Source organism: Mobula birostris, chromosome 8 (assembly GCF_030028105.1).
Source record: "Mobula birostris isolate sMobBir1 chromosome 8, sMobBir1.hap1, whole genome shotgun sequence".
NCBI classification, from domain to species: Eukaryota; Metazoa; Chordata; class Chondrichthyes; order Myliobatiformes; family Myliobatidae; genus Mobula; species Mobula birostris.
Genome location: NC_092377.1, coordinates 142859227 through 143003405, shown reverse-complemented (window position 1 = coordinate 143003405; position 144179 = coordinate 142859227). Strand labels below are relative to the sequence as shown.

General features: G+C 42.3%; 1 protein-coding gene and 1 long non-coding RNA gene across 2 annotated transcripts; both read right to left on the bottom strand.

The window, feature by feature from the left end:
- Positions 1-47452: 47452 nt before the first annotated feature.
- Positions 47453-48965, bottom strand: LOC140201794 (uncharacterized). Its single transcript, XR_011886963.1, has 3 exons — positions 48814-48965; positions 48250-48381; positions 47453-47669 (listed from the first exon to the last, which is right to left on the bottom strand). It is a non-coding gene; the product is annotated as an uncharacterized lncRNA (long non-coding RNA).
- A 28808-nt stretch (positions 48966-77773) lies between these two features.
- Positions 77774-125629, bottom strand: LOC140202080 (scavenger receptor cysteine-rich domain-containing protein DMBT1-like). Its single transcript, XM_072266941.1, has 6 exons — positions 125487-125629; positions 110028-110086; positions 103435-103467; positions 102489-102803; positions 79412-79726; positions 77774-78102 (listed from the first exon to the last, which is right to left on the bottom strand). The coding sequence occupies exons 1-6, from the start codon at positions 125627-125629 to the stop codon at positions 77774-77776; spliced, it is 1194 nt and encodes a 397-aa protein (XP_072123042.1).
- Between the last annotated feature and the right edge of the window lie 18550 nt (positions 125630-144179).

Here is a 144179-nt window from a genome sequence, read left to right as displayed (position 1 = left end):
TTCGCATAAAATGGCATTCATGTACTTGAAGGAAAGACAGCACAGTTACTTTGGTTTGAGGTCTAATTACTGTTTTCTCTGTGAATTTTACAACTTTACATAACTGACAGCAAACACCAATACAGCTATTTAAATTGAAAACAAGTCCGAACAAGTTAGAAACACCAAAAAGAGAAAATCTGCAGATATGGGAAATCCAAGCAACATGCACAATATACTGGAGGAATTCAGCAAACCTGACAGCATCAGTGAAAAAAAAATGCAGTCAACATTTGGGGCGGAAACCCTTCGGCAAGACCAGAGAAGAATAGCTGAAGAGTGCATTTAAGAGGTGGGAGAGGGGTAGGAGTACCACCAGGTTGTAGATGAAACCCGGATGGGAAGGATGGAATAAAGACCTGGAAAGCAGATTGGTAAAAGAGACAGAAAACCATGGAAGAAAGAAAAAGGGAGAAGGAGCTCCAGAGGGAGACAAAAGGCAGGCAAGGGGATGAGATGAGAGAAGGAAAAGGGGATAGGAAATGGAGTGTTGGGGCTGGGTGTAGTGGGGGCATTAACAGAAGTTTGAGAAATATTTTTCATACCAACACGTTGGAGGCCACCCAAACGAAATATAACGTATTGTTCCTCCAACCTAACTGTGACCTCATCACAACAGTGGACGAGGAGATGAATGGCCATATCGGAACAGGAATGGGAAGTGGAATTAAAATGGGTGGCCACTGGGAGATCTCACTTGTTGTGGGATGCTCGGCAAAGCCGGCTCTGAATCTACATCACACCTCACCAATGAAGAGGAGACCACACCGGGAGCACCGAACACAGTAATTGACTCCAACAGAATCACAGATGAAGGGTCACCTCACCTGGACAAACTGTTTCCGGCTCTGGATGGTGGTGAAGGAGGATGTGTTGGGACAGGTGTAGCACTTCTTCCACTTGCAATGATAAGTGCCAGGAGGTAGGTCAGTGGGAGTGATGATGGACAACGGTGTCGCGTAGGGAGCGATCACTGCAAAAAGCAGAAAATGGGGGTGCTGAATAGACATGCTTGATGGTGGGATCCCATTGACGGCGGCAGAAGTTTCAGAGAATTATCTGCTGGGTGTGGAGGCTGGTGGGGTGGTAAGTGAGCCCAAGAAAATCCCTATCCCTAGTAAGTTGGGAGGATGGGGTAGGAGCAACCATGCATGAAATGGAAGAGATTTGCTTGAGGACAGTTTGTTGGTGGAGGAAGGGAAACACCTTACTTTGAAAAAGGAGAAATTTTTGTGTTTGCATCTAATAGGTCATGATGCATATTGGAAAAACAAATGGAGTACATTCATTCACAATGTCCAATAAGTGCCGACCTCAGCATTTGATCATTTCTAGTAGATCAGCCACGTCAGAAAAGTAGTGGAAATTGTTTAATCATCACACTTTTCCCAACACAGGATCATAATTAACATTAATTTAACTGCAATGGAAAGAACCACATCAATCATTAGGCAATGCATACAAAATGCTGGATGAACTCAGCAGGCCAGGCAGCATTAACTAAACTGAGATGCAAATATATATTAATTGGTTCTGTCACAACCACGGATTCGGCAACGCAGCAGATACGGCAATTGTGCTCGTGAATATGCACGTGTCAGCTAATTATTCTCTCATTGTGATACACTGTGATATTCATTCCGTCGTATTGTGTCGAGACTTGGACACAGAACAGCAATGCTTTGCAGCCTGCATTCCGCCTTGCCTGAGAAGTTGGACAGTCAGGTCAACCGACTCTGAAGAATAGTGGTATTCGTTTTTATTCTTAGCTGCTCTTCTCAGTCGCAGTGTAAGCTTCCTTCACCATTTAGAAGCTTTAGCTAACGGTCCTGTTTGGTCTAGAGTTTCTTGTTTTCTTTTCCCTTTAAAACTGTTCACATTAAAGTCTGTGAAATATCCACCCGTTTCAGTCTCCCACTCAGCACTTGGGTCATATCCGAACCTAGTGACAGAAAACCTCGACCACGCACAGAGAGTGTAGCTAACCTTGGCCATGAGATTCACTGGCCAGAGCGATTCATCGAGGCAACAATGTTCCGTTGGAATTTCTATGTATGAACTCTTTTTCTGTCTCCAGCATGAAGGATCTTGCCATGGAATGGACTCAGTAAGGTTTGAACAAAGACGTTTTGACATTGGTGGCCTGAGGAGAGGGTGCCTTCTATTCTCAGTGCATGTCCTGACTTACATTTCGGGAGTCCCGAGTCTACATACCGAGTTTCGCCATTATGATGGTGTCGAGACTAGCGCGTGATTTGGATTTAAGTGAGGGAGAGTTGCGCAGCGTCAGCCTCACTCTCTCTTCCCAATTCCCATCTGGATCCAGTGGCAAGACAGTGTCTAGACGGCTGGAGATGGGACTAGGCGCAGTGGATGACCAGGACGTCTTCTGTGTCTTGTCCTGCTCTACACGTTCCACTACGCTTGCAGAGACCGCCTTCTTGACCGTTGGACCTTCCATTGGTCTCGTCCGCTCAATCCGCCAGAGTCTGTCTTCACATGCTGGGGTAGACAAGTCCAAATACATAAGTGAAGTAACACATCAAGAGTATTTTAACCCCTTGATGAAAGTCATGGTACAGAATGGAAAAATAGAACTTTCATGTTGCAAATTAAACAGATCTACAGAGAACTACCTAGCTTAGTGATGAAAGAAAACTGGCTACGCTGTCCTGATCTGTGGAATACAGAGTATATCCTCACTGCCTCTGGAAAACTTCTGAAAGATAAAACACTGAATAAGATTTGAAATGGTTCCTTCTCTAGGTTTCAAGTTTCAATGTTTCCCAAGGACTTTTCTATATGTCCCAGAGTATTTATTTTTCTGACTGTTTCCAAGGCTTATTCAATTTGTTTAGGGTTCATCAATTCCTCCCCATCTCGGACTCCCAAGCCTCCCTCTTGGCCCTGTCTGAGGTTCCTTGATATCAGTGTTGGGGTTCACAGGTCTCAGCCTCTCTGGATCCCAGGTCTCCCTCTCTCTCGAGTTCCCCTTCCCTCCCTCTCAAGTTCCCTATGTGTCTCAAGTCTTCCCTGGATCTCGAGATTTCAGGTTTTCCAGGGCCATCTAGTGTCAGAGAGGGATGCTCCAGCAGTGACTTCTTCAGGGCTGTGCAGGGCATCAGAGAGCTTTTGGGCTCTGAGGTTTTTAGACCACCTGAAATGGTTAATTTTTGATTAATAGTTTTTAATGGTTTTAAAGTTTCTTGTATTTTTTATGAGCGACTCGCTCTTTGTAAGGTGGTTTCCTGGTGCTTTCTGTGTAAGTTTAAGGTTACCTTGATAAACTCAGATTCTGTGTCAGTTGTCTTATCGAAGGAAATGCCGGATTAGCTCCAATCGGAGGATCCTCATTTTCAGAATGATCTGTCTCATGGTGTCACTTGGTCGAGCTACCTCTGTCTATGCTCTTGTCTCTATATGGAAGTCTTTGGCTCCAATATTGGCAATGTACCACTGAAGGCCAACTTGGACAAGTCCCTCATTCGGGACTTCCAGAGGACACAGATCTGTGGCCCCTCAGCGGCTGGGAGGGGGTTGTTGTCATAACAACGGATTCGGCGCAACAGCAGATACGGCTATTGCGCTCGTGAATATGCACGTGTCAACGAATTATTATTTCATTCTGATAGCACTTAACTCAGTTCATTTCGTCGTATTCTGTTGAGACTTGGACACGGACACAGCAACACTTTGATGCCTGCATTCCGCATTGCCTGAGAGACTGGATAGTCAGGTCAACTGACTCTGAAGGCGAGTAGTATTCGTTTTATTCTCAGTTGTTCTTTTCAGCACAATTTAGGCTTCGTTCACCATTTGAGAGTTTTAGGTAGCGGTCCTGTTTGTCTTAAAATTTATTGTTTTCTTTTTCCTTTAACACTGTTTGCATTCAAGTCTGTGAAATATTGATGCGCTTCAGTCTCTCACTCACATTTGGGCCATGTCTGCACCTGGTGACATTTCAGTGGAGTGCAAGATGATATTTGCTCCATTTATGTTGATGTACACTGCTAGCTATGTCACAGATGCAGAGATTTGTGGCCTGTTCGGAGCCCCGTAACTCAAAGATACGAGAGAGCACAGCATTCATTCTCTGGGTAACACTAGAACAGTTTAGCTGTACGGATAACAGCCAGGAAAATCTTGGTGTCTTCCATGTGTTTTTTTTTTTTTTAATCTAATGGTTGATTGTGTGTTGTATTTAAGATCATCATCATCATCTTCATTAGGTTGCGTGCCCAGTTTGAGCTATGACTGCCATGGCCCACACACTCCTGTTTTGGGTCAACTGGATCAAAATCATTGGTATTCATTTCCAGTTTTCTGGCTGCTGTCTCCATCATCATTGGTCTTTGTCTTCCACTTGCTTTCATCCCTTCAATCTTTCCCATAATTACTGTGCATTCTAACTCCTCTTTCCTAATCACACGTCCAATGAAGTTACCTTGCCTTTTCATGATCTCATACATATTTCTCTTTTTGTGTTTGCCCTGTTCAGGACATCCTCGTTAGATATTCGTTTCATCCATGATATTCTTTGCATCCTCCTCATCTCTGCTGCCTCAATTTGTTTCCTCCTGATACCAGATATTGTCCAACATTCTGAGCTATATGACATAACAGGATAAACATAACATTTCAGTACTCTGAGGCGAGTTGTCATGCCTAGTTTAGAATTGGTCAGTATACTCTTCATTCCCATAAAGGTGTTTTTTGCCATCCCTATTCTTCTTTTGATGTCCATGTTGCACCTGCCATCTGATGTTACCTAGCTTCCTAAGTAGCAAAACTTCTGTACTTGTTTTCTGTATTCCCTGTTTATTCTCAGCCTGCAGATAGGATTCTCCTTCCTTTCAGATATCACCATGCATTCTGTCTTTTTGCAATTGATAGATAGACCCATTTTTGCAATTTCTTCAACAACTATATCAATTAAGTTTTGTAGTTCTTCCTCCGTACTTGCAATTAACAGTGTCAGCCGCATATCTGAAATTATTGATGTTTTCACAGCCACCTTTAATTCCCAAGATGTCTCTTATTTTTTGTAATATTGTTTCACTGTACACATTAAATAAATCAGGGGAGAAAACACATCCTTGTCTAACACCTAACACCTCGCCTGATGTTCATAAACTGACTCACTTCTCCATCTATTCTTACAACGGCAGTTTGTTCCCAGTACAGATTTCTGATTAGGCGGAGGTCCTTCGAATCTAGATCTGGAGTTTTCTGTAATATTTCGAAGAACTTATTGTGCTTCACTTTATCAAATGCTTCAAAACAATTCTGAAGATGCTTCGCTCAGTCAGGTTGATTCTGGTCAGCATGGGATAACCGACCATCATCAAGCTACTGCTCATAAAATTCAAGTAACACAAAAGAACATTATTGCCACGTGCAATGCAAGAACCCTATATCAAGCAGGAAGACTGGACAATATGATAAATGAAATAGAAAGACTAAAGATTAACATCATGGGAATTAGCAAAATTCGTTGAATAGGTGCTTGAACATGTCAGAATAGAAATAAAACACTAATTTATTCTTGTGGAACATCCTATACTAATGGAGCAGGAATTCTTATGGATGGAAACATGGCAAAAAGTGTTTTAGGACATAGGGCAATATCAGAAAGAGTGCTCCTTGTTAGATTCAGAGGACAACTATTTGATTTAGCAATTATACAGGTATATGCACCAACAACAGATGGAACAAATAAGGATATAGATAAATTCTATGAAGAGTTTGAACAAGCAAAGAAAGGATGCAAATCTCAAGATATTGTTTTTGTCATGGGAGATATAAATGCTTAAATATTTCAGATCACCACAGTCAATTGAAGCCACTTCATCAGTAAAGCTAAAGTAATAAATTCAAATAGTGGAACTATTTTCAAAAGACTTAAACATGATCTTTGGTCTGGATAAATGCCGAATATTAACATTTATTTAGGAGCAATAGAGGTAATAGAACACAATGCAGAGCGGCAGAATACAGTACAACCGAGAGATGAATTTGAAACATATGATATCTAGGATATCAAGAAGCAATGAAAATAAATCAGAGTGAGATAAAGGAAAAGACTTTGACAGAATTTATTTCAAGATTTAATTAAATCTAAGCAGAGCTCAACAGTAACGATAATACAAAGACAATAAATACTTTCTCTATACCTACTCTATATTAACATATTCTTTGGGTATAATATATTGGTCTGAAACTGATTTGGAACATTTGCAAAGAAAAATAAGAACTGAAATGATGAATTTCAGGAAACATTATGTACACTCGAATGCTCATAGATTAACACTACCTAGGAGAGGAAGAAGAATAGTGGAAATTAAAAATCTACACAACAGTCATATTAAACTTCTAAGGCTATTTTAATCAACGGAAATTGGATTCAGCGCTCCCTGTGAGCAAATGCAATTCTGATAAGTGCACAGTTCTAAAGTTAAATGAGAACACTACCCAGAAAAATTAGGAAACTACCACTATTGAAGGAAACATTCAGCAATGGAAGAGCATGACCCTCCACGAAGACATCCCCACAAATTGAGCAGACTAGATGTTGACAAGGAAGCATAGAATGCCTGGCTCAGAGTTGGAGACCTCTTTCCAGGGACAGAAGGTTCCTTGTGGTACTACAGGACCAGTTAGCACAAAAAATTCAAAAATGCAGAATAAAGACCAACAAATTCAAGATGGCCAATGTAGAAAATTGCCTTATGCTCGATTGATTATTACAGATTGGACAAATCAAAAAAAAACATCTGGAAATAATAAATCAGGATAAACTAGCAAAAACAACTTATTTAATAAATATAGCCACTACAAGCATACATTACTTGTAGAAATCAGTAAGTGAAAAAACACGAGAAATATGCTGAAGTAAAAGATGAATTCGAAAGCCTTTGGAACATGAGCAGGGTATGCATTGTTAAAAATGTAATACTACAACTTCTATCATCCCAAAAGCACTATACAACAGTATTAAGCAATTAGGGTGACACGGGAATTCTCTGTAAATCTTCAGAAACTACAACCCTAAACATCGATAGAATACTGCAAAATGTACCTGCAATTAAAAAATGAGTGTGCTTGGTTATCTCTGCAATTCAGGTTTTTCTCAGATTAAGCTGAAAAAAATATATAACAATAATAGTTGTTAGTAATATCAGATATCAACAGGGAAGCATTGAACACCTGTTGGATACTTCCTCCCAGAAACAAGAGTAGTTCAGTGTGGCAATACAGGACTAGGTAGTTAACACAAAAAATATCAAAAATACATACTAAAAGAACAACAAATTCAAGATGATAAATGCAGAAAATACCAAGAGAAAACAGGAACAATCCAACACATTACAGGATCCTGCAATAGTTACATGGGGACAATCGAGAGGTACAAATCATTTACCAGAATCATGCTTTAAAATACTAACTCAGAAAAGGCACCCTACCTTACTATAAATACAAACTCAGAAACGACAACCTACCTTACTATAAATACAAACCTGACCCAGTTTTAGAGGCAGAGTCCTACAAACTATATTACGAACAATCCATTATTACAGATTAAATAATAACCATCCAGATAAACTGTCACAAGATAAACAAGTAAAAGCAACTTACTTAATATATATAGCCATTCGAAATTTACAACGTATAAAAACCAACAGGTGAAAAACACCAGAAATAGGCTGAATTATAAGAGAAAATTGAAGGATTTTGGAACACGAACAGGGTAAACATTGTCCCGATAGTATTATATAGAACTGGCATCATCGCAAAGGCACTGCACAATAGCATTAAACAATTAAGGCTATACAGTAATATTTATAAAAACCTTTAGAAAGCCACAAAACTAAACACCACTACAATAGACCAGAAGCTCCTCACAATTAGGAAATTAGTGCTTTTCACTCTGCCCGTACCTCAGGTTTTACCAGCTTGAGCAGAAAGTAAAGAAAACGAAAAATAAATAAAAATAAATATTAAAATAAATAAATTAGCAATACATATTGAGAACATGAGATGAAGAGATGAAGAGACACCAAATGTAACTCCACAGGTTTTGAAAACTATTCAGTGATTTGGTGAGTGAACTTGAATGAAGTTATCCCCTCGGGCTCAAGAGCCTTATGGTTGAGGGGTAATAACTATTCCTGAACCTGATCTTTCAGGTTCTGAGGCTCCTGCACCTTCTTCCTGGTGGCATCAGTGTGAAGGCTGCAGGGCCTAGATGGTGGCAGTCCTTGATGATGGATGCTGCTTTCCTGCGATGGTGATACATACCAGATATGTTGAATGATGATGAGGGTTTTACCCTTGATGGAAAGGGCCATACCGACTACATTTCATAGGTTTTTTAATACGTGCATTGATGTTTCCACACCAAACCATGATGTTACCAGTCAGTATACTCTCCACCACACATCTGTGGAAGTTCATCAAAGTTTTAGTTGACATGCCAAACTTTCATAAACTACGAAGAAAGTAGAGGCACTGCCTTGCTTCCCTGGCAATTGCACTTATGTGCTAGACCCACAACAGATCTCTGAAATGATAACACCGAGGAATTTAAAGTTACTGACCCTCTCCACCTCAATCTTGCTCACAATAAGTTGTTGCCGTGGTGCCTCGAAGTCACATTGACAATCTCCCTCCTATATAGCGATTCGTCTCCACTTTCGATTCGGCCAATAAGAGTAGAGTCATAGGCAAACTTAACTACGGCATCGGAGCTGTAGTTAGCTTCATTGTCAAAAGCATACAGCAACCAGGACAGGATCTAAGCACACAGCCTTGTGGTTCACCTGTGTTGAGGGAGATTGTGAAGGAAACATGGTTGCCATTCTGACTGTCTGGTGCCTGCAAATGAAGAAATCAAGAGTCCATTTGCAGAAGCAGACACAGATGCCGAGGACTTGAATATTATTGATTAGTTTGAGAGGATCATAGTATGTTGAGCTGTGGAAAATGAAGAGCATCATGATGTATGTACCTTCGCTGCCCAGATGTTCGAGGATTGTGTGAAGAGCCAATTAAATGGCATCTGCTGCTGATCTGTGGTGTTGACAAGCAAATTGGAGTAGATCCAAGTCAGTTCTCAGGAAGGATGTGATACTGTGTGATTCATCTCCATCCTCAGAAACCACTTCATCACAGTAGATAATAGACAGACTGGACGAGATTCATTGAGGCAGATTACTTCATTCTTCTTAGGCACCCGTATAATTGAAGCCTGCTTGAAGCAGGCCAAAGCAAGAGGTTAAAGATATTGATGAAAACACCCGCCAGTTTATCAGCGCAGGTCTTCAGCAGACTGCCAAGTACAACATCCAGGCCAGATGATTTCTGTGGATTCAGCCTCCTGAGGGATGCTCTAATGTCAGCCTCAGAGACTCAATCCACTGAGTCCTTCAGGGCTCTGTGAGTTCTTGAAAGTGCCTCCATTTTCTGATGGACAAAGCAAGCATAGAAGGTATTAAGTTCATCTAGGAGCGCAGCCTTTCTGTCACCTACAGTATGTCACTTGGTTTCACTTTGTCGGAAGTGACAGCATTCAAGCCCTGTCATAAATTCCATGGCAGTATTTAATAGATACACAGCAGAAAGTTAATCCCACTTGTCTCCATTTCCTCTCACCCTACAGTGAATCATGTACATGCAGCTTGTCTAAGCGGGAAGATATGTTGTTAATGTTTTGAGGATATTCCGAAATTCTTAGTGCTGATGAAATTGAAAGTCCAATCTTTGCTTACAGAAAGGTATGAGTCACCTGGTAATATTGGCATAAGAATTGCTCGGACTGACTGATACATTTTGTGAAGTTCAATGACATTGAAACACATTAATTGTCAGGCAACAGGAAGTATGGAGGAACAAAGGGACCTTGTTTTCAATTTCCAATGTCCTGAAATTCGCAGTAGAGCTGGAAGTTTGTTTACAGTCTGGGACCACATGGTGGGAAGAATATAAATGCACTGGAGGGGATGAAGATGAGCCTCGCCATGATGTTACATGGGTTGGAGTATTTCTGTTGTAACAGAGGGTATACAGGTGGTACTTATCTTCCTTGTAGCACAGCTTTGTCAGAGGGAACATGACGGAATTGTCATTAATATGAGTCTTATCGATGAGATCTTCTATCCATGGCAACCGGAGCTTCCGCAAATTCTGTTAACAGCCTGCAACCATGGAACGTGCGATTAATGCGATAAGTCCTGAGGAACAGCTGTATCATCTGGAACACACAGATTGAACTAGTACAATGTGGGGCTGGGGAGGCTGTGCCATCACAGCACATATTGTAGTTTAATATAACATCTTCTGGAAGAATCAATCTTTGCTTCAGACCATGTTATCAGCACTGTACCCACGGCTCACATCTGTCCTCCAGTTGTCAGCATTGGAATAGCAGTACGATTCCCAAAGTTATGATTTTCGAGAAATTACTATCAAATTTCCAAGTGAGCCATTTGGGATAGTGATTTGAATGAACTTCTAAATACCTGTACAAGTGAAAAAAATTGTAATGAGCAGTACTGTTTACATCCATTGAGATGTCTCAATTTGTCATGCCAAGAAATTTTTGTGAGTTGTAGAATGTGAGTAAATCATTTCCCCTGATTTTCTTCATGAGGATTACATTGAGTAGGAATCAGAACATTTTCAGGAACTACAGTAGTATTGAATTGTGGAGCTGAAACTACTTTATAATTTGATTGGTTAATAGTTCATAAAAGACATGCCCACTGGCCTGAAATCTCATGGCTAATATATTTTTCAGTTTGTTATACATTTGCAGATACTAATCTTCCATCGCTGTCTTCTCGTTACTCACTCTGTTGCAGTGATCATTGCTTTTAGTTGTCCCATGAAATATAACATGTAATCTCCTGCTTGCTTACTGCACTCTTACCAGAACAACATGTCTTGTCTCTCAATTATTCCTGTAGCATTCTGTTGAATCTGCTCTGCATTCTGTCAAAGGCCTACCCATAATAACATATACATAAAATGACAGCTGTTGTATTTCACAAATTGATAACTTTTTTTTTCATAATTTAATGACACTACCTTGTACACGTTACTTATCCCTTGAATTCATCTGCATCACAAATGTCACAGATATTTTCTATATATGTTGTATCTCCTAAAATGACAGATTCACAAAGTAATACAAACTCCCTCAAGTCATCTTCAAAGCACATCAACAGAATGCTCAATGATTTAAAATACAACTTCCCATTTTCCCCAGATTGCCAACTACACAGTTACTTATAACAGGACAAGTGACCACAGTTTCCATGGAGGAACCATTTGGGACCAGTGACCATTGTTCTCTTAATTTTAAATTAGTTCTGGATATTGAAAGAACTGATCCACATTCGGAAGTTCTAAGCTGTGGCAAAGCAAATTTAGACAGTACGAGAGTGAAAAGTACAAAGCTTGGTTGGGATATGCTGGTTGCAGGCAAGAGGACATCTGGCAAATTGGAAGATTTTAAAAATAATATATCAAGGGTTCCGTATCAAGGTTTCCTGCAAGAGTGAAATGATGGATGGTAAATGTACGAAACATTAAATGATGAGAGGGATTGAGACTCTTTTCAGGGACAACAAGGAAGTATATCGGACCATAAGACATCAGAACAGAATTCGGTCATTTGGCAATTCAGTTCTGTTCCACCATTCCTTCATGGTTAATTTATTATCCCAGTCATCCCCATTCTCCTGCCTTCCCCCATAACCTTTGAATCCCCTTCTAGTCAAGAATCTATCAATCTCTGAACAATGGGCTTGCAGGAGTATACTCAGGAAAAAAATTGAATGGGCAAAAAGAATGCATGAGATAGGTTTGGCAGAGGAGATTTTGCATAATTAGGAGAGATTTTATAACTCTTTCAATGTTAAGAATAGCAATAAGGGAGAGTGTAATGCCACTCAGAGACCAAAGTGTATATACTCGTGCAGACTCACAGAGATGGGCAATATCCTCAGTGCATCTTCCTCCTTTCATTTTACCAAAAAGAAAGATAAGAACACATCCAATCCAGAGAAAGTTACCAGGAAGGTTTGCAGATTGTCCACATTAAGGGAGGGGAGGTATTAAATGTCTTAAAATATACAAAGATAGAGAACTCAGCTGAATTCAAAAACATTTTGGGAAGCTGGAGAAAAATTGAAGGAGTTCAGGGTCATGTATACAACTCATTATTATAATGGCTGAAGTTCTGGAAGACTGAAGTTGGCTAATGCTGTGCCTTCACTTAAAACATGTTGCTGTGGAAACACTAACCAAGAACACCGAGAGTGACTTTGAGTTTTGTTTCAAGCGTTTATTAACATGATATCATGGAGAGAATGCAGCAGTCTCCACCGCCACCGGAATTTGATTTTTAGGTTATACCGAGCTCATATTTATACAACTTCACATAAATTTGTTTGGCATCCCATGGTCAGTAGATGATCAATTGTTTAAAAAACAGAACAATTATCTCTCAGCGCGAGTCTAACAGTTCTTCCTGCTTCCGGTTATCCGGACTCATAATTTACCCCCAGACGCATCCACCCTCCTGGCTCCTGCGGTCAAGTATCTTATTTATTGGAGTTCCTGGTACTGCGCTTATCATCCAAGATTATTCTTGACACACATCAGCAATCTTTAGTCCAGCTGTTCCAGAATGGTCAACCATCCCATCATACAGTAGTTTTAACAATTTCTACCACACATGTAGAAAAGAAAAACCTGAGAATTATACACCAAAATGCCTATTATGCTTGGCAGATAGGTTACTAGAACGACTCTTAGGTAAAAGATATGCAAGCATTTCACAAGAGAGATGTTGATTACAGATAGGCAGTAAGGCTTTGTTTTTGTGGAGGATCATGTCTCATGATTTTGACTGAGTTTTTTCCTGAAGTAGCAGTGAACAAAATGGCAGAAGGCAGGACAGTAGATATGATTCCACATGGTAGACTGCTATTGGAAGCTAGATTGCATGGAATCAGGAAGAGCTAACTAATCGGTTAAAGAATTAGCAAAGGTTGCTGTGGAAGTTTGCACTTTGGACTGGAGCTCCATGTAAACTGTTATTCACTGGGGCTTGGTGCTGAGTTCATTGCTATTTGTCATCAATGTCAAAGTTTTGGATGAGAATGTGCAAGGCTTCGTTCGTAAGTCTGCACATGACACTAAAATAATTGATGACAAGCCAGTGATTCGGTACAACTGTAGACAGAGCAAACAGGTAAATTGTACCACAGAGACAATGTTCAAAAGGATGAAGAATGCAGGATTGAAGGTGCTGTATTTAAATACACACAGCATTCAGAATAAGGTGGAGAAACTGGTGGTGCAATTAGGGATTGGTCAGTATGATGTTCTGGGCTGAAAGAAGGACATAGTTTGGAGCTTTAACTTCAAAGAATATACTTTGTTTCAAAAGGAAAGGCAGAAAGGCGTAGGCAGTGGTGTGGCTCTGTCAGTAAGAGATGGAATTACATTTTTCATAAAGAGATGACAAAGGGTCAGAGAATGTTGAATCATTGTAGGTGGAGATACGAAATTGCAAGCATTAAAAAAACATTCTGGAAACATATATTGGCCAAGTTATGGGGTTGAGATTGCAAAGGGATCTGGAAAAGCCACCAAGAGGGCTTTTCAGATCAGCTTGCGATTGAGCCAACTAGGAGAAATGCTGCCATACATCACACCGTAAGTCCGTAAGATATAGGAGCAGAAGTAGGCCACTCTGCCTATCGAGTCTGCCCCGCCATTCAATCATGGGCTGATCCAATTCATCCAGTCCGTGCTTTCACCCCATGCCCTATGATGCCCTGGCTAATCAAGAACCTATCTAACTCTGCCTTAAATACACCCAATGACTTGGCCTCCACGGCTGCTCATAGCAATAAATTCCACAGATTTACTACCCGCTGACTAAAGTAATTTCTCCACATCCAGTTCGCAAAGGATGTCCTTCAAGCCTGAAGTCGTGCCCTTTAGTCTTAGGGTCTTCTAACATGGGAAATAACTTTGCCATATCACATTTGTTCAGGCCTTTAATATTCCGAATGTTTCTATGATAACCCCCACGACCCCATTCTCCTGAAATCCAGGGAATACAGCCCAAGAGCTGCCAGACGTTCCTCATATGGTAACCTGTTCATTCCTGGATTCATTCTCACGAATCTTCTCTGAAACCTCTCCAGTGTCAGTATATCTTTCCTAACACAAGGAGCCCAACACTGCACAAAATACTCCGTGTGGTCTCACGAGTGCCTTATAGAGCCTCAACACAACATCCCTGCTTTTATATTCTATACCTCTTGAAATGAATGCCAACATTGCATTCACCTTCTTCACAACCAACTCAAGCTGGAGGTAAACATTTCGGGTGTCTCGCACAAGGACTCCAAGCGCCTTTGCATCTCTGCATTTTGAATTCGGTCCCCACCTAAATAATAGTCTGTTGTTTTACTTCTTCCACCTAAGTGCATGACCACACATTTTCCCACATTGTATTTCATTTGCCAATTCTTTGCTCATTCCCCTAAACTATCGTACCCTCTCTGCAGGCTCTGTGTTTCCTCAACATTACCCACTCCTCCACCTGTCTTTATATCATCGGCAATTTTAGGCGTAAAATTGTTAATACAGTAGTCCAGATCATTGACATACATCGTGAAAAGCAGCAGTCCCAACTCCAACCCATATGGAAATACACTGGTAACCATCAGCCAGCCAGAATAGGATCCCATTATTCCCACTCTCTGCTTTCTGCCGACCAGCCAATGCTCCACCCAAGCAAGTAAGTTCCCTGTAATTCCATGGGCTCTTATCTTGCTAAGCAGCCTCATGTGTGGCACCTTGTCAAATCATCATCATCATCATCAGGTGCCATGCCCAGTTTGAGCTTTGACTGCCATGGCCCACACATTCCTGTTTTGGGTCAAGTGGATCAATTCATTAGTATTCATTTCCAGTTCTCTGGCTGCTGTCTCCATCATCATTTGTCTGTCTTTCTCTTGCTTTTTTTCCCTTCAATCTTTCCCATAATTACCGTGCATTCTCACTCTTCTTTCCAAATCACATGTCTAATGAAGTTATGTTTCCTTTTCCTGATCTCATACATTATTTTTCTTTTTGTGTTTGCTCTATTCATGAAATCCTCGTTAGATATTTGTTTTGTCCATGATATTCTTTGCTTCATCCTCAAAAACTACATCTCTGCTGCTGCAATTCGTTTCCTCATGTTATTTATTATTGTCCTTTAGTATTGGTCAGAAAGCTCTTCATTCTCGTAAAGTTGTCTTTTGCAATCCCTATTCTTCTTTTGATGTCCATGTCACACCTGCCACCTGATGTCACCCAGCTTCCTAAGTAGCAAAAGTTCTGTACTTATTTTATGTCTTCCCCATTTATTCTTAGCCTGCAGATAGAATTCTCCTTCTTTTGGGATATCACCATACATTCTGACTTTTTGCAATTGATAGAGAGACTAATTTTTGCATTTGTTTCAACAATTATATCAATTAAGTTTTGTAGTTCTTGCTGCGTCCTTGCAATTAACACAGTGTCAGCTGCATATCTGAAATTATTGATGTGTTCACCGGCAACTTTGATTCCCAAGATGTCTCTCATTTTTTGCAATATTTTTTCACTGACACACTAAACAAATCAGGGGAGAAAACACACCCTTGTCTAACGCCTCTCTTGATTTTCGTAAACTGAGTCACTTCTCCATCTATTCTTACAGCGGCAGTTTGTTCCCAGTACAGAGGCCTTCTGAAAATCCAAGTACTCTACACCTAGTGCATCTCGTTTACCTACACTACTTGCAATTTCCTCAAAAAATTCATTAGGTTAGTCAGGCAGGATTTTCCTTTCAGGAAACCATGCTGGCTTTGGCCTATTTTCTCAAGCGCCCCCAGGTACTCCGTCATCTCATCCCGAACAATTTATTCCAACAACTTCCCAACCACTGATGTCAGGCTAACAGGTCTATAGTTTCCTTTCTGCTGCCTCCCACCCTTCATAAATAGCGGACTAACATGTGCAATTTTCCAATCATCTGGTACAATGCCAGAATCTATGATTCTTGAAAGATCATCATGAATGCCTCCGCAATCTCTCCAGCTTCTTCCTTCAGAACCTGAGGGTGCATTCCATCAGGTCCAGGAGATTTATCCACCCACAGACCATTAAGCTTCCTGAGCACCTTCTCGGTCGTAATTTTCACTGCACAAACATTCACTTCCCTGACACACTTGAATATCCGGTATATTGCAGACGTCTTCCTCTGTGAAGAATGATGCAAAATACGCATCCAGTTCCACTGCCATCGCTGCATCTCTCATTACAATATCTCCAGCATCATTTTGTATTCGTCCTATATTTACCCTCGACTCTCTTTTACCCGTTATATACCTCAAAAATCTTTTAATATCTTCTTCCATATTAGTGGGCAGCTTCCTCTCATAATTCATCATTTCCTTCCGAATGACCTTCTTACTTTCTTTCAGCAAGTTTTTCTTTCTTTATTAATCTTTTTATTGATTTAAAATGAACATAAATATAAACAAGAGGAGATGATCTCAAATATATATATCAATAACAATACAAAGATTGAAATATACATTATCAAAATCATACATAGTGTTAAGCTAGTATGTAATATATAATAAAAAAGAAAACAGCAATTCTCCTTTGATCAGCTCATGAGGGGGAAAGTAAAAACTCCGAATTTTAAATGAAGAAAAAAAACACTACAATTTCCAAAAAAACAGTAAAAATAAAGAAGGACTGGGCAGACCATTCTGAGGATACGACCAAAATAAAAAGAAAGAAAGAATTTCTGATCAAACCTAAAACTTACAAAATATTGGAGGAGTAGTAAAACAAGTCAAATGAAATTATTGAATAAAAGGTCGCCAGATTTACTCAAATTCAAAGGATGTATCAAATGTCCAACTTCTTATTTTCCCTAAACTTAAACAGGACATAATGGAGGAAAGCCAATAAAAGACAGTAGGTGGATTAGAATCCTTCCACTTCAGTAAAGTGGCTCTTCTAGCTAAAGAAGTTCAAAAGGACACCATACATCGAGCAGAAACAGGAATATTTTCTGGTTTCAATGGGGTAATCCCAAATATTGCCATTAAGTAAATTCAGTTGTAGGTCCAGATCCAATACTTCTGATAATGTTTTAAAAACATCTCTCCAAAAATTGTCTAGCTTTATACAAGACCAAAACATATGAGTTAAAGTGCCACCTCACTGTTACATCTGTCACAAATAGGGATTGACGTTGGAAAAAATATGTGCTAGTTTATCCTTTGACATATGGACCCGATGCACTACCTTGAACCGTGTCAAGGAATGACAGGCTCAAATAAATGAGTTATTAACCAAATGAAGAATTTTACTCCACTGATTATCTGAAAATGACTCTTGAACTTCTAATTCCCAGGCACGTTTAAATTTATCCTTAGATATCATTCCTAAATTCAATATCTGTTTATAAATTATAGCTCTCAACCATTTTTGAAGTGGTTTAAGCTAAAAAAGCGCATCTATCATATTAGGTGGATAAGCAGAAGGGTAATTTGGTAGCAAACCATGTAAAAATTCCTAATTTGTAAATATCTAAAGAAATGTGAATTAGGTAAACCATATTTATCCTCGAACCGAGAAAAACACATTAAACAGTCCCGTAAAAACAAATCTGAAAAAGTTGTTATTCCCCTGGTTTTCAAAATTACAAAGGTCGTATCTAAAATTGATGGTTTAAAAAATAATTAAAATGGGTATTACCAGAAAGAACAAAATTATTTAACTCAAACAATCTGCGAAACTGAAACCGAATTCTTAAAGTATGTTTACTAATAGGATTAAAGTCTAATAATCTTAGAAAACAAAAAGGGAAGAGGAGCTCCCAGTAAAGAGGCCAAAGAGAACCCCTTCACAAAGTTTTCCTCCACATCCAACCATGAAGGACAGTCATGTCTGTCTGGGTAACGAATCCAAAAAGTAATATATTGAATAGTAATTGCCCAGTAATACATTCCATATTTGGCAAAGCCATACCACCATCTTTTTTTTTAAATTCCTGTAATATATGTTTACTCAGTCTAGGATTTTTATTATTCCAAATATAAGATAAGATGATAGAATCTAGATGGTCAAAAGCCATCCATTCAGTTTTCCTGAGGAGTTCACCAGCGGCCGACTATAAGCAAGTACGCATGACGCTGCATAATGCTGACTCCCGACAAGAAAACTCCTGACGCATTTCAAATTATAGTTGGAGACTTCAACCAGACTTGTTTGAAGCAAACCCCACCTAATTATTAAGAGCATATCACCTGTAGCACCAGAGGTCCCAATACTGGACAACTGCTACATTAGATGAGGAATGCCTACTGTTCCTTGCACAGATTGCATTTTGGTAAATCAATTCACCTGGCTGTCCTCCTCTTACCTGCATAGAGGCAGAGCCTAAATGCAAAGCTCCAGCGATCAGGATAAGGAACAGATTGTCGTGGGAGGCTTTGAGTCAGTGGACTGGGTCACGTTGAAGCACTCTTCTAAAGATATGAATGAATATAGCATTGTTGCATTTGACTTTATAAAAACAGCTGTAAATGAGTGGGTCCATAAGACATAGGAGAAGTAGGCCATTTGGACTATCGAGTCTGTTCTGTCATTCAAGCATGCCTGATACAATTCTTCCAGTCATCCCCACTGCTCTGCCTTCTTCCCATATGCTTTGATGCCCTGGCCTATCTATTTCCGCCTGAAGTGCATCCAATGACTTGGCCTAGGTGCTCATTGCAATGAATTCCAGAGATTTACCAAATTCTGACTAAATAAATTTCTGCACATCTCTGTTCTAAATAGGATGTCCTTCAAACCTGAAGTCGTGCGCTGTTGTCCTCGACTCCCTTACCAACGGAGTCTACACAAACTCACTCAGAGTTGCCCCCAATCAGATGCCCTGGATGAAACATGAGATCCACAATTTGCTAAGGGGCAGATCAAAGGCATTCAATTCTGGAGACCAAGGAAGTGACAAGAGTGCAAGTATGATCTCCAGAATGCCATCTCACGGGCAAAGTCGAGATTCCAGACAGACTTGAGTCAATGAGGGATGTTCGGCAGCTGAGGCAGGGCTTGAATGATATCACCTCCTATGTAGTTAAATTAAACAACATGGGAGAGAGAAGGGCTTCACTTCCTAATAAGCTCAATGCTTTGAGCATAAGAACATGGACGAACCATAACATAACTCCACATCTCTCAATGATCCCTTGATCTCAGCATCTGAAGCTGACGTGTGGGCTGCTTTCAGGTTGGTGAATCCATGGAAACCATCCATACCGACCAGGGAACTGGCCATGTACTCAGTACCCATGCTGACCCACTGGCTGTTGTGTTCACTGAGATCATTAACATCTTCCTTCAGCAGTGTGTGACCCACCTGCTTCAAATGGCTGCAATAATAACCATGAAGGGCATGGTGACCTGCCTCAATGACCATCGCCCTGTAGCAATTACATCCAAAGTGATGAAGTGTTTTGTGAGGCTGGTGAAAAAAACATATCAACTTCTGCCTGAGAGGTGACTTGGTTCTGCTCCACTTTGCCTACCGGAGCAACAGGTTCACAACTGATGTCATCTCATTGGTTCTTCACTCAGAGCTGGAACATCTTGACAGCTGCAAGGATACATACATCAGGATGCTCTTTATCGATTACAGCTCAGCATTTAGTACCATCATCCCCTCAAAACTAATCAATAAGCTCCAAGACCTGCCTCAACCCCATCTTGTGCATTTGTGTCCTGGATTTCCTCTCTTGTCGACCCCAGTCAGTTCTGACTGGTAACAACATCTCCTCCATGATCTTCATCAGCCCAGGTGCACCAAAGGGCTGTGTGCTGAGCCCTCCGCTCTACTATCTTTATATCCGTGATTGTGTGGCTAAGTACAGCCCCAATACCATATTCAAGTTTGCTGATGACCCTCTGTTGTGGACCCAATCAAGAGTGGTGATGAATCAGCGCACAGGAGAGAGATTAAAAATTACTCTGAGTGATGTCATAAAAACAACCCCTCACTCAATATCCGCAAGACCAAGAAACTGATTGCAGACTTCAAAGATGGAAGCCAGAGGTCCATGAGCCTGTTGTTACCGGTGGTTCAGAGGTGGAGAGGGTCAGCAACTTTTCAGATCCTGGGTGTTACTATTTCAGAGGACTTTTCCTAGACCCAGCACATACGTACAATTGCAAAGAAAGCACAGGAGCACTTCTACTACCTTGGGTGTCTCTGAAGATTTGGTATGACATCTAAAACTTCGATAAACTTTTATAGATGTGTAACCATATAACCATGTAACAATTACAGCATAGATACAGGCCATCTCGGCCCTTCCAGTCCAGGCGGAACTCTTACTCTCACCTAGTCCCACTGACCTGCACTCAGCCCATAACCCTCCCTTCCTTTCCTGTCCATATAACTATCCAATTTAACTTCAAATGACAACATCCAACCTGCCTCAACTGCTTCTGCTGGAAGCTCGTTCCACACAGCTACCACTCTCTGACGAAAGAAGTTCCCCCTCATGTTACCCCTAAACTTATGCCCTTTAACTCTCAAATCACGTCCTCTTGTTTGAATCTCCCCCCCACTCTCAATGGAAAAAGCCCAGCCACGTCAACTCTATCTACACCCCTCATAATTTTAAATCCCTCTGTCAAGTCCCCCCTCAACCTTCTATGCTCCAAAGAATAAAGACCCCACTTGTTCAACCTTTCTCGGTAACTTAGGAGATGAAACCCAGGTGACATTCTCGTAAATCTCCTCTGTACTCTCTCAATTTTATTGACATCTTTCCTATAATTCCGTGACCAGAACTGTACACAATACTCCAAATGTGGCATTACCAATGCCTTATACAATTTCAGCATTACATCCCAACTCCGAAATCAGTGCTCTGATTTATAAATGCCAGCATACCAAAAGCTTTCTTCACCACCCTGTCCACATGAGATTCCACCTTCAGCGAACTATGCACCATTATTCCAAGATCCCGCTGTTCTACTGCATTCTTCAATGCCCTACCATTTACCATGTATGTCCTATTTTGATTAGTCCTACCAAAATGTAGCACTTCACATTTATCAGCATTAAACTTCCTCTGCTATCTTTCAGCCCACTCTTCTCAGTGGTCTAAATCTCTGTAAGCTTTTAAAAACTGCTTCATTATCCACAACTCCACCTATCTTAGTACCATCTGCATACTTATTAATCCCATTTACCAGACCATCATCTAGATCATTATAATATATGACAAACAACATTGGACCCAGTACAGATCCCTGAGGAACACCGCTACACACTGTCCTCTAATCTGACACACAGTTATCCACCAGTACTCTCTGGCATCTCCCATCCAGCCACTGCTGAATCCATTTTACTACTTCGATATTAATACCTAACAATTCAACTTTCCAAACTAACTGTCCATGTCGAACCTTGTCAAAGGCCTTACTGAAGTCCATATAGACAACATCCACTGCTTTACCCTTGTCAACTTTCCTAGTAACGTCATCAAAAAATTCAATGTCAAACATGACCTTCCAGGCGCAAATTCATGTTGACTGTCCGAATCACACCCTGTCTAACCAGATAATTAGATTCTTCCCATCTCTAAGAATACTTTCCATCACTTTACTCACCACTGACATCAAACTCCCCGGCCGATAATTGCTTGGTTTACTCTTAGAACCCTTTTGAAAGTAGTGTATTGTCGTGGAGAGATTATTGTCTGGATGGTACCTTTGCCTGGTATGGAAACACCATTGCCTTTGAAAGTAAAACACCACAAAAGGTAATGGATTCAGCCCAGTACATCATGGGTAAAAATCATCCATCCATTTGCACATGTACACATAATGCTGTCAGAAGAATGCAGCATCTATCATCCGAGATCCCCAGAACTCATATCATGGTCTATTGTCACTGCTGCAATCAGGTAGAAGGGGTACCTACCTCAGTTTCAACAACCATTTCTACACCTCAACTATCAGGCTCTTAAAATAAAGGGGGCAACTACATTCACTTGCCCCATCACTGCAATGTCCCTACAACCAAAGATCTCACTTTAAGGCTGTTTATCTCATTATATCATGTTCTACATTGATGACTGCATTCACATAGCCTCATGCACCCATGCTGAGCTTGTCAATTTGATCGATTTTGCCTCCAACTTCAATCCTGTCCTTAAATTCAATTGGTGCACCTGTCTAAGCTTTTCTTAAATGCTAAAAGTGAGCACGCATTCACCTCTTCTTCTGGCAGCCCACTCCACACTCCCACTTCTTTCTGTGTGAAGAAGCCCCCACCTAACATTCCCTATAAACTTTTCCCCCTTCATCCTTAACCCAGTCCTCTGTTTTTTTTTTCTCCCACAGCCTCAGTGGAAAAAGCCTGCTCACATTCACCCTCTTTATACCCATCATAATTATATATACCTCTGTCAAATCTCCCCTCATTGTTCTATGCTCCAGCGAATAAGGTCCTAACCTATGCAACCTTTCTCTGTAACGCAGTTTCTCAAGTCCAGGCAACATCGTTGTAAACCTTCTCTGCATTTTTTAAAACTTATTAAATCCTTCCTGTAAACTATTGACCAAAACCACACACAATACTCCAAATTTGGCCTCACCAATGTCTTATACAACCTCATCATAACATTCCAACTCTTATACTTCGATTTATGAAAGCCAATTTACCAAAAGCTCTCTTTACGACCCTATCAACATGTGACGCAACTTTCAGGGAATTTTATATCTGTATTCTAAGATCCCTCTGTTCTAATGCACTCCTCAGTGCCCTAACATTTACCTTCTGTGTTCTAATTTGGTTTGTCCTTCTAAAGTGCAATACCTCACAATTGTCTGTATTAAATTCCATCTGCCATTTTTCAGCCCATTTTCCCAACTGGTCCAAATCCGTCTGCAAGCTTTGAAAACCTTTCTCACTGTCTACTACACCTACAATCTTTGTATCATCAGCAAATTTGCTGATCCAATTTGGATGATTTGAATTGATATGCTCTATCAGTTAAGCTAAAGCAATTAATTCAAATACTAGAACTACTTTCGAAAGAGATAGATTAACTTTGGACAGGATAAATGCAGAACATTCGACATAAAGAAAGGTGCAATAAAGCTAATAGAATTAAAGTAAAACAGGACAGCACAATACAATAACTGATGGATGAAAATGAACATAAGTATCTAGGATATCAAGAAGAAATTAGATCATAGCATAGCGTGATAAAGGAAAATCTTTTCACAGAATTCACTTCAAGGTAAGAAAATCTGCCAAGCAGAGCTCAACAATAAAATTATAGCAAAGGCAATAAACACTTTCACTGTAATTATATGAATGTATCTTCTCCGTGGATTGTCACCTTGTCATGGTGGAGAAGCCTGTGTGGTCCTGTAATCCCGAGAGCAATGCCGTCTGGAGCTATGCTCCTGGTAGGGTCACCCATGGCGGTAAGCTCCAGGGTGAGGTCCCCGACAAAGAACAATCCAACCAAGACTTTAACGGTGGAATAGGCAGACAAAGTTACTTCGAAGTCAATGGCTTTGAAGGCAGATGAAGGCTGCAACAAATCCATCAGCTCCAATCGTCGTGGTTTCCATGCCACTGGAATCGGTTGATTTGTGAAGTATCGCATGCTTCTTGGAGTGCAACATCAAGAACACATTAAACAAATACATGCACAAGAGTCTTTACTCTGTGGGCCACTTCTTCAGAACGAAAACCATCATCCTCAACTTCAAGGGATAACCACGACGATGACGATTAATGTAATCATTTCGCATAATATCCTCATCCGAAACCAATCAGGAAAATTTACAAGAAAAATAAGAAATAAAATGACAAATTTCAGAAAACATTATGCACATTCAAATGCACTTAGAGAACCACCTCCTGGGACAGAAGAGAGGAAAGAGGAAACACAGATACTAGAAGTCCACACAGCAGTCAGCTAAAACTTCTGAGGACATATTTTCATCAATAAAGACAAGAATTAGCACTCCACACAAGCACATGCAATTCTAATAAGAACTAAACACCATTAAATGAGAGCACAACCCAGAAAAATGAAGACATTATCATTATTGAAGTAAAAGTTAACCAATAGAAAAGCACGACCCTCCATGGAAGACATCCCCATTATCTATACAAACTGGATGTCGACAAGAAAGCATCAAAGACCTGGTACAGAGTTGTCAAACCTCCTCGTAGAATCATAAGGTTTCCTGTGGTAATCCAGGGCCAGGTGAACAACAGAAAAAAAATCTAAATACCATAAAAGACTAACAAAGTCAAAATGCAAAATTCAATTTAATTCATTTAATTGTCATTTAAACTCATACGAATACAGCCAAAAGAGACAACGTTACTCCGGGGTCAAGATGCAAAAACACATTACCCACAGTCACGCACTTCAGATCCCAATCACGTAAAGAGAGTCCCGAAGCCCCCCTCGGCACTCCCCCGCCCCACCCCGGCTCGATGTATTCAAGTTAACTAGCCCATATAAAATATCAATAAAAACGACAAAAAACATATGCATGTATATATAAACTCCAGAGCCCAGCCCACTGATATCGCCTGTCGACTAGCCTCCGACGCCCTCTAGGCAACACCGTGGCTTTGACGGCCAGAACCCTTCACCAGGAAAGTAGTGGGAAGGGGCAGAGGCCCTATAAATAAGGTGGGGGAAGGGTAGGAAGGAGAAGGTTGGTAGGTTCCAGGTGAAAAACCAGTAAGAGGAAAGATAAAGGGGTGGGGGAGGGGAAGCAGGGAGGTGATCGGCAGGAAAGGTGAAGAAGGAATACGAGAAAACGCAATGGGGAGTAGAAGGAGGCGGAACCATGAGGGAGGTGATAGGCAGCTGGGGAAGGGGGCAGAGTGAAATAAGGATAGAGGAATGGAGGGGGAGGGAATTACCGGAAGTTGGAGAATTTTATGTTCATACCAAAGGGCTGGAGATTTCCTGGACGGTATTTGAGGTGTTACTCCTCCAACCTGAGTTTAGCCTCATCATGGCAGTAGAGAAGGCCATGTATGGACATATCTGAACGGGAATGGAAAGCAGAGTTAAAGTAGGTGGCTCCTCCTCCTGACACTCCGCCCAGGCCTTCTACCTGCACTCGATCTTTTTATCTCCATCTGTTGCCGAGACATCAAGCGTCTCAACTTCACCACTCCTCTCTTCTGTTCCAACCTCACTCCCTCTGAACGCACTGTCCTCTACTCTCTCTGCACTAATCCCAACCTCACCATCAAACCCGCTGACAAAGGTGGTACCGTAGTTCTCTGGCGGACGCACCTCTACCTCACTGAGGCCAAATGGCAGCTCTCTGACAGCTCCTCTGACTTACCCCAGGAACAGGACCCCACCAAAAAAACATCAAACCATTGTCTCCCGTACCATCACCGCCTTTATCACTCTGGAGACCTTCCATCCTCAGCCGCTAAGCTCATAATTCCCAAGCCCTATACCACTCGGTTTTACCTCCTTCCCAAGATCCACAAACCTGACTGTCCCGGTAGACCCATAGTTTCTGCCTGCTCCTGTCCCACCGAACCGGTATCTGCCTACCTGGACTCCATTTTGTCACCCAGTTCAATCCCTCCCCACCTACATCCGGGATACATCCCATGCCCTCCACCTCTTCAATAACTTCCAGTTCCCCGGTCCCGACCACTTCATTTTCACTGTGGACGTCCAAGCCTTATATCCATTCCCCATCAAGAAGGCCTCAAAGCCCTGCGCTACTTTCTGGTTAATGGACTTCACCAGTTCCCCACCACCACTACGCTCCTCCAGTTGACAGAACTGGTTCTCACACTTAATAACTTCTCGTTTGGCTCTTCCCACTTTTTTTCAGACTAAGGGCGAAGCTATGGCAACTCGCATGTGCCCCAGCTATGCCTGCCTCTTCATTGGTTATGTGGAACTGTCTGTGCTCCAAACCTATTCTGGTACTGCTCCCCAACTTTTCCTTTGGTACATCGACAACTACATTGGTGCTGCTTCCTTCACCCATGCTGAGCTCGTCAATTTCATCGACTTTACTTCAAACTTCCACCCAGCCCTCAAATTCACTTGGTCTATCTCGGACACTTCTCTCCCCTTTCTCGATTTCTCGGTCTCCATCGCTGGAGACAAGACTGTCCACTGACATCTCCTACGAGCCCACTGACTCTCATAACTACCTCAACTATACCCCTTCCCACCCCGCTACATGCAAAAATGCCATTCCCTATTCCCAGTTCCTCCATCTCCGCCACATCTGCTCCCAGGATGAGGCTTTCCCTTCCAGAACATCTCAAATGTCCTCTTTCTTTAAGGATCACGGTTTCCCTTCTGCCGTCATCAGTGATGCCCTCACCCGCATCTCCTCCATTTCCCGCACTTCAGCCCTCACCCCATCCTCCCGCCACCACAACAGAGGCAGAGTTCCCCTTGCCCTGACCTACGACCCCACCAGCCTCCGGATCCGGCACATTATCCTCCGCAACTTCTGCCACCTTCAACAGGACCCCTCCACCAAGCACACCTTTCCCTCTCCACCCCTCTCCGCTTTCCGCAGGGATCGGTCCCTCCGCCACTCCCTGATCCACACGTCCCTCCCCACGGATCTCCAACCCGGCACTTATCCCTGTCAGCGTAAGTGCTGCACCTGTCCCTACAGCTCCTCTCTTGCCACTATTCAGGGCCCCAAAAAGTCCTTCCAGGTGAGGCAACACTTTACTTGTGAGACTGTTGGGGTCATCTATTGCATCCGGTGCTCCAGTTGCGGCCTCCTCTACATCAGTGAAACTCGACGCAGATTGTGGGACCGCTTTGTCGAGCACCTCCACTCCTTCTGCCACAACAGACAGGATCTCCCCATAGCCACCCACTTCAACTCTGCTTCCCGTTTCCATTCAGATATGTCCATACATGGCCTCCACTACTGCCATGATGAGGCTAATCTCAGGTTGGAGGAGCAACACCTCATACACCATCTGGGTAGCCTCCAGCCGCTTGGTATGAACATAGATTTCTCCAACTTCGGTAATTCCCTCCCCCTCTCTTCCTCTATCCCTATTTCACTCTACCCCCTCCCCCAGCTGCCTATCACCTCCCTCATGCTTCCACCTCCTTCTACTACCCATTATGTTTTCCACTATGCCTTCTTCACCTTTCCTGCCTATCCCCTCCTTGCTTCCCCTTCCCCACCACTTTATCTTTCCCATTACTGGTTTTTCACCTGGAACCTACCAGCCTTCCCCTTCCCACCCTCCCCCCACCTTCTTTATAGGGCCTCTGCCCCTTCCCTCTACAGACCTGACGAAGGGTCTCGGCCCGAAACGTCGACTGATCGTTTCCACGGATGCTGCCTGACCTGCTGAGTTCCTCCAGAGTGTTGTGAGTGTTGCTTTGACCCCAGCATCTGCAGATTATTTTGTGTTTACGATCTCTAGGCGACACCGCGGCTTTGAGGCCCAGTCCACGCCACGACGCCCGACTCCCGCCAGATGAATACGTGGCTTTGAGGCCCAGTCCTCGCATACACAAGCACATATAGAATTTTAGTAAAAACACAACCAGACAACAGTCCAGTCCCTTCAGTCCATTTTAAACCTTCAGTCGCTTCAACCGCGTCCCACCCCTCCCTGACGCCTCACCTTCGGTAGCTGAAAGCAAGCGACATCACAGCTTGAGGCCCGTGTCGATTGAATGTCTCTGAAATGTCTTCAGTCGGCCACAACAGAGATTGCCTTCTGCCAAACGAAACCCGAGGACCGCAACGGCTTCACCCCTCACTCCCGGTGGCTGTAAACAGGCGACACCGTGGATTCAGGCCTAATCCTCACCTCGACCGAGGACAAGGCCCCTCCATCCGCCCCGGCTCGCATCCAATAAATCAGCGAATCGAACTTGCGGCGGACCAGATGAACAATGTTCAAATGGTTCTTGCGATCACAAGAAAAGCGAACGAGTCGGCCACTCGCTGTTTGACAGTGAGCCTCCATCGACTGAGGCGGCAGCACGTTGCGCAGCCCCTTCGTTATCTCCGGCAGTGAACAACTCGCTGATGGTGGAGACCTGCAGTCCTTTGTGTTCCTCATGTACAGCAGGATCTTGCGATGGTTAGACGTATTTTTTAAGTACTACCGCAGCACTTATTTTGACCCCGTAGAAGCCGCTGCGACGAGTTGTGCCGCCATCATGTCTGAAGGAGAAGAAATTGCCGAAAAAACACATAAACAAACCAACTCATGTCAGGATATTTACACGGGCGCAATGAAGTGTCAAATATTATTCATTAAATCTTGCTTTAAAATACAAATTTATGAATGAAATCACAGCTTACTACAAATACAATCCAGATACAGTTTTAGAGTCAGAATATCGCATATTATATTATGACTGTTCAGTTATTACGGATAGGACGATCCTTAATGACCGACGGAATATAATAATACCGGATAAACAAGCGAGAACATCTTAGTTAATAGATATAACCATTCCAAACGCACATAACCGAGATATAAATCAATGAAAAGCACGAGAAATGTACTGAATTAAAAGAGGAAATTGATATACTTTGGAACATGAACAAGATATACGTTGGCCCGATAGTAATATCTGCCACTGGTGTCACACCAAAGGCTGTCCACAACTGCATTAAATAATTAGGGCAACATAGTGATATCCGTGTCAATGCTCTGAAAGCTACAATACCAAACACTAATTGAATAGTCAAGAGTTCCTAGCAATTGACAAATGAGCGTGCTTGGCTATAATCCTCACTCAGGTTTTACCAGCTTGAGCTGAGAAAGAATGACGAGAAAAACCAGAAACAACCCAACGCATTGCAATGATTGTCTTAACCACTTACCTCCCCTGCTGGCCACACATCTGCTGCCTCAAGCCTATAGTCTGGCTGTAGAACTTTTTTTGAAAGATATAAGCACAATGTTTGGACTAGATAAGTGCAGAATATTAAACATAAAGACACATGCACTAGATTTAATAGAATGCACAATAGAGTAGTAGGATACAATATAACCGAAAGATGATCATGAAGCATATAACTACCTGTGATAACAACAAGCAAAGTAAATACATCATAATGCAATTAAAGGAAAACTTTTGACAGAATGTACTTCAAGACTTAAGAAAATCTGCCCAAGAGATATCAATAGTAAAAATATTACAAAGATAGGAACACTTTCACTGTACTTACATTGTTTTATTTTGCCATAATATCTTATTCAGAAACCAATCCGGATATTTTACAAAGAAAAATAAGATTTGAAATGTCAAATTTTCAGAAAATACTATCTGCATTTGAACACACTTAGATTAAGACTACTTGGAGAAGAATGAAGAAGAGGAATAGCAGATATCAAAATATATAATAGTCACATAAATTTTCTGTGGACGTATTTTCATTAACGAAAACAGCATTAGGGACTCCACTCAAGCATATGCAAATCTGATAAGAATTAAACACCACTAAACTTAACTGAAAGCATAACTCGGAAAACTGAAGACGGAGTTAACCAGTGAAAGAGAATGATCTTTCATGGACAACCCCAAGATCTGTGCAGACCAGATGATACATGGCTTTAGAATGTTTGACTTAAATTTGGATCCCTCATCCAAAAAGGAATGATTCCTTGTGGTGATACAGGACCAGGAGATTAACACGCAAAACAAGAAATCAAAAATACAAAAAATGTCAAAAGAATCCGGAAAAAATGCAGCACATTACAGGATTCTACAACAATTTAGTTCATTCTTATTCGTTGCACAGGCACAAACAGGTGGCAAACAATGTTCACCGAAATATTGCTTTAATATGCAAACGCTAAACAGAAGTCGTACCTTACTATAAATACAAACCTGGTACTGTTCTTTTTCAGCAAGACTCGAACAAATTATATTAAACTGATCTGTCATGTCACAGAAGACTATCCTCAATAGTCCTTGAAAGTCATTGAGCAAAGTTTACACTGTCTCATGACTCTTTGAAGTTAAATAATTAGATACCAAATGGGCCAGACTATTATTGCGATATCTTCTGTTGCTTTCCGTAAAATGGGGAAACTGGAAGTTCAGCAGAATTTCCTATTTTGCCTTTATATTCAAATCACATTCATAATCAAAGAATGTGTAAATTATATACTTTGAAATCTCTCTGGTTACAGTTATCTGCAAAGTAGAAAACCGGAATAACCATTTTTTTTTAAAAAAAGACCAAACAACACTGCAGAAAAAGAGAGAAAGAGATTGGGGGCGGCAGGTGGTGTGGGGAACATGCATCATGCAGATAATAGAAGCAAGCGAACACCGGATTGAGACCCGGATCCGCTCCCGGAGCAGGCAGAAGCCTCTATCCCCTATCATCGGGAAAGCGGGCCAAAAACGCGCTGGAAAGCGAGCGAAATCTTTCCTACCCTCGACTGCGTACTTGACCGTTGGGCTTTCAGTCCATCTAGGATGTTGTTTCAATTGTCCCCACAAAATAATCTGCAGATGCTGGGGTCAAAGCAACACGCACAACACGCTGGAGGAACACGGCAGCTCGGGCAGCATCAGTGAAAACGAACAGTCAACGTTTCGGGCCGAGACCCTTCGTCAGGACTGAAGAGGAAGAGGGAAGGGGCCCTATAAAGAAGGTGGGGGGAGGGTGGGAAGGTGAAGGCTGGTAGGTACCAGGTGAAAAACCAGTAAGGGGGAAGATCAGGGTGTGGGGAAGGGGAAGCAGGGAAGGAATAGGCAGAAAAGGTGAAGAAGGAATAGGGGAAGACACAATGGGTAGTAGAAGGAGGCGGAACCATGAAGGAGGTGATAGGCAGCTGGAGGAGGGGGCAGAGTGAAACTGGGATGGAGAAAGGGAGCGGGAGTGAATTACGGGAAGCTGGAGAATTCAATGTTCATGCCAAGGGGCTGGAGAGTACCCAGACGGTATATGAGGTGTTGCTCCTCCAACCTGAGTTTGGACCCTCCCTCTTCAGTCCCGACGAAGGGTCTCGGCGCAAAACGTTGACTGTTCGTTTCCACGGATGCTGCCCGAATTGCTGATTTCCTCTAGCGTGTTGTGCGCATTTCAATTGTCCAAACTCCGAGTAGTGCCATGTTGGAGGACATGGATCCGGCTTCCCGGTACCTTTCAGGCAAGCGCAGCCGGGAGACGTTCTGCATCTCACCGGATCGGCTCTGCTCTTGGAGCGATCCAACCACCCACCCGGTTTCGATGTCCGGGTATCGAAACTCTCCCGGATCGACTCCTTTACAAATCGCTCACTCCACCTCCGGCGCGATACGATCTGCGTCTGCCACCCCCGGCGGCTCGGAAACGTTGCTCGAACTCGCAATTCCCCAGCACAGCTCATCGCCCGAACCTGCGAACTCGCCACTTGCGACGATAGTTCACCAAAATTTGCTTCAGGAATGATGATTTTAGTAATGTTTAAGTCGAATCTCTTGTTTTATGTTTTACCGGCCTGCTGTCGCCCATCTTCGGAAGCGCCATCTGAACATATAAAAGCTTATATATTCATAATTATTCAATTTTACAAGGAGATTCACTACTACCACCTTCACTGAGTTCAAGATTATGGAGCAGAATAACTTATTTTCACTAATATCCATATTTTTCCAAACATAATCAACAACAGCCTGTTGAGGTCTGTGTTGAAAGTCCACATCTATCCTCATCTTGCCCACAATTAAATGGCATTTGTGTTCTTGTGGGTCAAGATCAACTGCTGGGGTTTAACACTGATTACCGTCTACGTACCAGACTACGTAATTTGGATAAGGAAACTGTCCAGGACCGCCGAATAGCAAAATGAAACATGAGTTGAATTATTTATATTAAGTACAAATGCCTGGATTTACGATTTCAAGTAATTCTGCATATTTGTGAATTGTGAGGGGCAAGTGATTTCTTTCACCCTGCAATCTTAATGTGCATAACATAGGACGTGAATAGCATCTTGCTTCACAAACAGAAGACATGTTCACTAAGAAACACACAAGACGCTGAAGTCACCCAGCAGATCTGGAGGCTTCAGTCAATCCAAATTTTAACGGTTCACGGTATGTACTACACCAGTAAAATCACCACATCTTTCAAAGTGTACACATATTATCCCCTTATTGCTTTTCTGCCAATTATTTTTAGTCTCCATCCGACACTAAATGATCTTCTGCAGTGGCAATAACGTTCCATTTTTATTCCAGAAATGGTCTTGCAGGGTTAGTTATACCTTAGATTATGGTGCTGAAAACAGAACAGTTCCTATTCTGACATATCTATCCAGGGGGTCCTCCACTTTTGCAATAAGGTCACACTCAGGTTGGAAGTACAACATTTATATTCCGTCTGGGTAACCTCCAAACTGATAACATGAACACTGGTTTCTCGAACTTCCGCGCGTGTCCCTCTTTCAAATTTCCCAGATCCTTTTCCTCTCCCACCCGATCTCCTTGCCTGCGCCTCCTCTGGTGCTCCTCCATCTTTTCTTTCTTCCTTCTTTCCTCTCACATTAGATTCCTCCTTCTCCAGCCATTTGCTCTTTCATCAAACAAATTCCCAACTCATTACTCACGATTCTATCCCCCTCCCGAATTCACAAATCGTCCTCTGTTTCTTCCACCCCTCTACCCACCTTCTAACCCTCATCTTTTCTCTCCAATCCTGCTGAACGGTCAGGGTCCAAAACGTCGACTGTACACTTTTCCATAGATGCTGCCTGGCCTGCTGAGTTCCTCCAGCATTTTGTGTGTGTTGCTTGGATTTCCAGCCTCTGCGGGTTTTCTCTTGTTCATGCCGTTCTGCTGAATCTTCTCTGCAGTATTTTCCATGTCTTCATATTGGAGCAGAAGGGTTTCAAGAACACTTTATCTCATGTTCTCAGTATTTTTCCATAGTTACTTTACTATTATTGCAATTTAGTTTTGTTCTCAGCCCAAGCTTGTGAAACCTGAAGTATGTGCATCGTCAAACATTTCCCAGCTTCTGGAAATCTTCAGACTATTGTAATGGTGATTATTATTGCAGTTTTCTTAAATAAGTTCATAGACATTGTTGTGTAACTCTAATGTTTAATGCCGTGACTTGAAATGTGACCAGTTGTGTATATTACTTTCGGGAAAATGTATAGCCTGTTCATGTTCCAAAGCCTTTCAATTTGTTTTGTTTTTTTTTTTTAATTCAGCATATTGGTGGTGTTTTTTTACTTATTGAGTTTGTAATTTATGTGTTTGGAATGGCTAAATCCATTAAGTAAGTTTTTCTTGTTAGCGTATCCCATGTTATTATCTCCGGATGTTTGTTTTATTTTGTGCTATCTGTTATATTGGATTTGAGGAAAAATAATCTTTGGTGTTCTGACTCTAAAACTGGATCAGACTTGTATTTCTAGGATCAGATGATTTATTTTATGAGTTTGTACTTTGAAGCAAGATTTTGGTGAATAATGTTTGCCATGTAAGTAACCAGATTGTGTTAAACTGCAATCGCACTATGCAGTAACTACAATATGTTGGATTGTTTATCATTTCCCTTGACATTTTCTATATTTATCATCTTGAATTTGTTGGACTTTATTTATGATTTTTGTTATTTTTGTGTTAACCTCCTGGTCCTGTATTGCCACAAGGAACCCTTCTGTCTTTGGGAAGAAGTCTCCAACTCCGACCCAGGTGAACGACACTTCCATGTCAATATCCAGTCTGTTCAGATTGTCGGGATATCTTTCATGGAGGGCATACTCGTTTCTTTTGGTTAACTTTATTTTTTTTTCTCCGCTTAAGCTGATAAAACCTGAGATAAATGCATAACCAAGCAGACACATTTGTCAATTGCTAAGAATTTTCGGACTATTCCAGTCGTGTTTAGCATTGTGGCTTTATGTAGATTTACAAAGATATTAGTTTATAGCCAAAATTATTTAATGCTCTTGTGTAGTGCCTTTGGGATGACAACATCTGTAGTTATTACTATATAGACAATATATACATTGTTCATGTTACAAAGTGTATCATTTTCCTGTTTTCAATCAGCATATTTCAGCTGTGTTCTCATTTGTTGATTTGTGTAAGTTGTGTGTGTTTGGAAAGGTGATATCTATTAAATGAATTGTCCATGCTTGGTTATCCTTTGTATTTCGAGTAAGGTGTGGTTCCATTTATGAACTTGTATTTTAAAACAAGGTTTTGTTGAATGATGTTTGCCACTTGATGGTGTCTGTGTACGGACAGGTAATCACATTGTGTTAAACTGCTACAGGCCTTTTAGCGGCGGCAGCTGAGCTCGACAGAGGAATACTTCTCGCAGGTCAAAGTCAGTGATTTAAGACGAGAGCTTCGCGGGCATTAGTGCATTGTGCGGGGCCTGTCCGCGACGGCAACTGATCTCGACGAACTAAATAAATGTAAGGAAGGGATAAGCGGGGCAGCTATTGTCGGGAGTAGGCCAGTGGCGAGACTAGAATCGACGGGTTTTTCTCATTCAGGCTTCGGCGAAAGCGGGCTTCAGTGGGGTAAGTGGGTATGTGGAATTTGTGTTTGGTTTTCCTTTGCTTTTTTTTTGAGGAATAGCGAGTATGTCGGTAGGGTTAGTATTCCTCTCTTGGTGTCGAATGTGGGAATCCTGGGAATCTTCCCGTCTCCCAGATGGTCACATCTGCGCCAGGTGCACCGAGATGCAGCTCCTGAGAAACCGTGTTAGGGAACTGGAGCTACTGCTCGATGACTTACAACTTATTAGGGAGAGTGAACAGAAGATGGAGAGGAGCCACAGGCTGTTAGTCACCGTGAGACTGATAAGTGGGTGACGATCAGGGAAGGGATGGAAGGAGCTCAGATAGCAGAGAACACCCAGTGGCCATCCCCTCAGTAATAGTTATCTCGTTTTGGATGCGGTTGAGGGTGGTAACCTGACAGAGGACGCCACGGCGATCGGGTCTCTGGCCCTGAGCCTGATTCCGTGGTGAAGAATGGAAAAAGGAAGATGAGAAATGCTGTAAACACAGGGTATGCCATCGTGAGGGGTACAGACAGGAGGCTCTGTCAGCCTGATAGAGATACCCGCATGGTGTGTTGCCTCCCAGCTGCCAGGGTACGGGATGTCTCGGAGCGGGTGCACAATATTCTGAAAGGAGAGTATGACCAGCCAAAAGTCTTGGTACACGTTGGTACAAACTATGTAGGGAGAAAAGGGGAGAGGTCCTGAAGAGAGAAGTCAGGGATTTAGCTAGGAAACTGAAAGGCAGAACCTCTAGGGTAGTAATCTCAGGATTGTTGCCTGTGCCACGTGCTATCGAATTAAAGATTAACATGATCAGGCGTATTAATGTGTGGCTGAGAGACAGGTGTAGGGAGAAGGAATTCAGATTCCTGGATCATTGGGTCCTCTTTTGGGGGAGGTACGACCTGTACAAGAAGGAATGGATTACACCTGAACCCAAAGGGGTCCAATATACTTGCGGGCACATTTAAGAGAGCTGTTAGGGAGGATTTAAACTAACTTTGCAGGGTGATGGGAACCGGAGTGATAGGACTGAGGAAGGGGAAAGCAAAAATAGCGTGCAACAGAGATTACAAAAAAAAAAAAGGCAGGAGCTGAGGCATAGTCAAAGCCAGTGGCATGAGTTACAGCGCAGTAGAGGCGTGGTGCAGTTAAAACAGAAAGCAACAAACACTGGACTGAGAGTGTTGTATTTGAATGAACGCAGCACAAGGAATAAAATGGACGATCTTGAAATTCAGCTACAGATTGGCAAATATGACATTGTGGTCATCTCTGAAACTTGGCAAAAGGATGAGTGCCATTGGGAGCTCAGCTTCCAAGGATATTAGGCATAGGGTAAAGGCAGGTTACTAGGCATAGTAGGTGCTGTGGCTTTGTGTATAAGAAATAATATTAAATCAGTGGAAATAGATGACATAGGACTGGAAGATGTAGAGTCTAAATTAGTTGAGTTAAGAAATGGCAAGGGTTAAAGGAGCCTAATAACAGTTGCCTGCAGGATTCTAAACAGAAGTTGGAATGTGGATTGCAAATTACAGCAGGAGATAGCAAAGGCGTGTCAGAAAAGCAATATCATGATAATCGCTGGGGATTTTAACATTGAAAGTGGACTGGGTAAACCAGGTCATTACTGGACATCAAGAGAGAGATTTAGTAACATGTCTAAGGAATGTTTTTTTTAGAACGGTTTGTTTTTGAGCCCACTAGGGGATCGGCTGTGCTGGATTGAGGTTTGTGCAATAACCGGAGGTGATAAATGACCTTAAGGTTAACGATACCTTAGGAAATAGCGATCACAATATGATCGGGTTCACACTGAAATTTGAGAGGGGAAAAAATAAAATCCAACCTGTCGGTTTTTCAGTGGAATAAAAGAAATTACAATGACATGACAGGGGAACTGGCCGAAGTTGACTGGAAAGGGCCATATGCAGGAAAGACAGCAGAGCAGCTGGAATTTCTGCGAAAATGAGGGATATACAAGACAGATATATTCCAAATAAGAATACATTTTCAAAGGGTAGAAGAACATTGTTGTGGCTGACAAGTGACATCAGAGCCAAAGTAAAAGTGAAAGAGACGGCATAGAAGGAAGCCAGAACTAGTGGGAAAATAGAGGATTGGGGAGATTTTGAAAATTAGCAGAAGGAAACTAAGGAGGTCGTTCATTCGGAAGGGGAAAAAAAGAATTATGAGACGAAACTGTTTTAAGTACATGAAGGGTAAAAGAGGGTCAAGGGTAGATATAGGAACAATGCAAAATGACGTCGGAGATATTATAATGAGAGATGCAGTGCTGGCGGAGGAGGAACTGAATGCGAATTCTTGCATCATAGTGGAAGACGTCTGCAGTATAACCGACATTTAAGAGTGTCAGGCAAGTGAGGTTTATGCAGTAAGAATTACGACTGAGAATATGGTCAGTAAGCTTAATGGTCTGAGCGTGGATGAATTTCCCGGATCTGATGAAATGCACCGTCGGGCTCTGAAGGAAGTAGCTGGAGAAATAGCGGAGACATTAACGGTGATCTTTCAAGAATCGACAGATTCTGGCATCGTATCGGATGACTGGACAATTGCAAATTTTACTCCGCTATTTAAGAAGAGTGGGAGGCAGCAGAAAGGAAACCATGGACCTGTTAGCCTGACATCAGTGGTTGGGAAGTTGTTGGAATCGATTTTTAGGAATGAGTTTACGGAGTAACCGGAGGCACATGGCAAGGTGGGCCAAAGCCAGCATGGTTTCCTGAAAGGAAAATTCCTCCTGACAAGTCTAATGCAATTCTGTGAGGAAATTACATTCAGGGTAGACAAAAGAGATGCAGCGGACGTGGTGTACTTGGATTTTAAGAAGGTCTTTGACAGGGCGCTGCACAAGACGCTGGTTAGCAATATAAGAGCCCATGGAAGTTACTAGCGTGGGCGGTGCATTGGCTGGTCAGTAGAAAACAGCAAGTGGAAATAAGGGGATCCTATTCTGGATGGCTGCCGGTCACCAGTGGAATTCCACAGGGGTCTATGTTGGGACCACTGCTTTTCACGAGTATGTCAATGATTTGGACTACGGTGTTAGTGGATATGTGTCTAAATTTGCCGATGATACAAAGACTGGTGGAGGAGCGGGCACTGTCAAAGAAACAGACAGCCTGCAGAGAGACTTAGATAGTTTAGGGGAATAGGCAAAGACACGGCAATTGAAAAAGAATATTGGAAAGTGTATGGTCATGCACTTTGGTGGAAGAAATAAACGAGCAGACTATATTTAGATGGAGAGATACTTCAAAATGTAGAGATACAAAGGGACTTGGGAGCCCTTGTGCGATATACCCTGAAGGTTAACCTCCAGGCTGAGTCGGTTGTGAAGAAGGCGAATACACTGCTGGCATACATCTTCGGAGGTATAAACAATAAGAGCAGGGCCGTGATGTTGAGACTCTATAAGACACCTGTGAGACCACACTTCGAGTATTGAGTGCATTTTTGGGCTTGTTATTTTACAAAGGGTATACTGACATTGCAGACGGTTCAGAAGATATTCACCAGAATGATTCCAGGAATGAAATGTTACTATATTAGGATCGTCTGTCAGCTCTTGGGCTGTATTCTCTGCAGTTTAGGAGAATGAAGGGGGTGGGGGGATGATCTCCTCGAAATACTCAGAAATTTAAAAGGCCTGAATAAATTAGATATGGAAAAATTATTTCCCATGGTCAGGGTTCTCGGGCAAGAAGTCACGTTCAGGATTGACGGACGTCCTTTTAGAACTGAGATACGGAGAAATTACTTTCGTCAGAGAGTGGTAAATATTTGGAATTTGTTGCCACAAGCGGCTGTAGAGACCACATCATTGGGTGCAGTTCAGGCAGAGATATATAGGTTCTCGATTAGCCAGGGCATCAAAGGGTATGGGCTGAAAACAGGGGAGTGGGGATGACTGGAAGAATTGGATCAGCCCATGATTGAATGACGGAGCATACTCGATGGGCTGAATGGTCGACCTCTGTTCCTATATTTCATGGTCTCATGGTCAGACTGCAACAGCACACACGTCCGCATGGAATTCCATCTGCCATATTTCAGTCGAATTTTGCTAGGGGCCACGTCAACGCTTGAAGTTTTGATCACATTCCTCGATAACTACTACAAAGCCGCATTCTCAAATTTGCTAAGCAAATTTATTACATTGTTATTCAAATCCTACTGTTGTTCACAATCAACAACGGACCCACAATCGTTTTTTTTTTTTTGGCACACCACAACGAACAGGCATTCAATAAGAAAACGTACTTCGCTGGCGAGGCCAGGGCTTAACCCAATTTATTCATTCTGTCTGAAATCCAAACGACTGAACCTTCTGGATTAGTCTCCGATGATGGACTTTGTCAAAGTTCTTGGAAGGCTCCAAGTGGAAAGCGTCCACTTTCTTTGCTTCATCAACTTCCCTGCTAACCTCCTCGGAAATCTCGACAGGACTGGTTAGATACGACCTACCAAAAACAAAGACATGTAAACTATCCCTAACCAGACCCTGTCTATCAGGATTGTTAAATATTCGATCTCTTGGAATGCCTTCCAATAATTTACGCATTACTGGCTTCGGGCTCACCGGCCTATTATTTCCTGACTATTTATGCTTTGAAGACAGCTGCAGAGCCTCTGCAATTGCCTACCAAGCATCACTTTGCTAATAAACATCCATTGCCTATCCACATTTGTACGATCCTTTCTGATGATGTAAAAATGTCTTTGTCAAATTAAGTATCTCCAAGAGAGAACCACTTCTATATGTTTGATTCATTACTTCAAAATTAATGTATTTGTGATCGTCCAATATTTTCCCATTCTCGTAGATCTGTCCTTTGCCGTTTCTTGTTTCTAACCGGAGATCTCGTGCGCACTCTTTTATTGAATCTTTTTTATGTTGAGTTCGGAAAGACTCCTCAACACTTATGACAGATTTATCCCATCCAGGCATTTCACAGTCTGCTTGTCTCAGATAATACGAAGAAGATACAATTCCGTAGTATCACCACCTTGTTTTTCTTGCAACTTTCTGCTATTTCTCTACCAATCCGCCGCTCTAAATCTCATTCACATCTGGAAAATCGAGAAAATAATCACACTAACGTAGTCATACCTTTTTTTTCATTTCTCAGTTGTACACATGTGCCTTTCGTTGATGAGCCATCCCGGCAATGCTGTCTGGTATCTTTTCCAGACGAATGACGCTGAAATTCTTCCTTTAATACCGCACATTTCGTCATACCAAAAACAACGGAGCCCCGGAATACTGAGCTGTTAGGCTTGTCCTGCCTGTATCCAAGTTTCAGTAATATGCCACAATGTCATAATTGCAAGTTATGATCTCAGCCTGGTCATCTGCGTTAGTTAAAATACCTCTTGCACAGAAATGGAAGCAGCGTCGAAAATTAGGCCCAAAGTGCTCAACTATTCAGTTGCTGTCCAGTCCTAACACCTACTTTCCCCACCACAACAGCACCAACTGTCCCAGCGCTGTCTCTCCCAACACACTGTAATTCTAGTTTGAATCTCCCGGGGCATCACAAGCAAAACCTCCTGTAACGTTATTGGTCTCACACTAGTTCAGCTGCAAATGTACATTTTCCACAAATCCCACCACCCCTAGAAGAAAGTGAATGGGCCTCACTGGCTGAGGGAGCTTCCGACATCAGTAACGCAGGAAGATCCAGACTTACAGTAGATTTGTTGTGTTCAGGATTTTTTTTCAGAATTGGTGGATTCTCCAATTTTATTCAGTACCCGCAGCAGCGCTCGGCTGGTCATCTGCAAAAACATCAGAAACATTGCACAGGTAGCATACATTATTTGAGGAATGATTGAATGTAAAACACATGATCAGATTGTATTTACTTAGGCAACCCAAAAAATGAAATAATTTTATCAGAGCCCTTATTATAGTTTTAGCTGTTATATTCCCGAGTGGCATTACCGCATCTGGAAACGTAGACTCTGTGCATATAATGGTCAGCAAAATTGATGTGCAGTTTTGGTTTTTGGCAATGGGCCTACACAATGTATAATAATTTTTGAAAACGGCTCGCCACATACAGGTCGTCGTTTCAGGCCGAGACCATTCGGCAGGACTAACTGAAAGAAGAGATAGTAAGAGATTTGAAAGTGGGAGGGGGAGGGGGAGATCCGAAATGATAGAAGAAGACAGGAGGTGGAGGGATGGAGCTAAGAGCTGGATAGTTGATTGGCAAAAGGGATATGAGAAGATCATGGGACAGGAGGCCGAGGGAGAAAGAAAAGGGGGAGAGGTAGAAATCCCAGAGGATGGACAAGGGATATAGTGAGAGGGACAGACGGAGAAAAAAGGAGAGAGAGAAAAAGAATGTGTGTATATAAATAAATCACAGATGGGGTACTGGCATTAGCACCAGCCTCCCTCCCCCTCCCCCCTCTGATCCAAGTTCTCATCCGTGCTGGATCTTTACCATCCCCTCTGGCCTTCCACTGTCTGAGGCAGAATACTCTGTCTTCAGTAAGATCTTTACCTTTGTACCCCTTCGCCCACACCTCAGCGAGTTCCGCTGGCTCCGTCTCCGAGCCTACTTCTTCGGCAAGGACTCTCTCACCCCCACCGATGACCCCTTCTCCCGTCTTCAACCCTCCTGCTCTTCATGGACACCCCGCTCTGGTCTTCTGCCTGCTCTGGATCTCTTTATTGCTAACTGCCGACGGGACATCAACCGACTCTAATTCACCGCACCTTGTTCCGATTCCAACCTCACTCCTTCCGAACGCTCTGCTCTCAACTCCCTCCGGACTATTCCTAATCTTACTATAAAACCCGCCGATAAGGGGGGTGCTGTTGTAGTCTGGCGTACTGACCTCTACCTTGCCGAGACACAGCGACAACTCGCGGATACCTCCTCTTATTTACCCCTAGATCGCGACCCCACTAAGGAGCACCTGGCCATTGTCTCTCACACCATCACCGATGTTATCCCCTCAGGCATCTCCCATCCACTGCTACCAACCTTATAGTTCCCCCACCCTGCACTTTCTGTTTCTACCTCCTACCCAAGATCCACAAACTTACCTGTCCTGGTAGACGTATTTTCTCAGCTTGCTCCTACCCCACCGAACTCATTTCTGCATAGCTCGACACTGTTTTATCCCCCTTGTTAAATACAACCACGAAGCACATCTTTCCCAAAACCATCCCCCGCCCCCCCCCCGCTTTCGGCAGGGATCGCTTCCTACGCGACTCGCTTGTCCATTCGCCCCCCTCCATCTCTCCCCACCGATCTCCCTCCTGGCACTTATCCTTAAGCGGAACAAGTGCTACACATGCCCATACACTTCGTCCCTCACGGCCATTCAGGGCCCCAGACAGTCCTTCGAGGTGTTGTGATACTTCACCTGTGAGTCGACTGGGGTGATATACTGCGTCCGGTGCTCCCGAAGCCGCCTTCTATATATTGGCGAGACTCGACGCAGACTAGGGATCGTTTCGCTGAACACCTACGCACTGTCCACCAGAGAAAGCAGGATCTCCCAGTGGCCACACATTTTCATCCAACGTCCTATTCCCATTTTGATATGTCTATCCGCGGCCTCCTGTACTGTAAAGATGAAGCTACATCTTTACTCAGGTTGGAGCAACAACACCTTACATTCCGTCTGGGTACCCTCTAACCGGATGGCATGGATATTGACTTCTCAAACTTCCGCAAATGCCCCACCTCCCCCTCGTACCCCATCCGTTATTTATTTATATGCACACATTCTATTTCTCTCTGTCTCCTTGTTTTCCCTCTGTCCCTCTCACTACACCCCTTGCCGATCCTCTGTTCTCCCCCCACCCCGCCACTTTTCTTTCTCCCTAGGCCTCCTGTCCCATGATCCTCTCATATCCCTTTTGCCAATCAACTATCCAGCTCTTGGCTCCATCCTCCAACCCCCCCCCCCCCCACGCCTTTGTATCATTTCGGATCTCCCCCTCCCACTCCCACTTTCAGATCTTTCACTAGCTCTTCTTTCAGTTAGTCCTGACGAAGGGTCTCGGCCTGAAACGTCGACGGTACCTCTTCCTAGAAATCGTACACGGCCTGCTGCGGTCACCAGCAACTTTTATGCGTGTTGCTTGAAATGCCAGCATCTACAGATTTCATCGTGTTTGCGCGTTTAAACATAACATTGTAGACTGGTTTCCTAGAGCTGATCCGGAGGATAAGAAACAACCTGTTGGGTGAATGATGACCTGAATGATAGGGCTAAGGACTGAGTCATTGTTTTTCAAACCAAAGCAGAATGTAGTGAGACAACTAGCAACGCGAGGCTGATGATAGGGCCAAACAGCAGTCAACTAGTAGAGTTGTAATGTGGATAGAGGCCAAAGGAAAAAGGCCAACGAATACAGGACTGAATGTGTACTATTCGACTGGACGTAATGCTAATAAATAAGATAAATCAATTATAGTAAAGTTACAGTTTGGAATATATGACGCTATGGGCATCACAGTCGTGACTAAAAGAAGAATACTGCTGGGGAGAGCTTAACTTTCAAGGACAGTGTGAAAGGACAGACAAGTAGACCGAAGGGTTCGGGTAGCTCCACTGGTGAAAAAAAAAGTGCAATCAAATCATTGGAAAGAGTTGGCAGAGAATCCGAATCTATGGAGTCGTTGTGGATTGAGCTAAAAAAAAACTGCCAGTGATAAAATACGCTGATGCAAAATGTAAAAAAACCTCCGAAAGGTAGCAAAGGTGTGGTATAGAATCACAATGGGGGATGGAAAGCATATCAAAAACGCAATGTTATGACTGTAATAGGGGATTTCAAAACGCAGCAAGTTTGGCAAAATCCTGAGAGAAAAAAAAATGTAGAATGTCTCATCGATGGTTTTATAACAGCCCGTGAATGAGTCCACTGGGGATCACCTATTTTGGATTGAATGCTGTGCAAGCAATCGGCGACGATTCGAGAGCAATAGGTACAACAACAGCAATGAGACAGTAGTCACATATGATAGAATATATATGAATACCGTTTGAAATGTACATGTTAAGTTCAGATGAATCAGTATTACAGTGGAATTAATGGAATTACAGAGGTATGAGTTAGGAGCCAGCCAAAATTGATTAGAAGGGAACACTGACACGGGTGGCATAACAGCAACTGCTGGAATTTCTGGCAGCAATAGTGAAGGTGCAGGATATATACATCCTACATGCAGGATGACACAAACATAACTGAAAAGAGAGTCAAAGTCAACATAAAAGCCAAGGGGAGGGCATATTATTGAGCAAAAATTAGTTTACAGTTGGAAAATTGGGAAGCTCTGAAACACCAACAAGAGCAATAAAAAGTCATAAAGGAACATATGCAATACGAATGTTAGTTTGCCTATTATACTAAAGTTGATACCAAACATTTCTTCAGAAATATACAAATGAGAAGCGCGAGTAGATACAGAACGTTATGAAATAATGCCGGAGAGATAATAATGGGGAAACAATAAAATGGCTGACGAACTGAGTAAGTACTTTCCATCAGTCCTTAATGTGGAAGCCATTAGCAGTAAGCCAACATTTCAAAAGTTTGAGGGGGCAGAAGTGAGTGACTTTGCCATTACCAGGGAGGAGTTTTTGTGATCGGCTGAAAGGTCTGAAGGTAGATAAGTCACCTGTACAAGATGCTGTAACGCCAGGATTCGGAAGGTGGTGGTTCAGGTGATTGCGGAGGCATTAGTAATGATCTTCCAAGAATCAGTGGATTCTACCATGAATCCTGAGGACTGGCAAATTGAAAAATCCACTCCACTCTCCAGAGAGGAAGAGATGCAGAACAGAGGAAGTTATAGGCCAGTTAGTCTGACCTATACATTGATAATAATATGGCTCCGGGTAATTAGAAGCACAGGGTAAAGTAGGCCAAAGTCAGCGTGGCTTCTTTAAAAGAAACCAAGGTCTCACAGACCTGTTGGAATTCTTTGAAGAAATAATAAGCAGGATAATCGGAATATAATTCTTGCGTTTTGTGTACTTGGATTTTCAGAAGCCCATTTACAAGGTGCCACACACAAGGCACGTTTCAACGTTAAGTGACAATGGTATTTCAGGAAATATACGAACATGGACAGAGCATTGGCTGATTGATAAAGTGTTAGAATGAAGAGAGCATTTTCTGATTTGCTACCAGTCACTTCAGGCGTTCCACAGTGGTCTGTTTGTGGCCGTTACCTTTTTACATTATATGTCATTTGCAAGAAGGATTAGATGGTTCAGCATGACGTTTCATATGCTGCAGGAGTCGAAGACTAGAGAACACAACCTCAAAAAATGGATGTTCACTTAGAATGTCGGTGAGGAGGAATTTCCTTAGTCGGAGAGTGGTGAGTCACTGTAATTACTTTCTACAGGCGGCTGTGGAGGCAAAGTCCTTCGGTATATTTAAGGTGTATGTTATAGAGTCTTTATTAGTCAGAGAATAAAGGGAAATGCAGTGAAGGCAGCAGATTGGGACTGAGATGGAAACAGATCTTACATTATTAAATGGCAGAGAGACTGTGTGGATCAAATTGCCAAATTCTGCCATATATTATGGACTTCTGACATTATACAGAAAGAACCAGAAAGAGGGACGATTTCTTTCTGCACTAGTAGCTAATGTTCTGATCTGCACTTCATTGCCTGAAGCTTCATTGCATTAAAAATGTTCTGTCTAAAGGAATAGAAAGGCTTTGGAATATAGAACACCAATTTTGGATAAATTACCTCTTCAATCAATCAACAGCTAAAAGATGAAATTATTCTGATATTCAAAGATCGAAAAAACTTCCCGCACAAGAAAAATCACAGAAAACCCTTTTCAACTGCATCATATAATTTCTACTCATAACATGAGTGACACTGACATTTATCTTCTTCCATTTTTATTTCTTTCATAATTTCATAAAATCTCGATGTCATTGTCCGGACGCACGTATATTACTGACCTACGAATACCCTTGAATTGTGTAAACCGTTCAGACTTATATGAACAATTAAGGTATAAGGCGTTAGCCTACAAGAAATTTATCAAAATGATAGACCTGAAGCGACATCAGTTCTCAGCTGATGAGACTTCTCCACTAAAGTTTAAGACGCAACGATGTGAATTTATAGGACAGGAGACGAATGGTGTTATCGACTGGAGTTCCGCTTACAAGTTTATTAAATAAATGCAGTACTGCAGCAGCAATAGTGAATTATATATTCTGTCCTTCGATTCTCATTCCGTGATTTTGCTGCTAAACTCGTCACAAAGCAACAACGATCTCCACGTCTGGACTGTATTCTGAGAATGCAGTAACTAATGCACTTCAAAATTTACGCTTATAACAACTCCACTTAAATTTCATCCAAACAAATCCTCAATTTTGGAGTACATCAGAGTGGAATTAAGTGACTGGTTGTGGAAGTAATCTTTATCGAATGTCCGTAGATGAAGCACACTGACGAAATAGAAGACATTCAACCAACACACATCAAAGTTGCTGGTGTACGCAGCAGGCCAGGCAGTATCTCTAGGAAGAGGTACAGTCGACGTTTCAGGCCGAGACCCTTCGTCAGGACTAACTGAAGGAAGAGTTAGTAAGAGATTTGAAAGTGGGAGGGGGAGGGGGAGATCCAAAATGATAGGAGAAGACAGGAGTGGGAGGGATGGAGCCAAGAGCTGGACAGGTGATTGACAAAGGGGATATGAGAGGATCATGGGACAGGAGGTCCGGGGAAAAAGACGAGGCGGCGTGGGGAGGGGGGGAACCCAGAGGATGGTCAAGGGGTATAGTCAGAGGAACAGAGGGAGAAAAAGGAGAGAAAGAGAAAGAGAAAGAATGTGTGTATATAAATAAATAACGGATGGGGTACGAGGGGGAGGTGGGGCATTAGCGGAAGTTAGAGAAGTCGATGTTCATGCCATCAGGTTGGAGGCTACCCAGACGGAATACAAGTTGCTGTTCTTCCAGCTTGAGTGGGTCAGGTTGGAGGAACAACCTGATCCATTCGACCGGAACAAGTCCAGGCCTGGTCTTTATGTGCTGCTATTGTGACTCCCGTCCCCCTTTCCCCCACCAATTCTCTGCAATCCCGTCTCCCTCACATCCCATCAGTTCCTGGGTACTCAGAGGCTCCATCTTCCGCTCACCCCAACCCTCCCCTCTCCACTGACACCCTCAGCCTCCCCCCTCCCACCTTTGATCCCAGCTCTCATCCATGCCGTGTCTTTACCATCCCCTCCAACCTTCAACTGTCTGAGGCAGAACGCTCTGTCTTCAGTAAGGGCCTCACCTTTGTCCCCCTTCGCCCACACCTCAAACACTCAGGTTGGAGGAACAACCTAATGCTCATGGTACGTATCTCTGGTGCATACAGGAATTCATGTGGAAACAGTGTGGCGGTCTTTCTGTGCCCCTGATCTGGCTTGCGTTTTGAGAAAAATGTGAACACATTAATACGATGATATATTTATTTAATTTGCCTGAAACTTTGCAGAACAATGCAAAAATGAATCTCCAACTGCCAACATCGATAACAAAATAAAGCGTGATAAAGCCGTAAATCCATTTATCTTTAAACGACTTCATAGGATATTGGAAAGGCTAATAGAGGCAAATTACATTTAATAATCAATCGACAAAAATGGTATGATCTTTCTTTTCGAAATATATTCTTTTTTTTATATATCTCCGGACATTTGCATACAAATAAACAAAGATTTTTTTTTTTATTTCTTGCAACTAACAGGACAAGAGTCGACAGAAGTATACTCCACATAAGTCAATGTTTCTCTCACAGGTAATTTTGCAATAGAAGTCAAAAAGATGTGGATCTGCATGCTCATTTTCCTTGATAGATGAAAGGATAGCTTCTCGATCGAAGTCAGAGCATTTCCATTCTCTTCAAGACTGGCATTGGAATATGGGATCGTGGAGTGGCTGCTAATCTACCTGAGACTGAAAACAAAGTTCACATATTATGCCGGCTAAGAGTAGACTGGAAATAAATAACACTTGAAATATTGCTCGTTTTTTTTTATTGCACTGATGGAATTGTAAGGTATTGTCTATTCTCAGTGAAAGTATTCGTGTTTTCAAATTAAGTAGTCTTTATTATGTGACATTTAATACAAAAACACCAAATTCAATATGCGAGTGAGAAATTGGCACGCAAACATAAATTATGGAAGATCACCGGAAGCGATTTAATCAGCAGCACGGATTTAGTGCATCTCATCTGTGTAGGAGGACCAGCTGCTGGGGAGATAAGGTCGGAAATAAGTTCAGTCCCTGGAAATACAGTGTAGAAAGAGAAATCGGCGTGGGGTATGCACAATCGTAGGGTTACGTGTTTCGGATAAGCCTCCGGGATGACAATTTTGTCTGCGTGAGAACAGAACTACTTGTGAATCACTTTCCCAGGACACGTATTTTTAAGAAATTCCAATAAAGATTGCATTTATCGAAATCATAAGCCGGTCACTAATTAGTTACCCAGAGTTTCAGCTACTGCGCATGTGAAAGAGACTGCATTTACCTTAATTTACGTGACCATCTTGGGCAACTGAAAGCATCAGCAGATCGCCGGCTTTGTCGGCCATCAGGACCAGATCATCAGGAGAATCAACAGTTTTACTTTCCGGGCCGCCATATTTTCTCGGAAGCAGATCTAGAAGGAAGAATAAATGAAACTGATATTCCCAAAACCACATGTTGTACAGCGGAATCTGCTGAATGAGAGATATTCTTTTTGTTCTTTGTGCGATGGGCATTTCGATGAAGGACGGACATTTATCTATGCTCTGGCTATTAACAACGTATTGCACACGAACTCCAGCCACGAATTATTCCTCAAAGCCTCCACACGGAAATGAGTAAAACGCAATGAACAATGAAATAACTTTTCGGTCAATTACTCGCTTAGCCACAGAGGATTTCTCTTTTGTCACGCACATTAAATAACCCAAATCTATCACATAAGTGTTAGATCTCAGATCAGTTTATATTGTGCATGCCTGTACAACTTCCTTTGTCAGTTTCTATTCGCGGCCAGCATGAGGTAGAGGTAGAAAACAAAAGCAGAAACAAAACATGCACCAACCGGGAACACAGTGGTTTTCTTCATTATATTCTAGTCCATGAAAGGTGACATTCAATGGGTCACTGGTGTAATAGTCGATTTGATTGAAGGAATCAATGGAACCAGAGTCTGGGAGACAGTGAAAAAGATAGGTGATGGAAAGACTTATTTTAACTTTGGCACAGAAGTCATAAACTGTTCGTCATCTCAGTGACCATACCATAGAGTATGGTGGATGTTTAAAACCGGATGCGGGCACAGCCTCCATTCTCTATTGTAGCAAAACAAACATCTGTTTTCTCTCCATTACAGTAATTTCTTTGCTCAGTTCATATTCCACCACTTTAGCTTTCATTCCACAACTTCGACAACTTCTGAGTGAAAAAAAAAATCTTTTGTGTTGTCCTTGAACATTTGACCATTCACACTTAGCACATTAACTGTAGTTCTCGTCTCAACCAACCTCAATGGAAACAATCTGACTGCATTACGCTACACACTGGTCTTAATTTAAAATCCTCCTCCTCATTATTGTCATTTTGTGCTCTGCCGTATGACATGTGCAATCATGGTCTTTATCCATCACCACGATTGTTCTCGGCATTTTTTTTTCTTCGGATGTTGTTTGCCTTTGCCTTTTTCTGCACTGTGTCTTAATAAGAAGGTTCACCCGAGCCATCATCAATACTCTTCAGGGATTGTCTGCCTTTCTTTGCTAGATAAATATTTCCACCATTTCATATCGCTGACAAATCTCCCTCATTCTTAAATACTTTATGTCAAGAAGAGGTAATTTATTTAACCTTTTCCTATTTCTCAAGTCCTGCAGCATCCTTGTATTTTGCATCTGCACTCTTTCATTCTCCTTGACATCTTTCGTGAGGATAGGTGAAGATAGCTGCTGATAATACTTTAAATTAGGTTTCAATAACGTCTTACAGAACTTGAACGCATCATCCCATCTCCTCTAATTAGTACTTTGACTTATGAAGTCCAATGTGCCACAAGCTTCCTTTATGACCTAATCTACCTGTGACACCCCTTCCAAAGTATAATGCATCTGTTTTCCGGGATCACTCTGCCCTACTGCACTGCTCGATGATCCACCGCTCAAGGTGTAAGTTCTACCAAACTGTAACACTTTACATTTGTCTGTATTAAATTCCATGTATCATTTACAGCCAACTTTTCCATCTGGGCCAGGAATTCCTGCAAGTTCTGACAGTGTTCCTCCCTGTTCACGACACCCCATCTTGCTCTAACGCTCAGATTTCCAAATTCCATTTGACCAAACTATCATCGAGATCGTCAGTAATAATGACAAACACCAAGACATCCAGAAACGACATCTGTGGCACCATGATGGGTAGGCCTACAATCAGAAAAGTAATAATCTCGGACCAGTTTATGGCTTCCCCCGTGAAGCCAATGTCTATTCAAAATTACCACCTTATTTCGAATGCCCGGATGTCTCAAGGAAGACCCTGTCAGGCCTTGGAAATTTATTGACTCAGGGCAGCATCGCGTGCTCCTATGTAATGTAGACTTGAAGTCTGCTTTGCTGAACATCTAAAAAATCCTTCCATGTCCGGAGTGCACACTGATGCAAAAAATCATTAAAGACCTCCATCATCCCTCTCAGCTCCATGCGAACACTCTGATCTTCAAGACAATAAAGTGTGCATTCCTATACCTTTGCTCTTAGCATACCTGTAACAGTGTTGGGATCGCCTTCAACTTTTCTACCTGAGCAACCTCGTGCCTTCTTTTAGCCCTCTTCATTTCCTTTTTGTGTGCTTTCTCGTATGTCCTATACATCTCCAGTACACCTCACCTCACTTGCTCCATCCTGATTATTCCTTTTATGCATCTCTCTCTTTTTAAACAGGGTCTCAATTACTTTCGAAAGCAAAGTTTCCTAACAATGTTATTCCCGCTTTTTATTCTGACAGCAACATGCAAATTTTATGCTGCTCAGCATTTCACTTTTGATTGCTTTTTACTTACCAAGTTCACTTTTGCCAGAAAACAGCTTGTCCCAGTCCACACTTGCCCGATCCTTTCTGATACTGTCGAATGTGTCCTTTCTCCAATTAAGAATGTTAATCGGAGGACCAGAGAAATCCTTCTCCACAATGATCTTGAAACTAGTGGCATAACGTGCACTAGATGAAAAACTGCAAAGTTTTCCCTTACAAAAACTTCTGCGCTCGCCCTGTTTCATTCCCTAATAGGAGATTCAGTATCATGCTCTTTCTCGCTGGGCATTCAATGTACTGATTAGGAAAACTCTCATAAACACTTCTGATAAACTCTGTCCCAAACGCTGAAGTATGGGAATCTCAGTCAATAGATGGAAAGTAAGATTCACAACTTATGTTTCATGAAAGAGTCTGTGTTCCTTTTTCAAAAATGTGGCCCTCTAAATCCTGCGGACTGTGGGGTAGTCTGAAAATTCTCCTTAAAGTCTTCATTCCTTTCTTATTCCACATTTCCACCCACAACGCCTCAGTAGATATCCTCTGTAGTCCGAGCTTTGTCTCTGAATATAATTCCTCATGCTCATTCACGTCTAAAACAACGGAACCCTGGAATTAAGCTGCTAGTCCTGCCCTACTTTCTTCCTTAGAACAATGTCAAATTGCAGATCGGAATCTTGAGAAGACAAAGTTCACTCAAGCTGGCCTCAGGCAGCGACTCGTGCTGCTTAGCATGTAGAATAGTGGATAATCAGCAGTTCGGATTAATTGGCAGACAAAATTAATGTATGTCAGATGTGGTAAAACCTTTGACAAAGTCAGGAAACAAAACCTTGAGCATAGTATAATTAATGCTCTGAATTGCGCATATTTCAAGACAAGAAGTATCATAGGGAAGGCAAATTAGCTCACAACATGGATTAGCACCTCGTACTATACCATTGTAGGCATTCATAAGACTTAGTTGAAGGGGGCAGGACTGTGTTTCCATAGCTTCAAACAGGTCAGAGCGGGAGCGATTAAAGAGGAAAGCTGGCTTTACAAGTCAGACAAAATGTCACTTCGTGCTGTCATGACAGATTGGAGAATCTCCTGAGGCGTTATTAATGGAACTGAGAAACGGGAAAAGTTTGACCTCGTTATTGGGACTATGTTACAGACTACCCAGCAGTCCGCTGGACTTAGAAGAACAAAATTGTACAGACATTAGAGACTGCCGCCAGAAACAGTAGGTCGTTACAGTGGGTGATTTTAACTCCCAACAGACTGACCAGGATTCTGATACTCTAAAAGAACAACAAAATATAGAGATTGACAATTGTATTCAGGAAAGTTTCCTTCATCAGTACCTAGAAGTGCCAGTGATAGAGCGTGCGATACATGATGTTTTATTAGCGGAAGAGACAGGGCAACTGACAGAAGTTTGTATATCAGAAAGGACCTGAGCAGTATGGATTGGGAAAGGCTGTTTTCTGGCATAGATGTACTTGGTCGCTAGAAAGCCTTCAAGAGTCAAATTTTAAGAATACAAAGTTTGTGTGTGCATGCAGAATAAAAGAACTAGGGAACCTAACCTTTCAAGGGATATTCAGCCCTAGTTAAGAAAAAAAGAGGTTTTTCGCAAGTAAAGGGAGTTACGAATAAACTAAGTACTTATGGCGTGTAAGGAATCGAAGAGAACACTGAACAATGAAAATGAAGTGCTAAAAGAAGGCATGAAATTGCCCAAGCAGACAAGGTGAAGGGGCACCTGAAGAGCTTTAACGGATATGTAAAGAAAAACAAAAATTGCAAGGGACAAAATCGGCCTTCTTGAAGGTCAGATTAGCAATCCGTGCGTAGTGCAAAAAGAGATCGTACAGATGTAAACTGAGTTTTATCACCCGCATTTACAGAGGAGACGAAAACAGAGTCTATAGAAATGAGGAAAAGCAGCGTTGATTTCGTGGAATCACAGATCACAGAGGAGGGGTCGTCTGCTCTCTTGAGACAAATTAAGGTGGATTCACCTGAGAGCCTGACAAAGTGTTCCCTCAGATCATATGGGTGGCAAGTTCGGAGCCCGAGAAGAGATATTCAAATAGGCAGATGAGGTACCGGCTTGGAAGATAGCTACTCTTATTCCAGCTTAAGAAGGGCTCTAAGGATAATACTACAAAATTATAGGCCAGTGAACCTGCCATCCGTCGTGGGATAGTTATTGGAAGGTATTATAAGCGACCCGGTATATGAGTATTTGCATAGACATTAGCAGAATAGGGATAGTCTTCATGATTTTGCGCATGGTAAGACAACTGCAATCTACCTTAAATAGAATTTCGTAGACGTTACTAGGAAAATCACTGAAATCAATGACTGAATTAGAAATACATTTGGCAAGGTCCCGCACGGAAGATTGGTCAAGATGGATCAGCCTCACGGCATTCAAGATAAGGTAGTAAACTGGATTAGGCTTCTTTGTGGAAGAAGCCAGAGAGTGGCCAAAGATGGCTGGCTGTCTGACTGGACTCCTGTGACGAGCAGAGTGCCTCAGGGATCAGTGCTGGGCCTGTTCTTGTTTGTCGTCTTTATCAATGACCTGGATGGAAATGTGGTTAACTGCTTCAGCAAATTAGCGGATGACAGGGCAAGTTTGGGGTGTAGCAGCAGCAAGGAACGCTATCATAAATTGCAGCGGGATCCGGCCCAGCTCGGAAAATGGGCTGCAAAATGGCAGATGGTATTCTGTGTAGCCGTTCGAGGTGTTGAACTGTGGGAGGAACACCCAGGTCATGTCTTAAACAGTGAACGGCAGAACACTAAGGAGTGCTGTAGAACAAAGATATCGGAAAATACAGGTACAAAATAAATTGAAAATGGCGTCACAGTTGGATGCGGTCTTGAAGACAGCTTTTCACACATTGGGCCTCATATATAAAATTATTGTGTGTAGTACATGGGATGATATATAGAAGGTGAAAAAGGCATCGATGAGGCCGAAATTGAAGTATTGTGTGCAATTGTGGTCACTAACCTACAGAAAATATGTAAATTAGATTGAATGAGTACAGAGAATATTTACAACAATATTGGGGGACCGGAAGCCCTGAGTTGTAAGGAAAGATTGGATAGATTCCGACGTTATTCCTTGGAATATAGAATATCCAGTGGATATTTAATAGACATACAGTATTATTAGGATATAGAAAGGGTAAATGTAAGCAAGCACTTCCACATAGGATATGTGGACTTCAAATAGAGGTCATGAGTTCAGTTTGAAAGGGAAAACATATAAGGGGAATATGAAGGGAACCGTCTTCACTCAGAGGATCCTGAATGTGTGAAATGATCTGTCAGGGCAAGTGATGCACTCATGCTCGATTTCAATGTTTAACAGAAGATTGGATATGTACGTGGATGGTAGGGGTATAGTAAGTTATGGTTTGGTGCAGGCTGCTTGTAAAAGCCAGTTTAAACGGTTGGGCATTAACTCAATGGGCCGATCGGCCGATTCTGTGCTGTACATTTCTATGACGATGACTGCTGCAACCACGTCTCACTGATGGCTACAGTGCCACCATCCTGCGTGCTCATCCATGACCGAAGCTCATACATCTTTCCTAAAAAGATTTTTGCATTTCAGTATATGCAACTCAGAATATTTGTTGCACCATGCTCAAGCTTTCGATTTGTTGACTTTGCTTGTTGGGTTCACAACTGCTCCCCCACAACCACTCCAAAATCTACATTTGTTCGCTTGTTCCCATCTCCCTGCAACTACAATTTAAACCACAACCACCAACAGCTGTCCCCGCCCCACCGAGCAGCAAAAGAAACCGATCCATGAACGTGTCTCGGATAGCAATCCTGCGATCACAATCATGGAGACCGCATCCTTCAACCTAACATATAATTCTCTAAGCTCACTTTTTTGAAGCTCATTGCCCGTCCTACCTATATCATTGCTGCTGACGTGTAACATAATAACTGGCTGCTCTCCCTCCCAATTAAGAGTGCTTTGGACATCATGTTCTTCACCCTGGCAACGGTGAGGCAACATACTATCGCTGAATTTCCATTCTCATAGACGCACCGTCCTGTCCGTTCCCCTAACCAATGGGTCGTCTATCACTACAGCTCGCCCCTTCTTTTCCTTATCTTTTCTGAGTCAGAAGACGGTCTCAGTGAAACAGACCTAACTATTCTGGCTTTTTGCTGCAAGGACAGCCCCCAACAGTATCCCACGCCGTACACCTGTCGTTAATGGGAACAGCTACAGCCATACTCTGCACTGCTCGCCGCCCCAACAAATCCCCATCCCGAAGTCAGTAGATTGCGTCCTGTGCCTGGTGTGCAACTACCTCCATGAGAGTGCTGTCGATAAACCCTTCAGTCTTCCGAATAATCATCCAGTTCGAGCTCTAATTCCTTAACACGTTCTGAAGTAAGCTGTACCTTTTACAGGTGTAGTCATCAGGTACAATGGATAACTCTCTGAAATCTCCCATCCCGCAACAGGAGCCTTGCGCTATCCTGCCTGGCTTAATCACCGCTTTAAATGTGCAATAATAAAGAAAAGCAGAAAGTTTAAACAACAGAAAACATCTACGTACATCCTCCAAAGCTGTTTGCAGAAAACTTTATGAGCTAAGGATTAACTTCTCACTCTGTTCACACTTACAGATGTTATCATTGGGCATTCTATAAGTAACTATCTCCAAATTTTAATTTCAACCTGGAAGTTTGTTTTGTTTCCTTTTCATGGTATTTGCTGATCTCTAATACCTTATAGATGGAAAAAGTGTACTGTATGTCGTTTGAGAAGTCAATGTTTCTAAAACACACCTGAATCTTCTGTATTATCCAACTTTGTGATCCGAGGGATACTCTCAATTTCTTCGTAAATTGCTTGGGAAAAGATACCAGGTGAGTCTCCACCTCTTAACAATGCGCCTGTTGAAGTAGAAGTTGGGAATATCAAGTTCATTCACGAGTTTCTAATTGAAGAATAACCCCTTTGCCATTGAAATTAACAATGGGTAATAAATTATATGCTACTGTTGGTGAACAAGAGTTTGCAGGATCCCCCCAGCATAGTTCATATCTGCAGGCATGGGCAAATTACTGCAAAATCAGACAGTTTATATACAAGGTACATCTGCATATACAGAAATAATTGCTGATTGTCGTTCTACTGCATTGGATTGATTACATTAGAAATAATGATGGGTTATCATTATTAGATAGGTGTGAATATCATCCGTCTTGTAACCGATAATAATGCGAACTTCTGGGGAAAAAAACAGTCGTTGCTCTTCCAAGATATGACATAATATTCTGAAAAATAGTAAAGCATAAGTGTTGAATCTTACCTCCTCTTGCTGGACGTATCCTTATCGCCGTCAGTGCAAATAACTCAGCCACGAGGACGATACCAAGGGTAATGCAGACGACAACGACCACTGAAATGCAAATTATTAGACACATTTAAAACTGGCGTGACAATTTTTAGGTCCTGACATTTAGAAAGACAAGTAGCAAAATTTTAGTCCGAAGGAAAGTCTGCATAATACCGAATTACCCGTAGAACAGGAAATGTAGAAAGATGAGAAATGTTTCGCCGAAAGCACCAGTGGTGAATAATATGTTAACGTACGCTATAGGGTGGGACAGTTGAGGAACAGTGAAATACATTCAAAGAGATTTTTTCACGGTACTCATCAAAAGTATATTCCAATTAAAACAAGGACAATAACGGTGGGGAGAGCCCACCTTCGATAACTAATAAAATAAAAGAAGGCATCAGTATATTCCAATTAAAACAAGGACAATAACAGTGGGGAATGCCTGCCTTCGATAACTAAGAAAATAAAAGAAGGTGTCAAACTAAAAGCTTGTGAATATAAAGTCAATAGTGTGAAACCAGAATATTGGGAAAACTTCAAGCAACAAAGAACCAGTAAGCGACCAATAAAGAAAGTTGGGGCTAGATTATGAAAATAAACTAGTACAGAATCTGTAAATGGATAACAAAAGTTTTCAGAATCATATAAAGCGGAAAAGTGTGGCGAAAGGGAACGTATGGCTTGGAGGACGAGGAGGGGGAATTGGTATTTGGTAATGAGGTAATACCAGAGGCTTTGAATGACTAACTTGTGTCGGTCCTCACGGTGGAGGACACATCTAACATGGCAAAGAGAGATGTTATGGATGCTAGTGAAGGTGAGGACCTCGATACAATAGCTATCACTAAAGAGGTAGTGCTGAGCAAACTTATGGGCCCGAAGATAGATAAGTCTCTTGGTCCTGATCGAATGCATTCTAGGGTACTGAAAGAAATGGCAGAAGTTATACTAGATACTTCGCTAATAATTTACCAACATTTTCTGGACTCTGGGTAGGTCCGGGTGGATTGGAAGATGTCAAATATCATGCCAGTGTTCAATAAAGCAATTAGGCAAAATGCAGGCAACTTTAGGCAAATTAGTTTAACATCTGTAGTTGGGAAAATGCTTGAAGTAATCATTGACGAAGAAGTAGCGAAGTATCAGGAAAAAAAATGGTCCCTGAGGCAGGTACAACGTGGATTCAACAAATGAAGGTCCTGTTTGACAAACTTACTGGAGATTTTGAGGATATAACGAGCAGTGGATGGAGGGAACACGATAGGCGTTATCTACTTGGCTTTCCAAAAGTTGTTCGATAAGGCGACACATAAAAGACACCCATAAGATAAAGATACATTGATTTAGGGGTGATGTATTAGCATAGATAAACGATTAGTTAACCAATAGCATGCAGAGAATTGGGTGTTAATCTGACTGGTAATCAGTGGTGAGTGGTGTGCCGCAGGGGTTAATGCTGGGCCCGCAAATGTTCACGATATACATTAATGATCTGGAAGAGGGGACCGACTGCAGTGTATCTACGTTTGCTGTTGATAGTAAATTGAGTGGAAAATCAAATTGTGCAGAAGATATGAAGAGACTGCAGAAAGATATAGATAAGTTACACGAGAGTGCAAGGTTCCGGCAGATGGAATACAATGTTGGTAAATGCACTTTAGAAGGAAAAATGAAAGAGCAGATTATTATTTAAATTATAAAAAAAAAATCAGCATGCAGAGTGAATTGGAAATGCTTGTGCATGAATCACAAAACGGTGGTTTGCAATTGCAGCAGGCTATCAAGAAGGCAAAAGAAATGTTAGCCTTCATTGCTAGTGGGATTGAATTTAAAAACAGAGAGGTTATGCTGCAACTGTATGCGGAACTGTCGAGCGCGCACCTGGAGTACCGCGTGCAGCTCTGGTCTCGAGGAAGGGGATACTGGCTTTGGGGGAGGTGCAGAGGAGGTTCGTCAGGTTAATTCCAGAGTTGGGGGAGGGTGTTAAACTACTAGGAAACGTTGAGTCGCCTGGGACTGTACACACCAGAATTCAGAAGAATGAAAGGAGGTCTTGGAGAAATATATAAAACTATGAAAGGGCGAGATAAGATAGTGGAAGGAACGTTGTTTCCTTTGGTAGTTGAGATTAGATCTAGGGGACATAGCCTCAAGATTCGGGAGAGCTTTTTAAGATGGAGATGAAGAGGAACTTCTTTTCCCAGAGAGTGGTGAATCTGTGGAATTCTCTGCCGAATGAAACAGTGCAGGCGTCATGACAAGGTTGGGTAGGAGTTTAGGTAGTACGGGAGTTAAAGGTTTTAGGTAAAATTCAGGTAGGTGGAGATGAGTGCATGGCCAGATCAACCAGGATCTTATTAAATGATGGAGCCGGCTCGACGGGCCAAATGACCTTCTCCTGTCCCTATTTCTTATGTTCCGATGTTCTCCATTGCCCCATAAGTACCTCGGTGCAATTATGTGGGAAAGGTACATTGTGAAAACCATGGCACTCTTCACCGTGTTATGTGGAATGGGGTGAAAGCAGAAGCTATCTGCAGTTTCACCACCAATGACACCCGACCAAAAGCAGCACAAAACTGCACTTATGGGTAATATGCTTGCAACAGAGTCAGACGCACACCATAATTGCTATGAATATTAAATCAGAGTAACTGTTGGGATGTGGAAAGACATAAACCAAATATTCAATTGTTCCTGCACTGGTGCACACTGGCACAACAGTAACCATTTTGGAACCATACAGTATGTTGAAATATGTCTTTTGCATATTTTTGCATACAGCTCATGTCATTAAATTGTGAGGATGAACAAGCTAACACAATATAGAATGCAGACGAAACTATAACAGCTACAGATAGAAAACAAAGTAATAAACAATACAGGGCAATATCATAACGAAGTAAAATGTCGGGTCAAGAGAACATTGTGTTGTACTGGGGATCTTTTTTAAATCTCCCTGAGTTCTCGTGATATGGCTAACTAAAGTGATATCACCTACAGACTTGTGGATGGAGAGAGAAGGGAATATGGTCACACAGACCTTGAATGCTCATGTAACCAGATAGGGACAGAAGACCCAATCTTGTGGGGTGTCGGTGCTTAAGTTGCGATACATTGATCGACAGGTGACAGGTGTAGCGGCAGAGCATTATCCGATGGGGTCCGGCATATCGTGAAGGGTTTGCTTTGAAGTACAATACTGATGCACAAAATAAGCTAAATTGGACTCATTAATGTGACTTCGATACTAACTTCCAATTCAGCAAATGGTTAAGTATTAACATATCAATGAACTAACATCTTGCACTTTTTCTTCAAATCAGCGATAATATTGGTTCCAGCACAAGACCTGAATTAATTACTATTACTCGGTCAAAGATCAGCAACCCTTCATCAAAATTCTTCAAAGTTTCAGCAAGAACATCTTTTCACAGCCCTTTCTGGGTGGTCAATAATGAGACAATGACCCCAGTGACCAGATCCCTTAATCTCGTCGAAACTTTTGACTGGAGTTGGATATATTATTTTAAAGAATTTTGCAACATCCTGGTTCAAATACCTGATGAAAAAAATAATAATTGCAGACAGTATGTTAAGCACTCAGGGCTACCTTTGTATTTGACAAAAAGTACCAAAGGGATATCACAGCTATCATTCTAGACTGAAACACGAGTAATAAAAAAAAACCGTTCATATCAAATACCTGAAGCGGCGGAACTGTCGGGACGTCTGAGCATTGCTGTGAAGACAATTATTGGACAAATTTCAGCAACTTCATCTTTTTAGGATTTTACTTTTCAGAGGTTCTTAATTCCAAATTCAAAAAATCAGTTGAAGATAACATCAAATTTGTGCAAAGATACATACTGGAGCACACGACAAAGACATCTTCCTTGTGATCACAGTCATGCTGACCGATTGGAGAAGAAGGACAATTGGACAGAAGGGATTCACTTCCTTTGCACTTCACTTCATCCAGCCACATGTCGTCAACGCTCTGAATATTTTTATCCGGCACTGGTGTCCGAAGGGCAGAGCCGCAGCCCAATTGCCTGCAGACAACATTGGCATCGGCCATATCCCAGGAATCATCACATACCGTGCCCCAGGTATTATTGGACAGGATCTCCAACCGTCCTGAACAATTGGTGTTGCCGCCAGAAAGACGCAACTGCAATTCTTAGTGAAACAAGAAAACCATTATATTCTATCAATCACAACTTCGAAACTAACTTGAAACTGATATTCAACTTGTAGCATGGAACAGCTGCTAACCTTGAGAACCAAATAAATTTCGTGAATCGCAGGCCTCTACGCTGTAATTCTCCTGTATTATGGGTTCTGAAGATAGGAGAAAACATGTTAACTATATAATTTTAACATGTTTGCTTAAAATGCAAATCATCAGGTAATACATTTTTTTGTCACCTTCACATTCAACTCCTGCATCCTCCTTGTGGTCACAGTTGTGTTTGCCCCACGGGTCAGCATGACACTGCCAAAGGGTCGACTCGTACGAATAACATTTTATCTCATCCAGCCATATTGGACCAGATCCTTTTCCATATCTATAGAAGTAATATTCAATAGATATTAGGGATCCGCATTTCATTTGTTTACAGATCACGTTTGCAGCTTTTTCATCCAACTTCTCGGAACAAACTGTTCCCCATGTCCCATTGTAGAACACTTCCACTCTCCCTTCACATCGCCGATCTCTGCTCATCAGGCGCATTTTTTTGTGTTCTGAGAACAAAGCAGTTAATGCAAAGCTCGTCACAATGTTTCCATACAGTAAAACACTGAAATTCTATTTGTAAAATAGAAAATTACATGCGAGATATATATATCAGAAATACATAAACGAATATAAATCCCGTGAAACACTGATAAGATAGTGTAAGGTATGGAAGGATGATCGAATAAGAAATAAGATAGAGAAATATTCCAAGGAATTGCGGAATGTGGAGAAGGGGAAGTGTTTTTTTGGTGAAATTGTGTTGGATTTCCCGGGATTTACGAAGGATTATGCACTGTATCTGGGTCTTGTTTTGATGAAATATGAGGAACAAGTTTTATATTATTTTTGTCCGAACATGACGAGGAGAGTGAAGAAGGAGCTGGAAATAAATGGACGGAAAAAGAAAACAATAAAGGTCCATTGAAAAGTTTATGAATAATGACGAATCGTACGATTTTCGTACGAATCGCTCTCACGGTATACCCTCTGCCCGTTCATCAGACCCAGTCTATTAATTTCCAGATCACTTTTTGATGCAAGGTTATTCGATGTGACTATTATCTTCCTTCCTTCCAGGACTCAAACAGTCTTCAAATTTTAAGCCAATATTCTCCTGCACTTCTATAATTCTATATATCTTGCAGATATTATCGTCTATGTTCACGATTTGATCTCTACTCAGCAGGTTAATCGCTCTGAACAGCTCCTGCGTTCAGTTCGCAAAATTGTCTGTCAGGTGCGCTCTTTGTTCGTTATTAACATCGCCGATCTGGCCCTGAAATTATTTTTCGACCCCGTGTGTTCCTTCAGTTGAACGATCAAGTGCAAAAGAAGCGGAAAAAAAAATAACTCCTTAATCTTCTCCGAAATGTCACTTATTCTTCAAAAAGCAGTATCGTATTGTCCAGAGTTAGGTATTTAAATGTTCGCGTCTAGCTGCAAAAGAATTGATCCCTTATGTTTATCAATTTTCTTCATTGTTTTTCTTTCAGTACCATAGCTATTTGCGTAATGCTGTTTCTGAACCAGCAAGCCGTGATACCGCGGATGTCTATGAGGATTTTGCACGTTTTCCCCATGACCACCTGGTTTGATCCGGCTGCGCCAGTCTCCTTCCACATTCCAGGACATAGTTTGTAGCTGAAGTGGTCACTTAATTCGTTGGGCCGGAAAGGTATGATACAGAACTCGTTCTCTGAATAAAAATAAATACAAATAAAATATACTGGCCGAGTGTGTATAGCTCACGGCCTCATCATAAGGAACAGATCAGGCAAACAACATGCCATAATCCGATCTGGTTATTCGAACTGATATATTAATTTATACGTCTTCACGCTATCAGAGGGCTGCCATTGTTTTACACATCAACCCCTTTAGCTTCTTTGCTGCTCAAAATTGTACGTCTTTTTCGTTTTTGAGGCCCTGGTGAAGGTACTCGGAGGCAAAAAGTTAATTGTTTAATTCCCTAAATGTGGAGGGAAATGTTACACAGACAATCGTTTGCCAATACTCCATCTATATGCCATAAAATGTTCCTCACATCTTTAAAATGATGACTATCAAAACGCACGGTAGAAAATCAGCACAATGGAAGTAGCCTTACCGGAACACTGAACTGTCACGTCTTCTTTATGGCTGCAGTCATGTTGGCCCCACGGAGCTGAAGGACATTCCCAGAGATGCGACTCATTACCAGAACAATTTACTTCATCCAGCCAAACTACTCCAGTGCCTCGTCCACAATGACCATGAATTGGTTTTTCCTTCAAAGCATATCCACAACCCAGTTGCTTACAGACCACATTAGCATCAAGCAGATCCCAGGAGTCATCACAAACTGTTCCCCAGGATCCGTCGTAATAAATTTCCAGTCTTCCCGCACATGCATCATCGCTTCCGGACAACCTTAATTGCAAGTGGCCTGTTGAACAGAAATGTATGAGATTATTATTTCCATAACAAATTGAACTAATCATCTCGTTCGCATTTCTGTATAGTTTTCAGAAACTATGTTTTGAAAATAATTGTACAATAATATCACCGAATATTTAATGCTGCCGCTGCTTAAGTATCAGTTTGCTTTAATATATGGCAAAACAACAACAAAAAGGCTGGAAGAATCCAGTATGTAACAGAGCGGGGTTGTGAATTTTCTACTAAGGTGTACGAGCTGACACTTCTTTATATTTAAACCAGATTATCGCACGCTGCCTTCGAACCCAGCAGGAAAAGGCAGGCATTGAATTTGCCAGGTGCGATTTCCTTTAGCAACGGCACTGTTTTCAGGAATATACATTAATCACGGTGCCAAGTATTTGCGATGCTGTTCTGGGGTTTCATATCTTCCAGCCGGATATTTTCACTGTCTGCAGCACAAGTCACCCACTCAAGTGCTTCCGTACAGCTTGCCGAAAGTGGTCCCCATCCAGGGCAGCGAGAAGATCAGTGGATCAGATTGCAGGGAAGTGATTATCTGACACTGTCGCTCCAGTTCGAAAACCCCCGGCTATCCAATTATTATGGCTTTCGGGACATCGTGAGATTGTGGGATGATCCAATTATCCATTTTGCCAGCAACTGATAAGGAACTGATGTATATGCAGATGTGTCCTTACTAAATACATCATTCCCACAGTCACACGAGTTTCGTCCACACCTGATTTAAAATGGGACGATATTATTTTGTAGATGGCGATGTATCTTTGCCGTCTGCAATCCTCTAACGGTGAAGATACGTGTGTGTATCGTTGATCGGAGGTGGGAGGGTTAGCCACAACATCCCGCGGGGGAGTTAAAAACACATTGTTACAGAAAAGCCAAGAGAAGACCTCATCCCTAGGAGAGGAATCATCTTCGCACCGAAGACCATAAGATCATAAAAAAATAAGACAAAGGAGCAGAACGGGCCATTCGGCTCGTTGGGTCACTCCACCATTAAATCATGAGCTGATCCATTCTCCCATTTAGTCCCCTCCCCCGCGCTCTCACCATAACCTTTGATACCCTGGCTACTCAGATACCTATCAATCTCTGCCATAAATATACTCAATGACTTGGCATCCACTGCTGCCTGTGGCACCACATTCCATAGTTTCATCACCCTCTGACTAAAAAAAAACCTCGCATTTCTGTTCTGAATGGGCGCCCTTCAATCCTTAAGACATGGCCTCTCGTACTAGCATCCCCTGTCGTGGGAAAAAAACTTTGCCACATCCACTCTGTCCATGCCTTTCAACATTCGAAATGTTTCTATGAGGTCTCCCCTCATTCTTCTAACCTCCAAGGAATACAGTCCAAGAGCGGACAAACGTTCCTCATATGTTAACCCTCTCATTCCCAGAATGATTCTCGTGAATCTTCTCTGCATCACCTCTAAAGTCAGCACATCCTTTCTTAAAAAAGGAGACTAAAACTGCCCACAGTACTCCAAGTAAGGTCTCACCTGTGCCTTATAGAGCCTCAACATCACATCCCTGCTCCTATACTCTATTTCTCCAGAAATGAATGCCAACATTGCATTCGCCTTCTTCACCGCCGACTCAACCTGGAGGTTAATCTGAAGGGTATATCTACGAGGACTCCCAAGCCCCGTTGCATCTCAGAATTTCGATTTTTTTCCCCATTTACATAATGGTCTGGCGTTTATTTCTTCTGCCAAAGTGCATCACCATACACGTTCCAACATTGTATTTTATTTGCCACTTCTTTGCCCATTCTTCCAATCTATCCAAGTCTCTCTGCAGACTCTCCGCTTCCTCAGCACTACTGGCGCCTCCACCTATCTTCATAACGTCAGCAAACTTAACCACAAAGCCATCTATTCCATAATCCAAATCGTTTGTGTACAATGTAAAAAAAAAAGCGGTCCCAACACGGACCCCGGTGGCCCACCACTGGTAACCGGCAGCCAACCAGAATAGGATCCCTTTATTCACACTCTCTGTTTCCTGCCAATCAGCCAACGTTCTATCCTCATGTGTATCTTTCCCGTAGTTCCATGGGCCCTTATCTTGTTAAGTAGCCTCATGTGTGGCAACTTGTCAAAGGCCTTCTGAAAATCCAAATATACAACATCCACTGCATCTCCCTTATTTAACCTACTTGTAATTTCCTCAAAAAAATTGTAATAGGTCTGTCAGGCAGGATTTTCCTTTAAGGAATCCATGTTGAATTCTGCCTATCTTGTGATATGCGTCCAGGTACTCTGTAACCTCATCCTAGACAATCGACTCCAAAAACTTCCCAACCACTGATGTCAAGCTAACAGGTCTATAACTTCCATTTTGCTTCATTGCCCCCTTCTTAAATAGCGGAGTGACATTTGCAACCATCCATTCCTAATGGATCATCGCTAATGCCTCCACAATCTCCACAGCTACTTCCTTTAGAACACGAGGGTGCATTCTATCTGGTGCGGGAGATTAATCTACTTTTAGACTATTCAGCTTCCGGAGTAGTTTCTCTGTCGTAATTGTGACTGCACACACTTCTCTTCCCTGCCACCCTTGAGTGTCCAATATACTGCTGATGTCTTCCTCAGTGAAAACTGATGCAAAATACTCGTCAGTTCCTCCGCCATATCCCTATCTCCCATTACATTTCCTCCAGCATCATTTTCCATCGATCCTATATCTACTGTTAGCTGTCTTTTACTCTTTATATACTTGAAAAATCTTTTAGTATCCTCTTTGATATTAATTGCTAGCTTCCTTTCATAGTTAATCTTTTCCCTCTTAATGACCTTCTTAGTTTCCTTAAAAAACTTCCCAATCATCTGTCTTTGCACTATTTTTCTTCCTTGTATGCCCTCATTTTTGCTTTAATTTTGGCTTTGACTTCTCTTGTCAACCACGGTTGCCTCCTTTTTCCATTCGAAAGATTATTCTATTTCGGAATATACCTGTCTTGCACCTTCTTCACTTCTCACATAAACTCCAGCCACTGCTGCTCTGCCGTCTTTTCCGCCTGTGTCGCTTTCCAGTCAACTGTGGCCACTTCCCCTCTCATGCCACTGTAATTTCCTTTACTCCACTGAAATACCGACACATCAGATTTCGACTTCTCTTTTTCAAATTTCACAGTGAATTCAATCATGTTATGATCACTGGCTCCTAAGGGTTCCTTCACCTCAAATTCTCTATCACCTCCGGTTCATTACACAATACCCAATCCAATACAGCCGATCCCTTAGTTGGCACCACAACAAGCTGTTCTAAAAAGCCATCTCGCAGACATTCTACAAATTCTCTCTCTTGAGATCCAGTGCCGACCTGATTTTCCCAATCCACTCGTTTGTTAAAATCCCCCAGAATTATCATAACACTGCCCTTCTGACAAACCTTTTCTATTTCCTGTTGTAATTTGTAGTCCACATCACTGCAGCCTGGAGGGCTATATGTAACTGCCATCAGAGCCCTTTTACCCCTGCGGTTTCTTAGCCCAACCCATATAGATTCTGCACCTTCTGATCCTATATCATCTTTTTCTAATGATTTAATATCATTTCTTACCAATAAAGACACGCCTCTCCCTCTGCCTACCTTCCTATCCTTCCGATTCACCGTGTATCCTTGGATGTTCAGACATAGGACGTCATGTGGTGAAGTCCACAGGGACGGTCCAATTTCGATCATGAGACCCACACCAGATTGATCTAGGATAGCGAACACTGGCGTGTTGCTACCAGCGGCCTATGCTCCAGAAGGATTGATGGAGCTTAAGAGGACGAAGTAGTGCATATAGAAATCAGATGCTGACAGTCAGCTCGCAGGCTTCAACAACATACCGGGCTAGACGCTGAATTATGAACACATTGCTTATTATGGTTTCCGGTTAATGTTTCTCCATGTCCCACTCCCAATCTATTACAGAGCAAAAAATAAATCGCGCTTGTGGAAACGTGGGAAAACGGAAGTTCCACTTGGAATTCCATTTTCCTTGTTTTATTTTGTTCCTGCGAAGTATAATTAATTCCAAATTAAGATTCTTTTAACAGGATTTATATCTGCACAAGATATATACGAACACAACATCCTTCACTTGATTAAAAAAAAAACCCTGTATTTGCCAGCAGGCAAAGTTGCTCATTCTTCCCTATCACCATTGTATGACTGCACAAAAAATCAATTGTAAAAATAATACTTATGCTGCATAAATTAAGACATTTGAACTCGTTCCACCATTATTAATTAACATAGATTCTGATGAACAAATTTTATTTGAAATTATTTCATGTTCAAACATTAGTGCACACAACGACAAACCAGAAAAAAAGAAAACACACACTCCCAGAGCATTTCGCTAGTACATCCGATAGTAATTGTTGGATAAGCAGTGAAACCACTTTTTATCGTATTTCACCCATGTCTTGAGTAACCAGCCTTAAATATTTTTGATAAACGTAACTCAAGAACTCAATATCTCTGCTTCTATTTATTCTTTCATTTCTCATCACATGTACAATCCTGCATTTACCATACCAGACGTAAATATCTGAACGTATTCCTGACTGCTTCATGAGCTGCACTCATCACTAACTTTATCACGATCAAAATTCCGTATGGCAGTATCTGGAACAAGCACATCTCCCTTCTGGCAATATCTACACCATACCGTTCCTATTCTCTCTTTCTCCACTTCTCCTACAGGATCCCCTCTCTCATCCTCTGCCAATAATCATCATTATCTGGGGAACTCCTGCTTCCACTTCTTCGATGGTGTATGGTCAGATTTCAAAGTCATATCAGTTTTATTCACCTTCAACCCATTACGTATTTCAGCTTGCATTTCTATGCCCTAGCGTCATTATCCAACACGTACACACTTACACACCAGTACTGTCCCCCGAAGCTGTGTGTCAAATAAACAGGGAAATATGAGGAAAAAAGTAACGTGATACTGTCAAAGAAGTAAAAATACGATACTGTATAAATGAGAGTTGGAGCGCGAATGTTGTAAGTTCCAACTGGTAACACAAACCAGGAGTGTTCCACCCTGCTAGAGAAGTACTCTGGCATTGAATGTGTTTCTTTAATGAATAGACAAATGGATGTCCTTTCTTCACATACTTTTCAGCTATAGTCAAGCAGACATCCATTTTCTGGGGTGATAAGCACTCATCTATTTACTGCGGTGATGTGCACAGAGTTGAAAACTTGCAGTTTCAAAGCCAAACTAATACAATGTCTTGACACCGCAGCATCATTACTGCACTGCCATACACAATAAATTTTCAAAGATTCTGGTTTAAATGCTGCAGTAAGAATCCGCTAAAACAGAGCTACAGTTCCACAATACGGGAATGTTTCGTTAGCACAGAAAGCATGGTACATCACTATCACTGAGGACAAGAAATTGAGAGATCAACGTGAAACATACAGGTATAAGGATTTTTTTTTGTTTGTTAGTTTCTCATCCTGGGATGATGCACACTGTGATGATACAGCAGGCAAAATTGGAATTAAACGTGGCATATGTGTGCTCTCCGAAATGAACCCACCTGTTCTCGCTCGACTCTCACTCCATTTTCCATCTCCTGCTTCCATGAAATTGACTATGGCTCTATTTGTCTCTTCCCCTTATGCACTAGTGGCAGATATCGTGGATCAGGATGCCCTTGATATGTATCTCACAAAAAAAGCAAGAACTATGCCCTAGAAGGACCTCATGGATGCAGCAACTTCAACCAAACAAATACTCTGGCTTTTACTTTACTTGCCATCGTCCTTCATATTTATTTAAAATAAACGTAGAATGCGGTGATTTAGGATGCCCACTTTTTCTCTTTTCTGACATTAAGACGGTTACGAACATAACGCACAATTAAAAAGGCGTGAAATTATGTCACCTTGCACCTCAAGACTGTTCTTCTACAAAACACGATGATGACTAATCTATACATGACTCAACATTTCATCTGTTGCAACACACATAAAAGCTGCTGGTGAAAGCAGCAGGCCAGGCAGCATCTCTGGGAAGAGGTACAGTCGACGTTTCGGGCCGAGGTCAGGACTAACTGAAAGAAGAGCGAGTAAGAGATTTGAAAGTGGGAGGGGGAGGTGGAGATCCGAAATGATAGGAGAAGACAGGAGGGGGAGGGATGGAACCAAGAGCTCGACAGTTGATTGGCAAAAGGGATATGAGAGGATCATGGAACGGGAGGCCTAGGGAGAAAGAAAATGGGAGGGTGAGTGAAGCCAGAGGATGGGCAAGGGTACAGTGAGAGGGACAGAGGGAGAAAAGGAGAGAAAGAAAAAGAATGTGTGTATATAAATAAATAACGTATGGCATTAGCGGACGTTTGAGAAGTCAATGTTGATGCCATCAAATTGGAGGCTACCCAGACGGAGTATGAAGTGTTCTTCCTCCAACCTGAGTGTGGCTTCATCTTTACAGTAGAGGAGACTGTGGATAGACATATCAGAATGGGAATGGGACGTAAAATTAAAATGCATGGCCGCTGGGAGATCCTCCTTTCTCTGGCGGTCAGAGCGTAGGTGTTCAGCGAAATGATCTCCCAGTCTGCGTCAGGTCTCGTCAACTTATAGAAGGCCACCTCTGGAGCACCGGACGCAGTATATCACCCCAGCCGACTCACAGGTGAAGTGTCACCTCAGCTGGAAGGATTGTCTGGGGCCCTGAATGGTGGTGAGGGAGGAAGTGTAAGGGCATGTGTAGCACCTGTTCCGCTTACAAGGATAAGTGCCAGGAGGGAGATCGGTGGGGAGAGATTGTTGGGGTGGGGGGGAGAACGAATGGACAAGGGAGTCCCGTAGGAAGCGATCCATGCGGAAAGCAGAGAGAGGGGTGGAGTGAAAGATGTGCTTAGTGGTGAGATCCCGTTGGAGGTGGCGGATGTTACGGAGAATTATATGTTGATTTCACCTGTTCCTGTTCCCTTTAACCCTCAAATCAAATATATAATTACCTCCAGATAAAACACTTATGTACTTCCACATTAAATATATTTAATCACATAAACTCATTCACCCTATGTATCAGTGAGATCGATGCCTTAATTTCGAAGAACTTATCTGATCCCAGCAATAGTTCACTGTTCCATGTCTTTTAGCCATGTCCATTGATGCTTGATTCTTATTAGTGAAAAGGAAACCGCAGTGACTGTGGTTGGTTCTCACTGGATGTTGTATGTTTGAATAATCACGGCATTTTACATCTCCAAGAAAATCTCAATCTGTGCAGCCAGTTAGTACAGATTGTTACTGGACTTCTCCTGAGAAGAGATGTTGTAGAGATTTATTCAATTGTTGTGAAGAAGATGTTGAAGTATAAATTTTATACCGTCGCCTTTATAGTCATCAGTTCAGATAAGAGAATATTACAGAGTGAACATCACACAAATGGGAAACATTTTTTGTAGGGCTTCTCGTTGTTCCCCGGTGAACAATCATGTCTACGTCCTCAGTTCAAACGTGGTTTGCCTACTCTGCCCGATCTATTACAGAGTCAAATATTCCTGGAGATCTATAGCATAGAAAGAGGCTCTTCAGCCCATCAACTAGTAGCCTAACTATTATTATGCTAATTCATATGGAATTGCATTCGGAATTTGCCCTCCATACCCGCTTTTTCCGGATATGTATTCAAATTTCTTTTAAATGCGAAAATCGAACCCGTGTCTACCATAGACAGTTTTCCCACAGTGTCAGCACCTTCTGAGTGTAGAAGCCACACCTCCGAGTCCGCTTAACTATTTCATCATTTGCCGTTAATCTCTGGCGTATTGTTTTAGTCTCACCAAATGTCAGTGACAACCTACTGCTTGCATTTAGGCTATCTATAATCCTCATAATTTCGTTTGGCTTTATACAGTCTCTTGCCATTCCCCAGCGGTCCAGGTCCTGAAGTTCTGACATACTTAACGTTTCCCTAAAACGCCTCAAGTCTTGACAACATTATTGCAGATTTTCGCTGTATTTTTCCAGTCTTGTTAACATATTTCCTGTCAGCGGGTGGCCAGAAATGGACTTCATACAGGAAATCAATTCTCATCAATGTCTTATCTCATCAACGTTCTGACCACCTGTCTGCCAGAACACGCCGATTAATCAGTCGCTGATAATGAGCTAGGTTGAATTATGAGATCCTACCCGTCCTCATCGACCTCTTACAGCCTTCGGCGAGGAGGTGCTCGGGCACTGACCTGCTGATCTGGCCCAGTTCGCCATCTGACTGTCGGAAAAGGAGGAGATGGCAGAGGAACGGCGGCCGGGGATTCAGACCGAGTCCAACGGCAATAACGGCGACAGAAACCTGGTCAAGGCCGGACTTTGAACAGCTAGTTGTTAAGACTTCAAAGAAGGAGTTTAATAGAAACATGGAAGCAAAGAAATGTACAGCACATCACAAGCTCTTCGGACCACAATGTTGTGCCGACTATGTGATCCACTCTAGAAACTGGCTGGATTTCCCTAACGCATCCCCTTTTCTAAGATTCACGTACCAATCGAAGAGTTTCTTTAAAAAAACGCTATTGTATCCGTTTCTGCCACCATCGCTAGCAGTGTATTCCACGTACCCATCACTCTCTGTTTGAAAAACTTACTTGTGCCATTCCCCTTGTACTTACTTTCAAGCTCCATAAAACTATGGCCCCTAATGTTAGCCATTCCAGCGCTGGGATAAAGCCTCTGGCTATCAGCACGATGAATGCGTCTCATCATCATCTTATACACCTCTATCAGTTCACCTCCCATTTTCCGTCCCTACAAGGGGAAACGTCTCCTTCACTCAACTTATTCTCCAAGGGAAATCTCTGCATTCCAGATAACATTCTTGTAAATCTCCGTTGCACTGTCTCTATAGTATTCACATCTTTCCTGTAGTGAGATGCCGAGAACAAAACACAGTACTCGGAGTGGGATCTAACAACGCTTTTATATGTCTGCAACGTTACCTCACGGCTTTTGAATTCAATCCCACCGTTGATGAAGGCAGCACATCATACTCTCTGAATAGTACTGCCCATCTGCGGACAATCTTGAGTGTCCTATGGACATGGAGCAAAGATTTCGCTCACCCTCCACACTGACAAGAGAATTACCTTTAACATTATACTCTGTCTTCAAATTTGACCTCCTAAAATGAACCACTTCACATTTACCTGGGTTTAACCCCATCTGCCATTTTTCAGCTCAGTTCTGCATCCTATCGGTGTCGCCCTGTAACCTCTGACAACCCTTCAGAATACCCACAACTCCCCAATTATTTCTGTCATCAGCAAACTTACTAACGTACCATTCTAGCTCCTCATCCAGATCAATTATAAAACTCAGAAAGTGGTGGGATCTTAGAACGGATCCAATGTGAAACAGCAATGGCACCGTCCTCCATGCAGAAAGCGAACCGTCTACAACCTCACTTTCCCTTCTGTGGGCAAGCCATTTCTGGATCCAGAAAGCAATGTCTCCTTAGATCCCATGCCTCAGTACTTTCTGCATGAGTCTCAAAAATTCATCAGGCTCGGAAGGCATAACCTGCACTTGACAAAGCCCTGCTGAGAAGTATTTCTACAATTAAAAGTTTAACTCTGCTGTGAGTCATTTCCACAATTGCCAACTTCCTTTTCACTTGTGAAAACTGAAGCAAAGTATTCATTAAGTTCCGCGGTTACCTCCTCAGCACTGTGCACACGTTTCCCTCTCATTTCTGATTGGCCTTATTTTCTCACGGCTCATTCCCTTTTTCTTCACATACTTGCAGAATTCCTTGGGTTTTTCCTTAATCCTGCTCGCCAAGGCCTTCTCATGGCCCCTTCTAGCTCCTAATTTCATTCTTGAGCCCCTTAGTGACACCTCTGTAAGCTTCTACAGCTCAAATAGTACCCAGTTTCTTGAAACTCTCGTAAGCTTTTCTTTTCTTCTTAACTAGATTTTCTACTTCATTTGTGCTCCATGGTTGTTTCACCTTATCATCCTTTCTGTGCCTTATTTGAACATGCCAATGCAGAACGCATGCAAATGTTCCCTGAAAATTTGCTACATTTCTGCAGTGGATTTCCCTGAGAACATCTGCTCCCAATTTATGGTACCACGTTTCTGCCTAATAGAATCGTACTTCCCCCTACACCAATTAAATGTTTGTTTTCTTTTTTTCAAATTCTCGATTCCTATCCTTCTTCAGTGCCATTGTAAAAGATATAGAGTTGTGATCACTGCCTCCAGAAAGCTCTCCGACCAGTAGATCTGACACCATATCAGGTTCATTTCCCAAAACTAGATCAGATACAGCATCTCCTCTAGTTGGAGTATCTACATATTTTGTCGGGAACACTTCCTGAATACACTTAACAAACTTCACCCGATCTAAACCCCCTGCTTTAAAGAGATGCCAGTCAATATTAGCAAACTTCAAGTCACCTATCACAACAACCCTATTATTATTACACCATTCCAGAAATGACCATCATATCTGCTCTTCGATGTCTTTGTTACTATTGGGGTGGTCTATAAAGAAACACCCAGTGGTGTCTTTACCCCTACCTGTTACTGTCTTCCACCAATAATGACTCAGTAGGCAATTCCTCCATGACTTCCTCCTTTTCTGTAGCCATGATACTATCCTTGATTAGTCGTGACACACCACTGCCTCTTTTGCCTCCCTCCCTGTCATTTTTCCAAACATCTGAAGCTCAGCACACTCGGTAGCCATTCCTGCCACTGAGACACCCATATCGCTGTAATAGTTCCACGTATTCACGTATTGATCCATTTTCTAAACTGGTCCGCCTTGCGTATTATACACCTTGCATTAAGATCGACTCAACTCAAACTACCTGGATGAGTGCTTCTTTGTCCATCAACTACCTGTCCTTCCTCATTACTTGTGCACCATCCACCTCAACCTCTGCCTCTGCACTGCGGTTCCCGCCCCCCCCACCCTGCAAACCTAGTTCAAACCCTCTCCAGTAGTATTAGCAAATCTGCCTCCCAGAGTTTTGGTTCCCCTCAAATTCAGGTGCAATCCTCTCCACTTGTACACATCGTCCCTCGCCCGGAATAGATTCTAATAATCAAAGAAATTGAAACCCTGACCCCTGCACCATCTCCTCAGCCACTCATTCATCTGCGCTATCTTCCTGTGCTGGCTGACCTTCAATAGCTCGTGGAACTGGGATTAATCCGGAGATTACCACTTTCGAGGTCCTGCTCATCATCCTCCTTCCTCATTCCCTAAACGTACTGAACAGGACCTCTACCCCTCCCCTGCCTGAGTTTCAGATTGTGCGGAGGCATGTAATTCAGATGAAGACGATGAGGATGTATGAAACTCAGGCTGGTTTATCCAAAAATAATCTGTAATCCATATTGCAGGAAGCCTCCAAGGATATTATTCTGTATTAAAATTTCGTAACTGCCTGTGGTTGGATGAATCGGGGAACGGTATTCTCGATACAGGTTTTGATAATAAATCTATTTTCAAACTTTATAAGCCCATAAGACCATAAGATATAGGAGCAGAAATAGGTCATTCGGCCCATCGACTCTGCTACCCCATTCCATCATGTGCTGATCCAATTCTTCCAGACATCCGCACTAATGTACCTTCACCCCTTACTCTTTGATGCCCTGGCTAATCCGTAACCAATCTAGCTCTTCCTTATATACACCCAATGATCTCCACGGCTGCTCGTGGGAATATATTCCACAGATGTACCACCCTCTGAAGTAATTTTCCGCATCGAAAAGGCCGTCCTTTAATCCTGAATTTGTGCTCTCATGTCCTAGAATCCCCTACCGTGGGAAATAACTTTGCCATATAAAATAACTTTTATCCGACTTCAATGTAACATCACAACTGCTGTGCTTAATTCTTTGATTTATGAACCCAAAGTGCCCAAATCTCACTTTATGACCCTAAATAACTGTGACACCACTTTCAAGGAATTACATATCTGTATTCCCAGATCACTCGTTCTACAGCACACCGCATTACCTGCCGCTCACTATGTTAGTCCTTCCCTGGTTTTCTTCCAAAAGTGCAACACTTCAAACTATCCTGCAGCAAATTTCATGACATTGTCAGCCCATTTTTTTTCTCAGCTGCTCTATATTTCTCTGCAAGATTTGATAGCCTCCCACGCTGTCCACTGATCCTCAATCTGGAAATTTGTAGATCCAGTTACTACATTATCCTGCAGGTCATTGATTTATATACATAGAACATACATATACAACAAATAACAATGCATTAAGTAATGATTTCTGCGGCTCAACACTAACCACGGGCCTTCAGTTGGAGTGGCAACTGTTACTTTCTGGCTTTTCTCGCGAATCCAATGTCACATCCAAATTACTTCCTCACCCCAAATGTCAAGAGATTCAACTATCTTGATGAGCTCCCATGCGAACTTTATCAATCGCCTTGCTAAAGTCCATCTAGCATACATTCACTATCTACCATTCATCAACGTTCTGGTCACCTCTAGGGAAAAAAAAAAAACTCTGTAAGTTTGTGTAGACAAAACCTGCCCCATAGAAAGAGCTGTCCACTACTCAACCAGGCCCGTCCTTCATGGTTAAATTTGGAGGAGAACTCCGGAAAGGGGATTTCTTTAGCTTCTTTACTGGGAGCTCCTCTTCCCTGTTTATTTTCTAAGATTGGTAGACAAGATCTTAGTCCCATTGTTAGACATACATTAAAAATTTTGTTTCAGTTTCGCAGATTTTTTATCTTAAGAAACTTTGTTCTTTCTAGTAATATCCATTTTAACTATTTTTTTAAACCATCAATTTTAGATAAGGCCTTTTTACCATGGGAAACTAAGAGGAAAGAAAACTTTTCTCGATTTGTTTTTAGAAGATTGTTTAATGTCTTTTTCCCAGCAAGTGGACAAATATGATTTAGTTAAAGCACAATTTCTTAGACATTTACAAGTCAGGAGTTTTTTTTTTTCCTTTAAGCGATTTGTTACTGAATTACCCAGTTGCTCATTTACCAACTATGATAGATGCTATCTTTCAGTTTAAACCATTTAAAAAGGATTGATAGCCACTTTATATAAACGACTATTGAATTTACGAATGATGTCTAATGATAAAGTTAAACGTGCTTGGGAATTGGAACTTCAAGAGTCACTTTCAAATAATCAGTGGAATAAAATTTGTCATTTAGTTAATAATTCATTTATCTGTGCTCGTCCCTCCTTGATTGAGTATACGTCCAAAGATAAACTAGCGCATATTGTTTCTAATGTAAATCCTACATGTGACAGATGCAACAATGAGGTGGCTACCTTAACTCATATGCTTTGGTCCTGCATAAAGTTAAATAGTTTTTGGAGAGATGTTTTTAGAACGTTATCAAAAGTCATAGGTTTGGACGTACAACCTAATTAATTTATGGCAATCTTTGGGATTATTCCAACATAATCTGGAAAAGTTCCTGCTTCCGCTCAACGCATGATAGCTTTCTCAACATTATTGCCTAGGAAAGCTATTCTATTGTACTGGAAGGATCCCAATCCACCGACTAATTTTTCGCTTTTTGGCTCTCCTCCATAATGCCTTGTTTAAGTTTGGAGAAAACATGGAGTCGGACGCTTGATACAACTTTTAAATTTGAACAAAAGTGGCGACCTTTTATTCAATATTTTCATACGATCTAATTCTTCTTACTTTTTCAGTTATTTTCTTTTTCTTCTCCGCGAAGTTTTAGATTTGACCAGAAGAATTTGTTCCCTTTTTTTTAATTGTATCCTCAATACGGACTGACCAGTCCCACAACCACTACCCCGCCGCCCCCCCCCCCCCACACTTCTTTTGTTTCAGGTTTAGTTTAGTGTTTTTTTAATCAATAACTAGAAACCTTGAGTATGTTTTTTAGCTATGAACTGTTAAGAGGAGAAGTGGTTCTTTTCATTCTTTATATTAGCTTAATAATATATATGATTTTGACAGTGTGTATCCCTTTCTTTGTTTCTACTATTATTGAAATATGTATTTGAGATCACCTCTCCTCTGGTTTGTATTTATCCTTATTCTTATAAATCAATTAAAAAAATTGAAAAATAAATTCCCCTTGCATCAGTCTGAAATCTGTCTGACTCCCTAGTTTTGACAACTCAGCAGAGATTTACCGTGCTTCAGTACTTTTAAAAAATGTCACATTTTGACATATTCCAGCGAACTCCAGCATGTATTCTCCTGACTCTGATATTTCAGCTGTCATAACAGTGAATAATCAACAGTTCTCTAAGATTCACAATATCTTCCCGTTCCAATCACCACTTTGCAAACTCGCATATCTGAAGTCCTACTGTGTTCGCTAAAATGCTTGATTTCCGCTTTCAATTTCAACGTGCATATCCTGTCATTTCGACATTGTGTAATAAGACTTTACTTGAAAGCTCTGCGAGAGTTAATATAAATCTCGTAGCGATGATTGATTACACCTAAGGTAGGAGGTAAATCAAATCGCTCATTCTGTCGCACTGCTGCCGCACAACCCAATGGTGAATGAAAGAGCGCTATCGTGTACGCAGCATCTGAAGCGGTTGCATCACAGATCCAGTGAAGCAGATTCAATGCCAGGTTGTGCGAATTTTACATATTTTGCCCCTAAAGATGTGACTTTCATCTGTACTTAGGTTTTGATTCACCTCCCAAAGTTGTACATTGTAAATTCCCTCTGATATCCAAATAAATTTTAGAGTCTGCGAAGCAGTAGGGTGACGAATTTTTGTAGCAGGTTGAAGTGTGTGGTATAAGATCGAAATCCTACAAAAGGTGAGTTGATTGTCAGTGCCCTCATGACCAGCTAGCCCAATAAATATCTAGATGACTCAATGGCTCTGCATATCTCAACTTATTATTAATGGCGACACCAGTTTAGAAATTTCCATTGCACACCTTTTAACGATATTCACCTGAACACAGGACACCAATACCCGTGATGTCAGAGGAAGACCGCTTCCACATGGAGCTCTTGCAGTTTCGGAGGTGCGACTCGTCTCCTTCACATTGAAGTTCGATCAACAACACGGGCCGTTTATTCTCTCTGTACTTTGAGCAGTTATAGGCAGCTATCGCCGAGCCGCAACGCAGTTGTCTGCAGACAACTCTTGCTTCATTGATGGTCCAAAATTTGTCTTGCACTCTACGCCAAGTACCTTTATCATACATCTCCACTCGGCCATCGCAGCGGCTGCCCCCATCGTTCAGTCTCAAGGACCAACTTTCATCTACGATATCGAAAAAATGGGGTAAAAAGATATTATTTCAAGCTATTCTGCACATTACCAACTATTACCTGTAAAGTATGTTTTACACATGAATATTCCACATGTCACTTCGAATGCGAGCAGCATCAATAAAGTTCATCAGTCAATAATAAATCTATAAGAATAACTTCTGTAGTTTATCGCAGGAAATTGGACTGAAAACGTGTGAAAGACTAGTTAAACTTTGAATGTACTGATAAATGCTGAATGCACTCCGTATTCTAATACCTGACCGACAATTCTCCGTTGACGCGAGCGGGGTCTTTCGCAAGTTTCTTCACTTTGTTACCTGACAGCAAAGCCAAGTACCGCAGACGGGATTTGAGGGATTTGCTGCTTCTCCCTGCTTTCGGTTTGGGTGGTTTGGGGTGTTACAGAAGAAAAAAAAGATCACACCGAGAAATAAATATGCCACGGAGTTTCTCTTTGAAGCGAAGTAGAATAAGGTGTTAATCGATAGAGGTGTACAGGATAGTAATGGCATTTTATAAAGTCGATACATAGGGACTTCCCACAAGGGAAACATGGCAAGTACAAGCAAGTTTAATTTTAAAGTGGTTTGAATAACGCATCGCTGGGGTTTCAGAGTTAAATCCTTCACGCAGAGGTTGGCGTGTGCTTGGATCGTCCTGTTAGTGGTGTTGATAGAGGCCGATATATTAGGGACGTTTAAGAAACCCTTAAATAGGCACATGGACGACAGAAACAAAACGGACGTTTGTGCAGCAAGGAAAGATTAGACTGATTTTAGAATAGGTTAAAAAGGTCGGGGAAATATTGTGGGAAGGGAGAGTGCCGGGCCGCAGTGTTCGATGTTTTAGGTAACAATATCAGATTTTCTTCTTACTCAGCCAGCTTAAATGCGGCCCTTCCTTTCATATTGCCTCCTATCAGATCTTCAATAAAATCTATGACTTCAGTAGTATCTACGCAAATATTACATTTCTGTATGTGGGGATATCTACATCGTGCCAAAGCTACTATCCTGCTATATCAATTGTCATCACCCTTCTTCCTTTTATGCAATTATTCTCTAAACATCAGAACACGTTTTCTCTGTACTCAAGTATGGTATATTTGTGAGATAACGGAAATGGCCTGCTGGACTATCGATGGAAAACAAAGGCACGCCAACCATCTGCTTCAAATCACAATTCAACATAATCGCCACTAAAAGGCAGAGACATTCAATTGATTAAAAGGTTACTGTTTTGAATATATCTTCGACCAAAAGGCATTTTATTTCAGTCATATATTTTCTGTGACTCACTGGTGCAGATGACACTGGCGTCATTCGCATGTGAACAGCTAATCTGACCCCAAGTTGAGACTGGACAATCAGCTAATCGTGACTCGTTTCCCAGACAGCGGTAGTTATCCTTCCACAACGGACCTTTGCCTTCGCCAAAATAAGCATCTTTGCGATTTGGTTTTACTGCACCGCACTGTAACTGTTCGCAGACCACGCTTGCATCTTCCAGGCTGAAGTATTCATCACAAAGTGTTCCCCACTGTCCTCCATGCAGGACTTCCACACGGCCAGCGCATCTGTTCTCCCCGCCAACCAGTCGTAGTTCACCCATCCCTGTGGGGAAATATTTGAAGACAGTTAATTTCACCCAATAGCACAGCAGAGTACACTAATACAACGGAGAAGGTGCTTCCTGTTTCACCTTATTCATGAATGAACACCCTTCTAAACGTGGCTGTGCAGTATAAGTGAACGGACGTTCATGCAACCTTGTTTTTTCACCTCGTTAGCTCTGGATCATTTATTTCCAATAATTGAACATTGATTGTTCTGAAAATCTGCTGGTGTTCTGGCTGGAATGTGTTCCTTTTGAACGCCTTAACACATAACGACCATTGCTGCGAACATTAGGTTATGTCCGTGACAAGAACGGGTCCTTACATGTATTTTATGTCGCACATTCCTTTAATTGATGGTCCCTAATTTTACGATCCTCGATATGTATGTACGAAGGGTGATTGATAAGTCTGTAGTCTTAGGTAGAAGGAGTCAATTTTGGAAAACCTAGCACGTTTATTGTTCAACATATTCCCCTCCTACATTTCCACACTTAGTCCAGCTGTCGTGGACATACGAATCCCTTCTTTGTTGAAGTCGGCGTCTTTGACCATCAAGAGTGATCGACATCAGGAGATGAGTTCTCGTTACATGTTCGTGCAAGTCAACTCTTTGAGTGATTAGGCAGAAAGTTTGAAGTTAAGAACTCATCTCCTTCTACCTTAGGGCAAGACCTTATCAATCACCCCTGCTGTAGACCACCTCTGGAGTTCCTAGACGCCGACTTCTACAAAGAGGGGATCAGTATGCTCCACGACCAGTGAACTAAGCGTGTAAATGTATGAGGGGACTATGTTGAAAAATAAAGATGCTATGTTTACTAAAATTGACTCCTTCTACCTTAGGCTACGAACTTATCAATCAACCCTCGTATATACTTTTCTATTGAACGTAGTTTGTGGATTCTGACTTAAAACTGGACCAGGCTGGGATATGTACTAAGGTGTGATTTTATTTTTAAATTTGCATATTAAATCAAGATTTTGATGTTTGACATTTGCCACTTGATTGTGCCAGTATAAGTAAACAGTTTGTGTTATACAGCTACATGATCCTGTTATATGTTGCATTATGTCTGTGTTTTCTCTGTATTTTCTACATTTGCCATCTTGTAACTGTTGGTCTATTATTATATATCTTTGATTTTTTTTTTTTTTTTTTTTTTTTGTTAAGCTCCGGATCCTGTCTTGCCACAAGAAACCCTTCTGTTTCTGGGAAGAGGTCTCAAACTCTGAGCCAGGTGTTCGACGTCTAATTTGGTCAGTTCGTGCGGATGTCTTCTATCGATTTCTTCCTAATGCTGTCCCATTGGCTATCGTTTTCTTAAATAGTTGTAATGTCTCTATTTTTCTGGCTATGGTCTTATTTATCAGCGCTGGACTGTGGGGCTGGAGGTCACGAGGTCGAATCCAGCCAGCTCCCCTGCACGCTTTTCTTCAGTGCTGCGTTAAGATCTCTTTGAAGAAAAAAAAAACAACTCACCCAGCAGAAGGCAATGGCAAACCACTGCTGTAAAATGTCTCGTACGCGATTTCCCACTACGTCAGAGCAGCGTGGGAGGAAGTCGTCCGCTAACGGGAGATATGCTGGATGCGACGTACCTTTCCTTACCTATGGTCTTAATAACGTGTAGTAGTGTATACTTCTTATCAGAATGGAATATGCTTGCGTGGAGTACTGATTACCGTTTTCGTAGATGAAATTATATCCCCGAAGTTTCATCTGGCTATTTTGTAGCTTTGAAATGTCTGTTTTTCTGCTTTCCCCTTCTGCCACAGGTAGATATAATCTAAGATCATTCGGATGAACATGAATTTGTCATCTCAGTTATTACTTTCTTTGTAAATATTCCAGATCGGTGTTGGAAAAAAAATCACGCAAAAATAAATACATTAATATTGGTATTGCGAAAGTGTTTATGTCGTTGTTATAATTTTTCTCTTAATCTCAATTTGGCAGATTTTCTGACGCCTTGAAGTAAATTCTGTATTATTATTTTGCCTTTACCATATTATGATCTATTTTCTTTCCTTGTTGATATCCCAGATACTTACATGTTTCATAATCACCCATCAGTTGTATCGTGTTGTGTTGTTCTGCTTTGTATTCCATAAACTCCAGTGCACATTTCTTTATGTTAAATATTTATTCAGTCCAAAGTTCATCGTTTATATCTTTACAAAATACATCTACGATTTCAGTTAGTTGCTTTAGCTTAACTGATGAAAGAATTTCTAATTTCATCCATGTATAAAAAGTGTGTTAAGGTAAAGCTTGTTTCATTTTTTCTGTTTTGATAACAAATTTTCGGCCCATTCAATAAATTAGAGACAGTTTGCAGCGAGACAGAACCTTTGTGGACTTCAAGAGTTGCCTTGGAAAATGCCACGGTTTATTTTGTTAACGTAGTAGTAGCAGGGGTAGATTTTTTTTTACCATTAACGGCAGCATAAGTAGAAAATTCATATATATTAATTGTGATATATGTGTAGTTCGGTAACAAATCCACTTTAAATTTGAAATTTAATGTTCATGTATATTCTATCAATCCCGTGCTTTGGTTCCCTCTTTGAAGCAAAGATTGTTGACGGTGTCTGTGAAGTTCCTTCTCAGGAATGACTATGCGAATCTCAGAGTGAATCGGATATTCCGCGTTCTGTTTCTTTGTGGGAAATCTGCATGATGCACATTGCTCTAATATGATCGTGAGTTTCGTTCGTTCTGAAATGTTATCAAGCCCTTCTGTGGGCCGTTACGAATATCCCTAGTATTTTGTTCACGGTATTCTCCACAACCCTCTTCCCCAGTCGTAGATATATGCACAAAGATTTTAATCTCTTTATCTGTCAAAGAGATAAATTGTACCAGAAAGGCGAAAATCAGAAAGAGCGAAGAAGGCAGGACTGAATGCGCTGTATTTAAATACATGAAGTATTCGAAATTGGTTGGGTGAATTTGTGGCACAATTAGTGATTTATTAGTGTTGCGTTGCTGGCATTACTGAGCCGTAGCTGAAAGAAGGTGATAGTTGGAAGCAAAATATCAAACAATATACTTTATATCGAAAATACGGGCAGGAATGCATAAGCAGTGTCGGAAAGAGATGCAATTACAACATCAAAATGATGTGCCATAGGGTCAGAGAATGTTAAATCTTTGTGAGCGTCGTTCGGAAATGGAGAAGGTAAAAGAAAAACATTATGGGAATCATATATTAGTTGCCAAGATACGGGGTTGAGATTGCAAAGGGAGCAGGAAAGGGCATGCAATATGTGCAATGTTGCAATTGTAATGGTGAAATCCAATATGAAATGGTATTGGGAAAATTATCTTGGTGTCAGATCACAAGAAAGGGAATTTGTTAAATGCCTAAGAGGTGGCTTTTTTAGATCAGACTGTGTTTGAGCCTCCTCATTGAAAAACAATCTTAGAAAGGGTGTCATGCAATAATCTAGATTTTGTTGGGGAACTTCAGGTAAAGAAATCATTAGGACGCAATGGTCATAATATGATTGAATTCATACACCAATTTGAGTATGAGAAGCTCACACGTTTTAGTATCGCAATGAAATAAAGGAAATTAGAGAAACATGAGAAAGGAGCTTACCCAGATGGATTGGAGAAAATTACTGTCGGGAATGATGGCAGAGTTGAAATGGCTGAAATTTCTGAGAATAGTCCACAAGTTGCAGGGTGGATATGGCCTGCAGAGGAAGAAGTTCTCAAATGGCAGTGGTATGAAACCGGGAGTTTATACCCTCCGCTTCAGCTGTTCGGCGTGAGAGCGAAGTTAAGGACTGCACAAAAAAAAAACAAGGAAAGGGTAATTTAATGTAGCAAAAGTGAGTGGGAAGTTGGATGCTTGGGAAGTTTTTAAAATCCAACAAAGGCAACGAAAAAGCCATAAGAAGGGAAAATCTGAAATAGGAGGGCAAACTGGACAATAGTATAAAATAGGAAGCTTTTTTTCAGTTATATGCACAGCAAAAGGGAGATAAGAGTTGATAGTGGAACACTGAACACTGGAAAGTTATGCTGATGAGGTAGTAATGGGGGCAAAGAAACTATGTTGTTAACAATTTCTTTGCATCAGGTTTCGCTGTGGAAGATCTTAACAGCGCGACAGTGGTCCGTGAATGACAGGGAGCAGGAATGAGTACATTTTTCTTAAAAGGAAAAATAAGCTAGGCAAACTGAAACATCTTAAGGTAGATACGTCAGTTGCACCAGATGCACTACATCTCAAAGTTTTGTAAGAGCTTTTTCCGGAGCAACTGAACTCATAAGTGCGTATCGCGGCTCTGTTTTATATCCACAATTCACTCCCTTCCTACCAACATCTATGACACTTCAAACATTCCGGATCCTTTCAAGTTCCATGTCCCGCACTGGGGATGTCCAGTAACTCCATCCTCTTTCAGGAAGGCATAAAAGTTCTTCATTTCTTTCTGGACACCAAACCCAAACAGTTCCACTCCCCCACCACTCTCCTCCATCTAGTGGAACATGTGTTCACAGTTAATAATTGCTTCTTTGCTTCCTCATACTTCCTTCAAAGAAAGAGTGTAGCTATGGGCCATCGCATGGGTTCCAGCTGTGCCTGCATTATTGTCGGATACATTGAAAAATCTAAGCCTCCACGTGGGTCCTTAGCCCATTTTTTCTACGCAAAATCGATGACTGCATTGGTGCTGCTCCCTTCACAAATGCGGAGCTCGTCAACTTCATAAACTATGCCTCGCACTTCCACCCTGCCCCCAAAATGACCTGGACCATTTCCAAAAATTTCCTGCCCTGTTTCAAACTCAGTGTATCTCTGGAAACTGCGAATCTACTGATGTCTATTATAAACACATGGTCATTCATAGCTACCTGGGCAATACCTCTTCCAAACCTGTTACTTGTCAAACAAAATACCCCCTTCTCTCAATTCCTCCAAATCCGCCGCATCTACTCTCAGGGTTAGGCTTTCCATTCTGGAATGAAGGAGATGCCTTCCTTTTCCGAAGAAAGGTGCTACCCTTTCTCTGCCATCAAAACTGCCCTCAACTGCATCTCTTCCATTTCACTCAACTATGCTCATACTCCATCCTTCGGCCACCTGTCCAGGGATAGGGTTCTCTTGTCCTCATCAAGGAGCCCAACAATCTCGGAATCGGCACTTAGTTCTCTGGAACTTCCGCCAGCTTTGACACAGAGAGGATGTGTCAAAGTTGTTTCCCATGCTGTGGGAGTCTAGTACGAGAGGGCATGACTTAAGGATTGAAGGGCGCCCATTCAGAACAGAGATGCGAAGATTTTTGTTTTTAGCCAAAGGGTGGTGAATCTATGGAATTTGTTGTCACGGGCCACAGTGGAGGCCAAGTCATGGGGTGTATTTAAAGCAGAGACTGATAGGTATCGGAGTAGCCAGGGCATGGAAGGTTATGGTAAGAAGGCGGGGGAGTGGGACCAAGTGGGATAATGGATCAACTCATGATAAAATGAGTAGCCCCACATCCAGGTCGTTAATAAAAATCATGAAAAGTAGAGGTCCCAGAACAGATCCTTGTGGGTTACCACTAGTCACAATCCTCCAATCTGAATGTACTCCCACCACCAAGACCCTCTGCGTTCTGCAAGCAAGCCAATTCCGAATCCACCTGGCCAAACTTCCCTGGATCCCATGCCTTCTGACTTTCTGAATAAGCCTACCATGTGGAACCTTGTCAAATGCCTTACTAAAATCCATATAATCACATCCACTATCCTACCCTCATCTATATGCCTGGTCGCCAACTCAAAGAACTCTATCAGGCTTGTTTGACACGATCTGTCTTTCACAAAGTCATGCTGTCTGTCCCTGATCAGACCATGATTATAAGAATGCCCATAGACCCTATCTCTAAGAATCTTTTCCAACAGCTTTCCTACCGCAGATGTAAGGCTCACTGTTCTATAATTACCCGGACTATCCCGAGTACCTTTTTTGAGCCAGGGGACTGTCATGGTTCGGATCGGACCCCAGAACCAGGCAAGGACATGACATGGGCTAGGGAGAGGAGGAACATGGGAACACAGAGCCTCGGTCTCGGGAGCGCAGGTACATGGAACCATGGACACATACACAGAACACAAAGCCGGGACCCCTCCTTGGGTTCAGGACATAGGGTCAGGACTCACACATAGAATAGAGAGCCGGGACTCCTCCTTGGGTACAGGCCATAGGGCCAGGACTCACACACAGAACAGAGAGCCAGAACCCCTCCTGGGGTACAGGACGTAGGGCTGGGACTCATGACCCCCGCGGGGAAACGGCAAGACGGCCTGACTTACCCCACGGAGGCGAGGACAAGACAAGACCCCCCGCGGAGCAATGGCAAGTCGGCCTGACTTACCCAACGGAGGCGAGGACAAGACAAGACAAGAACAACACAAATGGGCACCAGACAGTACCTATTTATCGGGGTCCCTTTGAATTTAGTTTGTTTACATTACGATCCAGACTGTTGACTCCCTGTTTCCCTTTGGTTCCCTGCTTTCCCGTGTCCCTCGGCTTTGGTGATTGGAGGCAATTTACTCTCGACTGAACCGGGAGTTTATACCCTCCGCTTCAGCTGTTCAGCGTGAGAGCGTCTGCAAAGTCACCAAAGGTACGGTGTGCCAGTGTCATTTGGCCGTAGCAAGCCTGGTCTCCGGCCAAAGTGAGAGCCAGTAATTCGCCTTTCCTAAACGCAGCAACCCTGTCAATTTACTTCGCCAAAATGAGCCGCAAAGTTTCCTCACCGAGGTGGGTCTGTCAGTTAAACCACTGGAGGGAATCAAGAACCGCTGTCTACTGTTACCTGGCCGAGTCGAGAGCTCGCCACTACCCGGAGGCTCCAAGTCAAGTCCTGGACCTGGCGGCTTCCAAGTTCCGAGTCGAGTCCTGGCCTTGGCGGCATTCAAGTACCGAGTCGAGTCCTGCGCCTAGCTGCTTCCAAGTTCTGAGTCTAGTCCTGTCCCTGGCGGCTTCCAAGTTCCGAGTCGAGTCCTGGCCCCGGCGGCTTCCAAGTTCCGAGTCGAGTCCTGATCCTGGTGGTCTGTGATTCCTGTCCTATCCCCACTGTCTGAATCTCTTCACTGCCCCTCTTGCCTCTCGCCCTCATCTGCAGCCCTCGCCTGCACTTCGGTCTAGTTCTATCGCCGGAGTTAGATAGGTAATGTCTGGTGTTCTTTCGTGTTGGTCTTGTCTTGTCCTCGCCTCCGTGGGGTCAGTCAGGTCGTCTTGCCGTTGCTCCGCGGGGAGTCATGTCTTGCCTTGGTCTCGGCTCCGTGGGGAAAGTCAAGCTGTCTTGCCATTGCCCCGCGGGGGTCATGAGTCCCGGCCCTATGTCCTGTACCCAAGGAGGGGTTCCGGCTCTCTGTTCTGTGTGTGAGTCCTGGCCCTATGTCCTGTACCCAAGGAGGAGTCTCGGCTCTCTGTTCTGTGTGTGAGTCCCGGCCCTATGTCCTGTACCCAAGGATGGGTCCCGGCTCTCTATCCTATGTGTGAGTCCCGGCCCTATGTCCTGCTCCCAAGGAGGGGTCCCGGCTCTGTTCTCTGTGTGAGTTCTGGCCCTATGTCCTGAACCCAAGGAGGGGTCCCGGCTTTGTGTTCTGTGTATGTGCCCATAGTTCCATGTACCTGCTCTCCCGAGACCGAGGCTCTGTGTTCCCATGTTCCTCCTCTCCCTAGCCCATGTCATGTCCTTGCCTGGTTCTGGGGTCCGAGCCAGAGGCAAGACCCAGGTACTGGGGCCTTGCCCAGTCTCTTTCTCGGAGTCCATACCCTAGCCTCTTTATGTCTCCTCTATTTCTGGGATCCAATTCCGAGTCCTAGCCCAGACCCCTAGTCCCAGCCTAGTAGTAGTCGTAAGTCTTTGTCCAATTCGGTACTCCTGGTCCTGCCTAGCTCTCCTGGTGTCGAACAATAAACTAGAACTAAGTAACCTCACTAGATGTGTCTTGCATTTGCGTCCATCCTTGCTCCCAATGCTCCCATTGTGACAGGGACAACATTCGCCTTTCTCTAATCCTCCGGTACCATTCCCGAGGACAACGAGGACATAGAGATCCTAGCCAGAGTCTCCGCAATGTCTTCCCTCGCCTCGTGGAGTGGCCTCAGGAAAATTCCGTCAGGCCCCGGGGTCTTATCCGTCCTAATGTGTTTTAACATCTCCAACACCTCCCCTCCCTTAATATCAACATGCTCCAGAAGATCAAAGTTCACTCATATTGTCTACACCATCATCAAGTGCCCTCTCATTGGTGAATACCGAAGAGAAGGTTTCATTGAGGACCTCACTCACTTCCACAGCCTTCAGGCACATCTTCCCACTTGTATCTCTAATCGGTCTTACCTTCACTCCTGTCATACATTTGTTCTTCACATAATTGAAGAATGCCTTGGGGTTTTCCTTTACCCTACTCGCCAATGCCTTCTCATGCCCCTTTCTTGCTCTTCTAAGCCCCTTCTTAAGCTCCTTCCTTGCTTCCTATATTCCTCAATAGACCCATCTGATCCTTGTTTCCTAAAGCTCATGTATGTTGCCTTCTTCCACCTGACTAGATTTTCCACCTCACTTGTCACAGATGTTTCCTTCACCCTACCGTTCTTTATCTTCATCACCGGGACAAATTTATCCCTAACATCCTGCAAGAGATCTCTAAACAATGACTACGTGTCCATAGTACCTTTCCTTACAAAAACATCATCCCAATTCATACCCGCAAGTTCTAGCCTTATAGCCTCATAATTTGCCTTTCCCCAATTAAAAATGTTCCTGTCCTCTCTGATTCTATCCTTTTCCATGATAATGCTAAAGGCCAGGGAGCAGTTGTCACTGTCCCCCAGATGCTCACCCACTGAGAGATCTGTGACCTGACCCGGTTCATTACCTGGTGCTAGATCTAATATGGCATTCCCCCTAGTCGGTCTGTTCACATACTGTGACAGGAATCCGTCCTGGACACACTTAACAAACTCTGCCCCATCTAAGCCCTTGGAACTAATCAGGTGCCAATCAATATTAGGGAAGTTAAAGTCACCCATGATAACAACCCTGTCATTTTTGCACCTTCCCAAAATCTGCCTCTCAATCTGCTCCTCTGTATCCCTGCTGCTACCAGGGGTCTATAGAATACTCCCAATAGAGTAACTGCTCCATTCCTGTTCCTGACTTCCACTCATATTGACTCAAAGGAGGATCCTGCTACATTACACACCCTTTCTGTAACGTAATAGTATCACTGACCAGTAATGCCACCCCTCCTCCACTCCACCCTCCCCCACCGTATCGCTTTTATAGCACTGAAATCCAGGAATGTTGAGAATCCATTCCCACCCTAGTGCCAGCAAACTCTCTGTAATGGCCAGTACATCATAATTCCATGTATGTATCCAAGCCCTCAGTTCATCACCTTTGTTCCTGATGCTTCTTGCATTGAGGTACACACAGTTCAGCTCTTCTCCCTTACTACCTTTACACCGTTTATTCTGCTTCTCTTTCCTCAAAGCCTCTCTATATGTTAGATCAGGCTTTACTCCATGCACTTCTTTCACTGCTCTTTCGCTCCGGGTCCCATCCCCCTTGCAAATTAGTTTAAACACTCCCGAAACATGCTAGCAAACCTACCTGCTAGGATATTGCTCCCCCTCGAGTTCAGGTGCAACCCATCCAATCTGTACAGGTCCTCTTCCCGAGAAGAGATCTCACTGATCCAAAAATCTGAAACCCTGCTCCATGCATTAATTCCTCAGCCACAAGATATATTCCAAGCCCAAGATGGGAAACAGGTGCCTATGATTAACTCAACCAAAGCAAGGGACAGCTGGAAGACCCGGAGACCTGAGTACACGGACCGGACCGTGAACTGGAATGCGGACTTCACGGCCAGGAGCATGATAGTAGTGGTGCTCTCGCTGATATTAGTATCATTAGTACTTATTTCCTTGACTTATACTTGAGTCCTTTGTAATAAGGAGATATTGTTGGACACCTGGCGATCTTCTGCTTCCTCAGAAGAGACAAACGAAGGTACACACATATAACAACCATGTAACCATATAACAATTATAGCACGGAAACAAGCTATCTTGGAACTTCTAGTTGGTGCCGAACGCTTACTCTTACGTAGTCCCACTGAACCGCACTCAACCCATAACCCTTCATTCTTTTCCTATGCATATAGCTATCCAATTTTACTTTAAATGACAATATCAAACCTACCTCTACCATTTCTGCTGGAAGCTCGTTCCACGCAACTACCACTCTCTGAGTAAAGAAGTTCCTCCACATGTTACCCCTAAACTTTTGCCCCCTCTCAACTCATGTCCTCTTGTTTGAATCTCCCCTACTCTCAATGGAAAAACCCTATCCACGTCAAATCTATCTATAGCGTTCATAATTCTAAATACCTCTCTTAGGTACCCCCTCAAACTTCTACGCTCCAAAGAAAAGAGTCCCAACCTGTTCAACAGTTCTCTGTAACTTAGGTGCTGAAACCTAGGTAGCATTCTTGTAAATATTCTCTGTACTCTCTCTATTTTGTTGACATCTTCCGTATATTTCGGTGAACAGAATTATACACAATACTCCAAATTTGGCTTTACCACTGCCTTGTACAATTGTAATATTACATCCCAACTCCTATGAACAATTCTCTGATGTATAAAGGCCAACATACCAAAAGCTTTCTTCATCACCATGTTCTTCAACTATGCACCGTTATTCCTACATCCCTCTGTTCTACTACATACCTCAATGCCCTACCATTTATCATGCATATTCTATTTTGATTAGTCCTACCAAAATGTAGCACCTCACATGTATCAGTATTGAACTCCATCTGCCATATTTCAGCCCACTCTTCTAACTGGCTTAAATCTCTCTGCAAGCTTTGATAACCTACTTCATTATCCACAACGCCACCTATCTTAGTATCATCTACATACTTACTAATCTAATTTACCACCCCATCATCCAAATCATTAATGCATATGACAAACAACATTGGAACCAGCACAGATCCATGAGGCACACCACTAGTCACTGGCCTCCAATGTGACAAGCAGTTATCCACGACAAAAATAATACCTAACGATTGAACCTTCCTAACTAACCTTCCGTGTGGAAACTTGTCAAAGTCCTTACTGAAGTCCATATAGACAACATTCACCGCTGTACCCTCGTCAACTCTCCAAGTAACCTCTTCAAAAAACTCAATAAGATTTGTCAAACATGATCTTCCCCGCACAAATCCATGTTGACTGTTCCTAATCAGACCCTGTCTATCCAGATAATTATATATACCATCTCGAAGAATACTTTCTATCAATTTACCCACAAATGACGTCAAACTTACATGCCGATAATTGCTGGTTTACGCTTAGAAACTTTTTTAAACAATGGAACGAAATGAACAATACGCAAAAGCTCCGACACCATCCCGGTTTCTAATGACATTTGAAATATTTCTGTCAGACCCCCGGCTATTTCTACACTAACTCCTTCAAGGTCCTAGGGAATACCCTGTCATGACCCGGAGACTTATCCACTTTTATATTCCTTAAAAGCGCCAGTACTTCCTCTTCTTTAATCTTCCTAGTTTCCATAACCTCCCTACCTGCTTCCCTTACCTTACACAATCCAATATCCTTCTCCTTAGTGAGTACCAAAGAAAAGAATTTTTTTCAAAATCTCCCCAATCTCTTTTGGTTCCACACATAGCTGTCCACTTTGATTTTCTCAGGGACCAATTTTATCCCTCACTATCTTTTTGCTATTTATTGTAACTGTAGAAACCTTTGGATTTATTTTCACCTCACTTGCCAAAGCAACCTCGTATCTTCTTTTAGCTTTTCTAATTTCTTTCTTAAGGTTAATTTTACATTCTTCATATTCCTCGAGTACCTCATTTACTTCATGCGCCTATGTTTATTGTAGATATCTCCCTTTATCCGAACTAACTGTCCAATATCCCTTGACAACCATGGCTCGCTCCAAATTTTAAGCTTTCCTTTCAACCTAAATCGAACATAAAGATTCTGTACCCTCAAAATTTCACCTTTAAACGACCTCCATTTTTCTATTACATCTTTCCCATAAAACAAATTATCCCAATCCACTCCTTCTAAATCATTTCGCATCTCCTCAGTGTTAGCCTTTCTACAACCAAAAATCTCAACCATGGGTCCAGACCAATCCATCTCCATAATTATATTGAAACTGCTGTCATTATGATCACTGGACCCGAAGTGCTCCCCAACACATACCTCCGTCACCTGACCTATCTCATTCCCTAACAGGAGATCCAATACTGCCCCTTCTCTAGTTGGTACCTCTATGTAATGCTGCAAAAAAAACTATCCTGCACACATTTTTCAAACTCTAAACCATCCAGCCCTTTTACAGTATGCGCTTCCCAGTCTATATGTGGAAAATTAAAATCTCCCACAATTACAACCTTGTGCTTACTACAAATACCTTCTATCTCCTTACAAATTTGCTCCTTCAATTTTCACTCCCCATTAGGTGGTCTATAATACACCCTTATAAGTGTTACTACACCTTTCCCATTCCTCAATTCCACCCAAATAGTCTCCCTAGACAGCACTTTAATCTATCCTGCCAGAGCATAGCTGTAATATTTTCTCTGACAAGCAATGCAACACCTCCCCCTCTTGTCCGTCTGATTCTATCACACCTGAAGCAAAATAATCCAGGAATATTTAGTGCCAATCACAGCCCTCCTGTAACAATGTTTCACTAATAACTACCACATCATACTTCCAGGTATCAATTCATGTTTTAAGCTCATCCACCTTCATCATAATTCTCCTAGCGTTTCAGAAACTTTCCTCTCTTACTCTCTGTTTATCACTATTTGTACAAACAACTTTACTATTTTCTTTTTCTCCCTTCTCTCCTACATCTGTTCCCACACTCTGGTTCCCCCCACCCCCGCCCCCCTGCATCTAGTTTAAATCCACTGGTTCCTCTCTGGCAAACATACCTGCAATAATATTTGTCCCCCTCCAGTTCATATGTAAACCTTCCAGCCGGAACAAGTCCTACCTTCACTGGAAAACTGTCCAATTATCTATAAATCTGAATTCCTCCCTCCTGCACCATGTCTTCAGCCACTCAGGAGTGTGCAGATTCTTCGTGTTACCCACAATGGGCAAGGATAGAATTCAAAGACTTACAAAACATGTTTTAATAACAATCATATTAGGGGTAGAGGGCAACTATTTTCCTTGGCAATGGCGCGAGGAATTAATGCTGTAAAGCGGAATACCTGTTGGATTCTAAGATTTGTCTCTACTAGCATGTTGTAGATGTACTCCACTCCCATCAGGGCAATTTTATCCTGAAATCCATTTTAATTTTAATATCTGTCTTCGTGGTCTTGAGAGACTTAGGATATCTAACTCTCATTCCATCACATATATTGCATACTTCTATTAGTTTCCAGTTATCCCTTGCATACTTTGAGTAAACGAATTTCAACTTACCATTCCTTCTCCATAAAAAACATCCAACATTTCAGGAAAACAAAATCTTACTCATCCCTTCTGCTCTTCCTAGAGCAAAATGTCTGTAGAACTGCAGTCTGTGCTCCAACTGTGACCTAACCATTGCTTATAGTTTTATCATAATTCGCCAACTATTCTATGCTTTATTTTGTTTTTGAAAATTGTCCCATATGACCTCTCCCAGCCCGCTTCAACCTCCAGTTCCATTTCATCGAATTATGATGCTGCGGAGCTCAAGATCATCCTATTGAAAAGCATTCCATCTTCTAAGAATCTCTGCCTCCTCTAGCACAGCATATTATAGATGCAATTAGCCAGCTCGCCTTGGAAGCGACGTAACAATGCACAGTCATGTGAAAAATGTTACGGAGGCTTACTACTCTGTCTTTAGCAATATACCACTACCTCCTCAAATACCAAAAGTAGTGACACACCTTACCCGACACAAAGCAATGCTGGAAATCCCTAATCAGCAAATATTCTTTCTCTAGGTGAATTCAAATGTTGGCTGCCCCAATTTCTCCTTTTGCAAACTGTGACAATCTGCAGGGATGGAGCCAGTGCATGGTTGCCCACCAAATCCATTTACATTAACGCATTAGTAAAACGTGTTATATATTTTGGAGCCATGAAAGGCAATCAATATGGGCTAATTAATGTTGAACACATAAAATGGCACTTCAGTTGACTGACAGAAAGGCCACATTTGATGTCATCAGGAAGGACCAGGCATGTGTAGATTGGGACATGCAGGTATCTGGAAAATGTGTACTATTTAAGTGGTAGGCCTTCAAAGGTGAAATTTTCAGAGTTCAAAACCTGTACGTGCCGTTCAAATTAAAAGGTAATTATAAAAGGTTTAGGGAAAAAGATCAACTGTGAAGATGCTAGAAATACAAGCAACTAACACAAAATGCTGGAGAAACTTATCCGGCCAGGCAGCATCTATGGAAAAATTACAGTCGACGTTTTGGGCCGAGACTCTTTGGCAAGGTTTCTTAGAAAACCGTGCTTTTAAAGTAATACTGAGTCTCTATATAAGCAAAAAAAAAGAAAAAGTGGTGCACAGCAGGGACCGGCTGGTAGGAACAAATTAAGTAGATATAGTGTTAAAGAGAGTGAAGACAACACTTAAGAAAGAAATTAGGAGGACTGAACGAAGTCATTAGTTTGCCCTAGCAGACAAGGTTAAGAGAATACTAAGACAATCTACAGATAAGTTCAGAGCAAGAGGATTGCAAAGGACAAAATTGGACCTGTAGATTTTCGGAATGGTAACCGATACATGAATCCAAAAGAAATGGGGAAGATCTTAAACGGATGCTTGCATCCCTATTTCCTCAGAAGATGGAAACAATGTCTGCAGATGAGATACAAATCAGCTTCAACTTAATGAAACCGATTGAGATTACAGAGAATAAAGTGCTTGCTGATTTGCGCAGATATCTTGGGCCTGAAAAGGTGTTTCCTCGGACCCTCTGTGTGGCAAGTGAATAAGCTGCAAGGTTCTACTAGAGATATTTCAAATATCCTTAGCCGTAGGTGATGTACCGGAGGATTGGAGGACCAGTAATGTTGTTCTGGCATTTATAATAGGCACTAAAAATAATCCTGGAAATTATAGGACAATGAGCCGGATGTCAGGAGTGGGAAAGTTATTCAACGTACTCTACGGTACCGGTTAAATGAGTGTTTGAATAGACTTGAACTGATTAGGGAGAGTCGGCAAGTCTTCCAGCGTGGTAAATCCTGTCTAATCAAAGTTATGGAGTTTGTTTACGAAGTAATCAGCGGGAATATACATGAAGTCAAGGTTGTGGAAGTTGTATACGTTGCCTTTAGCAAGACGTATGTCAAGGTCACGCATGAGAGTTTGGTCATTGACGTTCACTCGCTCTCCATTCAAGATGAGGTAGTAAATTCGACCAGATATCAGCAATGTGGGTGAAGTCAGAGAAAGGAAGTAGGTTGCCTCTCTGATTGGAGATCTATGACGAGTGGAATGCTTCAGGAATCAGTGATAGGTCGGTTGTTGTTTGTCATCCATGTTAGTTATCTGGATGACACTGTGGTTAACTTGATCAGCACACTTGCAGATGACACAAAGTTAGAGGGTGTAGTGGACGGTGATAATGTTGATCAGAACTTAGAGTGGGATCTGGAAAAGCTAGAAAAAATGTCTGAAAATGGCAGACATCATTTAATAAAGACAAGTGCGAGATGCTACCAGGTAATTCTTACACCATGAACGGTAGCACACTGTGGAGATCTGTAGAACAAAAAGAAAATGGGAAAACAGTTACATAATCATTCAATCCTGCGTTACGGATAGAGGAGACGTAAAGAAATCTTTTGGTACATTGGCCTTCATAATACACAGACTTGAATAAATGAGATCGGATGGTATGTTGACGTTGTATAAAACGTTGGTGAGGTCTAATTTACGGTATTGTGTGCTGTTTTGATCACCGATCTGCAGGGCAGCTGTAACTAGTTTGCAAGCGTGTGGGGAAAAAAAATAGAAGTTTTTTGACGTGACTGGTGGACGTGAGTCATAAAGAAAGTATGAATAGATTCCGATTCTAGTCTATGAAACGTAGATGATTGAGTGGAGATTTCATAGAGGAATACAAAATTATGAGGTGTATAGATAAGATAAATGTTAACAATCTTTTTCCAGTGGGTTTGGGTGAGACTGGAGGTTATGGGTTGTGGGTGAAAGTTGAAATGTGAAAAGTTTAAGAGCAGCATGAGGGGTAACTTCTTCAGTTGGAGAGTCGTGAGAGTGTGGACTGGGTTGCCAGAGCAAGCTGTGCATTGGAACTGGAATAATCGTTTCAGAGGAGATTAGCTGGGTACATGGATGGTAGTGAAAGTGTACTGATACACGTCGATAGGAATAGGAAATTTATATGGTCTGGCAGAGACTAGATGGGACGACAGGCCTGTTGATAAGCTGTATTTTCCATGACTCTATATACTCTTTCTGCCGGATATAAAATATGAGTAAGTATTAGTCCATCAAATACTAACAAACCCCTGCGGCACACAGTTTTCAACTCAAAATGCAGCAAAGATTTAGCACCTCGAGCGCTACAATATAAAATGCTGGAGGAAAAACCATTTGGCGACAGGCAGAAAGTTCAACCTGAAAACTTTTCGCAACATGACGCAACTCTTCCCGAGAGAAAACCTAACGATGTTCATGGCAAAATATTTTATAGTGACTCTTGTATTGTTGACAATGCAGTTTCCACGAAACAGACTTTCCAAATTCTATGAACCATGAATTTTATTCAAATATTGATCACACATTGGATTACTGGTTTTTGACCATATCGACGTAACATATTGGAGCAGAATTATTTGACCATCGAGTCTGCTTCACCTTGTCGTCATCTGTGATCCATTTTCCTTCTCAGCCCAAATCTACCGCCTTTTCCGTGTATCTCATCGTGCTTTGATTTATCAAAAATCCCTGAGCTACTGCATTAAACTCACACCATGACTCAGACTGCACTGCCGCCCGTGGCAACGAATGTCACAAATTCTCCACTCTCTGCCTCAAGAAATCCGCGTTCCTCTCCGTATTAAAGGGACGCCCCTCCATTCTGAGGTTGAGCCCTCTCTTCTTTGAGTCCTTCACCAGAGGAAGCACCCTCTTCACTTCCACCCTCCCGAGATCTTTCAACATTTCAGTTTCCAATGAGGTCACCCATCATTCTTCTGAATTCAAACAAGTAGTTCAAACGCTCCTCATATGACAAGGTTTTCAAACCCAGATATTTTTTGTGAACCTCCTGCGAACCGGCTCCAACATCAGAACATCCTTTCTTAAATTAGGACCCAAACTACCCATAATACTCTCAGCCCCGACTCGCCGGTGGCGTACGAGGCCTCAACATGGCATCGTGGCTTTCATACTTCAGTATTCTTGAAATTAATGCTGACATTGCACTCTCCTAATATGTCTAGGTCAACCTGTAGTTTATCTACTTCCTAAAAACTACTTTCCCCTCAACCACTTTCATATTCTCTATAAACGTGGTCACAAAGCCACGACTTGCGTCGTCCAAATCAGTTAAATATAAGGAAAAACAAATTGGTTCCAACACACACCCCTAGGAACATGACTAGTTCACCAGCACCCAACTAGAAAACAGTCACTTTCTTCCTACAGTTTGCCTCCTGCCTATAGGCCAATAGGCTACCCTGCTGGCTTCTTTAATGCAACCGTATGGATCATAACTTGTTAGGCACCCTGGCAATGACCTTCTGTATATCCAGATGCATAACATCTACCGATCCTCATTTGTCTATGCTGCTTCCTATTTCTTCAAGGAATTTTCTGAAGAAAACCGTGCTGACTACCGTCTATTTAATCATCTGCCTCCCAGAAACCCGGAACCTCACCCTTAACAATGGATTACAAATTCTTCCCAGCTAGTTAGGTCAAACTAACTGGCCTATAAATTACTTTCTTCCGCCAGTTTCCCTTCTTAAAGATGGGGGTAACATTTGCAATTTACCATTCCTCGAAAGCCATGTCAGTATTAAGTAATTATTGAAAGATCATTACTAATTCCTTCTCAATGTATTCAACACCTGTCTCAAAACTCTGCGGTGTATAATATCTGTTCCAGGAGAATAACTTATTTTCAGACCTTTCAGTTTCCCAAAAGTATTCCCATAACAATGGCCATTTCACATACGTCCACTCTCGAACATTTATCGTTCCGTTAGTGTCTTCCACAGCGAAGATTATTGCCAGACTCAGTTCGTCCGCTATTTTCTTGTCCACCATTATTACCTCTCCAGCATCAATTTCTAGTAGTTCCATATGTACCTTTGCCTCTGCTATACACCTTATGTAGTTGAAGAAAGATTTGCTGTATTCTTTAATATTATTAGATAGCTCAACTTTGTATTCCATCTTTTTATCTGCTGAATGACTTTTTACCTGCCTTTTGATGAGTTCTAAAAGCTTCCCAGTCATCTAACTTCCCACTCATTTTTGTTCCCTTGTCAGCCATGGTTGTGTAATGTTGTTTTAAGAAAACTTCCTGCAACTTCGGCATTACTCCCTGAACGTCGACATCCCTGCTACCGTTCATTTCTAATTAATTTTGTCCAGCTCCTCTCTTATACGTCTATAATTCCATTTACTCCACTGCAATACTGAGACATCCGTGTTTAGCTGCTCATTGTCACACACCCCTCGTTGGATCAAGCGCCAACATGTTTTTTCGCCAATCTACATGCATATTGAAATCACCCACTCTCGTAACTTTGCCCTTTTGACATGCACTTTCTATCACCCGTTGCAATTTGTAGATAGCATCCCTACTACTGTTTAGGGAACTGTATTTTACCATTTTACCCTTGCAGTTCTTGAGCTCATCCTACAACAATTCAACAAAGGCCTTCTTATTCTTTGGCACCGCTCTCTAATAGCTTGCTTGCACTTTTGACGAACAGGGCCGCACCAGTACCACCTCAACCCCTCAGCCTACCTGTCCGTCATTTCGGTACAATGTACAATATTTGAGCGTTAAGTTACCATCTATAATCTTTCAGCTCCGATTCAGCGATGCCTACGACGAAATACATGCTAGCCAGTAACAGCGATACAACATCTGCATTATTCGGTGTACGGCGAAATTTCAAATATACCACCTTTCATCCCGTATTCACCTTTTTACATTTTCCCTGCCTTTTTCATTTTTAAGATTTTCGGAAACAGATAACAAGCACATTTGATCGGATGTGAAAGCCAAATAAAGCCATGCAAATTATAGTCATTTGAACTAAACAAAAATACGCTGGAAGACCAACAACAAGAAGGTTAGGATGCTTCGTGGAGACAGAGACAAAACGTAACTTCTCAAGTCCAATGTTCTTCAGTGGAACCGAGAAGAAAAACAACAACATGTTGCTGAGATAAGAAGGAATAAAGTTGGTCTGAGATCATATGTGCACCTTCTGTTGGTTTGTTTGTGGAATCTAATGTCGTTGGGAAGACGGGCATGACCGTAACTCTGCAAACCATGGATATATGCAAATTAGCTTTCGGTCCTGACCGAAACATTACAGTACAGGTCGTCCAGCATTAGAATAAGTTGGGAGTGGTGTTCTTTTTTTTTTCCTCTCGCTCTCACACAAGGAAATCAGCTTCACGCATGAAACACTCAGCAATGAAACATTCGTCCTCATTTTCTGAGCAGGAATTGCAAGGCGGAAATATTAATTAGGCATGAGCTCATAACTGGTGCGCTGCATTCAGACTGCACATACCAGTAAAACTCACGTTATCTCGCCTCGACATTCTGAGCCTTTATATCATGGCATCCGTAACATAGAAGACAAACATGACGTGAACTTGGACTAGATGAGACACATAAATGATACCACTACAACACTTCTACAGTCTTTAATTACCATTCATCAGCAGTCTCACTTGTTTCTCCCAAATATCATGTTATCCTCGATAACTCAAAACTGAGGAAGATCTGACGATGTTTACGTTTACGAGCTCCCATAATAATCAAGAAGCTTGACATCATTCAGGGTAAACAAGCTTATCTGACTCAATTTCCCACGTCCCTTCTACCACGCTAGGTACACATTGTCTCCATCACTGAAACATGACAGTATGCTACCTTGGGCCATTTGCATTGCACATACTCTACATGTTAGAAACATAGAAACATAGAAAACATACAGCACAATACAGGCCCATCGGCCCACAGAGCTGTGCCGAACATGTCCCTACCTTAGAACTTCCTAGGCTTTACTCATAGCCATCTATTTTTCTTAGCTCCATGTAGCCATCCAGGAGTCTCTTAAAAGACCCTATCGTTTCCGCCTTCACCACCGCCGCCGGCAGCTCATTTCACCCACTCACCACTCTCTGTATTAAAAAAAAACTTGCCCCTGACATCTCCTCCGTACGTACTTCCAAACACTTTAAAAAATATGCGCTCTTATACTAGCCATTTCAGCCCTGGGGCAAAGCCTCTGACTATCCGCACGATCAATATCTATCATCAGCTTGTACACCTCTGTCAGGTCACGTCTCATCCACCGTCACTCCAAGGAGAAAAGGTCGAAATGACTCAACCTATTCTTGTAAGGCATGCTCCCCAATCCAGGCAACAGCCTTGTACACCTTCTCTGCAGTATTTGTATGGTTTACACGTCCATCTTATCGTGAGGTGACCAAGTGGGATTTGGCCCGGGTCCTACATAGCTGCAACATTACCTCACAGTTATTGAAGACACAGCTATTGACCTCACAGAAAGAAAATTACCACGAGGGAATTGATTCACTGCACACGCAGATTCGCCTTTAAGACCGATGCTACCCTGGAATTCACAGAGTGCCATGTCAATATTCATGACATCCATCCTATATTATGTCAATGTATTCAATAAAAATGGAAATCTGATCTAAACCCGAATCTTTGGAAATACATCTCAGGTCAGGTGCATAATGGGTTGCATTTGTTTTTTTTTTACCTTTATACGAGACCCCATTTTGCAGCAGAAAGTGTGTGGAGAAACAGACAATAAGTAACTTGTAAAGAAGTGGAGCAAAGAAGATGTTAATTCTGCTTATCGCTATACAGTTATTGTTCAAGTTAGGCATTGGGGAGGGAATGTCGACTCAGACCATGAGAGGCCTGCGTCGGGGATTTTGACGCCTTACAATGAATTTCTCTTCTGCTTTTTTAACATTTGACCTCATTTCCAGACCAGGTAGTGCAAAGCCTAAATATTAATCGAGTATGAGCTCATACGCGCTGTAATGTGTTCCTACTGACCAAGTGTCAGGAATACAAGTGCAGCTCACATTATCTCTCCTCGACATTCTGAGATTGCACATCACATCATCTGTAACTTAGCAGTCAAACATGAACAGAACCTGAACTAGACGGGACGTACAAATGCTACGGCGACAACACATATGCAATCTTTAATTATCAGGCAGCAAGTGTCTCTTCTGATTCTCCCCAATATCATGTTATTATTGACGAATCAAAATTCAGGAATGTCAGGCAAAGCTAACATGGGTCAGCTCCCATAATGCTCAAGTTGTGAGATCATTCAGAACAAAGTAACTCATCTGAGTCCATTTCCAAAATCTTAACCATCCTTTCTCCCACGATGGGCACTCGTTTTCTCCATTACCGGCACATAACAGTATTCAGTCTCGACCAAGTGCATTGCACTTAATTTCCATGTTACTTAAGGTAACATCACAAATAAAAGTACCACGAGGTAACTGGCTCACGGGACGCACAGATCTGCCATTGAGTCTCATACTACCCTAATACTGACGCAGCGTCGTGTCAGTATTCAATGCCGTGACCAGTGTCGTGTTAACATAAAATAAACGCAAATACAATAAATCTGATCTTAAACCAAAAACCCTGGAAATATACCTCAGGTAAGGCAGCATTTGCATGGAGGGAGTTGGAGTTGCTTTGTTGCTTCTTTATAACTTTATTTTGCAGCAGGATCTACATGGACATACGGAAGGAAAATACTTTGCAAAGATGGTGATACAACGAAGGTGTTAACTCTGCTTTCCGCTCCACAGTTGCGATACGGGATTGCACTGATTACAACATCTCTTTACGTTATTTCACATTTCCAGCATCTGGCTTTTGGGAAATTGTTATTCTATATTAACAGATGCTATCTGTTTGGGTGCACTATAATTATGGAGAAACCAGGAGTTAAATCTTTATTGAGGTGAGTAAATTATGAGAGGAATACGCAAATCTTTCCCCCAAGGGAAGACAACTCCGTGGCTCTGTCGATGCAAATGCTGGAATGGAACAACTAAAAACATACTATGGAGGAACTCAGTGAAATGTGCATTATTTCTGGTATAAAATTTCTCGCTGATGTCTTTCCGGATCACTGTCAACTCTGACAGCATTTTATCTTGCACCATGGATGCTACTTGACTGCTGAGCCCTTTCAAATGCTGGGTCGTGTCCAGTACTGTGTACTCAATGTACGCGTCTAATTAACATCGGTAAAATCGGCTTGGTAACACAAATTGCGATCACAACACGACAGGAATAATTTCGACATAACCCTATTTAGTTTCACGTCACTGGCGGCGGTTTATCAGCCCGCATTATTTTACAGTCGGGACATCATAGAGTCATCAATCTGGCGGGATGGAAGGGACAAAATTCTGATTTTTACCTGAGCAGATGACACCAGTATCATTGGAGTGAGACCCCCCATAATGATCCCAAGTGCTAGATTTACACTCCCGCAGGGTTGCTTCGTTTCCGTTGCACTGAACATTGTAGATTATAACGGGTCCGGAACCTGCTCCAAAGTGAGCCCCGCCCGGGGCATCCACCGCTTTGCCGCAACCCAGCTCCCGGCACACCACAGTCGCGTCTTGTAGGTCCCAAGTATAACTGCGCACAGTCCACCAGATTCCCCGGTAGTGAACCTCCAGTCTCCCGGCACATCGACTGCCTCCGTTCATCAACCTCAACTTCACGCTTTCTGAAACATATCAGTTAAAGAGAGATCAATCTTTAACGTTAGTTTAAGATTCCGGCTACTCAATGCTCAGTAAACCGCTCCCTCTGCCCACCCACCCCAAGCATTTAAACTCCGCAGGTCCATGTTATGATCCAACGAAAAATCAGGCTGTGGCAGACAACTTATGAACTGCTAAACGTGACAAAAACAGACAGTAAGCTCGTGATCATCCGGTGAACCAGGAGCCATCCGGTTGTTCCGGAGAACAACGCGTTTCCCAGAGAAAAGAAAGGATGAGCTGAGGGATCGTTTTCTCTTTTCGGAGAACAGCTGCCAGACTGCTCGGGTCTGTGTCCCGCTGCACTCAGCCTTAATCAAATCAGTGACAGAACCCACACTTGTTTGGACGGGAGGAGAAATTCCTCTAACTGGAGCCCAAAGGAGAAAGAGTTAAATTGAGTCTCAACGTGATACCACTCTCAACACACAAAAATAAAATAAACTGTGTGAACACCTTTAAACTTTTGGACAATGTCAGCGGAGTCACTTCTCTGCCGAATCACTAAACGTGATTTCAGCAGTCACCTCTCAGCTTGATTTTCAGTGACAATCAGACCCAGCCCTACGCGTAATGATAATTCAGAAAGATTACCTGATCGGTCAGGCTGACAATCCCCTGGACGCCCTAAAACAAGAAATAAATTATTAGATTTATTTGTGGAGCTGTCGCGTTGGGACGTAGAAGTGGTGGAGTTCATGGGAGGCGGGTTTAAGGTTATCAAACTTATAAAGCCATCAGCGGGAAATGTCTTAATGATGTGAGGCGGTGGAAACCGAACTGTCTTAGAAGAGTGGTTTCACTTTCTCATATATTTGTCTTTCATGACAGCGTAACACCGAGTCGACAGCTGTTACTTCACATTGTGTTTTTGCATTGAAAATTACTTTCGGTCTGCTGACATCTGGACACATCCTCACATTGTGAGGTTACAGGTCACATCTGTTTAGTTCTCCTCCATAACACCTGTAGGCGATTAGTCTGCCTTTCCGAGTGTAAGGCAAATGAGTCACAGAAAAGTAGTTCTTTAGGACCCCGATATTTACCCTACCCCACTCGCGATATCTCAAATTAGCCCAAATTAACTGGCTTTAGCAAGAAAAAAAAGTCACAGAGCAGTACAACAAAGAAACAGGCCATTCAGCCCATTGTTCCGTTCTTACCTAGTATTTTGCCTCCTCCCATCTACCAGCACCCGAACCATAGCCCTTCGTAGCCCTACGACCTATGTCCCTATTCAAACGTCTTTCAGTGTAGCAACTGACACCGCATCCACCAATAGAATTTACGTTTCTTTACGCTCGCGCCAACTTCTGAGTGTAGAAGTCTCCCTCTGACTCCCAGTAAATATTTCATCTTTTACCTGAACCCATCACCAAATCTGAGGGAAAAGTCCTGCATATATTTACTCTATCTGTACTCGACATAATTTTGTATGTCTCTAATAGCTCTTCCCCAAATAAGATCTGGGGAATAAACTGCACATCTATTTAACCTTTCTCTGTAACTCAAATCCACCAGTCCTGGCAACATCCTTAGCAGTGCTGCGAGCAAGTTTGTGAACCCTGTTGAAAATGTGATCACACCTTTGCATGTGCTAAAACTAGATGAAGGGAACCCAATTAAATAAGTAATACAAAAACACAATACTTGTTCATTTCTTTATTCAGAAAAACGATCCAATATTACATGTATTTGTTAAAAAAAAGGTATGTGAACCTTTGTTTTCAGCAACTGGTATGACCCCCTTGCACAGCAATAACTGTGGGATGTTGGTGAGCTTCTTCGAATGAACTGCTAGTTTCATGTGCTTCCACAATATTTCTATAGGATTAAGTTCAGGATATTGACTAGACCATTCGAAACTCGAATTAACGTCTTTTTTAAACATTCTGGTGTTAATTTACTCTTGTCCTTCAGCTTGTTGACTTTTTGCATTATTGAATTTCTCTCAAGCTTCAGATGATGGACTGTTACCCTGACATTCTCCTGTAAAATGCCTTGATATAATTTCTAATTCACATTCCCTGCACGATTGCAAACTGCCCAGGCCTTGCGGCAGCAGAGCAGCCCCAAACGATAATGTTCCTTCTATCATGCTTCACAGTTTACATCAGGTTTTGGTGTTGGTGTGCAGTACCTCTTTTCCTCCAAACATAGCAATGTGCATTTCTGCCAAAAAGTTCAATTTTTATCTCATCTGTCCACAGAGCACTGTCCCGGGAGTGTTGGAGAACAGCCACGTGGTCTTTTGCAAACTTGAGAATTGCAGCATTTTTTTTTGGAGAGCAGAGGTTTCCTTCGTGGTGGATACATGAGCAGAGATTATTGCAGGTCTTTTGCTGTTACTCTTAGGTTCTTTTTCACCTCCTTCATCATTACACGTTGTGTTCTTGGTGTGACCTTTGCAGGGTAACACTTCTAGGAAGACTACCAACAGTATTGAGTTTCATCCAATGGTAAACAGTTCCTCTTACTGTGGATTGATGAACACTCCGGTGTTTAGAAATGCCTTTGTAGCATTCTCCAGCTTCATGCATTTCTACAATTCCTCTGAGGACATCTGTACATTTTGATCGAGGCAGGGTGCACACAAAGAGATCTTTCTTCAGAAGAGCTGACATTGTCTGTATTTTTACATGGCAGGGCGCCTGTACAACACACACTCCAATATAATCTCATTGATTGGAACACCTGACTCTGAAGAGCTTTTGTGGAAGTCATTACCCCAGAGGCTGACATACGTTTTCCAACAAATGCATGCAATATTTGACCATTTTTCTCAATAAGTAAATGAACAAATACAAGGTTTTGTGTTACTTATTTGATTGGCTTCCCCTTCTCTAGTCTTAGGACTTAGGTGAAGATCTGATATCACATTTTAGGTCATATATAAGCAGAAATAGAGAATATTCTACAGGGTTCACAAACATTCCAGCACCACTGCATTTTCCCCCTGCATTCCTTCACGTCTATTAATATCGTTCCTGTAGGCAGATGACCAGTACGGCAACCAACACATCAAAATCACCTTCATCAAGGTCTTATACAACTTCTACGTAACATCGCAACTCCTATACTCAAAGCTCTCATTTATAACGGTCAATATGCCAAAAAGCTTTCTTACGATGCTATCTACCTGTGATGTCTTATTCGGGGAAGTATGAATCTGTATTCTGAGATTCATTCGTTTTACCTTTCACCTCAGCCCGACCATTCGTTACCCGTTTCTTTTTCTGAACTGCACACCGAATATTTGTTTGCATTACATTGCCATTTCCTAGCCTATTCTCATAGTTAGTCCAGATTACTCTGCAAGATTTGACAGCCTTCTTCGCTGTACACTATGCCGCCAATACTGATGTTAGCAACACATTTGCTAATCCATTTTACCTCATTACTAACAATGGACCCAGTATTGATCCTTGCGGCACACCGCTGGTTACCAGGTTGCAGTCAGAGAGTTTTAGCCCTGGCTATTGGTTGTGATGACACACTAATTATTTATTCCGGACCAAAGGTGCTTTGTGCAAGCCATGCGAGTGCATCAGCCCAATCATCCGCTCTTAGTTCCCACGCACTGCTGGTATTTTTGGTGCTTCGTCTGGCGTAAGCACCGATTTTCATGATGTTTGTCTTCAAATGCAGAAACACCATTAAGTGACCTGTTTGCCGTATTTGTTCATCTCAATACCCTGACTGCTGCGAATTTTTGATATATTTTTATTTGAAATGACTAGATGATATTGCTCACGCTGTATCAGCAGAACACTTCTCTTTCCCAGCATTACTACTGCATAAAAGGCAATTGATCTGTTCCAAGACTCTGCTTCAAAACAACATGCTTTCCATTATCTGCTCTTCGGAACTGCAACATTACTTACATATTCATATTTTATGTGTATAATGCGAGAGGATATTGCAACGTTTACAGGTTGCTTCATCCTTATTTTGGGTAATCTGGCAACAACAGATTATGAAAGGCCCCCACGTCTGAGTGCTCGGAACAACTTGCTCCCGTGACACGATAGTGTCAGAAGATCACAAAGGCCGTGTAGTGGTTCTGGAGAATGATTGTTGCCTACACAAAAGGTCAGGAATAAATAAACTGAGAAGGGCGGGATTGTTTTTCTAGGTTGCGGATAGTATAATTCAATGCAAGGACTGTTGTTGGAAATGCTGAGAAGTTTCGGTCATGCATGAGCAGGCAGAACTATGACATTATACCCATTGGTGAGACTTGGTTGCGGGAGGACTGGCAGCTCATTATTCTAAGGTTGTGTTGCTTTAGACGTGATAAGGCAGTAGGGACTAAAGGAGCATTCCCGTGACATTCAGGAAAATGTCACGGGAGTGCTCAGAACGGTTTGGATATCTCGCCTAGTGAGGTTTGCTGAGTCGAACTGAGGAATATGAAAGTAATACCATCTTAATGGGAATATATCATTGATCACCCAAGAGTCCAAGTGATTTAGAGGAGAAAATATTGAAGGAGATCACAGAGGAAGCATAAGGTTGTGATCGAAGGCGATTTTAACTTTCCTAATATTGATTTATCCTCCCATTTTGTTAATGGCTTGAAATGGATTGAGGTTGCCAAATGTGTACAGAGAAGTTTCCTAAACCAGTACATAGAAGTCCCAACCAGAGCCACTGCAATACCAGAGCACATGTTAGGAAAGGAGACGGGGCAAGTGACAGACGTTAGTGTAGGGCAACACTTTGCATCTAATCATCATAATGCAATTAGATTCAAGGGAATTAAGAAAAAAGGTTAGGTCTGGTCCTCCAGGTGTGATTTTAAATTGGAGAAAGGCCAGCTTCCATCGCAAGAGAAAGGATCTGGCTGTGTAGGCTGAGACACGTTGTTTTTCTGGCAAAGGTGTACAAAGTAAGAATGAGCTATTCAAAAGTGAAAATTTGAAAATACAGGTTTTATGTTTATGCCTGAGTAAAAGGCAAGATTAACAGGTTCAATATACTTTAGATTTTGAGAGGTATTGAGCCCCTGGTTAAGGGGGGGGGCGCGGGGGGGGGGGAAAGAGTTGCACAGCAGGTATAGGCAGACTGGCACTTGAGCCGTATAAAGAATGCAGGACAATTAAATGAGGAACGCTAAAACAAGGCTTGAGTTTTATTTTCTTGCAGAGAAGGTGAGGGAGAATCTTAAGAGCTTCTAAAGATATGTTAAGAGCAAATGGATAGCAATGTAAAACATTTGTCCTCGGTAAATTAGAGTAATTATCTATGCGAGGAGCAATTAGAGATCGGCAGTGATCTTAAACTGATTTTTTTTTTGCACCTGAATTTACTCGGGGCAGTTAAAGAGTTTATATATTTGAACCAATGCAGCAGCGAGGTCTTGGACCCGACGAAATGTACAGAGCAAGCAGTGTTTGCTGTCATGGGGCAAATTAGATTGGATAAATCCCCGGGTTCTGACAAGGTATTCCCTCGAAACTTGAGCGAGGCTAATGCAGAGACTGCAGGGGCCTTGGTAGAGATGTTCAAAAGATTTCTATCCACGCATGAGATACCACAGGATATGAGGATAGGTGATGTTGTTCTGTTGTTCAAGAAAAGCTGTAAGAGCACGCCAGAAAATCGTAGGCCAGTGAGTCTGACATCAGAAGTGGAAGGCTATTGAAAAGTATACTACGAGACCGTGTATATAGGTATTTGGCTAGACAGCGTTTGATTAGGGATCGTCAACATGAGTTTGCCCGTGGAACGTCGTATCTAACCAATATTACTGAACTTTTCGATTATGTTCCGTGGAAAGGCGATGAAGGCAAAGCAGTTGATGTTGTCTACATTGACGTTGCAAGATCTTTGACAAGGTCCCTCATGAAAGATTGGTCAGGATAGTTCAGTCGCTTGGCATTCAAGAAGTAGTAGTAAATTGGATTAGACATTGGTTTTTCAGAAGGATCCACAGTGAGGATGTATATGATTGCCTGTCACACTGGAGACCTGTGACTTATGGCATGCCATTGCGATTGGTTAGGTGAGTGATAGCACACAAAGGAGCGCTGTAGACCAGAGGGCTCTGGTACTACAGATACATGTTCCATGTAAGTGGCATCATAGGTAGATAGGTTCGTAAAGAAAACCTTCACAAAACAATATATTGAGTACAGGAGTTGGGTCGTTTTGTTAAAATTCTATGAAACATTGGTGAGGCTTAAATTGGAAAATTGTGTGCAGTTTTGGACCATAAGACATAGGAGCAGGATAAGGCCATTCAGCCCATCAGGTCTGCTCCGACATTGCATCTTTACTGTTTTCGGATCCTACGCAACGCCATAAACACACACGAAATGCTGGAGGAACTCAGCAGGCCGGTCAGCATCTATGGAAAGGGAACACTCGAGGTTTCGGGCAGCGACCCTTCGACAGGACGAATGCTGTACACTTGTCCACAGATGCTGCCTTGCCTGCCGTCTTCCTCCAGCATGCTCTGCGTTTTGCTTGGATTTACACCATCTGCAGATTTTCTCCTGTTTCACAGTCAACTCCATACACCTGCCTTCTCGACATATCTTTAGATACCCTGACTAATAAGTAAACGATCACCTTCCGCCTTTAATATACACATGGACGGGCTTTATGATAAGTTGAATCACCACTGTAAATTATCTCTTTTTTTACGTGAACGGTACAATCACGCCAGTAGATTGAGAAAGAAGGAAACTGAAAAAGGAATAACTTATAAAGGGGTTGTTGCTGATCAGAGCAGACTCGGTGAGTGGACGCGGATCTTTGCATGCTGCCCGTTTGCATGACGATATAACTCTGTTTTCGGACGGTGAATTTAAGTTATCTTTCTCTGCAACGGCAAATATATAGCGAAAGAAAATGTTGCTGTTTCAAGTTCCGCAGGTGTACGTATATTTAAATGCTAACACATTAACTTTAAAGTTTCACTTAATGAGAAGTTCTGAACAATAATTGCAGCGTGAAATAGTGTCTGTCAGGGTCTAATTTCTACGAATGTCTTATGGATGAAATAGCCATGTTTTTGTATTCTGACTAGCTTTAGTTATCCTTAAATACACAGAATTAGTATCCCCTCGGATATCACAACCCCGAGGAAGCAGCATTCACAGTCAAAAACTTTATAATTTGTATGCCCCTATTCCTTGTATTGAAACGTTTGTGAAATACATCTGCGGTTAAAAACTTACAGATGCCATATTCTATTTTAAAAGCAGCAGCCAACAACTGAAAAAATGCAACAGAGAAGCTAAAAGTAAACAATATATATCGTAACACTCGATTAAATTAGTTTGCATCTGCCGAATAAGAGGGATATATTTTATTTCCTTTTCTTTCCATAAATTTTAAGCAGGCAACTTAATGTTAACTCAATTTCCCATTTATTTGATGGTGCTGTGTTCCAGAAGGTTCCCGCTATTTGACAGTCAAGCAATAAACATTTTGAATAAAATATTCGGAAGGAAATAAAGAACATAGTCGCGTGTTTATTTAACTAAATTCTGCCCCATCGTTTAATTTGGACAGAAGAAAACGGAATGTGGAATAAAGTTCAACAGCTCAGGAAATGCGATTCCAAACACGCATATAATGGAACATGAGCAACTTTAACCCCGACAGAGAGACCACGAAAGTGGAAGAAAGTTCAAAATCATGACATCTGCGATTCTTCACATCTATAGATTAGAACTCGGGAAATTACACTAAGAAAAGCATGTGTTTGATTTCTCCGGGGCGTAGAAAAGTGCTGAATTAAAATGCAGAATTAAATAATATCGCATATTTTAAGATACGAAATTTGAAGAATAATTAATCTGCAGCACTGTCTGGAAGATCCGTTGATGCCAGCTTTCAAATGTTGTATTTAAGAATAATACCAACAGTGTTAAGTTTAGCAGTGTTCACTGTATAACATGATTAATGTGAAAAGCCTTTTCAAAATCTGAAATAGCTGCATTAAAAAAATGTTCACTTCACGGGTTCACATGTTGGGGAGAGTGGTGTAATTCATAATTTCCAGTGATAAGAATATGTGCGAGCGTTGAGGCTCTAACGGCTAGAGTTTCGGCATCTGTTCAAGCTCAGTGAGTTATATACACCAAATTCCGATGCGCTGTATCCCAACAATTCTTGCTCACCATGTCTGATAAACTCAAATTAATAATCAATTTAGCATGTCAATTCACAGATGCTGCGGATGCGGTGTTTGTGAGAAACATCCCCATGGGCGGTCCCAAGCCGGGCAGCGAAAAGATGAGAGTTGGGCACGGGTCCAGCAACCCAATCCCAACAAAACAACAAAAGAATCTCTAAAAACCTCATTTCTGGCTCAGGGGTCTAGCGAGCTACTCGAGCAGGTCGGCGGCCTATGCCTCAGTAGCTCTGATGGGATTTAGTAAGTGTTCATAACATTAAGATACACAACAACGTTGTTTAGGTGCAATTTCTCTGTTTACGGTTTGATAGAAATCTCAACGATAAGTTCAAAATCTGAAGTCCATGATTTAATGGAAACACTTATAAAGGGCCAAAAAGATATTGAACCATGCTAAGAAAAGAGAAAGAGAGGGGAAAAGACTTTCAAAATATGTATTCAATTTAACTACAACGTTAATACACAACTTCAGTGCTGCATTTCTATCATCTCAAATCAGAAATAAATCAGACCTTTTCCTGATCTCTTTTGCCATTTGTCTCTGATAATTAAATCACATTAATATTTGATTTGGATAAGTGAGTAATTCACAGGAGAAAGACATTTTCCACTGTTTAAACATATCCACATTAGTTTTCATCACAATATCAAACTTGACAGAGAATCACATTTGTTTATGTATTCCACACTCCACATCTATTGGTAACAGAGTGATAACATTACACAAAAACACTGTAGGCATTAATAACAAACAACACGCCGGTTACAGAATAATCTCACTAAACTCACATTTCCAGATCTGCAACATAAGCAGTGCCGAAAACGACCACAGCATTCCGTAGTAGTCAGTGACAGCGGTGGCTCTTGAGTTTAAAACTTCTAAAGTGTTCTAACATTCCGACTGATCTGAAGGCTAACTCTTTGACAGCTACTTTTTAGGGCAAAAAAAATCTACCAATAGATTTTCACAACATGTAGGCATGAACGACAGTTTACTGAAATGCGCCAATGAGAAAGGACATGTCCTTTCATGGACATCTCGGATTCATTTTCACCTCCTCCTAAGAAACCAATAAACTGAGAAAAGTCATTGACCCAATATTTGCACTCTAAACGCATTTGGTCATACACATTTACTGGCGCCGAGAAGATTATTGAGCCCATTGCAAAGACTGTGTTTTAGTGTAAGTGGTAGTTGTCTGGGATCATGTTTCTCATTTGTCACCTACCCACGGCACAGTTTACCACTTTAACAAATGATTCCGAGATCCCGTCCCGACGCACACTATCAGCAAACGCTTGAAAACGCTAAACGACTCTCCGTGCTGAATGCCCTTTAATTATTCTTCCTGTGTGACCAATATTCATGAAATCAAAGAACAAAAATATTATATCTTATCATACATCTTTATTCATCTCCGTCTCTCGATGTCACACCAAATATTCTATGTTATTTCCACACGAAATGACGAAAGAAAAATTGAGTCATTTTCCCGGAGAATAAAAGTCACTTAGCAGAAATTTCTCAATCCCCTAGAAGGGAATAATATTCTCCAGCACCCATGATCATTTTAATGTGCCTTAAAATGTACTTTAAGTTATTATTTTTTTTTGCTTTCAGCATCTCTCCATGTATTTCGCTGGGATCTGCATCTCCTAGACTGCGTAATGTATTTCTTTCACCGACACGATGTCTCCCTCATACTGTCCCATACCGTGCGTTAAAGATTCTGATATGCCCTACTTCACGAAGACCTTCCTTCTTATTGTTTTACGTGAGTGACAAAATTCTACTACAGTCAAGTTCTCTTTTCAAAATATATTAATGTTCATGGATAGAAATCCAGCTGCAAGGAGTCAGCTACACCAAAGCGATGCAGAACAATGAGTGACAGAACAATTTGCAGCTGAGGGGAGGAGCCGGAGACATTTGAAAGTTGGCAGGTAAGTACTTGTTTGGAGAGAACAAAAGGTATTGATATTATGGTGAAAGTTCCCGTGTACTGCTGGTTGCTTTTTTGACTAGCAAGCTTCAGTAAAAGCAACCAACAGCAAAGTTAGCACAAGCTAAGTTTGCTTTTCCTTAATTCTACTCCATTTGTTTCATTGGACGGATAGTAATGGCAGTAATGGAGTGATATGCACCTGCCACCAGATGTAGGAGATCAGGAGTCAGGAGTCCCTGCAGACTATGTTTGATGAGGTTTTTCCTGTTTCACCTCATCTCAGACATCGTGATTCAGCTGAACCAACAGTTGCACACACTGAAGTGCAGACAGAAGGCAGAGATGGCTTTAAATAGCAGTTTCAGGGTGCTGGTCCCTCCAAACTCTAGTGCCTATGCACCTCTCAAAAATACAACTTTGCATGTTTGAGATGTGGGTTCCTCTCCAGAGGGTAAACGGCAGAGCTTGCCAGAGCACTGCAACAACCGCTGGCAGAGTATATATATTTCAGTTGAGTGAAAATGATATGGAATTCGAAAATCAGAGAAACAGAGAGCTAATTCTCTGGCTCAAAATTAATTCCCGAATGATAAGCTGGTTCAATGATGTCAAGGTCAACAAAGTCTTTGGGTGGTCACGTAATATTATGATTGCTCAACTTTCGGGGATTTTAATATTGCAAAATTGATAGAAAAAGGATTAAAAAAGGTGGAGGCTCGCATTACAAACGAGGGAGAATGCCATAGCTGACATCACAGGGAGCCATAATTGAGGGCTTGTCCATTGAGGTAATATGGGTAGATTGTAGAATGACAAAAGCTGCAGTCACTCTAGAGGAGTGTATAATCGGCCTCCCGATAATCACTGGGACCTCTGAACAGATATGTAGGCAAAAGATGGAAAGATCTATGTGATCCAATATTGCTACAGTGGATGTCTTTGATGTACCAATATTGACAGGCAATCAGTAAGGGAGGATCCTTATCTGGTCAGAATCATCAAATCAGATCAAGAGGCTGACTGAAGAGAGAACTGGTATTTTGCATTTCTAGTCACCCATGAGGAATTCATAGAGGAACATAGGATCAGTATCAGGTACTCCAATACACAAGGGCATTTGTAGTTCAAGAAGTGGATAATGTTGAGTATTTTTGTAGAGCATTCATATGAATAAATTTCCAGAGATTGATGTGATTTATCCCAGTTTAGGTAGAGAGGCAAAGGTGAAGGTTTTTGGGTCTTTGATGAAGATCTTGTCTACCCACAAACAAACAAATAGGTTAATCCAAGAAACTTGAGGCTGTTGTGAGCTTACATCTGTGGTAGAGAATTTTTTCTTCACTTTCGAAGGGATAGGATTAATTATGATGGAATTAAAAATCAAAATAACATGGTAAGAGGGACAGACTACATTTGTTCTGCAGGACAAATTGTCTTTCACCAATGGCACATAGCTTTTCATAATATGACCAAAGTTGTTAATGAGAGTGGAACAGTAGATGTTGTCTACACGAACTTTAGTAACCTGTTTACAAGTGTCCCTCTGGTTGGTTGGTCGGGATTGGATTAAGAATTGACTTGCCCCTAAATGACAGAGGGTTGTGATTGAAAGATAATCGTCTCGCAGGAAGAGAGTATTCTGTGTTGGTTCATAGTGATTGGTGCTAAGAGCTCAGTTGTATGTGATATAACAAATGGGTTCTCTTGTAAGCTTGTTCATGTCACAGATACTGAGGAAGCATGAAGAGTGGAGAAGAACATCAAAGAGTAGCGTTTGGCACCTATGTCTTTCCTGATTCAGGAATTAATGATGCAGTTGTACAAAACATTTGCTTGCTATCTGGAGCACTAGGTTCCATTATGAAGATGTGGGTATTTTAAAAAGGGTGCAGAATAGTTTTACCAGTTTACTGTCTGTGTTAGATCGCATTAGCTCTAAGGGTCGGTTAGATACATGAGAATTATTTTGGTTGGTGTGTCAGAGGCTACAGGCAGACCTGATCAGAATATATACAAGTGTACGAGGCATAGATGAGGTCAGCACCCAGAATATTTATTTTATGTTATTAATGTCAAATACTAGAAATTGTAGTTGAAGATGAGGGGAGGGAATGTATAAAGGCAATTTACTGGGCAGGTTGTTGACACATAGAGTGTTAGGTGCCTGGGATGCGTTGACAGAGACAGTAACGGTACTTATGCCAGGAAATGGCGGAGCACACTCGATGGGCCCAATGGCCTAATTCTGCTCCTATATCTGATGTTCTTGTGGTGTTATGAACACATGCGCTCACAACCGTCTCCCTGGTGCCAAGCCAAGATGAGACGCTTCCTGTGAAAATATGTCAATCCTCTCAGGTGATGTATTTACTTATTTAGCTATAAAGATAAGCATTATTTGTAGAGGTATGTTTTTTTTTTAATGAGGTTCAGCCCTACATGCTGTATGACACATTGGTCACACATTCTATACACACATGCACAGCGATGAAATTGTTTGAGATGCTGGTGTTGAAGCATCTCAGTTCCTGACTGAGTGGCGACTTGGATCCGCTCCAATTTGCGGACCGAAGCAACCACAGATGCCATGTGGCTCTTTGCACAACCCAGAAACATCTGGACAGCAAAGATGCATATATATCTTCATCAATTAAAGCTCAGCATGTAATATGATCATTCACTGAAAATTAATCAGTAAATTCCAATACCTCGGCCTCAATGTCCACAGATGCAATTGGATCTTAGACTTCCCCACTTGCAGGTCCCAGTCAGTTCAGATTGGCAAAAACATCTACTGTCCAATCTCCATCAACACAGAAGCTTCACAGGGACGTGTGTTTAGGCCCCTACTCTATTCACTTTATACCAATGACTCTGTGACTAGGTACAGCTCAAACACTATATACAAGTTTGCTGATGACACCACCGTAGTGGGCTGTATAAAAAATTGTGATGGATCGGCATACAGGGCGGAGCGTGAAAATTTGGCCGAGTGGTTTAATAGCAACAACCTCTAGCTCAATTTCAATAGGTCCACTACTTCAGAGGACCTCTCCTGGACAAATCATGTAAATATAATTGCAAAGAAAGCATGGTAGTAACTCCCTTCTCAGGAGTCTGCAGAGATTCAACATGTCATCAAGTCTCTGGAAAGCTTACGTAGATTTGTGGTGGAAAGTGTACTAACTGGATTCAGTATGGCCTGTTTGAGAATACCAATGTGTTTGCGTGGAAAATCATACAAAAGGTAATTGTACATTACGGAAAATACCTTCCAACCATTGAGCACATTAATATGAAAATCAGAATCATAATCACGTTTATTATCACCAGCATGTGACGTGAAATTTGGTAACTTAGCAGCAGCAGTTCAATGCAATACGTAATCTAGCAGAGAGAAAAAAAATAAAATAAAATAAAAATTAATAAATAAGTAAACCAATTACAGTATACATACATTGAATAGTTTTTTTTTTAAAATGTGCAAAAACAGAAATACTGTATATGTAAAAAAAGTGAGGCAGTATCTAAAGATTCAATATCCATTTATGAATCAGATGGCAGAGGGGATGAAGCTGTTCCTGACTCGCTGAGTGTGTGCCTTCAGGCTTCTGTACCTCCTATCTGATGAGAAAATGAGAAAAAAGTGAGAAAATGGCATGACCTGGGTGCTGGAGATCCTTAATAATGGACACTGCCTTTCTGAGAGACCGCTCCCTGAAGATGTCCTGGGTACTTTTTATGCAAGTATCGAAAATAGACCTGACTGGATTTACAACTTTCTGCAGCTTCTTTCGGTCCGGTGCAGTAGCTCCTCCATACCAAACAGTGATGCAGCCGATCAGAAAGCTCTCCACGGTACAACTGTAGAAGTTTTTGAGTGTATTTGTTGACAGGACAAATCCCTTCAAACACCTAATAGAGCCGCTGTATTGCCTTCTTTATAACTGTTGGGAGCAGGTTAGATCCTCAGAGATCTAGACACCAAGGAACTTGAAACTGCTCACTCTCTCCATTTCTGATCTCTCTGTGAGGATTGGTATGTGTTCTTTCGTCTTTCCCTTCACTAGTTGGCATATCTCACTCCTGTAAGCCCTCAAGTCACCACCTGAGATTCTACCAACAATGGTGGTATCGTCAGCAAATTTACAGATGGTATTTGAGCTATGCCTAGCCACACAGTCATGTGTATAAAGAGAGTAGAGCAGTGGGCTAAGCGTACACCCCTGAGTGCGACAGTGTTGATCGTCAGCGAGGAGGAGATGTTACCACCAATCCGCAGATTGTGGTCTTCTTGTTAGGAAGTTGAGGATCCAATTGCAGAGGGAGGTACAGAGGACCAGGTTCTGCAACTTCTCAATCAGGATTGTGGGAATGATGGTATTAAATGCTGACCTATAATCGATGAACAGCATCCTGATATAAGTGTTTTTGTTGTCGAGGTGGTGTAAAACCATGTGGAGAGACATTGAGGTTGCATCTGCCATTGACCTATTGTGGCGTTAGGCAAGTTGCAATGGGTCCAGGTCCTTGCTGAGCCAGGAGTTCAGTCTGGTCATGACCAACGTCTCAAAGCATGTCATCACTGTCGATGTGAATGCCACCAGGCAACAGTCATTAAGGTTGCCCACATTATTCTTCTCAGGCACTGGCATCATCAAAGATCCTTACCAACCAGGCTAGGCTCTTTTCTCACTGCTGCCATCAGGTAGAAGGTATAAGTGTCTCAGGACTCGCTGCACCAGGTTCTTGAACAAAACATTCTGCTTCTGGTGTTCACACAACCAAACATCTCACTTGAAGGACTCTTCATTTTGTTAATTCCTGCTGCAGGGATGGGGTATAAAACAATATTAGAGACATTACCATTTCTCTGGAAAAATAGAATTGGGTAATATAGAGTCACATTGCTGGCAGCAGAGTCAAACCCAAAAATTGAAAAGAGAGATGTGTGGAATCTAACTGAAAGTCATTCCAATGTAAAAGGAAACCGCTTCATGTGACAAGTACTAGAAGCACTCAATAGGCCATATCGCAGTTGTTGGCTCAGATCTAATGTTGCATTTGTCTGATGACTTTCAGTTGACACCACCAAAAAGTGATCGATGTGAAAAGGTTCTAAATAAGTGCTAATGTAAAGAAAATGGAAAATGAAAAGCAGGAGTGTGCAAACAAAGACAGAATAGAACCTATAGAATTAATAACATCATCTTTTATCTGAAAAGTGGAGCTGCATTTGCAAACTGACATTTGTACATTTGATTTTTATTTACATATTAAACTGCAATGAGCCGAACAAATAGATCAGGCGCTGATCCTGATGTTTCTTTTTTTGGAGACTTCCCCACCTCCTGTCCCAGATTTCAGCAGGCCTTTTATACACGTTTTTCACATCACCGCTGTTCATAATGAAAATTATCACACAACTCCATTTCTGAAACACCTGTTATAGTTATATTTACAACTTCTGGATATCATAGCTTTTCTTTTCTACACCATATACTCGTTAATTTGCACATAAATGAAACGTCTGGATATATTTCACACAGCAACAGATGACAAGAGTATCAGCAGAAAACATCAACTGACTGGTTATTTCCATCCATGTTGCCTGATCTGCTGAGTACATCGAGCATTTTGTGCGCGTTGCTCAAAATTCAAATAATGCTACAAGCTTTCATGTTATTAATAACACTTCAAGATGAAACAGGTTTTTTTCTGTTGATGAAATATAACAATTGAGACAGTTGAGCTGCAAATATTCATTCAGGGAGAGCTCTTTGTTTATTGTCGGATTTTATACTCGAGAAAGCACGGGAGAGCGAGCTGGGGGTACTTTGGGGTTCTCACGTTTAACTGTCGTTCATTCTTTTGGGCTGTTATCGTAGGTGTTTGCGAGAAAAACAAACATTTCAGGATATATATTGTTTACAATTCTCTGACATTAAATTTGACCTTGGGACCTTTGAACCTTTGAGTGCCGTGTGCTATGGCTGTTTGCTAATATTGTATGAGTTATACAATTTGCCATTGCAATTGATTTTGCCCGGTTGTCAACACCTTGAACTGTTACAGAGCAACAAACCAACCATGTTCTTTCTGAGTATTCACGGCGGCTTGCCACAGATTTTAGAGAATATAAACTCACACTCAACGTAAGTGAATTGCATCTTGTTTTTCTTACAAACAATTAGAAAGGGGATTTTGAGACAGTGACCATTAAATGCTGTCAATATTTTATTCCTTGTATATGAAAATCTCTTGCCACATTCTGCATTGAGACAAGAATGTCTCTGCAAAAATTGTTTATCTGTTGAGCTGGCAGGAAACACCTGTATCATGGCATATGCTGAAAAATATCATCCATTTTATCATTTCCTCTGCTGTATTGATATGCTAACTCTATACTTCGCAGCTGGCTGTGTTCTGACTAAGAAATTTATGGGCCTAATTTCTAATCCCGACTCTAAATCAAAAAGGTCAATGTTGGAATGTTAAGTTTGGTGTGAAAAGAATGGTGAATTGTGACAAGCTTCAAAAGCTGAACTGAAAGAAACATCTGCCCATCCCAGCTCTGCATTCTTTATTAACGATGTAACTCCTCTTCCCACCCCCATATGATTTCATATTAGAAAAAAATAGTTACTCAGCTGTCCAGGCTAAAGTTGAAACTTGATAAACATAATAAAATTATATTAGGTGTTTTCAAGCATCTTGTGCAGTACTTCCTGAGCTGGCATTGATGTTTTATAGCAGATATGGTTAGTCCAGACTCTGCAATCTTTCTATCCTTGGAAAATAAGTTTTGCCCAGCCTTACTCTTTGATCAGTTAAATAGTGTGGCTGCTGTCCACATGCCTAGAATGTTGTTATATATCGTATTCCTGCATTTGTGCTATTGTATTTCAAGAAAACAAATAAACACGGAATAAAATCCTGGGCAGAGCAATAAGAATTTTGAATCTACAAAGTTACTGCTCTATACATTTTTCTAAGTATGCCTGAAAAAGAAGTCTTATACGTGGTGGCATGTATGCACTCCGATAATAATTTTTACTTTGAATTTTGAACTTTCCAGTGTTTGAACATTTGACCATCTACTGTGTTCAGGTCCCTCATGATGTTCCATCAGGTTACCCCTCGGCCTCACAGGCTGCAACGAAAGCAATTTATTTCCCCCTACTTTGCACCAGAAGACATACTGCACACAGAGGCAATAACCTGGTGTATCTCTTCTGACACCCCGTTCTGTGCCTCCATATACATCTTGTAATCCATCAAGCAAAAACACACAGAGTACTCCACATGTGGCGTACTTACATATACAGCCCAATTGTTATACTCATTGTGCCGTGTGTTGTAGGAAAGCATGTCGTTTTCCTTGTTCACCACCTTACTCACACATTGTCACAAAATCCACTTGTATTGCCACTTTTAAGTCCAAGAGATAAACCATTGAGCCTAACTATTATAATCAATGGAACTACTGTTGCTGGAAAGAACTGCGAAGTCGAATTGCTTTTAATGCCAGTGAATTGATGGCTAACTCCCTCACAGAAGCAAGGAATAGAATGTTCTGAAACATATTACCACTCGTTAGCATAAAATGCCATTCATGTACCTGAAGGAAAGACAGCACAGTTACTTCTGTTTGAGGTCTAATTACTGTTTTCTCTATGAATTTTATAACTTTACATATCTGACAATAAACAACAATACAGCTACTTAAATTGCAAACAAGTGCGAACAAGTTAGAAACACCAAAAAGAAAAAAATCTGCAGATATTAGAAATCCCAGCAACACGCACAATATACTGGAGGAATTCAGCAAACCTGGCAGCATCAATGAAAAAATCACACTAAACATTTGGGGGCAAAACCCTTCCGCAGGACTGGAGAAGAATAGCTGAAGAGTGGATTTAAGAGGTGGGAGAGGGGTAGGAGTACCACCAGGTGATAGATGAAACCTGGATGGGAAGGATGAAGTAAAGACCTGCAAAGCAGATTGGTGAAAGAGACAGAAGGCCATGGAAGAAAGAAAAAAGGGGATGAGATAAGAGAGGGAAAAGGGGAAATGGAGTATTGGGTGTGGGGGTGTAGTGAAGGGCATTACCAGAAATTTGAGAAATATTTTTCATGCCATCACGTTGGAGGCCACCCAAACGAATATAAGGTATTGGTTCTGCAACCCAAATGTGACCTGATCACAGCAGTGGACGAGGAGATGAATGGACATATCGGAACAGAAATGGGAAGCGGAATTAAAATTAGGGGCCACTGGGAGATCTTACTTGCTGTGGGATGCTCGGCAAAGCCGCCTCCGAATCTACATTGCGTCTCACCGGTGATGAGGAGACCACACTGGGAGCACCGAACACAGTAAGTGACCCCAACAGAATCACAGATGAAGGGTCACCTGGAGGGACTGCTTAGGGCTCTGGATGGTGGTGAAGGAGGATGCGTAGGGGCAGGTGTATCACTTCTTCCACTTGCAATGATAAGTGCCAGGACGTAGGTCAGTGGGAGTGACGGTGGACAACGGTGTCGTGTAGGGAGCGATCACTGCAAAAAGCTGAAAATGGGTGTGTTAAAAAGACATGCTTGATGGTGCGATCCCATTGACGGTGGCAGAAGTTTCAGAGAATTAACTGCTAGGTGTGGAGGCTGATGGGGTGGTAAGTGATCCCAAGAAAATCCCTATCCCTGGTAAGTTGGGAGGATGGGGTAGGAGCAAACATGCGTGGAAAGGAAGAGATTTGGTTGAGGACAGTTTGTTGGTTGACGAAGGGAAACACCTTACTTTGAAAAAGGAGAAATTTTTGTGTTTGCATCCAATAGGTTATGATGCATATTGCAAAAACGTGTGGAGTACATTCATTCACAATGTCCAATGAGTGCCGACCTCAGCATTTGATCTTTCCTAGTAGATCAGCCACGTCAGAAAAGTAGTGGGAATTGTATAATCATCACACTTTACCCAACACAGGATCATAATTAACATTAATTTAACTGCAGTGGAAAGAACCACATCAATCATTAGGCAATGCACACAAAATGCTGGATGAACTCATCAGGCTAGGCAGCATTAACTAAACTGAGATGCAAATATATATTAATTGGTTCTGTCACAACCATGGATTCGGCAACGCAGCAGATATGGCAATTGTACTCGTGAATATGCACGTGTCAGCTAATTATTCTATCATTCTGATAGCATTGTGATATCCATTCCGTCGTATTGTGTCAAGACTTGGACACAGAACAGCAACGCTTCGCAACCTGCATTCCGCCTCGCCTGAGAAGTTGGACAGTCAGGTCAACCGACTCTGAAGAATAGCGGTATTCGTTTTATTCTTAGCTATTCTTTTCAGCCGCAGTTTAAGCTTCATTCACCATTTAGAAGTTTTAGCTAACGGTCCTGTTTGCTCTAGAGTTTCTTGTTTTATTTTCCCTTTAAATCTTTTCACATTAAAGTCTGTTAAATATCCAACCGATTCAGTCTCCCACTCAGCACTTGGGTCATATCCGAACCTTGTGACGGTAAACCCCAACCACGCAGAGACATTGTAGCTAACCTTGGCCATGAGATTCATTGGCCAGAGTGATTCATCGAGGCAACAATGTTCCCTTGGAATTTCTATGTATGAACTTTTTTTCTGTCTCCAGCATGAAGGAGCTTGCCATGGAATAGACTCAGCAAGGTTTGAACAATGACGTTTTGACATTGGTGGCCTGAGGAGAGGGTGCCTTTTATTCTCAGTGCATGTCCTGACTTACATTTCGGGAGTTCTGAACCTACATACCGAGTTTCTCAGTCTACATTGAATTTCTCTGGTATCCATTCCAAGCTTTACAAGACACAAGTACCCAGGTTCCCAGCAATGTGGTCTCGTGACTCAAATCTACATAACAAATGACCGCTTCAAGTAAGCTTATCAATTGATTCAACAGTCAAGTCAAGTGTAAAATCTGGAAGAGCCCTACTCCAAAAGCTGGTCCCTGGCTGGATTACCCCTTGATGAAAGTCATGGTACAGAATGGAAAAATAGAACTTTCATGTTGCAAATTAAACTGAGCTACAGAGAACCACCTGGTTTAGTGATGAAAGAAAACTGACTACGCTGTCTTTATCTGTGAAATTCAGAGTATATCCTCATTGTCTCTGGAAAAATTGCGAAAGATAAAACACTGAATAAGATTTGAAATGGTTCCTTCTCTAGGTTTCAAGTCTCATGGTTTCAACGTTCATGGTTTTAATGTTTCCCAAGAACTTTTCTATATGTCCCAGGGTATTTATTTTTCCGATTGTTTCCAAGGCTTATTCAATGTGTTTAGGGTTATTCAATGTCCTCCCCATCGAGATCGCCTAAGCCTCCCTCTTGGCCCTGCCTGAGGTTTCTTGATATCAGTGTTGGTGTTCACAGGTATCAGCCTCTCTGGATCCCCAAGTCTCCCTCTCTCTCGAGTTCCCCTTCCCTCCCTCTCAAGTTCCCTATGTGTCTCAAGTCTTCCCTGGATCTCAAGATTTCAGGTCTTCCAGGGCCATCTAGTGTCAGAGAGGGATGCTCTAGCAGTGCCTTCTTCAGGGCTGTGCAGGGTATCAGAGAGCTTTTGGGCTCTGAGGTTTTTAGAGCATCTGAAATGGTTAATTTTTGATTAATATTTATTAATGGTTTTAGAGTTTCTTGTATTTTTCTTGAGCGGCTCACTCTTTGTAATGTGGTTTCCTGGTGCTTTCCGTGTAAGTTTAAGTTTATTTTGATAAATTCAGATTCTGTGTCAGTTTTCTTATTGAAGGAGATGCCGGATTAGCTCCAATCGGAGGATCCTCATTTTCAGAATGATTTGTCTCATGGTGTCACTTGGTCGAGCTACCTCTGTCTATGCTCTTGTCTCTATATGGAAGTCTTTGGCTCCAATATTGGCAATGCACCACTGAAGGCCATCTTGGACTAGTCCCTCATTCGAGACTTCCAGAGGACACAGATCTGTGGCGCCTCAGGGGCTAGGATGGGGTTGCTGTCACAACCATGGATCCGGCAGCGCAGCAGATAGGGCAATTCTGCTTCTAAATATGCACGTGTGAACGAATTATTCCATTCATTTCATCGTATTGTGCCGAGACTTGGACACGGACACAGCAACACTTTGACGCCTGCATTCCGCATTGCCTGAGAGATTGGACAGTCAGATCAACTGACTCTGAAGACTAGTGGTATTCGTTTTATTATCAGTTGTTCTTTTCAGCACAATTTAGGCTTCGTTCAGCATTGAGAGTTTTGGGTGCAGTCCTCTTTGGACTAGAGTTTATTGTTTTCTTTCCCTTTAACACTGCTTGCATTCAAGTGTGTGAAACATTGACGCGCTTCAGTCTCTCACTCACACTTGGGCCATGTCTGCACCTGGTGACAGCTCGGTGTAGTGCAAGATGATATTTGCTCCATTTATGTTGGTGTACACTCTAATAGCTGTGTCACAGATGCAGAGATTTGTGGCCTGTTAGGAGTCCCGTAACTCATGGATATAAGGCAGCACAGCATTCATTCTCTGGGTAACACTAGCTGTATGGATAACAGCCGGGAAAATCTTGGTGCCTCCATGTGTTGTTTTTTTTTTAAATCTAAATGTCGATTTGTGTTGTATTTAAGATCATCATCATCAACAGGCGCCGTGCCCAGTTTGAGCTTTGACTGCCATGGCCCACACACTCCTATTTCGGGTCAAGTGGATCAATTCATTAATATTCATTTCCAGTTCTCTGGCTGCTGTCTCCATCATCATTCGTCTTGGTCTTCCTCTTGCTTTCATCCCTTCAATCTTTCCCGTACTTACCGTGCATTCCAACTCCTCTTTCTTAATCACATGTCGAATGAAGTTACATTGACTTTTCATGATCCTATACATTATTTCTTCTTTTGTGTTTGCTCTGTACATGACATGCTCGTTAGATATTCAATTTCGTCCATGATATTCTTTGCATCCTCCTCAAAAACCACATATCTGCTGCTTCAATTCGTTTCCCCATGCTACTAGATATTGTCCGACATTCTGAGCCGTATAACATAACTCGATAAACGTAACATTTCAATACTCTGAGGCGGATTGTCATGCCTAGTTTGGTATTGGTCAGTGTACTTTTCAAGGCAATCAAGAGGTGTCTTTTGCTATCCCTATACTTCTTTTGATGTCCATGTCGCATCTGCCATCTGATGTCACCCAGCCTCTTAAGTAGCAAAAGTTCTGTACTTGTTTTATATCTTCAGCGTTTATTCTCAGCCTGCAGATAGGATACTCCTTCCTTTTGGATATCACCATGCAGTCTGCCGTTTTGCAATTGATAGATAGACCCATTTTTGCACTTTCTTCAACAACTATATTAATTATGTTTTGTAGTTCTACCTCCGTGCACAGTGTCATCTGCATATCTGAAATTATTGATGTTTTCACTGCCAACTTTGGTTCCAAAGATATCTCTTATTTTTTTGTCATATTGTTTCACTGTACACACCAAATACATCAGGGTCTTTCAGATTCTGAGGCTCCTGTACCTTCTTCCTGGTGGCGTCAGTGTGAAGGCTGCAGGGTCTAGATGGTGGCAGTCCTTGATGATGGATGCTGCTTTCCTGCGATGGTGATACATACAGATGTGTTGAATAGTGATGAGGGCTTTACCCTTGATGGAAAGGGCCATACCGACTACATTTCATAGGTTTTTCAATGCGTGCATTGAAGTTTCCATACCAGACATAATGTTACCAGTCAGTGTACTCTCCACCACACATCTGTGGAAGTTCATCCAAGTTTTAGTTGACATCCCAAACTTTCATAAACTACGAAGAAAGTAGAGGCACTGCCTTGCTTCCTTGGTAATTGCACTTATGTGCTAGACCCACGACAGAGCTCTGAAATTATAACACTGAGGAATTTAAAGTCACTGACCCACTCAATCTCAATCTTACTCACATTGAGTAATAAGTTGTTGTCGTGGTGCCTCGCAGTCACATTTACAATCTCCCTCCTATATAGCGATTCGTCTCAATTTTCGATTCGGCCAATAAGGTACAGTCATGGGCAAACTTAACTATGGCATCGAGCTGTAGATAGCCTCATTGTTAAAAGCATTCAGCAACCAGGATAGGATCTAAGCACACAGCATAGTGGTTCACCTGTGTTGAGGGAGATTCTGGAGGAAACATTCTTGCAATTCTGACTACCTGGTGCCTGCAAATGAAGAAATCAAGAATCCATTTGCTGAAGGAGACATAGATGCCGAGGACTTGAACCTGATTGATTAGTTTGAGAGGATCATAGTATGTTGAGCTGCAGAAAATGAAGAGCATCATGATGTATGTATCTTCGCTGCCCAGATGTTCGAGGATTGTGTGAAGAGCCAATTAAATGCCATTTGCTGCTGACCTGTTGTGATGACAGGCAAATTGGAGTAGATACACGTCAGTTCTCAGGAAGGATTTGATACTGTGTGATTCATCTCCAGCCTCACAAACCACTTCATCACAGTGGATAATAGACAGGCTGGATGATATTCATTGAGGTAGATTACTACATTCTTCTTAGGCATCTGTATAATTAAAGCCTGCTTGAAGCAGGTGGGTACTTCAGGCCAAAGCAAGAGGTTAAAGATATCAATGAAAACACCCACCAGTTTATCAGCGCAGGTCTTCAGCAGTCTGCCAAGTACAACATCTAGGCCAGATGCTTTCTGTGGATTCACCCTCCTGAAGGATGCTCTAATGTCAGCCTCAGAGACTCAATACACTGAGTCATTCAGGGCTCTGTGAGTTCCTGAAAGTGCCTCCATTTTCTGATGGACAAAGCAGGTAGAGAAGGTATTAAGTTCATCTAGGAGCGCAGCCTTGCTGTCACCTACAGTATGGCATTTGGTTTCACTTTGTCGGAAGTGACAGCATTCAAGCCCTGTCATAAATTCCATGGCAGTATTTAATAGATACACAGCAGAAAGTTAATCCCACTTGTCTCCATTTCCTCTCACCCTATACTGAATCATATATGTGCAGCTTGTCTGAGAGGAAAGATACATTGTTAATGGTTTGAGGATATTCCGAAATTCTTGAGTGTTGTTGAAATTGAAAGTCTAATCTTTGCTTATAGAAAGGTATGGGTCACCTGGTAATATTGGCATAAGAATTGCTCGGACTGAATGATACATTTTGTGAGGTTCAATGACATTGAAACACATTAATTGTCAGGCAATGGGAAGTATGGAGGTACAAAGGGACCTTGTTTTGAATTTCCAATGTCTTGAAATTCGCAGTAGAGCTGGATGTTTGTTTACAGTCTGGTACCACACAGTGGGAAGAATATAAATGCACTGCAGGGGATGAAGTTGAGCCTCGCCATGATGGTACATGGGTTGGAGTATTTCTGTTGTAACAGAGGGTATACAGGCGGTACTTATCTTCCTTGCAGCACAGCTTTGTCAGAGGGAACATGACGGAATTGTCACTAATATGAGTCTTATTGATGAGATCTTCTATCCATGGCAACTGGAGCTTCCACAAATTCTGTTAAGAGCCTACAACCATGGAACGTATGATTAATGTGATAAGTCCTGAGGAACAGTTGTATCATCTGGAACACATGGATTGAACTAGTACAATGTGGGGCTGGGGAGGCTGTGCCATCACAGCACATATTGTAGTTTAATATAACATCTTCTGGAAGAATCAATCTTTGCTTCAAACCATGTTATCAGCACTGTATTCACGGCTCACATCTGCCCTCGAGTGGTCAGCATTGGAATAGCAGTTGGATTCCCAAAGGCATGATTTGCGAGAAATTACTATCGGTTTTTCAAATGAGCAAATTGGGATAAGTGATTTTAAGTGATCCTCTAAATGCCGGTCCAAGTGAAAAAAGTTAAATGAGTAGTACTGTTTACATCCATTCAGATGTCTCAATTTGTCATGCCAAGAACTTTTTTGTGAGTTGTAGAATGTGAGTAAATCATTTCCCCTGATTTTCTTCATGAGGATTACATTGAGGTTAATTCAGATCATTTTCAGGAACTAAAGTAGTATTGATTTGTGGAGCTGTAACTACTTTATAATTTGATTGGTTAATAGTTCATAAAAGATATGCCCAGGTACCTAAAATCTCAAGGGTAATATATATTTTTCAGTCTGTTTAAGATTTGCATATACTAATCTTTAGTCGCTGTCTTCTGGTTACTCACTCTGTTGCAGTGCAGATCATTGTAATCTCCTCCTTGCTTCCTGCACTCCTACCAGAACATGTCTTGTCTCTCAATTTTTCCTGTAGTATTTTGTTGAATCTGCTCTGCATTCTGTTAAAGGCCTACCCATAATAACAAATAAGTAAAATGACAGCTGTTGTATTTCATAAATTGTTAACTGTGTTTTTTAAATTTAATGACACTACCTTGTACACGTTACTTATCCCTTGAATTCATCTACATCACAAATGTCACAGATATTTTCTACACATGTTGTATCTCCTAAAATGACAGATTCACAATGTAATACAAACTCCCTCATGTCATCTTCAAAGTGTATCAACAGAATGCTCAATGATTAAAATGCTACTTTCCATTTCCCCCAGATTGCCAACTACATAGTTACTTGTAACAGGAGAGGAGACCACTGTTTCCATGGAGGAACCCTTTGGGACCAGTGACCATTGTTCTATTATTTTTAAATTAGTTCTGGATATTGAAAGAACTGGTCCACACTCAGAAGTTCTAAGCTGTGGCAAAGCAAATTTGGACATTACGAGAGTGAAAAGTACAAAGCTGAGTTGGGATATGCTGGTTGCAGGCAAGAGGACATCTGGCAAATAAGAAGATTTTAAAAAAAGATATATCAAGGGTTCCGCATCAAGGATTCCTGCTAGAGTGAAATGAAGGATGGTGAATGTATGAAGCATTGAATGATGAGAGGTATTGAGCCTCTTTTCAGGGACAACAAGGAGATGTGGGCAAAATGTGTCGGGGAAGTATAGTAGATCATAAGACATCAGAACAGAATTCAGTCATTTGGCAATTCAGTTCTGTTCCACCATTCCTTCATGGTTAATTTATTATCCCTGTCATCCCTATTTTTCTGCCTTCCCCCATAACCTTTGACATCCCTTCTAATCAAGAATCTATCAACCTCTGAATAATGGGCTTGCAGGAGTATACTCAGGAAGAAAATTGGATAAGCAAAAAGAATGCATGAGATAGCTTTGGCAGAGGAGATTTTGCATAATTAAGAGAGATTTTATAGCTATTGCAATGTTAAAAATAGCAATAAGGGAGAGTGTAATGCCACTCAGAGACCAAAGTGTATATACTCGTGCAGACTCACAGAGATGGGCAACATCCTCAGTGCATCTTCCTCCTTTGATTTTACCAAAAAGAAAGATAAGAACACATCTAATCCAGAGAAAGTTACCGGGGAGATTTTGCAGATTGTCCACATTAAGGGAGAGGAGGTATTACATGTCTTAAAATGTACGAAGGTAGAGAACACAGCGAAATTTAAAAACATTTTGGGAAGCTGGAGAATAATTGAAGGAGTTCAGGCTCATGGACATAATTCATCATTATGATGGCTGAAATCCTGGAAGACTGCAGTCTGGCTAATGCTGTGCCTTCATTTAAAACATGTTGTCATGGAAACACTAACCAAGAACACCGAGAGTGGCTTCGAGTTTCATTTTAAGAGTTTATTAACATGATATCATGGAGAGAATACATCAGTCTCCACCGCCACCAGAATTTGATTTTTCGGTTATACCGAGCTCATATTTATACAACTTTACATAACTTTGTTTCGCATCCCATCGTCAGTAGATGATCAATTGTTTAAAAGCCAGAACAATTATCTCTCAGCGCGAGTCTGACAGTTCTTCCTGCTTCCTGTTATCAGAACTGATAATTTATCCCCAGTCGCATCCAGTACCTGTGGTCAAGTATCCTATTTATTGGAGTTCCTGCAACTACCCTTATCATTCAAGATTATTCTTGACACACATCAGCTGTCTTAAGTCCAGCTGTTGCAGAATGGTCAACTATCCCATCATGCACTAGTTTTAACAATTTCTACCACATCTAGAAAAGAAAACCCTGAGAATTATACACCGAAATGGCTATTATGCTTGGCAACACACATCAAAGTGGCTGGTGAATGCAGCAGGCCAGGCAGCATCTATAGGAAGAGGTACAGTCCACGTTTTGGGCCGAGACCCTTCGTCAGGACTCACTGAAAGAAGAGCTCGTAAGAGATTTGAAAGTGGGAGGGGGAGGGGGAGATCCAAAATGATAGGAGAAGACAGGAGGGGAGGGATGGAGCCAAGAGCTGGACAGTTAATTGGAAAAAGGGATATGAGAGGATCATGGGACAGGAGGCCCAGGGAGAAGGAAAAGGGGGAGGGGGCAAAATACCCAGAGGATGGGCAAGGGGTACAGTGAGATGGACAGAGGCCAAAAAAGGAGAGAGAGAAAAAAAGAATGTGTGTAGATAAATAAATAAAGAATGGGGTTCGAGGGAGAGGTGGGGCATTAGCGGAAGACAATGTTAATGCCATCAGGTTGGAGGCTGCCCAGAAGGAATATAAGGTGTTGCTCCTCCAACCTGAGTGTGGCTTCATCTTTAAAGTAGAGACGGCCATAGATAGACATATCAGAATGGGAATGGGATGTGGAATTAAAATGTGTGGCCACTGGGAGATCCTGCTTTCTCTGGCGGACAGAGCGCAGGTGTTCAGCGAAACGATCTCCCGCTCTGCGTCGGGACTCGCCAATATATAGAAGGCCACATCGGGAGCACCGGACACAGTATATCACCCCAGCCGACTCACAAGTGAAGTGTCGCCTCACCTGGAAGGACTGTCTGGGACCCTGAATGGTGGAAAGGGAGGAAGTGTAAGGGAATGTGTAGCACTTGTTCTGCTTCCAAGGATAAGTGCCAGGAGGGAGATCGGTGGGGAGGGATGGGGGGGACGAATGGACAAGGCAGGTACGTAGGAAGCAATCCCTGCGAAAGCAGAAACTTCTGCTAATGCCCCACCTCCCCCTCGTACCCCATTCTTTATTTATTTATATACACACATTCTTTTTTTCTCTCTCTCCTTTTTCTCCCTCTGTCCGTCTCACTATATACCTTGCCCATCCTCTGGGTTCCCCCCCCCCACCCCGCTTTCTCTTCCAGATCATTAATATATATATGACAAACAACATTGGACCCAGTATAGATCCCTGAGGCATGCCACTAGACACTGTCCTCTAATCTGAAACACAGTTATTCACCACTACTCTCTGGCATCTCCCATCCTGCCACTGCTGAATCTATTTTACTACTTCGATATTAATACCTAACAATTGAACTTTCCAAACAAACTTTCCGTATGGAACCCTGTCAAAGGCCTTACTGAAGTCCATATAGACAACATCCACCACTTTACCCTCGTCAACTTTCCTGGTAACCTCATCAAAAAATTCAATGACATTTGCCAAACATGAACTTCCACGCACAAATTCATGTTGAGTGTTCCTAATCACACCCTGTCTATATGGATAATTATGTGTACCATCTCTAAGAATACTTTCCATCAATTTACCCACCACTGACATCAAAGTCACAGGCCGTAATTGCTAGGTTCACTTTTAGAACACCATTTAAAGTAGTGTTGTGTAGTGGAGAGATTATTGTCTGGATGGTTCCTTTGCCTGGTATGGAAACACCATTGCCTTTGAATGCAAAACACCACAAAAGGTAATGGATTCAGCCCAGTACATCATGGGTAAAACTCATCCATCATTTTCCACATGTACACGAAATGCTGTCAGAAGAATGCAGCATCTATCATCCGAGATCCCCAGAACTCATATCATGGTCTGTTGTCACTGGTGCAATCAGGTAGAAGGGGTACCTACCTCAATTTCAACAACCAATTCTACCACTCAACCATCAGGCTCTTGATATAAAGGGGGTAACTACACTCACTTGCCCAATCATGCAATGTCCCTACAACCAAAGATCTCACTTTAAGGCCGTTTATCTCATTATACAATGTTCTTTTTCCTCCGCTACATTGACGACTGCATTCACACAGCCTCATGCACCAATGCTGAGCTTGTCAATTTGAAAAACTTTGCCTCCAACGTCAATCGTGTCCTGAAATTCAATTGGTGCACCTGTCTAAGTTTTTCTTAAATGTTAAAAGTGAGCCCGCATTCACCACTTCTTCTGACAGCTCATTCCACACTCCCACCATTCTCTGTGTGAAGAAGCCCCCACTGAACATTCCCTTAAACTTTTCCCCCTTCACCCTTAACCCATGTCCTCTTTTTTTTTTTCTCCCCAGCCTCAGTGGAAAAAGCCTGCTTGCATTCACTCTATCTTACCCATCATAATTTTATATATCGCTGTCAAATCTCCCCTCATTCTCCTAAGCTCCAGCGAATAAAGTCCTAACCTATTCAACCTTTCTCTGTAACTCAGATTCTCAAGTCCCGGCAATATAGTTGTAAACCTTCTCTGCGCTCTTTAAACCTTATTAATATCCTTCCTGTAATTTGTTGACCAAAACCACACACAATACTCCAAATTCGGCCTCATCAATGTTTTATACAACCTCATCATAACATTCCAACTCTTATACTCAGTACTTCGATTTCTGAAGGCCAATGTACCAAACGATCTCTATACGATTCTGTCTACCTCTGATGCCACTTTTTAGGGAATATTGTATCTGTATTCCCAGATCCCTCTGTTCTACTGCACTCCTCAGTGCCCTACAATTTACCTTCTATGTTCTACCTTGGTTTGTCCTTCCAAAGTGCAATACCTCACTCTTGTCTGTATTAAATTCCATCTGCCATTTTACAGCCCATTTCCCCTACTGGTCCAAATCCCTCTGCGCGCTTTGAAAACCATCCTCACTGTTCACTACACCTACAATCTTCGTATCATCAGCAAATTTGCTGATCCAATTTGGATGATTTGAATTGATATCCTCCATCAGTTAAGTTAAAGCAATTAATTCAAATACTAGAACTACTTTCAAAAGAGAAAGATGAACTTTGGACAGGATAAATGCAGAACATTCAACATAAAGAAAGATGAATTAAAGCTAACAGAATTAAAGTAAAACCGAACAGTACAATACAATGGAATGGATGAATGTATATGAAACCTAAGTATCTGGGATATTAAGAAGAAATTGGATCATAGCATAGCATGAGAAAGGAAAATCTTTTGACAGAATTCACTTCAAGGTGAGAAAATATGCCAAGCAGAGCTCTACAATAAAATTATAGCAAAGGCAATAAACAATTTCACTGTAATTATATTAATGTATCTTCTCTGTGGATTGTCACCTTGTCATGGTGGAGAAGCTTGTGTGGTCCTATGATCCTGAGAGCAATGCCGACTGGAGCTATGCTTCTGGGAGGGTCACCCATGGAGGTAAGGTCAAGGGTGAGGTCCCTGGCAAAGAACAATCCAACCAAGACCTTAACGGTGGAACAGGTGGACGAAGTTACTTTGAACTCAATGGCTGTGAAGGCAGAAGAAGGTTGCAACAAATCCATCAGCTCCAATCGACGTGGTTTCCATGCCATTGGAATCAGTTGGTTGATTTGTGAAGTATCGTGTGCTTCTTGGAGTGCAACATCAAGTACACATTAAACAAATACTTGCACAGGTGTCTTCACTCTGTGGGCCACTTCTTCAGAATGAAGACCATCATCCTTGACCTCAAGGGATGGCCAGAACGACGATAGCCAGTTGGCGGAACTTATTCTCAAACTGAATAACTTGTCTTTTGCCTCTTCCCACTTTCTTCAGACTAAGGGTGTAGCTATGGGAACTCACATGGGCCCCAGCTATGCCTGCCTCTTCGTTGGTTATGTGGAACAATCTGTGCTCCAAACCTATTCTCCTACTGCTCCCCAACTTTTCCTTCGGTACATTGATGACTACATTGGTGCTGCTTCCTGCACCCATGCTGAGCTCGTCAATTTCATTGACTTTACTTCAAACTTCCACCCAGCCCTTGGATTCACTTAGTCTATCTCGGAGTCTTCTCTCCCCTTTCTCGATCTCTCGGTCTCCATCTCTGGAGACAGACTGTCCACTGACATCTTCTACAAGCCCACTGACTCTCATAACTACCTCGACTATACCTGTTCCCACCCCGCTACATGTAAAAATGTCATTCCCTATTCCCAGTGCCTCCATCTCAACCTCATCTGCTCCCCGAATAAGGTTTCCCCTTCCAGGACATCTCAAGTGCTCTCTTTCTTTAAGGATCGTGGTTTCCCTTCTGCCGTCATCAATGATGCCATCTCCCGCATCTCCTCTATTTCCCACACTTCGGCCCTCACACCATTCCCACGGCACCACAACAGGGACAGAGTTCCCCTTGTCTTTACCTACCACCCCACCAGCCTCCAGATCCTGTACATTATCCTCCGCAACTTCCGCCACCTACAACAGGACCCCACTACTAAGCACATCTTTCCCTCTCCATTCCTCTCCGCTTTTCGCAGGGAACGTCCCTCCGCGACTCCCTGATCCACACGTTCCTCCCCACGGATCTCCCACACGGCACTTATCCCTGTAGGCGTAAGTGCTACACCTGTCCCTACACCTGCTCTCTTGGCACCATTCAGGACCCCAACCTATCGCTCCAGCTGAGGCAACACTTCACTTGTGAGTCTATTGAGATCATCAATTGCATCCGGTACTCCCGTTGCGGCCTCCTCTGCATCGATGAAACCCGACGCAGATTGGGGGACCGCTTCGTTGACCACCTCCGCGCCATCTGCACAACAGACAGGATCTACCAGTAGCCATCCACTTCAACTGTGCTTCCCATTCCCATTCCGATATGTCCACACATGGCCTCCTCTACTGCCATGATGAGACTAAACTCAAGTTGGAGGAGCAACACCTCATATACCATCTAGGTAGTCTCCAGCCCATTGGTATGAACATAGAATTCTCCAACTTCCAGTAATTCCCTCCCCTCCCTTCCTCTATCCCTATTTCACTCTGCCCCCTACCCCAGCTGCCTATCACCTCCCTCATGGTTTCGCCTCCTTCTACTACCCATTGTGTTTTCCCCTATTCCTTCTTCACCTTTCCTGCCTATTCCCACCCCCACCCTTTGATCTTTCCCCTTACTGGTTTTTCACCTGGAACCTACCAGCCTTCTCCTTCCCATTATCCCCCAAGCTTCTTTATAGGGCCTCTGCCCCTTCCCTCTACAGTCCTGACGAAGGGTCTCAGCCCGAAACGTCGACTCATCGTTTCCACGGATGCTGCCCGACCTGCTGAGTTCCTCCATCGTGTTGCTTTGACCACAGCATCTGCAGAGTATTTTGTGTTTACGATCTCTAGGCGACACCGTGGCTTTGAGGCCCCGACGCCCGCCAGGTGAATCCGTGGCTTTGGGGCCCAGTCCTCGCATACACAAGCACATACAGAATTTTAGTAAAAATACAACTAGACAACAGTCCAGTCCCTTCAGTCCATTTTAAACCTTCAGTCGCTTCAACCGCGTCCCACCGCTCCTTGACGCCTCACCTTCGGTAGCTGAAAGCAAGCGATATCTCAGTTTGAGGCCCGTGTCGACTGAATGCCTCTAAAATATCTGCAGTTGGCCACAACAGAGATTGCCTTCTGCCAAACGAAACCCGAGGACCGCAAGGGCTTCACCCCTCACTCCCAGTGGCTGTAAACAAGCGACACCGTGGTTTCAGGCCTAATCCTTATGTCGACCGAGGAGAAGGCCCCTCCATCCGCCCCCGCTCGCATGCAATAAATCATCGAATCGAACTTGCGGCGGACCAGATGAACAATGTTCAAATGGGTCTTGCGATCACAAGAAAAGTGAACGAGTCGGCCACTCGCTGTTCGACAGTGAGCCTCCATCGACTGAGGCGGCAGCACGTTGCACAGCCCCGTCATTATCTCCGGCAGCGAACAACTCGCTGATGGTGGAGACCTGCAGACCTTCGTGTTCTTCATGTACAGCAGGATCTTGTGATCGTTACACGTATTTTTTTTAAGTACCACGGCAGCACTTCTTCTGACCCCGTAGAAGCCGCTGCGACGAGTTGCGCCGCCATCATGTCCGAAGGAAGAAGAAGAAAATGCCGAAAAAACACAGAAACAAACCAGCTCATTTCAGGATATTTGCACGGGCGCAATGAAGTGTCAAATATTATTCATCAAATCTTGCTTCAAAATACAAATTTATGCAGGAAATCACAGCTTACTACAAATACAAGTCGGAACAGTTTTAGAGTCAGAATATCACATTATATTATGACTGTTCAGTTATTACGGGTAGGACAATCCTTAATGACCGGGCGAATATAATGACACCGAATAAACAAGCGAGAACATCTTAGTTGATAGATATAACCATTCCAAACGCACATAACCGAGATATAAATCAATGAAAAGCACGAAAAATGTGCTGAATTAAAAGAGAAAATTGATATACTTTGGAACATGAACAAGATATACGTTGGCCTGGTAGTAATATCTGCGACTGGTGTCACACCAAAGGCTCTCCACAACAGCATTAAATAATTAGGGCAACATAGCGATATTTGTGTCAATGCTCTGAAAGCTACAATAATAAACACCAGTTGAATAGTCAAAACTTCCTAGCAATTGACAAATGAGCGTGCTTGGCTGTACCCGTCACCCAGGTTTTACCAGCTTGAGCTGAGAAAAAATAACGAGAGAAACCGGAAGCAATCCAACGCATTGCAGGAACCTGTAACAGTTTAACACAATGTGATTACCTGTAGTTATGCAGACACCATCAAGTGGCAAACATCAGTCAACAAAATCTTGCTTTAAAATACAAATTCATAAATGGAACCACACCTTACTCGAAATGCAAAGGATAACCAAGCATGGACAATTTATTTAATAGATATCACCATTCCAAACACACACAAATTACAGAAATCAATAAATGAGAAGACGGCAAAAATATGCTGAATTACAGGAGGAAAACTGTACACTTTGTAACATTAACAATGTATATCTTGTCCATATAGTAATAACTATAGCTGTTGTCATCCCAAAGGCACTACACAATAGCATTAAATAATTTGGGCTATAAACTAATATCTTTGTAAATCTGCAGAAAGCCACAATACTAAACATGACTGCAATAGTCCGAAAATTCCTCGCAATTGACAAATGTGTCTGCTTGGTTATGAATGTATCTCAAGGTTTATCAGCTTAAGCGGAGAGAAAAAAAATAAAGTTAACCAAAAGAAACGAGTATGCCCTCCATGAAAGATATCCCAACAATCTGAGCAGACTAGATATTGACATGGAAGTGTCATTCACCTGGGTCGGAGTTGGAGACTTCTTCCCAAAGACGGTAGCGTTCCTTGTGGCAATCCAGGACCCGGAGGTTAACACAAAAATAACAAAAGTCATAATAAAAGTCCAACAAATTCAAGATGATAAATGTAGAAAATGTCAAGGGAAATGATTGCCAATCCAACATATTGCAGTTACTGCATACTGCTATTGCAGTTTAACACAGTCCGGTTACTTACATGGGCACAATCAACTGGCAAACATTATTCACCAAAATCTTGCTTCAAAATACAAACTCATAAAATAAATCATCTGTCCTAGAAATACAAGTCTGGTCCAGTTTTAGAGTCAGAACACCACAGATTATATTTCCTCAAATCCAACATAACAGATACTACAAAATAAAACAAACATCCGGAGAAAATAACATGGAATAAGCAAACAAGAAAAACTTGCTTAATGGATTTATCATTCCAAACACACATAACTTACAAAATCAATAAGTGAAAAACACCACCAATATGCAGCATAAAAAAAAAATGAAAGGCTTTGGAACATGAACAGGCTATACATTTTTCCCGAAAGTAATATCCACAACTGGTCACATTTCAAGTCATAGCATTAAACATTAGGTTGAACAAGTTAGTTTTTTTTTTTTCCATTTGGAGCGTAGAAGGTTGAGGGGGGACTTGATAGAGGTGTTTAAAATTACCAGGGGGATTGATACAGTTGACGTGGATAGGCTTTTTCCATTGAGAGTGGGGGAGATTCAAACAAGAGGACATGAGTTGAGAGTTAAAGGGCAAAAGTTTAGGGGTAACATGAGGGGGAACATTTTTACTCAGAGAGTGGTAGCTGTGTGGAACGAACTTCCAGCAGAAGTGGTTGAGGCAGGTTCGATGTTGACGTTTAAAGTTAAATTGGATAGATATATGGACAGGAATGGAATGGAGGGTTATGGACCGAGTGCAGGTCGGTGGGACTAGGTGAGCGTAGGAGTTCGCAACGGACTAGAAGGGCTGAACTGGCCTGTTTCCGTGCGGTAATTGTTAGATGATTCTATGGTTATTAGAGCCACACAACAATGTCTATAAACTTACTTTACAAAACAGCAATAATAATCACCACGAGATTAGACTGAAGATTTCCAGAGGCTGGGAAGTGAGTGTGTTTGGCGATGCTCATACTTCAGGTTTCACAAGCTTGGGCTGAGAACAAAAATAAATTGCAATAATAGTAAAGTAGCAATGGAAAAATACTGAGAACATGAGATAAAGCGTCCTTGAAACCCTTCTGCTCCAATATGAAGACATGGAAAATACTGCAGAGAAGAATCATCAGAATGATATAAACAAGAGAAAATCCGCAGAGAATGGAAATTCCAGCAACACACACTAAATGCTGGAGGAACTCAGCAGGCCAGGCAGCATCTATGAAAAGAGTACAGTCGACGTTTTGGGCCTTGACCGTTCAGCAGGACTAGAGAGAAAAGATGAGGAGCCAGTGTTAGAAGGGAGGAAGAAACATAGGATGATTTGTGAATTCGGGAGGGGGGACGTAATCGTGAAGTAATGAGTTGGGAATTTGGTGAAAGCGTAAATGGCTGGAGAAGAGGGAATATAATATGAGGGGAAAGAAGGAAGAAAGAAAAGGGGAGGAGCACCAGAGGAGCCGATGGGCAGGCAAGGAGATCGGGTGAGAGAGGAAAACGATATAGGAAATTGTGAAAGAGGGACACAAGCGGAAGTTCGAGAAACCAGTGTTCATGTTATCCGTATGGAGGCTACTCAGACGGAATATAAGATGTTGCACCTCCAACCTGAGTGTGACCTCATTGCAACAGTAGAAGACCCCCTGGATAGATATGTCAGAATGGGAACTGTTCTGATTTGAGTACCATCATCCAAGGTATAATTAACCCTCCAAGATCATTCTTGGAAAGAAAATGGGACGTTATTCCCACTGCAGGAGATCATTTACTGTCGGATGGAGACTAATATAATTAGCAGAAAAAAACAATAAGGGGGTGAGATTATGTGTACTCTTTGAAAGATGTGGTGATTTTACAGGTGTATTACATACCGTGAGCCACTAAAATTTGGATGGACTGAAGCCTCCAGATCTGCTGGGTGACTTCAGCATCTTGTGTGTTTCTTAGTGAACATGTCTTCTGTTTGTGAAGCAAGATGCTATTCATGCCCTATGTTCTGCACATTATACTGTAGGTGAAAGAAATCACTTGCCCCTCAAAAATCATAAATATGCAGAATTACTTGAAATCGTAAATCCAGGCATTTGTACTCAAAACAAATAATTCAACTCATGTTTCATTTTGCTATTCGGTTGTCCTGGACAGTTTCCTTATCCAAATTGCGTAGTCTGGTAGGTGGACGGTAATCAGTGTTAAACCCCAGCAGCTGATCTTGACCCACAAGAACACAAATGCCGTTTAATTGTGGGCAAGATGAGGATAGATGTGGACATTCAGCACAGACGTCAACAGCTGTTGCTAATCATGTTTGGAAAAAAAATGAATATTAGTGAAAATAAGTTATTCTGCTCCATAATCTTGAACTCAGAGAAGGTGCCAGTAGTGAATCTCCTTGCAAAACAGAAAAATTATGAATATATAAGCTTTTGTATGTTAAGATGGCGCTTCCAAAGATGGGCGACAGCAGGCTTGTAAAACATAAGGCAAGAGATTCGACCAAAACATTACTTATAACATCATTTCAGAAAGAAAATTTGGTGAACTATCATCGCAAATGACGAGGAGGCATGTTCGGGGAATGAGCCGTGCTGGGGCATTGCGAGTTCGAGCAACGTTTTCGAGCCGCCGGGGGTGGCAAGCGGAGATTGTATCGCGCCGGAGATGGAGTGTGCGATTTGGAAGAGAGTTGATCCTGGAGAGTTTCCATACCCGGACACCAAACGCGGGTGGGTGGTTGGTTCGCTCCAATGGCAGAACCGATCTTGTGAGATGCAGAACGTCTCCCGGCTGAGCGGCGTGAACGTATCGGGAAGCCGGGATCCATGTCCTCCAACGTGGCACTACTCGGAGTTTGGACAATTGAAACACGCACAACACGCTAGAGAAACTCAGCAGGTCGGGCAACATCCGTGGAAACGAACAGTCAACGTTTCGGGCCGATACCCTTCGTTAGGACTGAAGAGGGAGGGGTCAGGGGCCCTATAAAGAAGGCGGGGGGCCAAACTCAGGTTGGGGGAGCAACACCTCCTACACCATCTGGGTAGTCTCCAGCTCCTTGGCATGAACATTGTATTCTCCAACTTCCTCTGATTCCCTCCCCCTCCCTTCCCCCATCCCAGTTTCACTCTGCCCCCTCCTCCAGCTGCCTATCACTTCCCTCATGGTTCCGCCTCCTTCTACTCCCCATTGTGTTTTCCCCTATTCCTTCTTCACCTTTCCTGCCTATCTCCTCCCTGCTCCCCCTCCCCCACCCCTAGATCTTTCCCCTTACTGGCTTTTTACCAGGAACCTATAAGCCTTCTCCTTCCCACACTCCCCCACCTTGTTTATGGGGTATCTGGCCCCTCCCTCTTCAGGCCTGACGAAGGGTCCCGGCCCGAAACGTTGACTATTCGTTTCCACGGATGCTGCCCGAGCCGCCGAGTTGCTCCAGCGTGTATTGCGTGTTGCTTTGACCCCAAGATCCTCAGATTATTTTGTGTGGACAATTGAAACAACGGCCCAGATGGACTGGAACACCGACGGTCAAGTACGCAGTCGAGGGTAGGGATGATTTCGCTCGCTTTCCTGAACGTTTTTGCCCACTTTTCCGATGACAGGGGATCGAAGCTTCTGCCTGCTCCAACTGCTCCTGGAGCGGATCTGGGACTCAATCTGGTGCGGGATGTCGTTCGCTTGCGTCTATTATCTGCATGATGCGTGTTCCCCACACAACCTCACCCCCCACCCGTTTCAGAATCATCAAATCTTCTCACATACCCCTGACCCTCGGGCACACTTGGCTGACCCAGCATTACCTCTCTGTGAACTGGAAGGAAGGGAGGGTCATTGCAAGATCACATCTTTGCAAGAGGCGATGTTTTCAACTTGGTGCTCCAACCACAGACTTTCCCGAGACCAGCAGTCACCGGGGAGACAGCTTGTTAGTTTCTGTGTGACACATAGCTTACGAGAAATGAAAGCTGCCTCCAAGTGAAGTCAAGCCGAATCCGATATCTATAATACAACCGCACTAATGTGGCCATACATTTCCTGTTTCTCAGCTCCACCCATAAGGATTTAGTAGACAAGCCCTCTAATCTGTCCTGCCTGAGTACTGCTGTAACATTTTCCCTGACAAGCAATACTACCCCCCACCCCCCGCCGCCACACCTTTCATTCCTCTGCCTCTATCAGATCTGAAACATCGGAACCCTGGAATATTAACCTGACAGTCCTGACCCTCCTGTAGCCAAGTTTCACTAATTGCTATAACGTCATAATTCCACGTGTCAATCCACGCCCTCAACTCGTAAGCCTTCCCCGCAATACTCCTACCATTGAAATATATACATCTCAGAAAATTTTTACCACCACTCTCAACCTTTCTATTTGCAGCTTTGCTTGCACTTTTAACATCATTTATTTTCACCCCAGCCACACTGTCAGCTTTGGCACTCCGGTTCCCATCGCCCCGCAAATCTAGTTTAAAGCCTCCGAAATAGCACTAACAAACCTCCCTGAAAGGATATTGGTCCCCTTGTAGTTCAAGTGTAACCCGTCTCTCCTGTACGAGTCCCACCTGCCCCAGAAGAGGTCCCGATGATCCTGAAATCTGAAACCCTGCCCCCTACACCATCCTATTCTTACCCTCACTGGCATGTAGCACAGGTAGCAATCCTGAGATTACCACCCTCGAGGTCCTGTTTTTCAACTTCCTACCAAGCTCTCTATACTCACTCTCAAGGACCTCCTCACACTTCCTTGCTATGTCATGGGTACCGATATGCACCACGACATCTGGCTGATCACCCTCCCACTTCAGAATGTCATGCAAGCGATCAGAGACATCCTTGACACTGGAACCCGGGAGGCAACAAACCATCTTGGATTCTCTGTCATGACCACAGAACCTCCTATCTGCAACTCTAACTATCGAGTCCCCTATCACTACCACTCTCTTCTTTTTCCACCCTCCCTTCTGCACTGCAGAATTAGACTCAGTGCCGGAGATCTGTCTGCTGCAGCTTGTCCCAGGTAAGTCATCCCCTCCCCCAACAGTATCCAATGCGGTATACTTGTTGTTGAGGGGAATGGCCGCAGGGGAACCCTGCTCTGCCTGCCCTTTCCTCTTCCCTCGCCTGACAGTGACCCAATTTCCTGTGCTCTGCTCCTTTGGCTTAACTACCTCCCTGGAGCTACTGTCAATAATCTCCTTATTCTCCCGAATAATCCGGAGGTCATCCAGCTCCTGCTCCAGTTTCCTAACGCGGTTTGTTAGGAGCTGCAGCTGGATGAGGTTCTTGCAGGAGTCGTTGTCAGGGACACCGGAGGACTCCCGGACTTCTCACATCCTGCAAGAGGAGCATTGCAACATCTTGCGTGGCATTCTCTCTACTCTAAACAATCTGAACAAAAAACTTACCGGAACCTACCCTGGTCTCTGCCTGTACTCTCCGAAGCCTGTTGAGCCAAAGCCGTCCCGCTCTGACTCAGTCCACTCCGACGATGGCCGCTGTATGTGGTGGTCTGTTTTTAAACCTTGGCGCACTACGTATGTTTTCTTTAACCATTTCAATTTTTTTTTTCCAGACCTATCATCCAGGGTTGACGAATGAAAAAAAAACAAAAAACAATTGCCTTGTCTCTTCAGTTCGACGAACCCCAATAAGGAGGCAGTTTAACACAATTTTGCTCAAAGTGATGGTGATTGCTGCCATTTGTTCGGGAAGATAGATAACTATTCTCAAGGCCTATAGCGTAGAGGTCACCCGAAACGCTCTATGGCATTGTGCGCACCGGACCACCCGTTCGAATGCCACTTTAGGCTTTCGCCACTAAACCTCCCCGCGCAGGAGGTAGAAGTTGGGGCAATAAGTTTTGCCCGACGTTACAAATTGGCCTCTACCCGGAAGGCTTAAATAAAGCCGAGCCAGAAGTGAAGGTAGCGACCAGCATTGCAGCCTCCGCAACACGTTGGTTGTCTAATCAGGATTTTGTCTCTCCGGTCGGAATCTAGAAAGTTGGCGGCCAATTCCATTGAACCACCTCACAGCACTCCAGGACACCCAAGATCAACCCCACCTTGAAAATTTCTGAATAAAAACCTGAAATCACCAGTTCGTTACTCTCACTACTGTCCGTCTTGCCGTCACCAAGCTTTGTTCAGAGGGAACAGCTGTTCATTGTTAAAAGAGTTCTGTTCTCACGAACTGTTCGGGGTGTTCGGTGGTCCTTCGTGGATTAGGAGGGATTGGAATCGAAGCAACGCTGCTGAAAGAGACATCTTGAATCCGGCTCTCATCCATGACTATCATCATCATCTCTCAGTGTAACCAGGGCAGTCAGAAGTCGGCCGGAAGGACGGGGATACTCGGCTGACGCTCAATCGGCTGCGCAGGATTCCAGGGTTTAGTCGCTCTAATTCCTTGAATATGGATAGCTGGCGCATCCCCTCTAAAGATTCAGGGCCACACAGCTAATTGGCGGCCATGATATGGTGATAGAATTTTAATGATTGAAGAGCATCTGAAGTGAGGGTTGGTGCTCAATCGTCAGCTCATCTTTGGATTCTCTTCTAGCAACTAGTTTAGAGGTTTGTCTTCATTTCAGTCTCGTGTCGCGTCTCGGATACTACAGCACTTAGGCCCTAACCAGCCTTGCCCCGATCTCTCAACACAAATATTTTTTTTTCAAATCTATCAGACCGC

Coding starts and splice junctions, on each gene's coding strand:
- LOC140202080 (XM_072266941.1), bottom strand. CDS start 125,629: ATGGCCCTTTCCATCAAGGGTAAAGCCCTCATCACTATTCAACACATC. Junction 103,468..110,027: donor TAAAATAGAATATGGCATCT/GTAAGTTTTTAA, acceptor TTCTTGTTTTAG/GGCGTCCAGGGGATTGTCAG. Junction 79,727..102,488: donor TACTGGTGTCATCTGCTCAG/GTAAAAATCAGA, acceptor ATTTCCCCACAG/GGATGGGTGAACTACGACTG.